This window comes from Nicotiana tabacum, chromosome 3, assembly GCF_000715075.1.
Source record: "Nicotiana tabacum cultivar K326 chromosome 3, ASM71507v2, whole genome shotgun sequence".
In the NCBI taxonomy this organism is placed as follows: Eukaryota; Viridiplantae; Streptophyta; class Magnoliopsida; order Solanales; family Solanaceae; genus Nicotiana; species Nicotiana tabacum.
This window is the reverse complement of record NC_134082.1, coordinates 212,663,434-212,798,616: the sequence shown is the minus strand read 5'-3', so window position 1 is coordinate 212,798,616 and position 135,183 is coordinate 212,663,434. Positions and strand designations below refer to the sequence as shown.

The window sequence follows — 135,183 nt, the reverse complement described above, 5'->3', positions numbered from 1 at the left end:
TTCGGCTCGTTAAAGGAGAAATAAGAACTTGAAGTTCATAAGTTTGATTCATTTGGTTTTAGGGAGTGATTCTTACATTTAGCGTTGTTTGGGGCGTTCCGAATGTTCGAGCAGGTCCGTTTCATGATTTCAGACTTGTCGGTATGTTCGGACGGGGCCCGGGAGCCCCGAGCGTCAATTGGACAAGGCTCGAGTGAAGTTGGAATTGTTGAGAAGTGCTGAAGCATCTGTTTCTGTCATAACCGCACCTGCGGTTGGTCGACCGCAGAAGCGGTCCGGCTATCGCAGATGCGGCAAAGGTAGGAAAGGCCCAGAACCGCAGAAGCGGCTTCAAGACCTTAGAAGCGGTCGCAGCCCACTTGGCCGGTTCCGCAGATGCGCCCAATTTCTCGCAGAAGCGGGACCGCAGATGCGGTCCCCTAACCGCAGATGCGGAAATCGCTGAACCAGTGAGCTTTTTTAATACGGGTTCTAAGTCATAATTGCCACATTTCACTCCTCCATTGGCGATTTTGGGAGCATTTGAGAGAAGACTTCCACATAGCTTCTTGAGGTAAGTTTATCCCACCTATTCTTAGTTTAATACTTGTGTCTTAGGTAGATTGAACACTAGGATTTAGGTAAAATCAAGGGGTTAGAGCAAAACCTAGGGTTTTAACAAAAGTTAGATTTAACCACGAAATTTGTTATGAAACGAATTAGAAATCATATATTATTGATCATTAGGTTATAGAGAACAACTTCCTTCGAAAAATTTCGGAATCCGGGCACGTGGGCCCGGGGTCGGATTTTAGGAAACTTGTGTTAAGGGTTGGGAAATTACTTAAATAGCTAGAATATGATCTTGTGAGCTTATATTGACTAGTTCCTACCTCATTTAACTAGTTTTGGATCGTTCGGCTCCAAATTGAAAGTTCGGGCTCGTTCTTGGTATTGGAAGTGCACTTTGGAGCGAGGTGAGTCTCCTTTATAACCTTGTCAGAGGGAATTGTCCTCATAGGTGTAATAATTGAATAATTGCTACTCAATGCAGGGGGTTACGTACGCACTAGGTGACGAGAGTCCATGTGTAGTTACTATTATGTTAATTGTCCGGGTAGTCAATGACCCGTACCATGCTATATTTGTGAATGCCTCTATATTTTCTTACTAATGTGATCACTTAGGATATGTTAGCGACTTGAAAAGGAATATAAGCAAATGTAAACGCTGGTTGGACACTTGTATGAAATTGTTTGAAAAATAAATGTGCCTTCATGTATTTTCTTGATACTAATTGATATTTGTGGATCGGGTCGATCGCCTAGGTAGAAATAGATACATCTATGGTTCACTCCATTCGACCCTCTGGCAGTGCACAATTTATTTTCTGTTGGATCAGGCCGTCGACCTCGGCATAATGTGCGCATGATATCTATGTGAAATCTTATCCATGACTTGATATGCTAAATATTTGAAATGTAAATGGTTAATTGTAAAATTGTTAAGAACATGACTTATTACCTCTTGCTACAAACTGTTGATTAATTGGGACTCCCATGCTTAGCATAACACTTCATTATATTATTTGATCTTAGTAAGTATCAAGTCGACCTCTCGTCTCTACTTCTTCGAGATTAGACGGGATACTTACGGGGTACATATTGTTTATGTACTCATACTACACTTCTGTACTTAATTGTATAGGATCTGAGGCAGGTACATCTGGCTATCAGTCTGGTGCGCGTCCCTAATTCATAGTCCGAGACTTCCATGGTGAGTTGTCCCTCCATGCGCCATTTACCAGCTTGATGGAGTCTCTCTTTATTTATTTTTGTTGTTTATTCTATTTCGGAGAGTAGGATGGATTTATTCTTTTATATATTTTACTAGTTGCCCACAACTTGTGACACCAGGTCTTGGCACACACATTAGTAGACATTTCTTTTGGGTTGTATAATTATTATTGAATGTTGCATATTATCACCTGTTTTTAATTGCAAATTAAGAAAATGTTGTAACTGTTTTGGGTAAGTAAAATAAGACTTTACTAATACTTCCGCATTGGCTTGCCTGGCAACGGTGTTGGGCGCCATCACGATCTGTTATGGAAATGGGTCGTGACAACATGGTATCAGAGCACTAGGTTCACGTAGGTCTCACAAGTCATGGGCAAACCTAATAGAGTCTTGCGGATCGGTGCGAAGACGTCTGTACTTATCTTCGAGAGGCTATAGGGTGTTAGGAAAACTACTCTTTATTCATTTCCTTTCGTGCAGTGGTTGGTATACTAAATTTTCCTCTTCTATTCTCTCACAGATGGTGATGACACACACAGCTAATGTTCCAGACCCGGGAGGAGCTGCTCCCCCTGTTGCTTGAGGCCGAGGTAGAGTTCGGGGGAGCGCACCGGCCCAAGGGAGGAGATGAGGGCATCCCAGAGTTATCCCAGTAGTACCACCGGTAGATCTTGCAGGAGATCATATCATCTAGGAGCAAGGAGAGGTGCCCGCAGTTGAGCCTACCCCGGTGGACTTTATGACCGCACTGGGCTTCCAGGAGGTCATGGGCCGTATGTTGCGGTTCATGGATTCCATGACTCGGGCTGGTTTATTTCCAGCGAATCCAGCTATCACAAGCAGGAGGGGGAGCACAAACCCCTACTGCTCAGGCTCCTGGACACGCAGCTGCAGTGTATCAGACTTCGGGTGCACTACCCTCAAATGGGGCCCAACCAGTTGCTGCAGTGGCGCCCCATCCCATACCACTGCGGACGGTGACCTGCAGAAGTTATTAGACAGATGGACTAGACTTCACCTTCCTACCTTCAGGGTTGAGCGTCATGAGGTTGCCCAGGACTTCATAGATAGGTGCAGGGACGGACTGCACAACATGAGGATATTGGAGTCGCATGGGGTTGACTTCACTACTTTTCAGCTTGAGGGCAGGGCCCGTAGATGGTGGCAGTCCTATGTTCTTGGCAGGCCAGCAGGTTCTCCTCCCATCACTTGGAGTCAGTTCACATAGTTATTCCTGTACAGGTATATTCCACCATCTGAGAGGGAAGAGCTACGATATCAGTTCGAGCAGCTGGAGCAGGGTCAGATGTCGGTGACCAACTATGAGGCGAGGTTTTTGAGTTATCCCGCCATGCATTGATGATACTTACTAGTAACGCAGAGAGGGTGCGGAGGTTCGTTGCAGGGTTGCATTCTGGCATTAGGGTCAACATGGCCCAAGAGGTGGAGATGGGGACTCCTTATCAGCTAGTGATGGAGATTGCTCGGAGGATTGAGGGTTATCGTATGAGGGGTAGAGAGCAGATGCAGCAGGATAAGAGGGCTATATTCTCCGGAGAGTTCAGATGTGCCCTGGCTAGGGATAGAGGTCAGCTTGGGAGGGGTCAGCCTAGTAGGCCCCCATATTCAGCACCACCACCTGCTCGGGGTGCTCTGGCGTGCCCCTATTTCAGCGTCATGCCAGAGAGTTCTTATCGCCCGCCAGCTATTCAGGGTTGCTTCGGTGGGTATTTAGGTCCTCAGTGTTCTTCTGATCCTTATTTCAGTGTTATGCTGGAGAGTTCATACCGTCCACCGGCTATTCATGCTTCTTCCAATGGGTCTACAGGCCATCAGGGTCAGCCATCAGGGTAGTAGGCCGCCGTACTGCGGGGTTGTTTCGAGTGCGAAGACCTTGGTCATATGAGAGATACTGCCCCAGGCTTCGGGGCAAGGCAGTACAGTAGGGTCAGCAGCCTATGATTTTAGCACCGGCTGCCTTGCCACTTAGAGGTTGAGGGCAGACTGGTAGGGGCCGTCCTAGAGGTGGAGGCTAGGCAGGGAGAGGTCAGCCAGCTACTACTCAGTCTGGTGGAGGCCAGCCATCCGACGCTCCAGCCAGATTCTATGCCCTTCCGGCTAGGCCAAATGCATTGGCCTCAGATGCCATCATCACAGGTATTATTTCCGTTGGCGGTAGAGATGTCTCGATATTATTTGATCTAGGGTCTACTTATTCATATGTATCATCTATGTTTGCTCGTTTCCTGGTTATTTCTCCTGAGCCTTTGGGCATTCCTGTTCATGTGTCTGATAACTAGGGATTTTGATACCCTATATACTCCTTCTTGCTTATGTTTTGATTAGGAATTTGTACAAAATAGTCTCAAAAGGCTCACAAGTTGGGCTTGATTGCAGGTTTAATCAACAAAGTGACAAGATGTCAAAGATCAACTCAAAAGAAGTGAAACTTGCACAAGTGCCAAAGACAAGACAAGCTCAGGCAAAATAGGCCCAGCGCGGCCACACACCATTTTGTACGGTCCACACTAGGAGATTCAGAGAGGTTGATTTCCAGGCAAAGAGGCAATGCGGCCGCACTAGGTTTTGTGCGGTCCGTACTGGAGTTAATGCAGCCGCACTCGATTTAGTGCGGTCTGCAGACCCAAGGATCAAAGAGATGCCAGATGTGAAGTTCCAAGCCAATGCGGTCTGCAATCCATTTTGTGCGGACCGCACTAGAAGCCTCCGCGGTCGCAGTCCATTCTGTGCGGTCTGCATTGCCCGAGTTCAGAGGGCTGTATTTTCAATATCAAAGCCCTAGTGCGGCCGCACTCCATTTTGTGCGGTCCGCACTAACTCCGTAGGGGCATTTTTGTCTAGAATTTTTAGCTTAGTATAAATAGTTTCTTTTCCCACTTTTAGGGTATCAGATAGTTTTGTAACGTAGTTGCACTCGTGGGTTCGACTTTCTTAGTCATTTTGGGCAATTTTATCTATTTTTCATCATTGAATCTTGTTATTTACCTTAGTGATTAATTAATATGAGTTGTTCTTGATCTATTTCTTGTTTCTTCTTTAATTACGAGTAGCTAGATTCATAAGCTAGGGTTATGGCTCAACTCTAGTATGGGTAATTGATGGATCTTGTATTTTAGGGCTAGATTGACTATGTGTGTTTGATATTTGGGCCAATTTCATGGTTAATTGTTGAATTAATGGTTGCAAACACTAGTTTGTGTTCAGCTGACTAAGGCTTTTCTTGATAAAGAGAGCCTAAGTTTCCGAAATTAGTCCAACAAGGAATTGGGGCGTACTCAAGAGATTGATAGTCCCAATTAAAGGGTTAAACCTCGAGAGAGTAATACCCGACTTGAACCTTAGTTGCTTGCGCAAATTTGCATACCCAATTGGTCTTGAGAAAGTCAATTTGGGTAAAATCACTCGAACCACCGAGAGGTGTAGAGTGGGTAAAGTCGCGCGACGGTTACATTATACTCCCCAACTATGTCAATTATGCCTTAGATTCAAGTACCCGTCAATTGACCACCTAGGCGAAAGTTACTACCCTAGTGCCTTTTAAACCATTTGAACAACACGTAGCATTAACTCTTAGCTTAATCTAGTTGCATTTACCATTTGTAGTTGATAATAGCAGAAGTAAAACGAAAACCCCCAAAAATGATTAAAAGTGTAATTTGGAACACAAACACAATCCTAAACTAGATAGATACTCGATTCCAAATTCTAGCTCTCTGTGGGAATCGATCCCGACCCTAAATCGGGTAAAAGCTGCTCCGACTCTCTCTCGCTACTCAATAGAAGTGCGGAGTAGGCCGCGATCACTTTTTGGCGCCGTTGTCGGGGAGTTAATGGTTTTGGCTCTATTTAGTTAGTTTTGTGTATTGTTCTTCTTTCCTTCTTTGTTACTAACTTGTTTGTGTCACAACTCAGGTACTAAATGGCAGCGAACAACGCTAATGACCCTCTTGGAAATTGATTACGGGGGAGGAGGTAGATGATGTTAGAGAAGATGAGGTGCCTCTTGTACCTCAAGGACAATGTAGAGGCCGCCAGGCCAATGCTAATGCTAATGACAATATTCCAGACCCTCCTCTACCACCTCCAAGAGTGGCTCCCAGAGTGCTTCCGAACCAGGGCTATGCAAGTGCTATTGTCCCACGCCGAATCCGGGCGAGCAATTTTCAAATAACCAATGTGATGTTGACCTTACTAGAGCAGCATGGGTATTTCATGGGTGCTGCAAATCAAAATGCTTACAAATATCTTAAGGGGTTCGTGGATACATATTGGGGGAGCAAGCAGACGAATGTGTCCGAGGATGCTCTCAAGTTGAGACTCTTCCCATTCTCACTTAGAGGGAAGGCATTGGATTGGCTCGAGCGACTTCCCAACCATTCCATCACTACTTGGGATGAGTTGGCGGATAAGTTCATTGCTAAATTTTTCTCGCCAGGGCATATGGCGGCATTGCGATATGAGATATTGGCCTTCAAGCAAGAGCCTATGGAACCTTTGCATGAGATTTGGGAGCGTTATAGAATAATGGTGAAAGAATTCCCCAACAATGATATGACTGAGGCTATGATCCAACAAACCTTCTACCGGGTAATTAACACCACAAACCAATGCATAGTGAACCAACTTGCCCGGGGCAACTTTATGAAGTTGTCATATGATGATGCATGTGATATACTTGACGAGATTGCTGACACTTCTTCTGCATGGCAACGTAGAGCCAATGTGCCTCAAGGTGACCCCACGATTATTCATTTGCACAAGGAACTACATGATCATGGGCAAGTTATAGCGGAGTTGACAACTACTATGAACCAATTGGCAAAGGCACAGTTGCAACAAGTTCAAAATCCTCGCCAAGTGAATGCCATGGAGGGTGTTAATATGCTTGTCAACAAAAGAAAGCAATAAAACCAAGGGAATTCTGAGCAATTTGATGATGACTGTGATGGGTTTCAAAATGATGGTTATGATGAACAAAGTGAAGAGGTTCAATATGTGAACAATTATCAAGGCCAACAGGGCCACTCTTCCAACCAACAACAATGGAGACCTCAAGGCAATTGGGGCAATCAACAACAACACAATGGTAATTGGGGGAACAACAACCAAAACAACAATTGGGGCAATCAGAACAACAATCAATACAGCCAAGGAAATTGGAATGATAATAACAACAATTGGGGTGGCAATAACAATCAAGGTGGATGGAACAATGGAAACTAAGGAAACCGGAGGCAAGGCTTTCAAAGGCCCCCAATGTACCAATAACCGAACAATCCACCCTCATTTCCATCTCAAGGTCCTAGTTCTTCTAGCAATGACATGGGTAGAATTGAAATGATATTCGAAGAAATGATGAAGAAGAATGCGGATTCTGATGCACAGTTGGCTTTCCACAATACCTCTATCAAAAACTTAGAGGTACAATTGGGCCAAATCTCTCCGTCTTTAAATACTCGCCCTAAGGGTGCTCTACCAAGTGATACGGTAGTGAACCCGAATGATAGGAACAATCATGTTATGGAGGTTACAACAAGAAGTGGGAGAGGCGATGATGTGAATGCCTCTAAGCAAAAGCAAGTTTTGGGTGATAATGTTGAGTTGCAAAAAGATGAAGTCCCTTTGGTAGTTGAAGATGTGGTTGATGAAAATGTAAACAAAGAAGTGAGGATCGATATTCAAAATGTCGAGGTGGAAACTCAAAATGACGTGAACCCGTTTAGGGAACACGTAATAGACATGTCGGAGCCGGTTGTACCTAAAGCCAAAGCCACCTCCACCTTATCATCAATGGCCTGCAAAGCAAAAGAATGAGAATCAGTTTAAGAAGTTCATTGATATGATGAAGAGCTTGTCCATTAATGTCCCCTTGGTGGAGGCTCTTGAACAAATGTCGGGATATGCAAAATTAATGAAAGACTTGGTCACAAAGAAGCATTCTATGGATTGTGAAACTATAAAGATGACTCACCAAGTTAGTGCTATAGTGCATTCAATGGACCCGAAGCTTGAAAATACCGGTGCTTTCACCATTCCTTGCACCAGTGGGAGTGCAGATTTTGCCAATGCTCTATGTGATTTGGGAGCTAGTATCAATTTGAGACCCTACTCAGTTTTCAAAACTTTGGGTATTGGGCAACCTAGGGCGACTTCCATGAGGTTACAAATGGCGGATAGATCAGTGAAGAGACCATTGGGTATTATTGATGTTGTGCTTGTCCGGTTGGACAAATTTATCTTGCCAGTTGATTTTGTGATCTTAGACTGCGAGGTGGACTGCGAAGTTCCTATCATATTGGGAAGACCTTTCCTAGCTATGGGGAAGGCATTGGTCGATGTGGAAGCAGGAAAATTCACCTTTCATGTGGGTGATGATAAAGTCGTCTTTCATGTGTGCAAATCTATGAAGCAGCCCAACAGTACCGAGGTGTGCTCTTTTGTTGACCTCGTCACAGTAATGATAATTGATGATACCGGTGCAATGATCAATATAGAGGACCCATTGGAGGCCGTCTTGTTGAATCTTGATGTCAATGAGGATGCAAGCCGAGTGGAGTGCGTGAATACTTTACATGGAATGAGCTCTTATTCTTATGAGCCTAAGAAATTGTCTTTGGATCTTGAGAATAGAAAGACTCAACCAACTAAACCTTCAATTGAGGAGCCTCCGGTGTTGGAGTTGAAACCACTTCCTCCACACCTCAAGTATGAGTTCTTAGGCTCAAATTTTACTTTGCAGTTATTCTCTCTTCTTACCTTACTAACATGCAGGTTGATGCCACATTGGCGGTGCTTCAAAAGCGAAAAAAGGCAATTGGATGGACTCTAGCTGATATTCGGGGAATAAGCCCCGCATTATGTATGCACAAAATTATCTTGGAGGATGATGCAAAGCCTTCCTTGGAGCATCAAAGAAGTTTAAACGAAGCAATGCAAGAAGTTGTGAAAAGAGAGGTGATCAAGTGGTTGGGCGTCGGGGTTGTATACCCCATCTCTAATAGCTCTTAGACTTTACCAGTGCAATGTGTACCGAAGAAGGGTGGCATGACCGTGGTTACAAATTCTCAAAATGAGTTGATTCCTACAAGAACCGTCACAGGTTGGAGGGTTTGCATGGATTACCGCAAGTTGAATAAAGTGACTTGCAAGGATCACTTTTCTTTGCCATTTCTGGATCAAATGTTGGACTGACTTGTTGGGCGTGCCTTCTGTTGCTTCTTGGATAGGTATTCTAGGTACAACCAAATCTTGATTGCTCCAGAAGATCAGGAAAACACCACATTCACTTGTCCATATGGCACTTTTGCTTTCTCTAGGATGTCGTTTGGGTTGTGTAATGCACTGGCTACATTTCAGCGGTGTATGATGGCCATTTTCACTGATATAGTGGAAGACATTTTGGAGGTATTCATGGACGGTTTTAGTGTTGTGGGGGATTCATTTGATGGGTGCCTGAAGAATTTTGATAGGGTGTTGGCATGTTGTGAAGAAACCAATCTTGTCCTCAATTGGGAGAAATGCCACTTTATGGTGGAAGAAGGAATAGTTCTTGGGCATAAAATTTCGAAGCATGGCATTGAGGTGGATAAAGCAAAGATCGAGGTGATTTCAAGGCTCCCTCCCCCTACATCCGTCAAGGGAGTCCAAAGTTTTCTTGGGCATGCGGGGTTCTACCGGAGATTTATCAAAGACTTTTCAAAGGTAGTGAATCCTTTGTGCAAGTTGTTGGAAAAAGATGCTAACTTCGTATTTGATGAAAAGAGTATGCAAGCCTTTGACCTTCTCAAGCATAAGTTGACCACCACTCCTATCATTACCGCGTTAAATTGGAGCTTGCCCTTTGAGCTCATGTGTGATGCGAGCGATATTGCGGTTGGGGCGGTTTTGGGTCAAAGAGTGAACAAAATATTTCATCCGGTGTACTATGCGATCAAGACAATGAATGATGCTTAAGTGAACTACACGGTGACCGAGAAAGAACTTTTGGCTATTGTGTTTGCTATGGAAAGATTTCGGCCGTATCTTATGGGTGCTAAGGTTATTATTCATACTGATCATGCCGTACTCCGGTACTTGATGACGAAGAAGGACTCCAAAGCTAGACTGATGCGATGGGTCTTGTTACTTTAAGAGTTTGATTTGGAGATTGTGGACCGAAAGGGTAGTGAGAACCAAGTGGCGGACCACTTGTCCTGCTTAGAGGCCTCGTGATGGCCTAGAGATCAATGATTCATTTCCTAACGAACAACTCCTTTCGTTGTCGATGAATGATATACCATGGTTTGCCGATGTTGCTAATTTCCTTGTGACCGGTATAATCCCGTGTGAGCTCTCTTCTAACCAAAGGAAGAAGCTCAAGCGGGATAGTTTGGACTTCTATTGGTATGAGCCGTACTTGTTCAAGATTTGCACGGATGGTGTGATCCGAAGGTGTATCCCGGAGGAGGAGCAATTGAGTATCTTGGAGGCTTGTCATTCCTCTGCCTATGGTGGCCATCATGGCGGGGCGAGGACGGCTTCTAAAGTTCTTAGTTGTGGGTTTTATTGGCCAACCTTGTTCAAAGATGCGGGTGATTTGGTGAAGAGATGCGACAAATGCCAAAGAGCGGGTGGAATTTCGAAGAAAGATGAGATGCCTCTCAATACCATCCTTGAGGTTGATATTTTTGATGTATGGGGCATTGATTTCATGGGCCCATTTGTTATCTCTTGTAGGAACACTTACATTCTTGTGGCGGTTGACTATGTTTCAAAGTGGGTTGAAGCCGTGGCGTTGCCCAACAATGAGGCCCGGAGTGTTGTTGCATTTCTCAAGAAAAGCATTTTTACAAGGTTTGGTACTCCTCGTGCAATCATAAGTGATGGGGGTCTCATTTTTGCAATAGAGCTTTTGACACATTGCTTTCTAAGTACGGTGTCAATCATAAAGTTTCTACTCCCTATCATCCTCAAGCAAGTGGCCAAGTTGAAGTCTCCAACAGGGAAATCAAAAGCATATTGTCAAAGACGGTCAATGCAAATAGGACCGATTGGTCAAAGAAGTTGGACGACGCTTTATGGGCTTATATGACTGCTTACAAGACTCCGATTGGTATATCTCCGTATCGGTTGGTGTTGGGAAAGCTTGCCATCTACCGGTTAAGTTAGAGCACAAGGCCATGTGGGCTTTGAGGAAGCTAAATCTTGAGTGGGATGTTGCAGCCAATCTTCGTGTGGAGCAGCTCAATGAACTTGATGAATTCAGATTCCATGTCTACTCCAATTCATCCTTGTATAAGGACAAGATGAAGTACCTTCATGATAAATATGCTTGTGGAAAGGAGTTCAAAGTAGGTAATTTGGTTCTCTTGTTCAATTCTCGGTTACGTCTGTTTCCGGGAAAGCTCAAATCAAAATGGAGTGGACCTTTTGAAGTGGTGTGTGTGACCCTATTTGGTGATCTTGATTTAAAGAACAAAAATGGTGAAGTTTTCAAAGTTAATGGGCACCGGGTCAAGCATTATCTTGGATAATTTGATGGCAGCCACGTGGTGGCACTTCTTCATTTCAAATGATGTGATGGTAACATACGTCGTGCCGCGACGTTAAATCAGGCGCTTCTTGGGAGGCAACCCATGTGTTTTCTTCTTGTTTTCTTTGATTTTTATTGTAGAGTAGGATTAATTTTTGGGCTAACTGGTTGTGAGATGTTACAGGGTTGTATTGATGCAGTGCAGGACTTAGTGGAAAAAAGTGCCAGGTCTCTGAAGTTGTTAATGCGGCCGGACTACAATTAGTGCGGACCGCACTGGTGAGGGTGAAATGTAGACCTCTCTGAAGTTTTCCACTGCGGCCGCACTACATTTTGTGCGGTCTACGGTGGACTGCAGTGGTTGCCTTCTCAAGCTTTGAATCAAGTTGTGCAGTACGGACCGCCGTCGATTTTGCGCGGTATGCACTAGTTGGTAAGACTGGGCCCCGTGTCCTTTTCTATAAATAGGGATTGAGGGCCTCCTTTTTCCCTTTTCGCACTATTGGCTCTCAGACCCTCTAGAACACTGTTCATCATTTTTTTACCTGCAATTACTTGCTTGGACTTGATATCTTCATTGCTTCTTACAACTGGTAACATCACATTCTTTATAATTGTTTTGAATTCGTTATTTTTCTTTTATGTTTCATTTTTCTTGCTTCTTCTCATGTTTCCTCCCCCGTATTTTCTTTAATGTTAGTAGGATCAGGTTAGTAAGTTCTTGGGTAATGGGGGATTAAGTAACTAAAATCATAGGGCAACTACCTAGGTGTTAAAATTGGACTTAAAGTCACAACGCATGAAACCCTAGGTTTGTGCTGCTTCTGGGCATTCAGTGCAGACCACAGTCGATTCTGTGCGGTCCGCGGTGCCCCAGTGCGGTTCGCAGTACCATTTTTGTGCGGACCACATTGATGAAATTCATGGAAGCTGATCTTTGGGCAATGCGGCCGCACTACCCTTTTGTGCGATCCGCACTGCCTAGATACAGAGAGTGGGTAGTTTGGACCCCACCCTTGTGCGGACCGCATGTCCATTATGTGCGGTCCGCATTGGCCTTTGTGCGGCCGCACACCACTTTGTGCGGTCCGCACTGGGTACCTTCTGCAACATGTCTACAACTCTTTTCTTCCGTCTGCAATTCTGTTTCTTGCCTGTTGCTATTGATACTATCAAAGTCATTTGAATTGTGTTTGCAGACAATGGTAAAATAACGAGGCTAAGGATCTAAACAACCTGGTAGAGGTAAATCTTCCCGGGGAGGGAAGCAGAAAATGATAAGACTCACTGCCCAAGCTAGGAAAAACATCAAAAACATGAGGAAGATGATAAAAGCCGCTGACAAAGCCATTGACATGTCGGAGAGTGAGTACGAGCCCTCCCGGGAGATCTCTTCGGAATCTATGCCAGAATACATCCCTAACTGGACGGAGAGGAACAGGCTAAGAGACACACCTTCGGCATCCCCCACTGCACAAGCTTCTGTAAACATTTCTTCTGGGCCATCTGAGGGCTCAGGTGAAGGCAGTGGGGAATACTCCACCTCTCTTACAGCTTCATTATCTGGAGAGTGTGCAGTAGGTGATGAGGAGGAAATAGGGGGAGAAGAAGAAGTAGGAGAAGGAGGTGAACCTCAGGGGGGTATTGCTAGGACTAGGAACCCGGAGGTTTGGCAAGACCGATTCGTTAGTGAAGTAGCATACCATAAATTCCGGGAATGGTGGCCGGCGAGGAAGTTAATCCCGGAGCGGAGTTTTATTGATAGAGACTTGCTACCTCACAACCCCAACGTAAGGAGGCAGTTTAGGACAAGAGTGAACTGGGAACATTTTCTAGATAAGTGTGTGGATGCCAACGAACACTTGGTCAAAGAATTTTACAGCAACGTAGCTCACATCAAAAAGAGCTCCAAAGTGACCAAGGTTCGAAATCTAAAGGTGTTGTTCGACGGGAAGATAATCAATGACTATCTTGGGTTTAATAAGGAAGATAAGACCCTGCACATGGCAAAAATGGAAATGGGCAAGGAGGTCCACCCATGGTTGGCACAGTACCTAGCAATCCCAGGTACCACTCCCAATTGGTTGACTGCTGGAGCCAAAATTTTGAGGCATAGTTTGAATTTCAAGGCATAGGGGTGGGAGACCTTTGTATGTAGCAGGTTGGACCCTACAACGCATGACAACCCCCTCCCTCTCCACCGGGCTATGTTAGTGGATTCGATCATGGCGGGGTACCCAATCAATGTGAGGAATGTGATGTCGCGAATTATTACTATTATGGGTGTCGAGCATGATAGAAACTACTCATTCCCCAGTTTCCTCACTATGTACTTCCGGGATTTGAAGGTGGAAAAGAGGCCCTTCGACATCAAAGTCAAAGCGAAGGCCCTTTTTCCTGGTACATCATGTAGGGGGATGACAACCCCAAGAGCAAGAACTTCAAGAGTACAGTTACTGCTCCAACTGGCCAGTTTCTATCCATCCTGCCTCTACTTCCACTGCTATCCATCCTGGTCCATCCACCTCAGCAGACCTGGAGATTCCATCTTCTCGAGCCCATCCTATTACTGCCCACCAAATGAGCTAGGCATTTTTTAGTATTAACAACTGGATGTAGACTGCCCCATCCAAGTTATCCATCCTGACTACTACGGTAGAGGCTCAGTCGGCACCTCTACCCCCACAGGTTCCCTAGTCGATAGAGGATGCTCTCAAAGAGATTTTAAACAAACAGAAGAAAATCCTCGACACTCAGAAGGTACTGACTAAGGCAATTGATTCACATAGCAAAACTCTCAAGGAGCTTGCTCGAGAGCACAAGAAGCTGAGAGCGTTGAGAGCTGATGTTGACAGACTGAAGGCAGATCAACTGCCTTTAGACTTACTGCTCCAGGACCCAGTACCCGCAGCTCATTCCCAGCTAGAGCAGTCACAGAGGCCTCCCAAGAGGAAGAGGATGATTCCTAAAGCGGATGATGCAGTCATCCAGTTGGCCGACCTACCGGAGGCTTCCTCCAGTCAACCTTAGGATGCACTTTAGGAGCCTGTCCAAGTCCAGGCCCAGGTCCTAGCAGCACAGCAGCAGGCCACCGGGAACCAGTCTGAGGTTCTCGAGCACAGTGAGGACCTTGGGACCACTCAGGAGCCTATGCAGACAGACAGGCCATAGGGAATCCCTATATCCTTTTTCCTTTCTCTTTTGATGCTTTATTTGGTTTAGTTGGCATTGGGGACAATACCAGCTTTCATTTGAGGGGGTAGGCCCTACATTCGGATGATTGTATATATTTGACATTTACATTTTTTATATGCTTTCTTTATCTTTTCATCTTTGGGTTGTATATAATTTTAACATTTCGTTACATTTATCGCACTTTTACTTTACTTTGGATCTGTATATAAAGTTATGTTACATTGTATATATTCATCCCATCTATTGTATATTCAAATCCCCTACTGTATATATTCATTCTACTTTCCACAAATTTTTCGTTCTTAGCTTCTTATTTGTGATTCGTAGCTTCTTGTTTTGAAAGTTTGCAATAAGTCTTTGGTTTTCTTAATGCCATGGTTCTTTCCAAAGATGGAGTTTTATGTAAACCGGGTGGCTCTTCCCAATAATGGATGGTGTGACAACCTTCTTAAGGGTTTGAGTCCGTTTGTTTTTAGTAGTTAGTAGTTAAGGGGGCCTCAAGCAAAGCTTCACTTAGGCCTATCATATTTGCCTTTGATCTTATGGTCAAAAACAAATTGTTGTGTTTAGGATGGTGAAAGTAGTAACCTTGAGACTCTTGTGTTGATCGATAATTACTAAGTGTTTTTTCGGGACCATTGTGTACTCAAATCTTATCTAAGGTTGTTGTGGGCCTCCGACTCTGCGTCTTTAGCAATCCCATAGCTTGTGTGGTGAATAATAGCATTGCAAGTCCAAGTCCCGAGCCATTGGTATAGAACCTGCCCTGAATGTTTGTTGAGGCGAAATCCTAAGTGAATTCTGACTTGAGACATGATTATAGGCTCTCCTTGGTCCAAATGATAATTGAACACACCCATAACCTACCAATGATAAGATCCCTAGTTAACTCTTTTGAGCCTTAGACCTCTTTCCTTCAAGAACCATGATACAAGCCTATACCCGTTCTGAAATATACCCTCTCTTGGCACCTGATCTTTCCTTTAGCACATGATAAAAGTATAAGTTTGGGGGAGAGACGAGGATTGCAACAAAGTGGTAAAAAAACACAAAAATGGAGAAAAGAAAAGGCAATAAAAAAGAAAGAAAAGCAAAAAGACAAAAAGAATGTTCAATATGAAAAAGAATAAAAAAGGATTCAAGATTAAAATTATATACAACCCAAAGATGGACAATCAAGAAAGCATAAAAAAATATCAAATATATACAATCATCCGAATGTAGGGCTTACCCCCTCAAATGAAAGCTGGCATTGTCCCCAATGGCAACTAAACCAAATAAAGCACCAAACTGAAAGAGAAAAGGATATAGAAACTCCCTATGGCCCGTCTGCCTGCATGGGCTCCTGAGTGGCCCCTAGGTACTCACTATGCTCGGGAACCTCAGACTGATTCCCTGTGGTCTGCTGCTGGGACCTGGGCCTGGACAGGCTCCTAAGATGCATCCTGTGGCTAACTAGAGGAGGCCTCCGGTAGGTCTGCCAACTGGATGATTGCATCATCCGCTCTGGGAATCATCCTCTTTCTCTTTGGAGGCCTTTATGACTACTCTAGCTGGGGATGAGCTACTGGCATAGGATCATCGAGCAATAAGTCCAAAGGCAGCTAGTCTGCCTTCAACCGGTCAATGATTTATTTCCTAACGAACAACTCCTTTCGATTTCGATGAATGATATGCCATGGTTTGCCGATGTTGCTAATTTCCTTGTGACCGGTATAATCCCGTGTGAGCTCTCTTCTAACCAAAGGAAGAAGCTCAAGCGGGATAGTTTGGACTTCTATTGGTATGAGCCGTACTTGTTCAAGATTTGCACGGATGGTGTTATCCGAAGGTGCGTCCCGGAGGAGGAGCAATTGAGTATCTTGGAGGTTTGCCATTCCTCTCCCTATGGTGGCCATCATGGCTGGGTGAGGACGACTTCTAAAGTTCTTAGTTGTGGGTTTTATTGGCCAACTTTGTTTAAAGATACAGGTGATTTGGTGAAGAGATGCGACGAATGCCAAAGAGCGGGTGAAATTTCGAAGAAAGATGAGATGCCTCTCAATACCATCCTTGAGGTTGATATTTTTGATGTATGGGCCAATGATTTCATGGGCCCATTTGTTAGCTCTTGTGGGAACACTTACATTCTTGTGACGGTGGAATATGTTTCAAAGTGGGTTGAAGCCATGGCTTTTCCCAACAATGAGGCCCGGAGTGTTGTTGCATTTCTCAAAAAGAGAATTTTACAAGGTTTGGTACTCCACGTGCAATCATAAGTAATGGGGGGTCTCATTTTTTGCAATAGAGCTTTCGACACTTTGCTTTCAAAGTATGGTGTCAATCACAAAGTTTCTACCCCTTATCATCCTCAAGCAAATGGTCAAGTTGAAGACTCCAACAGGGAAATCAAAAGCATATTGTCAAAGACGGTCAATGCAAATAGGACCGATTGGTCAAAGAAATTGGATGATGCTTTATGGGCTTATATGACTGCTTACAAGACTCCGATTGGTATGTCTCCGTATCGGTTGGTGTTTGGGAAAGCTTGCCATCTACCAGTTAAGTTAGAGCATAAGGCCATGTGGGCTTTGAGGAAGCTAAATCTTGAGTGGGATGTTGCAGTCAATCTTCGTGTGGAGCAGCTCAATGAACTTGATGAATTCAGATTCCATGCCTACTCCTGTTCATCCTTGTATAAGGACAGGATGAAGTACCTTCATGATAAATATGCTCGTGGAAAGGAGTTCAAACTAAGTGATTTGGTTCTCTTGTTCAATCCTGGTTATGTCTGTTTTCGGGAAAGCTCAAGTCAAAATGGAGTGGACCTTTTGAAGTGGTGTGTTTGACCCCGTTTGGTGCTCTTGATTTAAAGAACAAAAATGGTAAAGTTTTCAGAGTTAATGGGCACCAGGTCAAGCATTATCTTGGAAAAATTATTGACAGCCACGTGGTGGCACTTCTTCATTTCAAATGATGTGAGGGTAAACTGCGTCGTGCCGTGACGTTAAATCAGGCGCTTCTTGGGAGGCAACCTATGGAGTGCAGCCACACTAGGGCTCTTGACTTCAAAATCCAACTCTCTAAACTCAAGCAATGCGGACCTCACAGAACGGACTGCGGCCGCGGAGGCTTCTAGTGCGGTTTGCACAGAATGGACTGCGGACTGCATTGGCTTGAATCTTCAAAACTGGCATCTCTCTAATTCTTGGGTATGCGGACCGCACTAAGTCGAGTGTGGCCGCATTAACTTCAGTGCGGACCGCACAAAACCTAGTGCGGCCGCATTGCCTTTGTGTCTGAATGTCAACCTCTCTGAATCCCCTAGTGTGGACCGCACAGAATGGTGTGCGGCCGAACAGGCCTTGTTTTTCCTGAGTTTTGTCTTGTCCAGGTATTTGTGCAAGTTTCACTCCTTTTGAGCTGATCTTTGACTTCTTGTCACTTTGAAGATCAAACCTGTAATCAAGCACAACTTGTGAGCCTTTTGGGACTATTTTGTATGAATTTCTAACCGAAACATAAGCAAGAAGGAGTATAAAATGTATCAAAATCCCTAGTTATCATATACCCAGCATTCTTAGTTTAATACTTGTATCTTAGGTAGATTGAACACTAGGATTTAGGTAAAATCAAGGGGTTAGAGCAAAATCTAGGGTTTTAATAAAAGTTATATTTAACCACAAAATTTGTTATGAAACGAATTAGAAATCATATATTATTGATCCTTAGGTTATAGAGAACAACTTCCTTCGAAAATTTTTGGAATTCGGGCGCGTGGGCCCGGGGTCGGATTTTAGGAAACTTGTGTTAAGGGCTGGGAAATTGCTTAAATATCTAGAATATGATCTTGTGAGCTTATATTGACTAGTTCGTACCTCATTTAACTAGTTTTGGATTGTTCGGCCCCAAATTGAGAGTTCGGGCTCGTTCTTGCTATTAGAAGTGCACTTTGGAGCGAGGTGAGTCTCTTTTCTAACCTTGTAAGAGGAAATTGTCCCCATAGGTGTAATAATTGAATAATTGCTACTAAATGCGGGGACTACGTACGCACTAGGTGACGAGAGTCCGTGCGTAGCTACTATTATGTTAATTGTCCGGGTAATCTAGGACCGTACCATGCTATATTTGTGAATGCATCTATATTTTCTTGCTAATGTGATCACTTATGATATGTTAGCGACTTGGAAAGGAATATAAGTGAATGTAAATGCTGGTTGGACAATTGTATGAAATTGTTTGAAAACTAAATGCGCCTTCATGTGTTTTCTTGATATTAATTAATATTTGTGGATCGGGCCAATCGCCTTGGTAGAAATAGATGCATCTATGGTTCACGCCATTCGACCCTCTGGCAGTGCACAGTTTATTTTCTGTTGGATCGGGCCGTCGACCTCAACATAATGTGCGCATGATATCTATGTGAAATCTTATTCATGACTTGATCTGCTAAATATTTGAAATGTAAATGACTAATTGTAAAATTGTTAAGAACATGACTTATTACCTCTTGCTACAAACTGTTGATTATTTGTGACTCCCATGCTTAGCATAACACTTCATTATATTATTTGACCTTAGTAAGTATCAAGTCGACCTCGCGTCTCTACTTCTTCAAGATTAGACAGGATACTTACGGGGTACATATTGTTTATGTACTCATACTACACTTCTGTACTTAATTGTACAGGATCTGAGGCAGGTACATCTGGCTATCAGTCTGGTGCGCGCCCCTGATTCATAGTCCGATACTTCCACGGTGAGTTGCCCCTCCCTGTGCCATTCAACAGCTTGATGGAGTCTCTCTTTATTTATTTTTGTTGTCTATTCTATTTCAGACAATAGAATGGATTTATTCTTTTGTATATTCTACTAGTTGTCCACAACTTGTGACACTAGGTCTTGGCACACACATTAGTAGACGTTTCTTTTGGGTTGTATAATTCTTATCGAATGTTGCATATTGTCACTTGTTTTTAATTGCAAATGAAGAAAATGTTGTAACTGTTTTGGGTAAGTAAAATAAGACTTTACTAATACTTCCGCATTGGCTTACCTGACAACGGTGTTGGGTGCCATCACGATCTGTTATGGAAATGGGTCGTGACAACACCCACCTCTCGTCCCCCACCCCCTTCCCCAAAAATAATCCCTCACACATTTCCTAGAACCTTCCGAGAAATTGGATGACACATACCCACATATAAAAAGATGAAATAAGGAAACCATTTGAGGTCTTCTTCTTCTTTGAAAAAATGGAGCAACATCCATCTCTCTATTTTTTCTTTTTTCTGTTTTCAATTTTAGAATTTCATCTAAACACCATAAATACAATACTAAAATCAACCACCGTCCATTTTTTCCGACAAACAAATCGTTAAGACCTAGCAGCTCTGACCATGGTTAAAAATTGCCGAAAATGAGATTGAAATTTTATGGGTGTCAATGATATTATTATGGCGTGGTTGCTGCTATTGATTATTTTTCAAGACTGACGGAGAGGAGGCGGATTAATGGTGGAAGGTCATGGGTGAAAATTGCCGGAAATGAAACTGAATTTTTGTGGTGGTCAATGAAGGTGGGAAGGAGAGGGGGAAGAAGATGAAGTTGATGGGGGACGAAGAAGGAAAAAGATGAATGGGGGGGGGGGGGTCGCTGCTTTTGTTAAACTGAGGGGAAAGAGTTTTTTCCCTTCTTTAAATTCGTTTTCTTTTTTGGTTAATTATATATGTGTTAAGATTTTATTATAAATTACACGTGTCGTTCACTAATTGGCTCATTTGACACGTCACAACAAATGTAACTCACGCATATGATCTGTTGCACTCGGGTATTTACTCGATTTACTTTATGTATCTCGCCTTTTTTATATGTAACATACATAGGTTTTGCTGACATACTAGGGGGGTCAATGGATATTCGAAAACCGACTAAACCGACCGAACCGTACCGAACCGAATCGATTTTAAGGTTTCTTTTTAAGAAACCATAGGTTTTTGTATAAATCTATAACCGCACCGATAATTAGGGTAGGTTTTTGATTTTATAAAAATAAACCTAAAATATATCGAACCGTACCGAATAAATTTTACAAATATTTAATTAGTAAGTTTAAAAATAATAATGCATTAAATTTTTCTTTAGGCACCTATTATGCTACTTCTATCTAAGTTATATTAAGTATCTTTATTAGCAAGACACAAAGTATTGCAGCGATTATGAGTAGCAAACTACAATGTATTAAATATATTTCCTTTTATATAATTTAGATTTATCTTTTTGAATATTTAATCTTCTATATACTTTATTCTTGAGTCACAGCTTGATTAATATCTTACTCATGTTTATATTTTCTTTGCCTTTGCTTGGTTTCTTTTGAGTTGCTGTAGAATAGTTGATGGATCTATACTCTAGTCATATTTCATTTGTTTAATTCATCACCCTTTAAACAGTAAAAATGTCTAGAGAGTTTTACTAAGTCTTATAAACAAATGTATGTTATTGCATTCTACTTCTACTAGTGAATTTTATATGATATTTAAGAAAATACCGAAAATTAACCAAATCGTACCGATACCGAAGAGAACAGATTTGATTGGGACGGTTTCAAAAAGTCTAAATTTGTATAGTACAAATTTTATAAAATAACCGGCCGAACCGAACCGAACCATTGACACCCCTGTAACATACTACATAATCGCACTAGGCTAGCATTGTATGCATATTTATTTTCCTTAAAACCCCCCAACACCATACCGCCAATGAGTAAATGAGATGGATATTTTTGTCTTTCCACCAGAAAGACAAACCTAATTCCCATTTTTCCCTTACACGCTGCTCTCTCCCTCTATGAAGAGAAGCTTGAGGAATTTGAATGTCTTCTAATTTTTTTGCTTTCTATCATTCTCTCTTCTTAATTTTAGATAGTCTCCATAGAAATTAAGTTTTGGATTCTTTAGATTTAGTGTGAATATTTTGGATTCTTTATAATTTTCTGCAAAGATTATTGGAGTAAAAAAGACATGAAACAAACCCAGCAAAAAGCAATGGCTTCTGCTCATCAATGGTGACACAACAGCAGCCCACAAGCATAAAACTGGTCAACCGATTAAAGACAAACCACAATCTCTATTCTTCAAAATATTTTATATATTTAAACTAAATAATTTTTTTTCCTCCATTTTCCAGCACCTCTTTTCCTTGAAAATTATCTTTGCAGTTAGTTGAGAAAGAAAAAATCAAAGAGAGAGAACAGAGACAGACGCCATCGAACAGTGAGGGACGGAGAGAAGAAAAGGAAGGGGAGAATTGGGTTTAGATTTTTGTAAAAAGACGACAATGCGCCTCCTATCAATGTATGGTTTGTTTGTCATTTTTTTCAAATTGGTTACATTTCTTATCCTCTTTGGGCCGAAAGAACTTATTGGGCCTAGCCCAGCAGGAAATACAGCATCTTCTTCAGCTTTGTAGCTTCCGCTTCACTCAGAGCTATGGCGGCTTAAAGCTTCAAACTATTTATAAGTAGTTTTTCTAATTCATTTATTTGGAATGTCTTGTGCTGCCTGGTTTCGAGCTGCACGGAAAACAGCCTATAGCTTTAGTATCCTCTACAGAGTAACTGCTGCTGCCTCAGCTTCACAATTCCACAAAAAAATCATCTGCAATGAGATTATTGGTAATCTTTTGTTTGTTCCTATTGATTTTGGTACTTTAAGTATATGTTTCAAAGTAAATACTACTCGCTCTGTTCCAATTTATTGCAAATATTTTGAATTGCTAACTGTTGTGACTAAAAATTAGTCAACTTGGCCCTCGTACTCCAAACTACATCACATAAAGTGAAACAGAGGGATTAGTATGCTGAGCTAGTAGAAATTTTAGACTGAGCCTAGGAATCTTGGCTTTGCTTTTCCTATAGTTGGAGATGGCCAGCCTAATATTTTTCTTCCCTTCTTTTCAACTAAAAAATTACATATAGGGTTAGAAGCCAACCAGCACAGGAGACCAAACGTTCATTCTGCTAGAATGTTAATTTGTTGCGTACTGAAATAAAATGGAATTTGAGTAGATAAATATAGCCAACCACAACTACTTTGGGATCAATGTGTACTAGTTATATTGTTGTTTTTCTAATTTGCTTATGTAATGCTTTTATTAGGCTTTGAAAGAATTTGTATTTTAAAGTTGATACTCATCAGAACCAGGTGCTACTTTTTCTGTTTTAGGATTTCCATCAACGAAGATTGGTGGTGGAACTCCTGTTTCAGTATCAAAACATTTTTTCTTTCAGAATGTTGCGAAATTCTACACTCTGTTAGGTCAAGAGAGGGCAGATGATGAAGTATTAGATAATGTTGCTTCAAATGGTGATGATGCTTGTGACAATGTACCAGAGGACTTCAATGTTAAAGCTGCTGCTAGTCATACTGATGGTCGACCGCAAGCTAAACATCCCACTGACGACTTGGTTGATTTTACACGGATTCATATTAACAAGCTGCCAACGGTTGTAATCATAGGACGACCTAATGTAGGGAAGTCAGCATTGTTTAACCGGTAAGTACAGCAAAGGAGATTTGAATTTGATTTGTAACCAAGTGCAAGGGAACCCTTCAGTCACCGTTGTGTAATCGTTAATTTGCTTTTGATTTGTAGTTTGATACGAAGGAGGGAGGCCCTTGTATACAACACTCCTACTGACCATGTTACCCGGGACATACGAGAAGGTGTTGCAAAATTGGGCAATTTAAGGTTTAAGGTGTTGGATTCTGCTGGCTTAGAAGCAGAGGCTTCTTCTGGTTCTGTTCTTCGTAGAACTGCAGAAATGACTGGAAATGTGCTGTCTAGATCTCAATTGGCACTCTTCTTAGTTGATGCAAGGTTGAATTGGAAAAGAATTTTAGCATGTGAAAATACAAAATCTTGGTTTCTTCAATACTGTCTTTTCTCTTCTCTGTTGATTATCAGATAGACAACTATGGCAACGCTTTTTTCCTTTTCCAATGAATTACTTATAAAGAAGAAAAAAGTTAGAATTTTTTTGAAGAATAGGACAAAGAATATGTAAATCTCACAAAGAAATTTAACTTCATTCATTGTTCTAAAGGTCCATGAGTTGGCTGCAATAGATGAGATTCCTTATTGTCTAATAGATAAAGAATGAAAATCCGCTGAAAAGGTATTTGCTAAAGTAAAGCATATTTAATCACATAATCACACGCCTCAAAGCTGGTAGCTTGTGACACTCAAACTTTGCATACTGTATTACTAAAATCTCACTGGGCGCAATAGTTACCTATCGTTTTGTATTGTGACTAGAGACGGACTGCAGCCTATGGATTTGGATGTTGGAAAGTGGTTGAGGAAGAATGCACCCGGAATGAAGACTATTGTGGTGATGAATAAAGCTGAATCGCTTGATGACTATGACGGTTCTCTTGCATCTGCTGTCGGTGAAGCTTATACCTTAGGATTTGGTGATCCCATTGCTTTATCTGCTGAAACTGGACTGGGCATGGTTGAACTTCATGAAACTCTTCGACCATTACTTGAAGAATATGTGCTCCAAAACATAAATGGTAAGAAACTCATGCCCCAGAGAGAATTTTGGTGCTTGGTAATTGTCCACCTTTATCTGAATCTTTTGTCCTTTTCAAGGTTTTATTTCAGAGGAGGAATTTTTTCCTCATAAATGTGTTGATCATCTACCTCTTCATCTCCCTATGCTTGCCAGTGAGTGTGTGCTCTGTAGTGACTTGGAATCGCATCTTCATTTGGCTTCTTCAAATGTTCCCTTTATCTATTTATGAGATTAGTTTGCTTTTGCATGGTCAAATTGAATTTTAATCTCAACATCCTTGCTAACGGTATCTCTATCAATAATATGAGTGCATGGATCTGGTTGCTGCTATGATTTGTGTGGATTGTAGAAAACAGTTCAATATGGCTAGTAACTTCTAGAACCATGCTACTGGTGTAGTATAGTAACATCATGAATATGTGATACTCAACCCTCATTGCGCCTACGATAATGTAATTGCTCAGTTGAAGTTTGGTGTACTGTGCAGAAAGAAGATAATATTTTTCGGTTGGTACAATTACAATAAACAACTTTAGCTACTTAAGTGAAACTGCAGAGAAGCATGTCATTTTGGATTTGTTCTCAAAAGATTAAACAAACAGTATTAGAAGCTACATAAGTGAGACGGGAAGCTAATTTTATCTCTTTTAGCTAAGTTATATATCTCTTTTGTTTACATAGAGGAGATAGGACGGGAAGTAGAGAATGATATGAGAAACAGTTGTATTTGGTTGACCTCTCTATGCTTTGCTAACTGCAAATAGAGTGTATCATAAATCAAGTGATGTGTATCTTCTAGAAAATATTCCTTAATGTGATTATACAGAGATCTGTCACATGTTGAGAGATATACCTACAATTGCAGAGGTACAACGGCAGCATTCTTTTGTAGAAGTGTTTCTTTTTTCCTGCAGAGCTTATCAACTTCGCTTCTGATCTTTCTTGCTATTCTACATGTAATCTTTCAGATGATGAGAGCCAGGAGAATGACTCCTCTGAGGATATGGAGTGTAAATTGCCATTGCAGTTGGCAATTGTCGGGCGGCCCAATGTTGGAAAGTCCACCTTGTTGAACACAATCTTGCAAGAAGATCGTGTTTTGGTTGGCCCTGAGGCTGGTTTGACTAGAGATTCCATTCGTGCTGAATTTGAGTACCAAGGAAGAACAATTTATTTGGTAAGTATCTGTAACTTTGACGCAAATATTGTCTGTCACTAGGTCAATTCAAGTTTGGCTAACATTTTTCTTTTGAAGAGTAATCTCATAGATGTAAAACCCATTAGCATGACCTTCTTCAGCTTCATTGTAACGAATGCACTCAAAGAGATCACATTAAAAAATTAATCTTTTTTTTTCATTCCTTAAATTTTTTAATCTTCTTCTTATTCCTTTTATTTTTCCTCCTCTTTTTTTTACAAAAAATATCATCCCTACCACCCTTTCTGCAAGTGCTATCAGTACGAACTGGAGTCATATCCTCTATATGACCAATTTTCATTCCTAGGCCCCTAGTGGGTAAGAGCCCTGAGATCATACTGAGCACCAGGTCCAGGTGTTTAAGTCTTGTTTCCAACAGTGGCTTGAAGCTTAATGTGAAGTGCGTTGATGCCAAACTCCTTGCATCTCTGAGAAGCATCTTGTGCAGCAAGCATAGATGCATACGGGGAAGATTCATCCCTATCGGCTTTGACCTTCATAGTTCATACAACCAGTAATACGAATTGTTTCGAGAAATAAGTCAGATGAATAAAAGTGTCATTGAATGACACAAAACAGTGTTGTCAAAGGCTCATTTAAGGCGCACTTAAGCCCTAAAGCTTAGAAAAGCTCAAGAAGGGTGTTTCGCTTAGCATAGCTTAAGTTGTGCTTAAGTGTAGGCAAGGCACTAAGACATATGCCTCATTGCCTTATGTATTAGCATGATCAGTTCTGATGTTGTGAGGGTATAATTGTCTCAGGTTGACACAGCAGGTTGGTTGGAAAGGACAAAACAGGACAAGGGCCCAGCATCTTTGAGTATTGTGCAATCAAGGAAGCACCTTATGAGAGCACATATAATTGCTTTGGTCCTCGATGCAGAAGAGGTTTGGTAATTGTGATTATCAATTTTTTTTGTTTTAGATTCATGAATTTGGCCCACTTTTTCCTGAGTTGAGGGTCTATTGGAAACAACCTCTCTATCCTCACAAGGTAGGGTTAAGGTCTGCGTACACACTACCCTCTCCAGACCCCACGGTGTGGGATGATACTGGGGTATGTTGTTGTTGTTGTAATTTGGCCCACTTAATGTATTTGCTGTGTGATAAACAATTAAATTGCAGTTCTAATAAACTGGCTTAGATGCACCCAAGTGTGTGACATATTAATCAGTGAATTGGGTGAAAACTATGGAGGTCAAGGTTCAAATCCCAATAGAGACAAAAAATGCTAGGTGATTTCTTTCTTCCTATATGCCTAAGCCTTGGTGCAAGTTACGGTACCTATGCTAATGGGAGATAGCAGGTACCCTGTGGAATAGTCAATGTGAGCACAAGCTGGCCCAGATATAACCATTATAAAAAATATTTAAACAAATAAAGTGGCCTAGATCTATAAGTATTTGCAACCCTTATGTTTCAGCAATGAAGGTTAGTCCATTTCATTGTCTTTGCTGATTCAGTGTGTGTTTGATTTAGTTTTAATGTGGAAAACATTACAGTGCTTTAGCTTTTACTAGAATTTCTGTGAACCATAATCTTCTTTTCTGTCTTCTTTCTGAGAACTGGACAACATTTTAACTTTGGTATCTCTTGCTTGAATAAGAATGACTGAAAGGGTTAGTGGAGAGCTGTTGGATCTGGTTTAAACACTGTATGAAGAAATGACTTGCATCAATGTTTCTATATCTAACATCCGCTTGGGGGCAACAACCTAGAACATTGGCTGAAAAGTGTAACCAACACCTGTAATATCAGAGATGTATCAATTGCGATGCAACATATAGCTCTATGCCTGCTAATGGACTGACAATTCAACGGGATTTGTGTAGTTGCTGCACTACCTGAGTCATGAATAATCTCCAAAAATTTTCCTTGTCTTTCCCCCTCCTTTAAAGCTCTTGTGGTATGAGTAATTTCTATTTCTGTGTTTCACACATTTTTTTTCTAACTGCCATACAACCGTTCTATATTTTTCCTTTATAATGATTAGATTGCAAAAGCTAGGCGGAGCATGAAGCATGTTGAAGTAGTTATAGCGAGGCGAGCAGTAGAGGAAGGACGTGGTCTGGTTGTGATTGTAAATAAGATGGATCTTCTTAGAGGGGAAGAAAATTCCAAATTGTACAAGCGCGTAATTGAAGCTGTACCTGCAGAAATTCAGACAGTTATACCACAGGTTTGTCAGTGTGGAAAACTATAATCTCTTGCTGCAATTATCCTACCGTTTATTTGAATGTTTCTCATGCATATACCTTTGGAGTAGCTTGTCCAAAAGAGAAGTTAACTGTAAAAATCATAACTAATCTTAAACTTAGTATTATTCTTTGAAGCATAAATGCAGGTGTACTCTTACTCACTAGAAAAGCTAGGAATTTCCCCAAGGGCGTTCAAATTTGAAAGAAGTGAAAAAAATTCCCAACAAAAGGTGTTCAATATGTGTTATATACCTCAACAACAACAACATAGTATAATCCCACATGTGTTATATACCTCTAAAATATAATATTTTACCTATATGCACAGTAAGGGTGGTCAATTGACCACCCTTATGGCCATGTGGCTTCGTCCCTGCTCTTATTGATCAAAGAGGATGCAATGCCTGTGAATATTGTGCATGCTAGGCAACCAAAAAGCATACAATTGTACTATTTATAATCATTAAAGACTAAATATCTCAATCTTTCATCTGAATGAACTTATCTTTGGGTAAGTGAAACTACTCAGTTATAATCAACTATGTCAACACCAGAAAAAAATTTCCTTACACCAGTCAGTTTCCTTTTCAAATCAAATGACACCAAAAAAAATGAGAACATGCAACAGGAAAAGAATGAAGTGAACATAGCAGGAAGGTTCTGAGATCTGAGCTCAATGTTGAAAAAAATAAGAATAGCTTGGGTGAGATGCAAATGTTTAAGTGAGGAGACATCAAGGCAAACAAACATATATGGTTTAGAATACAATCGGAAGAAACTAAGTCATCGGCAAATTTAGCGCAGTGCAGAATATCACTGATCATTGTTAGAACAGCAAGGCCTATAGAGGTGAGAAAATTATCAGAAAAAAGATTTCATAGAGGGCTTTACTTCTCTTTCTGAAGGATCTTCCTTGTGTAATAGATCAAATGAGCCCGTGCCAGATAGATGTATTTAGTGGAGAAGCTTATGCAAAAAAACAAATTGTAGCACTTTAGCATGAATTATATCCTCTTTTCTAGAATTTGGAGTGGGTTCCTTTCTAAGTTGCGCGGACTCTTCGATTTTGGTGCCGTCCTCGGTCCCGATACGAGACCGGGACGGGAGCGGGATACGTCCCGGATTCGGTCAACTGACATCGGACACTTTGACCGGAGTCCATTGACAAACTTGGGAGAAAAATTGAGATTTTGATTTCTCAAATTCAAAAATAAAACAGATTTAGGAGAATGAAAGAATAATGTCCATCTTGGAGAATGAAAGATTGAATTCTACAATATTCATGTAAGTTTTTCACAGAATATCTCTCAAAATTTACAATATTTTTATAGCTCTATTTTTTATTAGCCGAATCCCCGCACCCATATCCGGATCCGTACCCCCGAATCTTAAAATTTAGATTTTGCCGAATCCGATACTTGGATCCGTCACCGTATCGGATACCCGCACCCGAGTCCGAGCAACTTAGGTAATGTTAAATGTTCCTTAATCAGTAAGACTGCAGCAATAGTTGGAGATCTTGAACACAACAAATAGAAATGAATAAGATATGCAAAACACAGACATAACACTAACCTGGCAGCATGCTCCATTCCGTAATATAAGTGAATTCATGACATTTGTATATCCCTAATATTTTTTTTAATTTTTTTTTTAGAAGGATATCGCTTCTATGGTAAGTCACTGAGTGTCTCAAGACATTTAGGAATGGGAGATTTCTTGTGATTGCATAAATAGACTATGTAAGGAAACATGTGTGGACAAGTAATCACGGGATTAACCTTTGGTAGTTCCTTCTCTTTCTTTCTTAAAAAGAAGTGAAGCAGAATCGGAATTTACTATACTTAGTTGGGTATTACCACTTGATATATGAGTCTGCTATTCAAGGACAACTTCATTTTCTCCTTGAACAAAAATTCTTATTTAGAGAACAAATTTTATGCACTGATAACAATGTAGTTACTCTAGCTGATAGTTGGGACATATGATTTTGTACTGTATGTCTTATGTTTCCTTTTCCTATCTTTTGATGCATGTTATCACTTTAAAAATTGGTAGATGACCTTCGGGAGAATTGCTTGTATAATTTCCGTTGTAGAATTTGATTCATCATTAAGGCAATTTATTTGCAGGTCACAGGAATACCTGTTGTATTTGTTTCAGCACTAGAAGGAAAGGGTCGGATAGCTGTCATGCGTCAGGTTGTTGAAACATATGAAAAATGGTGTTTGAGATTGCCAACAGCTCGTCTTAACCGTTGGCTACGCAAGGTATACATTTTCCCTAAATGTGCCACATCAGGCCAAGTTATATTTGTTTGGGTAAATAAATGTTGATTGACAATGTGTGGCAGGTCATGAGCAGACATTCTTGGAAAGACCAGGCGGCTCAACCCAAGATCAAGTATTTCACTCAGGTGAAAGCTAGACCACCAACTTTTATTGCATTTATGAGCGGAAAAACCCAGCTCTCAGAGACAGATTTGAGGTTCCTAACTAGATCTTTGAAGGAAGACTTTGACTTGGGTGGGATACCAGTCCGGATATTGCAACGAACTGTTGAAAGAAATGGTAGGACTAAAACCAGCAGCAAGAATGAGCAATCAACTAATAGAGCGGTGGAAAGGGTGGTCTCTGACAAAAGAACCATCCTTGCTGTAGAAAACAACAGCACCACTTGAATTATCCAAGCTTTAGCTTATCAATGATCATAACTTAATTTGGAAGAAGATAGAAATAGAGTGTTTTTGGTCTTTGCGAAGGCAGGTATCCATCTATTTGAGTTACGTTCCTGGCATTTTTAATTCCGTCTTCTGCTGTCTCAATTCTTTCTCTTCATTTTATCCTATCATAGATGATAACTGCCTTTATTTTATGCTTATGTAAATATGTCTAGGAAGTGAAATTTTCTTTTTATTTGAAGAAGGGAATATGTAAACATGTAGTTTAAGTGTGTTTCTCTACTTCGTCCATATTTTAACGAAATAGCTGTTATGTTGCACGCACATCAAAATGAGGTAAGACAGATCATGACATTTTGCTGATTCTCAGTTTTTTTGGTCAATCCTGAAATAAGGATACAAGTTTTTCCAATTCCATTGACCTGCTAAATTAATCTACTAGCTTGTCAAACGTAATTCCAGATAATATATATATATATATATATATATATATATATATATATATATATACATATACATTCTTAATAGCAGGCAATTCTTCTTTCATAATTTGTGTGCTTGATCTTAAAGAATGCTTCTGCTAGTGTTAAAGCACCATTCTGGTGCGGCAACATTAACTGGACCAAACTGGAAAACTTTGGAGTAAATTTCCTGGATAAGTAAATGTTGTTTTACCAATAATAACAGAACAGCCCCAAGCAAAGTGCTGAATTTACAAATATCATAGACTACATCTTCGTTCAACTATGTTTCGATTCAATGAAGTCCATGAGACTAATTGAATTATATACATTATGCATTTTACACCAAAATGCATTCAATGAAGTCCATGACATGTACAGTTTACGCATTCAATAAAACATCAATTGTCATTTCTCTCTATATGCTCCACAGAATACCAGAAGGAACTACATTTCGCAGATTGGAGAAACGTCTAAACATAGAATCCACTTAACCATGCCCGACATCTTTGTTCCGCCTCGAGGAATTTGTGCTCCCAACTCTAGAGCTCAGTATACTTAGAGAAAGAGCAAATGAATTGGTTGGAATATAACTAGCTACAGCCATAGCCACCATCAGCGTCCCTCAATGTCCCTTGGTCTCTCCTGAGTTATACAGACAGAAATATTGTCTTTACTTAGCATATCTTTGCATACATAATCAAAGCATACAATAAACATTTTACAGTAAAAACATATTTGTTCGTGAAATCATGAATTATATATACATCTAAGTTCTAACGTATGGCTTCTTGCTTACCACATCAAAATCAGGAGCAGCAACTTCTTTCCTAGAAGGATAGAGCACATAATGTTGCACAATGAAGAGAATGTCAAAGAATATCGACACCTGCAACATTCATTTCATCAAAACCACATAATTGTTTGTGCATTACATTAACTTCTCCATCCGTTTTAAAAAGATTGTCTTAGTATGACTTGTCACAAACTTTAATAAGAAAGAAAAAACTTTTGAGATATGCATTTGTGGCAATAAATGTTTCTTATTAAGGAAATATTGAAAGATGCAATTTTTTTTTGAAACGGACTAATAAGGAAATAGTGCCAATCTATTTGAAACAAATGAAGCAGTAATTAGGCTCAAGAATCAGATACAAAGAGAATCTGAAGAGAAGTGTAGTAAATAAATAGATGGGATGTTAAGGAATATTTCTTACCAATGACAATAAGGTTTTGCCAATGTTTCCATAAAAATTCACCCAAGAATCTGTACAAAAATATTTCTATATTAGGCACATATACAGAATCTCATAGAATTTTTTAACTAGGTAAACAGAAATAACAAAATATGTTAGTCGAACTCTATATAATTGAAATGCTGAAACTCACGCTGATCTATGGATTGCACTGCCATCTGTCCGTAAGTTGTTAAACCTCCAAACAAATCCAGCAAAATGTTGCCAATACTAAATCCAATTGTGCTCTTTCGCCGAAAATTCATAACAGCCTATAGATTTTTCAAAGCCAATAACTTTAATTCAGGAAGCATCAAAAGGAAACAAATAGTATAAACATATGGCAAAATCTTGTAATTTGAATAGAAGAGAACAATCACAAGCAATTCATATAGTAGTCAGAGTTTTTTCCCTTCAAACAACAACAACAACAACCCAGTGAGTTCCCATAACTGGGGGTCTGGGGAGGGCAGAGTGTACGCAGACCTTACCCCTACCCTGAAGAGTAGAGAGTCTGTTTCCGAAAGACCCTCGGCTCAAGAAGACGAAAAGAGACAATATATCAGCACTATCAATAGAACCATAGGAATAATAGCAGCATCATAAGAACTAGAAAATAGATGAAAAATAATAACAAAAACCAGCGAATAAGGCCCGGTACTATGAAAAACGGAAGAATAGCGTGGAGTTTATTCCCTTCAAACAGAGCAACAATTACCTGGGGAATGTACTTAATTACTGTCATAACAACCTGCAATGTGCTGCAATTAAGATATAGAAGTGTGAGAATTTATTATTATAGTGGTTAAATGGCTAAAGTACTATTACTTTAACTTGACCAATTTTTTTTAATTGTTATGAAAATTTTTAAACATGAAGAAAAGGGTGTTAAGTACAACTAATTATGGATTTAAATGAAAATATGGCTTACTTAAAGCAGGACACTAGCCATAGCCAAGAATGTTTAGGGAAAGCCACAAATACACAAACTGCAACACTTAACCAAGCAATAGTGACAATTGCTATAGCAGTTTTTGAGACCTTCTGATTTCCACGCTGAAAAATAAAAATAAAAATAAAAATATATTTATTAGAACCAAAGTCATAAACTCACATTAATTTCAGTATGCACATAGTAATATTTTTGAGCTGAAAAGAGTAAAAAGAGAATGGTATACTTACATCATAAATAGCAATCTGAAATAAAGTAAATGCTGTTAAAGCAACAGCATGAGTAGAGAAAGCCACATCATTAGCAGCTACAGGTATCATCTGAAATTAAACAATGAAGGCACATTTAGTCATTAACTTCACTATAAAACATAGTCATTTTATTCCATCAAATATTAACTATTTTTTAATCCTTATGGTATTTGGTTAAACATGTATACTAAGCCTTCTATTAATTAATCAAATTCTGCGCTTCAACTTATACTAGGAATCTTCATAAAATTAGTGAATTATTAATTTTTCAACTCTTTAATTACAAATGTATTTTGTAAAGATCTGTATTTTACTCCATAGAATTAGTCCAAATTAACGAGTTCCCAAATTCCAACATAAAGGGACAAAACAAATATTTTTTATTTAATTGAAGATCTAATGTGCTTAACCAAATATAACATGGGCAAATTCAATGCTTATAAATTCAGAGACGGATTCAGAATTTAAACTCTATGGGTTCATCTTTTAAGGTTTTTGGTATTGAACCCATTATATTTTTAAAGTTATGAGTTCATATCTACTATTTTTGTATTTTTAATGAATTTTACATATAAATTTGTACTTTATATTAAAAGTTATGGGTTCAGTTTAACTCGTCACTAATACACCACATACGCCCCCTGTTTATAACCGCCTAAACATGAATGAATTATATAACTCCTAATATACAATTGATGCAAGAAGGGTAGTCTTAAAACAATAATAAAATTGTCTCCATGTAACGTATAAGTCACGAGTTCGAGCTGTGAAAATGAACATTAATGCATCATTATGATAGATTGTCTACGTCACGTCGTGTCAGCACTATTCACACAATTCAATAGGAAAAAACATTAGGAGAAAGGATTTGAATGTGGTGTTATAAACCTCGTTAGAGCCATATCGACGATGGTATTGCCTCTGAACGGCAGAACTAAAGAACATGGAAACATTGTAGATGAGATACGACGAGTGCTTCGTCAAATTCAACACCACGAAATCAAAATTCAACCCCACCACACTGTTTTTCATTCAAAAAGATTCACGTAAGAAAATAATTATTAAACAAAGAAAAGAACTAGTAGTAGTGAAAAAAGAAATAAATTATGCAGAGAAGAAGTACAAACCTTTTCCTACGGAAATTCAGGACGACTTGAGGATAAAAGCTAATAGACCATAAAACAAACGCAATCCAACCAAAAACATTGTACAACACTTCCAACGAAACTGAATTCCACGACCCCATCAAAATCAACCTCTTTCTTGACTATAGATTCCTTTGTAACTTCAAAAATACAGGACAATGTAAACTATATTCGTATCAAATACTTATCGCTATTTATAGAAAATAAGCCAAAAAAGATGGGCTGCTTATTTTGTGTGCGAATCCCAATGACTGAAGTTTCGGTTGCAGACTGACGAATTAAATTTACCAAAAATATTACATCTATGTAATGAATGTGCCCCATATTGTGACCGTATTCATGTTACTTTCTCCCGTGATCCATATTTACGTAATCATAAATAAACGTCTATATATATTCAGTAGGAATATAATTCTTTTACCTGCTATGTTCAATATAAATTGATAAGCTGAAAAATAGGGTGAATATTTGGAATTGCTCAAATTGCACAATTCTTTCGGATGTATCAGAAGGGAAAGCCAGCTTAAATAAGTAGTCTAAATTTCTAACCATATATGTAGATATAACTCAAGCTCCTTTAGTCTTTAAATAAATAAATTGAAATTTTGTATTCCAATTCTGAACTGGAAGTGAAATTTTAAGTTATTGACAGGGTGGTTACGGAACCGAATCTCTCATTGTACACGTTTCAAATCTACATCCACAATTGGACTCTTTTCTTTTATTTCGTCGACAATTTGATTAAAATTTTGTAAAAATTATATCAAACTATTACTTGATATAATATTATCAAGTATTTATAAAGTAATATAGTTTTATAAAAAAAATACACAATTAATATTAAACGTTTCATTTATATTGGATTAAACAAATATGATTCAAGAAAAATATTAGATTATTTCTTTTCATCTGTCCGAGTCTTGGTGAACAAAGTTACCTTGGTCCCTACGCCTGTGGAAGGTAATATATAAAATGTGAAATTAACCGAGATGGACCATGATATGTAAAAACTGACTCGTAAAACCACGGTTATAAAAAAATAAATAAGGTTAAAGAAAATAAAGTAAATCTAACTGCACTTTGTCATTCAATTTATTATTGCCCTTTGGACATTTGCAAATTTTAGTATAAAAATAGTACGGTATAGCCAGTTTTTGGACCGGTCATTCAAAAATAGCTAGCATTTACGAAGTCAATGAAAAATAGCCACTTTTGCTGCAACAAAGACCGGTCCAACATAATATATTGGAGTTCGATGCACCTGTGTATGAACTCTAACATATTATGCTGGACCGGTATACCTTGCTGACTCCAGTATATTATACTGGACAATTATACTTGCTGGAACTTCAGTATATTATGCTGGAGTTCTAGTGTACTTATGCTGGAACTCCATCATATTATGCTGGAGTTCCAGCATACTTATCCTGGAACTCCAGTATAATATACTGGCGTATTTTTCGGGTTTTGAACAGTGTTTCGCTCAGATTTATCTTTACATGAAAAGTGGCTAAATTTCGATTACTTTTGAAACTGAGCTATTTTTGAACGACCCATTGTAAATCTGGCTATTTTTGAATTTCTCCCAATTTTGGTGTGATAAAAGTGTCAAACCCAAAATGTGAAAATGACTACTAAATTTGGGCCCTAGAGAAAGAATATGGGCCTAAATGTTTAAATGAGGCCTGGTTCCGGTAGGAATCAACTGGGCCTAGCCCAAACCAGAAAGCTCCTCGGCCGAGAAGCAGCACCAAATTCAGCATTCAGCTGCACCGATCAACTCTGCGTAGCTTCACCTCAGCTCAGAGCTATGGCGGCTGAAATCGTGAGAAGAAGTCTTAAAGCTACAAAATTTACCTTCCTTAAAACCCTAACCGCTTCTCAAACCCGTATTTTCAGTAACTTAGCAACTTCAGCACAACCCGAATCATCAGATGACCCATCTTCTTCCTCCTTCACTTTTTACGGTGGAGATCCAAATTCTTCAACAACCAATGATAATATTATCATAAAGGGTCCAAAAAAGACTTCACCTTTATCATCACAAGATTCAGCATCTGTGTCTATGCCTATGTCATTCATGACTGGATCAATTGTGGGGAAGAGGTTTTACAAGAAAGTGACAACTAGAGAAGCTGATGATGGAATTGGTTGGAGTGTTATGCTTGATTATCGTACCCTTAAAACCCCTTCTAAGCGTCCACTCAAATGCCCAACTTTAGCTCTTGCTAAAGCTATTGCTGCTGAATGGGAATACCAGGTGCTCATTTTAGTTCATTAGCATATTTAGGATTAAGAGAAGTAATTAATAAAATTCTTTCTGTAGATTCCTTTTTTTCTGTGGGATGGTTGTTTGGTTATTCATGTGTTTTGTACCATCTCCCCATTTTCTGACATATGCAATTTGGTTCATTAGTTGGATAAGTTATATGCAATGTCAGTGTAAAGAAATTTTTGTCCCATCTACCTGTTGGAGCACGTAACCTGTCTTATTTTCAAGATTAAAAATCCTATATCTAAAGAAAGTTTAGCTTTAGATATCCTTTAGGTGACCTGATAGTATAAAAAATCATGGTGTATATATAACTTAACTGGAAGTAATTGGGAAATTCCTTTTTTTTGGTGGGGTTGATTGTTTTGTTATTCATGTGTTTTTGTGTGTGTATACATTGATACCATTTATGTTATTTCAATGAAAATTTGATACTTCCATTTAACTTGATGTTTAAGTTGTGTGTTTTTGTCACCCTAGTCCTGAAGTGTCTTTTAATTGTAGGAAGCAGATGGGATCAGACCCTTTACTATGCCACTGATGAAACTTTCATGTACTGCACTAGAAAGAGTTCCACTGACGCGGCAAAAGATTATTGATCATTTGATGAAGAAATTCCCTCAAGATTTAGTATTCTGTCGTGCTCCTGGGGATAATGATCTGACAAGTGGAGTTCGCGGTACGTTATCTTGCAAGTTGCAAAGTATAAATTTTCATTGTTTTCAGAATCTGGTTTTGATATTTTGCTTTTCGCTGTTCCAAACATTTGTCTTTACTCTTTACGATCAAACTTAGGTCTGATCCTTTATTTGTCTGGTCAAATTCTGATGATCAAAATTTTGTTTCTATAATGTGGCAAAAAGTAGAGGTCTGATATAATTTTAAAATGTTCGTTGCTTCCCAGCTTTCCTATTTGTATGTCTAGATCTCACCCACCATCAGTTTTGGTCTTTGCCGAGGACATACCATACTGCTGTTAGCTAGCTTACTTCGAGTTTGGAAGGAGGGAGCGTCTTTTTTCTCTGTGTGAATTTTTCTGATTGTGCTACTAATTGACTAAGAGTGGCATCTAGACAAGGTTCTCTGTCTGCCTATCTTCGTCAAGAAACATCTCGGACTTCATGCTTCTTGAGATTAAATGGTCAATAGTTTATTTATTTTTTCCCATCAAGGATTTCACATTTGATATTGCAAAGTATCTTGCGAGCATTTCGTGAAAACACAATTCTGCTGCCCCATACTAGATTTATTTCAAATTTTGGAGGACATGATCGTACCTGTCTATTCTAGTTTCTTCTCATATTTTAGTATCCAGTGAAGTCTCTTTTTGAATTCTTCCCGGGACGATCTAAAACAAACTACTGTAGTATTCAGTGGAGCATATTACAAATTCAAGTGATACTAGGATTTTGTAACATTGTTAGGTCCTTCTTAAGGGATAAGCTTAATGTTCAAAGTTCCATCTATTTGGCTAGACTGTAAAGCACCTACAGATAATTACTTCTTGCACTGTGTATTATCACAAGATCGAGAAGAATTGACTGCAGATTCTGAGCATAAATATGATCCACTCTCGTAGTATGCTTACCAGCAGGCCTGCAGTTCTCTGATTGTTTTGGCAATTCATTTGGGTTTCATAATATTAGTACTTTTCACATATTAATCTGACAATTTGAAATTCACAGAGCGTCAAGTGGAGAAAATCGATCCTCTTCTTAAGTGGGTAGAGTCAGAATTTGGCTTCAAGCCAGCCGTATATACCAGTTTTTTTGGTGGCAAGCAAGCTGATGGTCTGGTTAGTGCCATTGAAAGCCTTCTCAAGAAAATGGATGATTGTGAATTAGCAACAATTGATGCAATTGCTTCAGCTGCACATTCGCTTGTCATTGCACTTGGACTTTTCCGTGGTAGATTGGGAATTGAAGAGGCTATTGAGTTGATTAGGCTCGAGGAAGATTTGCAGGTTTGTAATACAGTCAATTTTCCTTCATTATCTTTTCTAGGACTCGTGTATCCTAAAATACATTAACCGCCAGGGCTGTGGTCCATCATTTACCCAGAGTTGTTCCTCAAGTTTAAGTGCTGACTTTTCTTTGGCTTCTTCCAGGTTGACAGTTGGGGTCTCGTTGAAGGCGGCCATGATGTTGATATTGCAGATTTAAAAGTTCAGATTGCTTCAGCTGTGGTGTTTCTTGGACTTACGAGGAGGGTATAAATATGGTACTCATTTTGTGAGTTTTACCTTATCGTGTCTCTTTAGTACATTACCTCAGTACCAATAGCATTTCCTATAAACTCAAAAAGTTGGAAGTGGCCAATGAGGTGAAATCAATACGTGAGTGAGTTGTATCAACCTGCTGGTTTTACAAGAACTAAAGGTGGCCTGCTGGAAATTACCAGATTTTAATGAATAATGAGCCTACTCTGAAATCATATACTCTTCTTTGAACTTGGACTACCCTTCAATTTCGAGAAGCAGGATTTAGCCTGCAAGTCCCATTCTTTTTTTAAACTGTTTTTCGAGGGGATGGGATTAGCCAAATGCCTATTATATTGTCATGAAGGTTGGAGTAGCTGGTACTTGTAGGGATATTAAACGCTTTTACAACTTTCTTATATTTTGACAAACATATTTGAAATCCATAATGTGCTCCTCATTTAACGATTTAGAAGCAACCAACTGTAAAAGGTCGATCAGATAACTGTTGCTGTTATAGCTGTAACTTCTTGTTAGATGCTAGAAGTTAACAATCAGAGACGAATGCCTTGATCTTCATATTGGTTCTTAATTTATGAATAAACTGAAGTGAAGCCATGTCATTTAGGAAGTTACTATAGTTTTGTGGAAATCATGAAATTTGATAGTATATGATGTATGTTGTTAATAACGAGAGCAAAATTCTACGAATTCTGTACAATGGGTTTTTACATCTCTTTTATAACCTATCTAAAAAAACATAGTTAAAAGAGCGCGTTGGTTCCACTGGTTGACCAATATATTTCTTGCTCATTTTGGCTGCATTTTGAGAAACATGACAACAGAACGCCCTGTTTGCAAATTTAAAGGCTAAGAAATCGGACCTCCGATTCACTGCATGAAATAGAACAAATTGATGAACATAATGGATCTTAATTTTGTAATGCAGCTAAAAGAGAAAGCTCTAAATTAGCATGCTTTTAGATCTAAGACTCTAATCATTTGATACAACTTTAGTCCATATCACTGTTTTTATTTTCTTGTTGAATTTGATAGACTCATCAAATTTAAGGAATATTTGCTTGAAGCTGGCCAAAAGAAGAAAAATGTTAGGTATTTAAGTGGAGAAGGGTTAAGATGTGGGCTTATTATCTGAGGAGTTTTGAACCGTGCACCACCAGCCTACGCGAATTTCTTGACTATCCGGAAAAAAGAAGAAGAGAACTTTTACCTGCAAATTCAGGGGCTCAACGCTCTTCTCGGCAGCACTGTATGCAGAGAGGCGGCTGCTTTGTGATATCACAATAACAACAGGCTATGTCGCAGTTGTTGTTGCAGCCTATTCGAAAGAAAAGTGTAGCAAGATTGTTAGTTCATCTCCTGATTATATGCAGATAAAAACTATGTTTTGCCCAGACTCTTCAAAAATACAGCGGGGTGTCTCGAATCCGAGACGCTGCAGCAATTTTTGAAGAGTTCGAGCAACATAGGACAGATGTTATACTGAAGCGGAAAGGGGTAAAAGAAATGGATTGTTTTAGGTAACCTGTTACTGTGATGTATTGAGATGATTCCACAGTTTTAGGATTTATGAGAAATGGAAGGCGAGTGCTTATTCCAAGTTTACTTATATTCTGAATGATCACCATAGACACCAGAAAGCTAGCTACTATCGACAACTTCATTCTTTGTCTTCTTGTTTCACGGTTTCACCAAAACATAGCATCTGCTTATTAGTTTTTGCTTGGTTTTTTCTCATTACAGCTAGGTGGGGGTTATATAGGAGTAGGATCTCTATATTAATATTCTAGTTTAGGAGTTTGAGCAAACCTCGTGAAGATAAAAACTATATCGTTAATGGTCATCTGAATATTGTGCAAATTTAAGAATTACCTTGTACTAGTTTTGAATATTCCATCGAATTTATAATCTAATCGTCACACTTAACACATGAGGAACTATATATTATCAGATCCAACGCATTAAGTGCCACCACAATGGGTGCGGTAGCAGTTCAATTGAGAATTTGACAATTACTTGGCGGCACACCCAAGTGTCTTTTTAATGTTAACAATTTATATAGTTTATTGCATAGAAAATTAAATTGCTCTAATTCCATCACCAACTCAAGTTGGAAATTTGAGTCGTATAGTAGTACGTAAAATAAATGAGAAGACAATTGTCATAATTGTGAGTCAAGTAAAAAAAGAAGAAATAAAAAGGTCATAAACTTCATATTACATCACATGAGTGTTGAATTCCATTTTATTATTATTATTATTATTATTATTATTATTATTATTATTATTATTATTATTATTATTATTATTATTATTATTATTATTATCCGTCACCACTCTATCCACACTGAAAAGTTGTAGGAATAATAAGGACCATCAAGAGTTTTAGCAGGCTGAATAAAATCTCTGTACTTTTAACAAGAGATCTCGAGTTCGAGCCTTATAAATATAATTTTTTGTAAGATAACGACAAATATTAGATATATTTGTGTCATTGTTGATTTTGTGACCCCTATAACATATGTTTTAGGAAAATAATTCGAAAGTCGGATTTTAAAGCGCGCTAGCCAGAATTTCAACAAGTTATGGTAACTGTTAGGATTTGTGCAAAATCCTGACGGTCACTAGAATGTTCAGCCACAATGCTGGGAAAAAAAAAATCTGGTGTTCCTTAGGATTTTGCCATGAATCCTTATAGAACAACAGATCCGGAGTGATTCTGTGAAATGACAAGCAAGAATATACAATTCTAAACTTAATGTTTACCTCCCTAAAAGAGGATACTCTAATTACTTTATTTAATTCCTTTATTACTAATGAATATTTCACGATGGAATCATTTCCAGTTGTTCCATCAATATTTACCTTTACTAAAATTCAGGTTTTCCATTAATAGAAAATATGTCCAAAAAATAATATTTTGAAGGTGGGAAAATGACTTATCTCAGCTATGGGCGGAAGTCATTACAAATAGTCCCAACTCTTACTCCATATCACTTGCTTCTATCAAAATTTAAACATTACTGCAATCTTTAAATCTCTAAGGTAAAACCTTTTCCAGGGAGAACTTTCCCATGGAAAATATTTTGTTCAATTTGACTTCAGAAATAAACGTAACATAATAGAATGCTATGTCTCTTTTCCCGCCAATAAGCAGGTTAAGAGAGTTATAGCCTGATTGGCCAAGCTTATTTTTGGCCAAAAGTGTTTTTTTTTTTGCCAAAAGCACTTTTGGCCAAAAATTGAGGCGTTTGGCCAAGCTTCTGGAAGGAAAAAAATGCTTTTGAGGAGAAGTAGAAACAGTTTTAGAAAAGCAGAAAAAAGTAGTTTCTCTCCAAAAGCACTTTTTTGAGAAGTACTTTTGAGAAAAATACACGTAGAAGCAGTTTTTTAAAGCTTGACCAAACACTAATTGCTGCTCAGAAGTGCTTTTCAAATTAATTAGTCAAACACAAACTGCTTCTCACCAAAAGTATTTTTGAGAAAAGCACTTTTGAAAAAAAAACACTTCTCAAATAAGTTGATTTTTGCAGCTTGGCCAAACATGCTATTAGTTCCCTACATCTCTTTCCTTCTCCCATCTGCAAAGTGCAAACAAACAACAACAACAACCACAACCCAATGTAATCCCATAAGTGGAGTCTGGGGAGGGTAGGATGTACGCAGCCTTAACCCTACCCTGAAGGGCAGAGAGATTGTTTCCGATAGACCCTAGGCTAACAGAAACTTGTAAGACACTCTCAGTTCCTGCATCCCATGTTACGAGCACATAAATGATGGCATTGTAGCGAATAATGTCTAATCAACTTCGGCAACTATAACGCTACAACAACAAGAAATATCCTCAATACTAGTTGAATCGCATCAACATCATACAGATCCAAGTATGACAACTACCTAATACCACATCGGCAGAGGAGATAATGCTCATCTTAACTTTGAACATCGTCAAGGAAAAACAAAGGGAAGCACCAATAGACATCCTAAACAACCGTCCTTGAAAGAACATAGACATATCTATACAAAACTTATAAAAGGAAACACACACACATATTTCATGCATTATGGAGCAATGTACTTGAATATGATACTGTATTAATTTAAGAGAGATGCACCATTCATCTTAAATTTTAAGCATAAAAAAGATCTCACAGAGCAAATTACAATCTGTGCATACATTTTTTGAGAAACAACCTCCTACTGATCCTTCAAAATCAAATCTTGGCGAAAGAGTTTGGAACAACATCACTGCTGGCTCAAGATGCAAGCTCCAGACGCTTGATATTATGAATATGCTTCCCAGGATTCAATCCCTTTGGATAAGCACGAGAACAGTTCAGAATAGTATGGCAGTGATAAAGCTTGAATTCATCATTAACTGCGTCCAGGCGCTCCTGAGTATATTCATCACGGCTATCCATAATCCATCTACATTTCAAAAGTAAGACATAAAAATCTGTTAAATATATTGCAAGTATGGGAAGAAAAAAACACTTTTCATTAAAGATAATAATAGCAGCATATGGCATACCAATGACAGTGGGGTTAATGTTGTAGAATTTCTTATAGAAAGTAACAGAATCAAGGCAAGTACCAACATTTTAGACATCCAATACCTTACTAGCTAATATGAGAGTCGAGATACTCATTTAAATCCTCACTGACCACATTACTCCATTGAAACTAACCTCATGCCAATATTATACACATACAAATCTGGAAGATAATACCTGCTGCTATTTTTTGGAGTATATAGAATTAAAAAAACATAAGATGTTATGATGGAGAATCAACTACTTTCCAAAGTCTAAAAGCTAGTTGTCTAATGTATCTGTATAGTTGGGTTTATTTATCCCCAATGAGATCCCCCCGATACTCTTTGAATTTTGTTAGCTCCCTAGTACTACTCTAAACAACTGTAATGGAACTAGCAATATCCTTTTTGCTATACATCTTTTGTAACTAATTTGCTTTGCATCCCCCCTGGATACCAGCAATGAAATCAATTACTTTATAAATAAAAAAAAAAAAAGTATTAGAAGTTTAGAAAATCAATATGTTTCAAAATTGTCTAATAAGATCCAATGACTGAACATACATGAAAGTTGCATGGTTATACCATACAATAAGATCCTTCAGTATAGGATTTATCAAACTTCTTCCAAAAGTTGCATAGTGTTTTACCATATACGCCTCGTACAAAAGAGATTCATTCATCTCATACATAAAAGGAACACGACTTTCTTAATCAAATACTCACTCTATTTTGTTTTATGTCTTTAGTTTAACTGTGCGCGAAACATAAGAATGTAAAGAAAGTTTTCGAATCTTGTGATCTGAACTAAGGGTGTGTACAACAATATCAAAAGTATTCTTTAAATTTTTTGGTCTTAAACATGTCATGTCTCTCCTATAAGAGTGTCATTACGTGTAAAATGGAATTATTGGAATTAAAAACTTATTAAATATAGAAATATTCTTTTTGTAATAGTCTAAAAAAATAATACATACAAATTGAAACGAAGGGAGTAAAACCAGTAGTCAGCCTGATTTTTTATGACAGTGTTGTCCAAGCCAACTTGAGTACACCTCGACTATTCCATAACTCCACCCACCAAGGTTTGGGCAGAGGAGAAGAAATCACCTAGTTACAATCTATAGTTCATTTTTAACAATGATGGTGTCCGGGCTAGCTTGTGCACAACTCAAATATTCCAACGAGAAAAGGAAACAAGTTACCTCCCATCAGCACAAATTCCGAGTAACTCTACCTGCTAAGGCTTAGGCAGATAGGAACACACCAAGTTACAATCTTTATTAACTATGGCTATCTTCAACTTCATATTTGAGCCGAATACAACACGTCAATAGAAAGTAAAGGCAAACAAGAAAGAGACTAGATCTGAAGACAAAAAAGTTCAAAGGAACAAAGAATCAAAGAAATATCAGAAAAGGGCCAAATACTCCCCTATACTTTACGATAAGGTCTATATATAACCTTTGTTAAAAGTTTGGCCCATCACCAACCTTGCTGTTATACTATTGGCCTGGATATCCCCTCTGTTTTAAACGGTTGCCACAGTGGATAAGTTATCCACTCAAAATATGACATGTGGAAATTAACATACACATAATCATTTTATTTTAATGCCCAACCTACCCATTAACCCTACCCGTTACCCGACCCGTAAAACATTACCCCTCTCTTATTTAACGTCATTCCGTCCGCTTGGGTAAAAACAATTGTCACGACCCATTTTCTGAACAAGCCGAGACCGACACCCAATCACTAAACATGACCGAGCGAACTATCTGCGCTTATCAAATCTATTATAATTTCAAACTTTATATGCCACAAGGCACTACTGTAACCAAATACTTTTAAATAATTTAAATATCTAAAATAAGTCAACTCCAAAACTTTATTCGTAGTAACTAATAAAATACCTTTAAGTTATTATCGAAAACATCTGAATCTTAACCCACTGTCTATGTCTATGAAGCCTCTACTGATAAACTGACGCACTGCTCAGGACATGAGATTTCCTGACCAGTTCTCTAAGTAAACAAAGAAATAACTAAATAAAGATGACTCTAAGGAATACTCCACGAACAAACGCGGAACTCACCAATAGCACTGGAAGGGAGGGAAGTCCTAAACTATAGCCTGCTCGCCTGCAAAATCGGTTCCTACGTTGTACCGCAAACCAACGTAGGTTCCCAAAAGAGAACGTCAGTACTATCCATTGTACTCAATGAGTCTCAACGACAGGGGACAAAACTTTAATAACATATACATTACGAGCAAAGATTCTAAATGCATATAAGGCATAAAGCTTATAAGAACAACTCTAAAATAATTGCATAATAGCAGTTTAGGAATATTCTAAAAGAAATTCTTTTCTTTTTCTTTCTTATAAAAAAACACTTTACTTTATACTTTGGGAGTTCCAACTATCCTGACTTAATTCTGTCTCAGTCACCGTGTGATCGGCATGGGTTCAATCCCAACCTGATTGAATAGGCCCAATCCACGAGGTGACACTCGCTTCATGGTTCTCAGTGCTCATGTATCATACCTTAGCATGACTAAGTAAATTCTCAGCAACGAGACCCTCGGCTCGTGTGCTCCCTACTTTGGCACAAGTAGTTTCAGGAAGTCAACGCCCTGGTCAGGACCCTCGGCCTGGACGATGACCCCTTCTCAGAATAAAGGATACTCCCAAAAATCTTTTCTTTCTAAAACTTCTTCTTGTGACTTTTCAAGTCTAAATCTTTTCTTTATAGAACATCATGTACATGCTCATGCTGGTATCCTTAAATGTAAAACATGGCATAAGAATGGAATAAACATGTAAAAGTACTTCTAAAGATTCTTGCTCCTTCATAAATTTTCAACACGAAAATAGCATATAAGAATAACACAAAAATCTGAAAATTTATGCACATAATCATATAAATCATCTAAATTTTTGCTAGAACAATTCTAAGTTAATAGGTGCTTAGTCACTCCAATTAAGTAAATATAAACTCTTTTAAGCAATTCATCAAACACCTTGTATGCGAGCTTTTGTGAGTTAAACCACTTTAGTAAAGGGTTATATCAACTCACCTCAATACTCCTTGAGCCAATACGTAGACCCCAGACAAATTTTACCCGTCAAACAATTGATTCTACAACAACCAGTGCATTTTAATTAATTTCAAAGTTTCACACCTAAACATGGGATTTATTGTTGATATAGAGAAAGAAGGGAATTAACTATTCAATTCTTACCTATTACTATTGTAGGATAATTGAGAATAAGAAATTTTATATACCTGAGTTCAAGAATTAGTGATTTGTAAAGAACCCTAGAACTTTTCTTGTAATTTCGTGGTTGCCTCTGTTTCGGATAAGGCTTTACGCCCTTTTTGCTCTACGTTAGTAAGTGTTCTGTTTTGAAATTGTTTAATCCCCTTTTCACAACCTTTTATGGCTGAAGCCCTCACGCCTTTACCTGCCAAGAGCCCTTTATGGGCTTAAGGCTCACGTGGCTTTTTTTTTTCTTTTGCTTTTTTTTTTGTTTTGTTTTGACTTAACTAGTATTTAATTATTCCTATTTTTAAATAATTAATAATATTAAAACTATTAATATTTTCCTAATTGTATATCCAATTATATATATATTTAGTTCTATATAATTTAAGATTATAAAAATTATATTCTATATTTAGCGTGTCTTGAAACTTTTATAGATTTGAGGAGTGTTACAATCTTTCCTCCTTAAAAACATTCGTCCTCGAATGTTGCTAGGACCTTATTCTTAAGCTAACAATCATCCCTTAGGTCCTTGAACCTCTTAAGTTTTCTTAGTACTACTCATTCTTCCAAGGGACTCAAAATTTTGGCTAACTCCCTAAATTTTCAAAAATTTCGGCAGAGTTTCCCTTGTAAATTGGACTATCCAAAAAAATATCCTTGTCACAAATACCACAACTACATCAACAACAACCAAATATACCATAACAGGCCATTCATAGGCACCATACGCAGCTCATAAATTAATTACTCACACTCCGGAAAGGAGGTACCACAATAACTAACAAGAATCTAAAGCACAACCACTTTAGCACAAGTAAATTATTTTAATGAATTAAATATACTACAGCATAAACTAAATTACTACAATAACTAAGTATAATCTAGGAAGGATAGAAATACTTGCTAACTTGTATGTAATAAATGAAATATATATGTCAAATCAAACTTAGGTTCACATACCTTTTTCCTCAAATAAATATGGATATTTCTTTCTCATATCTTTCTCGACCTCCCACGTAGCCTCTTTTGAATCATGATTACTCCACAAAACTTTTACCGATGCTAAATCTTTTGTTCTCAACTTTCTTACTTTCCTATCGAGAGTTTCAATAAGTACCTCTTCATAAGTCAAGCCTTCTTTAATTTCTATGGTATCGGCAGGTATTATATGCGACTCATTATGAATGTACTTTCTAAGCATAGACACATGAAAGACAAGATGAACAAAGGACAACTCGATGGGTAGCGCTAGCTTATAAGCCATGTTTCCTTTCTTTTCTAGAATTTCATTAGGTCCGATAAATCTAGGGCTAAGTTTCCCTTTCTTACCAAACCTCATAACTCCTTTCATTGATGAAACTTTCAAAAACACCTTATCACCAACTATGAACTCTAACTCACGATGCCTCTTGTCAGAATAAGACTTTTGACGACTCTAAGCCGCTTTAAGTCTTTCTCTAATTAGCTGAACTTTCTCCAAGGCCTCACAAACAAACTCTGGACCAATCAACGACACCTCTGCTGGTTCAAACCAACCCACTGGAAACCTATATCTCCGCCCATACAACGTTTCATCAGGAGCCATACCAATGCTGGACTGATAGCTGTTATTGTAAGAAAATTCTATAAGTGGCAAGTGATCATCCCAATTATCTCCAAAATTTATAACACACACACGCAACATATCTTCGAGAGTATGAATGGTCCTTTCTGCCTGGCCATCGGTCTGTGGATGGAAAGCGGTGCTTAAATTGATCTTGGTACCTAATCTTTTCTGAAATGCCTGCCAAAAATGTGTCGTGAACTGAGGGCCTCTATCAGATATGATTGAAATTGGAGTACCATGCAATCAGACTATTTCTTTGATGTACAACTGCGCATACTGCTCGGCGAAATCTGTCGTCTTTACTGGTAGGAAATGAGCGAATTTTGTTAGTTGGTCTACAATAACCCAAATTGAATCATGCTTATGGTACGTGCGAGGTAGACCTACTACGAAATCCATATTAATCATCTCCCACTTCCACTATGGCATCTCTATATCTTGAGCTAGGCCACCAGGCCTCTGATGCTCGGCTTTAACTTGCTGGCAATTCAAACATTTAGCCACATGATCTGCTACTAGTTTCTTCATGCCTTTCCACCAATACAACTCTTTCAAATCTAGATACATTTTGGTAGCACCTGAGTGGATAGAGTACCTCGAACTATGAGCTTCATATATTATGGCCTTCCTAAGACCATCTACATCAGGCACACATACCCGATTATTCAACTTTCAAAACTTCATCACTTCCTAGGGTGAAAGCAGTGATTTCTTTGTTTCTGACTCCTTCTTTTAACTTCACTAAGTACGGATCTTCGTCTTGCTTAGCCTTAACATGCCCAACCAGGGAGGATTGCGCTAAGGCATAAGCGGTTATACCTCCTTCTTCGGTCTCACCCAATCTAATTCCATCATTTGCTAGTTTTTGAATTTCTCGACCCAAAGATCGCCTTTGTACTGCAAGATGGGCCAAGACACCCATTGACTTTCTACTAAGTGCATCTGCTACCACATTAGCTTTGCTCGGGTGATAAAGGATATTGATGTCATAATCTTTCAATAGCTCGAGCCACCTTCTCTGTCTTAAATTTAATTCTTTTTGCTTGAAAATGTACTAGAGGCTTTTGTGATCTATAAACACTTCAGAATGCTCTCCATAAAGGTAGTGTCGTCATATCTTTAATGCAAACACCACTACTGTAAGTTCCAAGTCGTGTGTGGGATAGTTCTTTTCATGATTCTTTAACTGCTTGGAAGCATAAGCAATAACTTTTCCATTTTGCATAAGAACACAACCGAGACCAACTCTGGAGGCATCACAATACACTGTGAACCCACCCGAACCTGTCGGCAAGGTTAATACAGGTGCAGTGGTCAACCTTTTCTTTAACTCTTGAAAACTCTGCTCACAAGCGTCTGACCACTGGAACTTAACTGCTTTCTGGGTCAACTTAGTTAATGGAGTTGCAAGTGAAGAGAACCCCTCTACAAACCTTCTATAGTAGCCAGCTAACCCCAAGAAACTCCTAATTTCGGATGGCATTGTCGGCCTAGACCAGTTCTTGACTGCTTCTGTCTTCTGAGGGTCTACTTTTATTACTCACATTTTGAAAACTTGGTATAAAACTCATTCTCCTTCAAGGTCTGCAAGGCTATTCTGAGGTGTTCGGCATGCTTATCCTTGCTCTTAGAGTATACCAAAATATCGTCTATAAAAACGATAATAAAGGTATCAAGGAATGACTTGAAAACTCTGTTCATGAAGTAGTGCCCGTAGCGAGTTCGAAAGGCTGTTTTAGATATATCTTCTTCCCTGATTCTCAACTGATGGTACCCCGACCTCAAGTTTATTTTTGAAAAGTACTTTGCACCCTGAAGTTGATCAAATAAATCATCAATTCTTGGCAGTGGGTACTTGTTCTTAATGGTAACTTTATTCAATTGCCGATAGTCGATGCACATTCTGAGAGACCCATCTTTCTTCTTGACAAACAGGACCGGGCACCCCACGGTGAAACACTCGGCCTAATGAAGCCTTTGTCTAGAAGGTCTTTCAACTCTTCTCTCAACTCATTAAGTTCTGCTGGAGCCATCCTATAAGGAGGTATAGATATAGGCTGAGTGTCTGGCATGAGATCAATGCCAAAGTCTATGATTCTTTCAGGAGGAAGTCCGGGAAGGTCATCTGGGAAAACTTCTGGAAATTCTCTAACAACTGGCACTGACTGAAGAGCTGGTGGTTCTGATTATGGATTAATGATGTGAGCCAAATAGGCGAGACACCCCTTACCGATCTTTCGTTATGCCTTAAGGTAAGAAATAAACTTACCTACAAGCGATGCTGAACTACCCTTCTACTCTAAAACTTCTTCATTTGGAAATTGGAACCTAAATATCTTGACATGACAATCTAACATGGCATAGCAGGAAGATAACCAATCCATACCCATGATTACATCGAAATCCACCATTTCTAACTCTATGAAATCGGCTTTGGTGTTGCGACCTTGGACTGAAACTATACAACCTCTATAGACTCTTGTAACTTTCACTGACTCGCCAACTGGAGTAGATACTAGGAATGACTCACTAAGTTGTTCAGGTTCTAGTTAGAGGTTAATTGCAAAGTATGGAGTCACATATGAAAACATTGAACCTGGATCCATTATGGCATAAGCATTATGTGTGCAGACCAAAAGTATACCTGTAATAACTTCTGCAGATGTCTCTGCACTCTAACGATCAAGTGTAGCAAACAAACGGGGTTGTCCCCCTCCCTGAGTAACTCGATCTGCACCTCCGCCTTCCACATGTCTGGTCTGATCATGAGAACCACGAGCCTGAGGTGGTGCAATTGCAGCAGCTGAGGAACTAAAAGGACGAGTTGACCACCCACTGAAATTACATCTCAACTTTGGGCAGTTGGCCTTTATATGACCAATGTCTCCGCAATGATAGCAACCATGAAACCCGAGCTGGCATTGACCTGAATGTTGTCGCTTACATGTTCCACAAAGACCTTGTTGGTGTGAATGTTGCTCAGCATGACTCTGGCTATGTGAGGATGATGTCCTAAAATTCTGATTCTAGCGAGACTGATTTCCATAACTCTGAGTACGTCTGAAGGAAGACCCACCACCTGACTGATGACTAGACTGATCTGGTGCTAATGACTCCTTATTAGAGGAATCCCTTCCACCTCCGCTGGATGTACCATTAAACTCGCCCGCTGTCCGGGCTTTCTTGTTTTGCTGATTTTTCTTCTCTCCTTTGTTGTCTGTCTTTTTCTAAGTGCTTGGCAAATCCCACAACAGAGGAGAAGACTGTCATCCCTACTACTGCAGCTGATGTCGTATCCTTAATGTGGTAAGCTAAACCACCAACAAACCTGCGAATCTTTACTTTTTCTGTCTTAACCATGTGAGGGGCATGCTTAGCTAGCCTTATGAATTTCATGTAGTACTCTTGAACACTTTTATTCCCTTGCTTGAGCTGTTTGAACTTTGTAGCCTTAGCTTCCCTATCCTCTTCCGGATAAAGTTATCCATGAAGGCCTCTTAAAATTCTTCCCAAGTAAGCGAATCATCATCATCTCTTTCCTTTTCCCACATCTCAAACCAAGCGTCAGCCACATCTCTAAGCTGGTAAGCAACCAGTTCTACAGCTTCAACATCAAATGCTTTCATCGCTCGGAGGGCTTTCTTCACACCCTCTAGACATAAAACTGGATCTTCATCAACTATAGAACTATGGAACACTGGAGGATTCAACTTCAAATATTCATTCACTCTTAAGGACTCAAAATTGTTCTGTCTATTTGATTGAGGTGGAATCTCATCTCTTCTCTCGTTCTGGTTGGCTATGAAGGCTTTAAACATCTCCATAACGCTGTTGACTGCATTAAACATCTGACACACCTCTGGGGATATAGTTGTTTGAGCCGGAGCTGTTGTTGGGGGCGGCACTGGATCCCGAGATATTAGCTCATCATTATCCACCCCTTCTAAATGTTCAACTCGGGGTACTTGGACCACTTTTGTGGATCTACCCTTCCTTTTCTGAGTAAAGCTTTCTAAGTTCTGCCTTGAGCCACAATAGTAGCAATAGTTTCTTGAGCAACATCCTGAGTGTCGGTGTCAGAGTTGCGAGTACGAACCATTTCTGCGAGTTATGGAGAAACGAATACATTAGATAATTTTTTAGAGGTAGGCTCTATTGCGCGATCTAAAGTATGAAAAAATGAGACTTTTCTTAAATGCTTGTGGCCTCCTGTTTATAAGTATGACGCGCTTCATACCCATAAACAAAACTCTACCAACACGGCTTCATAGACCTTTAGGACTCCATAAACCCGAGGCTCTGATACCAAGTTTGTCACGGCTCATTTTCTGAACAAGCCGGGACCAGCACCCAATCACTAAACATGACCGAGCGAACCATCTGCGCTTATCAAATCTATTATAACTTCAAACTTTATATGCCACAAGGCACTACTGTAACCAAATACTTTTAAATAATTTAAATATCTAAAATAAGCCAACTTCAAAACTTTATTTGTAGTAACCAATAAAATACCTTTAAGTTATTATTCAAAACATATGAATCTTAACCAACCGTCTGCATCTATGAAGCCTCTACTAATAAACTGACGCACTGCTCAGGACATGAGATTTCCTGGCCAGTTCTCTAAGTAAACAAAGAAATAACAAAATAAAGATGACTCTAAGGAATACTCCACGAACAAAAGCGGAGCTCACCAATAGCAATGGAAGGGAGGGAAGTCCTAAACTGTAGCCTGCTCACCTGCAAAACCGGTTCCTACGTTGTACCGCAGACCAACGTAGGTTCCCAAAAGAGAACGTCAGTACATCCATTGTACTCAATGAGTCTCAACGACAGGGGACAAAACTTTAATAACATATACATTACGAGCAAAGATTCTAAATGCATATAAGGCATAAAGCTTATAAGAACAACTCTAAAATAATTGCATAATAGCAGTTTAGGAATATTCTAAAAGAAATTCTTTTCTTTTTCTTTCTTATAAAAAAAATACTTTACTTTATACTTTGGAAGTTCCAACTATCCTGACTTAATTCTGTCTCAGTCACCGTGTGATCGGCACGGGTTCGATCCCAACCTGATCGAATAGGCCCAATCCACGAGGTGACACTCGCTTCATGGTTCTCAGCGCTCATGTATCATACCTTAGCATGGCTAAGTAAATTCTCAGCAACGAGACCTTCAGCTCGTGTGCTCCCTACTTTGGCACAAGTAGTTTCAGGAAGTCAAAGCCTTGGTCAAGACCCTCGGCCTGGACGATGACCCCTTCTCTGAATAAAGGATACTCCCAAAAATCTTTTCTTTCTAAAACTTCTTCTTGTGACTTTTCAAGTCTAAATCTTTTCTTTATAGAACATCATGTACATGTTCATGCTGGTATCCTTAAATGTAAAGCATGTCATAAGAATGGAATAAACATGTAAAAGTACTTCTAAGGATTCTTGCTCCTTCATAAATTTTCAACACGAAAATAGCATATAAGAATAACACAAAAATCTGAAAATTTATGCACATATATTATAATAAATCATCTAAACTTTTACTAGAACAATTCTAAGTTGATAGGTTCTCACTTACTCCAATTAAGTAAATATAAACTCTTTTAAGCAATTCATCAAACACTTTGTATGCGAGCTTTTGTGAGTTAAACCACTTTAGTAAAGGGTTATATCAACTCACCTCAATACTCCTTGAGCCAATACGTAGACCCCAGACCAATTTTACCCGTCAAACAATTGATTCTACAATAACCAGTGCATTTTAATTAATTTCAAAGTTTCACACCTAAATATGGGATTTACTGTTGATATAGAGAAAGAAGGGAATTAACTATTCAACTCTTACCTATTACTATTGTAGGGTAATTGAGAATAAGAAATTTTATATACCTGAGTTCAAGAATTAGTGATTTGTAAAGAACCCTAGAACTTTTCTTGTAATTTCGTGGTTGCCTCTGTTTCGTATAAGGCTTTACGCCCTTTTTGCTCTGCATTAGTAAGTGTTCTATTTTGAAATTGTTTAATCCCCTTTTCACAGCCTTTTATGGCTGAGGCCCTCACGCCTTTACCTGCTAAGAGCCCTTTATGGGCTTAAGGCTCACGTGGCTTTTTTTTTCTTTTGTTTTTTTTTGTTTTGACTTAACTAGTATTTAATTATTCCTATTTTTAATAATTAATAATATTAAAACTATTAATATTTTCCTAATTGTATATCCAATTATATATATATATATATATATATATATATATATATATATATATTTCACTATAAGCAAGATAACAATAATAGTAATAATAATAATTTAGTTCTATAATTAGCGTGTCTCGAAACTTTTATAAATTTGAGGAGCGTTACAACAATTACCAAACTTCACACCTCCATTATCGTCTAGTCCGCCCGAAATACTAAGGTTTTTGCTAATGCGAAGGAATCCAATCGAAGGTGGGTGCTGCTGAAATTTACAACATAATTTTGAATTTAGTTTCCATCAACATCAGCATATAAAAATTTAGTTTTCGAGTTTATAGGAATTCACCAGAGCGAATTGTGTAGCTTAGACAGTAGAACATAAACCTCATTCCAAAACATAAAACATAAATTAAACCTTAATTATATCAGTTATACATAAACCTTGTTTGAACATAGGTTACATAATCACTTAAATATGTCAAATACACCTAAACTTTGGTTGATCTTAAGTTAGCTATTTCATCATCCAAGCACACATAAACCCAACGAAGCAACACCGTACCATAGCAATGACATTCCATTTTTTCTGATTACTTTCCTTCACAAACACTAAACCTCCATCAATTTTTTCCTTAGAAACATCATTGTCTCCTTTAACATCATCTAATTCCTTGAAATCTTCAACTTTTGCAACATCCCCTGCTAAGACGCTTTCAATCTCGACAACCTTCATCGGCAAAAGATTCCTTTCTCATCTAAGAGCTTCATTTTCATTCTTTAAGTTACTGATCAGTGATATAACTCTAAGAGGAAGTTCATCATCTACCCATTCCCAAAACTTACATTTCTGTCCCTGCGCAACAATTAGAATAAAATTATCGACAATTTTTGTCTACCGGCATTATTTACCTAAGCAAAAATACACAAACAATTCTTATAAAATTTACCTTAGGCATTGAACACTTGTTAAATCGTCTGCCGACATTATTTGGAGTCCAATCAGTGAATTGGCTAGCAGCAACTCCACAACAACATTTCCTTCTCGAACCATATGATGAACTCGAAGATCCCTGACTTATATTTTGGGAATTGAATGGTGAAAGATGGTAGGAATACTTCGTCCAGATTTGCACCGGAATTAGCACCAGCTCTGTGAGCTCCTTGTTGAGATTGAGAAGAAAAGCTGATTTGAGAAGAAAAGGGTATGGTTAATTAAGAGAGGGGTAATGTTTTACGGGTTGGGTAACGGGTAGGGTTAATGGGTTGGGTTGGGCGTTAAAATAAAATGATTATGTGTATATTAATTTCTACATGTTATATTTTGAGTGAATAACTTATTTACTGTGGCAACCGTTTAAAAGAAAGGGATATCCAAGCCAATAGTGTAACGGCAAGGTTGGTGATAGGCCAAACTTTTAACAGGGTTATATATAGACCTTGTCCTAAGTATCGGGGGCTATTTGGGCCTTTTCCGAAGAAATATTACCGGTTAGCGTGGAGCTGCAGCGGAACCAGGATAAGACTCAGGATTCCACCAGTAACTAGGGCATGATGTACTACAGCAAGCACCCAGAATACACTCGTACATCCCATCCAACTTAGCCCTATCATTCTTACTCAGCGGTATCTCCTTCCCAGGAGTCGGCGGCTCCGTCTTCCTCTTCAACCAAGGCTCAATAGGCTTGTACTGATTATAAAAATTAGTCATATTCACAACCAGATCCTTAATGACAAACATATGTGGCAACGGCCTCTCCAGACCCCACTTGTGGGATTATACTGGGTCGTTGTTGTTGTTGGCGTAATCGTCGATTCAGCACCCGAATCGATCTTAGTCAAACAAGCAAGTCCATTACAACCATCAATATTCATAGCACAGGACCTACAGATCCCTTCTCTACAGGATCTACGAAACGTAAGTGTTGGGTCGATTTCGTTTTTGATTTTGATTAAAGCATCTAAAACCATTGGGCCACATTATTTCAGATCGATTTTGTATTCCTTGAGCTCGGGTTTACCTGGGTTGTCTGGACTCCATCGGTAATTTGAAATGACTTAATGTTTGGCTGCTGCTTGGATTCTGATTGATGGGCTTTGGCCTCCGATGCGTGGGCTCGGGCGACAACTAGCTTCGCCGCCGGCGATGAGTGGACCCTAGAAATCGCTCGTCGGATTAAACCGGTCGCCATAATTTCCTAGTAACGTGGTTGGCTCGTGTCGTGGATTATTTACTTTTCCCTTTTCAGTAGGGTCAACGACATCCTTTTGATTAAAGGAGAGATATTTGAGGACTATATGGTAACAAAAATAGGTTATTATGCTAGGAAAAAAATGAGAAAACTCAGAAATCACCTGAACATTTGATGGTTTACCCTTTTTTTATAACAAAAAATTATTGCGCAAGGGATGGCGATGAGGCGGTGCGGATGTGGATAGGTGCGAGGTGGACGGGGCGAGTCAAAATAAAAAAAGTTAAAAACTGTGCGGGTAATGTGGGTGCAGGTTTAAAAACTTCATTGAAGAAGGAAACTCAATTTTCTGCGTTAACGAAAATGAAATTGATTCCAAATAATATATTGAAGCAAAGTAAAGTTTCATGTTATTTGAACCAAATGCTTGCACGTCATATTGTTCTGAAAATGTAATATCCAAAAATTACATATCAAGACCACTTTCCAGAGGATTAGAGAAGTGACTTATTTATACATTCCAGCGGCTTAAGAATTATTCCAGTGATTAGCTTAAATAATATATATTCTATTATCAAATATAAAAAATTTAAAAGTAAAGCGTTATTATCATATCAAAGTTTTTGTTAAGTAACTTTTATTACATATGTGCAAGATATAACTCTCTTAAGTATCTTATCTTCTTCTTTCAGCTATATCTTCTTCTTTCCTTAGCTGAAGCCTCCCGTAATCTTTAAAATTAATAAAAAATATGAGTAGATATTATAAATGTATAAAAAAATTCCAGACAAAAGATTAAAAAATAAATAAACTAACAAAATGAAGGGGAAAAAAGTTAAGCAGTGCGGGTGGATGCGGGTGTGGATGCGGAGCAGGTGAACGCGGGTGCATTTGCTATGCGGGGCGGAGCGAGTTGAAATTTTGTAGATTAAGAGAAAACTTGCCCCGTAGCCCTTGCCATCCCTACTGACACATTAGATGTCATGACGGTCATTGGTGTGGTTTGGGTTGTGACAGCTTGATATGAGAGACTAGATTGCATGTCTCACGCAGAAGCAGACCTAGGATTTAGAGTAAGGGTGTCTAACGGGTGGGCCAGGCCGAGATGGGTAGGGAAAAGTTGAAACCGTCCGGGTTTCGAACCGGGCCGGTTATGGGTTAGGGGTTACCGGGTTTAGCGGGTTCGGGTTCATCCGGGTAAAAAATGAATCGTAAAGGTTACGGGTCCAAGGGGCCGGGCCGGGTTAGTATTTTTTTTTTTTTGTATTTTGTATAACTATTGTAATTTATATTAATATAAAGTAAAAATATAAAGAATACAATGAAGATGGAAAAAAATTGCACTTATAAATTGCAAGTGCTATATTTATTTCAAAATTTAAACTTACAAATTGAAAGTTTTACATTTAACAAAGTAAATTAACAAAAAAAGAGTAAATTCAAAGGTTATGCATTGCCTTAGACTCTAAAACCAAAAAAAAAAAAAAAAAATCTAGCCTTTAAATTGGTCCTGGCCGGTCTGGTTCTACAGGGATTTTGGTTGACCGAATTTGACCGGTCCGGTTAATCGGATGAATTAAAGTGAACGGACCAACCCCCTAACCCCAGTAACCCAACCCACCCAGCCCCCTAAGTACCGGGCGGGGCCGGGGCAGGCCGGGTTTCAACCGTCTGGGCCGGGTCGGGTCAACCCGGCCCGTTTGACACCTCTAATTTAAAGGTAGCGGGTGCAAATTTGCATTCAACCAAAATTTGCTTTGTATATATGGTATCACTACTAATATTACTATTTTCTAACAACATATACATGTATATATAGAATTTTATCGAACTTTACGGGTGTCGGTGCTCTGGTATCACGAATCATGAACATGTCTAATAGAGTCTTGCGGATCGGTATAAAGACGTCTATCCGCAACTTCGAGAGTCTATTGGACAACTAGGATACTTCACTTTCTTTCTTTCTCTATCGTTCTACTTTGAACTCTAACAACACTGTATCTTAAATGATCTTTGACTTTAACACTAGCGTTTTAGAGACAAAAGAGACCAATTGTGAGGAATAGCCATTCTAGAACAACCATTTAATTTGGTTCATCCTTTAACACTAGCCTTTCTCTACTGTGATCTTTCCTTGTTTTAAGGCAAGGCAATTAAAGCATGAAAGATGAGAACTTTCTTTATGTACCAGCAGCCAACCTGATGGACTACTAAAGAGGCAAATATCATCAAAATGTACAACATACATAATCCATATAGCTCGAGCAAGTTTCAATATCCTAATTGTAGAAGCACATAGTGAAAATTCTAGACAGCAGCTATTTGCTCTGAGCGTAGCAGAAAAGAAGATATGTCATTCAATCTAGTGACCATGTTCTATTAGAGAGGTGATATAAATCGACAGAGTGACTAAGGTTGTCGTTGAGCACAATACATTAGCGTGTTTGTGAGAGTTGGTTGGCGCTTCCCCTAAGTACATATTGGGGACTGTAGAGAGACTTTTAAGAAACCTTATGCAACATAAAACCAATAGACGAAAATAGAAACAGACGCAGCAGCAGCAGCAGCACGCATTCTCCCACCTCTGTACCTAGACTGGCAGACTTGAACTTCAATATGATCTTAAGTCTCTTCACTCACAGCCACAGAAGCATTCTGGCTTCAGAAACAGCAAAACCATTTTTTCTGCACATAATAGATGTATTAAGAATCAATCAATTAATCAACCCGCATTAATTCTATACTGCAGTTGAAGTCTGGCTATAGGATCACGTTTCGCTAGAATGCTCAATAATTTGGTTATCTAACATCAGAAGTTCTTTACATTTTCTTCTGACATAGAAATCTCTAATAAGATTAGAAAGACTCCTAACAAACATTGGGCCTTTTTCTTTCATTGTATTCTTTAAATCTAACAATTATTTCTACATTGACGGACACCCGAACTAAAATGGAACTCCTAACATACGTCGAACCTATTTGTAAGTCAACAACAAGAACAACTAAATCTTAACTGCAAATAGTTAATATGGCATAGTGATTATTTGCAGGTAAATGGAAGAGTAACATTCTTGAATGCTTGTAGCACAAAACAAGAAATATTAAGATTTGGTAGCCAGTGCATACCTTGGGTTCTTGCTGATAAGGATTAGATTGTCCATAAGCATAGTCATTCCTGGGCGCTTGTGTTGGTGCAGCGGTGCCATTGGCCTTTTTGTCATCCCTAGCCTTTGCAAATATGACGGTGAATCCATCTGCCGAGGCTGGATTGTTTACATCCCACTCCCCGAATTTCGGCAATGGCCGACCTTTCTCTTGCTAGAAAACGGTGTCAAAAACAGAGAAATGAAGACATGTAAGTTAGCCAAGTAAATAAAGTTCTTTCTTCATGTTTTGTTCTGTACATGTAGTCATGTACTCTAACTTATATGTATTGGGATGTTTAGTAAACATCTTTCAACTACAACAATTACGCCTCAATCCCAATCAGTTTCGGGTCGGTTATATGCATCATCACGAACCATACTGCTCCATATAAGCTCGTCTTTCTTGTATTGTTAGAATTCATCATAAATTTAACTAATTTAACGCTGGCTGTCAGTCTGCCACAATGCTCCTCCTTTATCCGGACTTGAACCGGCTATTTGAGCAAGCTCACACAGAAAGTAACAATCAAACATCTTTATTAAACCAATAGGAAACAATTACAAACTAAAGATGCTCCATCTGGCCATAAAAATTAAAAAAAAATGCGTACAAATAGTTGATGAATCAAATTCAGCAAAAACTGAGAGCAAACCAGAAAGTTGAATAAAAATAAAAGCGAATAAGATGGTCAAAGCCATGCCATCTTTGATTCAGCATTAACAAAACAATATTATACATGCTGCAAAATAAATGAACTAAGATTTACCTCAGAATCAAACAAATTTTAACGTTTAATTCCTTCAAGGAGAAATAAGGGTTGGGGTTTTGGAATTTTATAAGGTTTCATATTCCTGAATCTCGTTTGTAATCTCATCTAATTGGATGACTATTCAATAGCCAAACACAAATTCAAGAACGTTCATATTCCTAGCAAAGCAAAATTCATGCAAAAGAAAAAATAAGAACTGAAAAGATTGGAAGAGAGAGAAACTTACAGAAGTCATGAATATGAGATTTTAGGTCCTGTAATTGAACGGATGAAAGGAATAAAAGATAAAAAAAACAGAGAGAAAGAGAATTATTAGAACGAGTCTTGTGGGAGAGACATGAAAAGGGGTGGGCATCAATTTGCAACATTAGTTGTTGCACCCATGACTCCCCCCATCTTATATTTTAAAATATAGTTAAAAAAAGTCATATACCCACAGATGGTCCGCCCTGTTACATTCTCTTTTTCTTATTTGAAATTAGCAATTATTTTTTCTTTTGCTTTGTCCAAAAAAGATATATTTTATAAAATCAAAATTTAAATTTAAAAAGAAAAAAAAAAGAAGAAGAAGGAGGAGGGAGAGCAGGGTGTTCGTCGGTCGGTACGGTACGATATTTAGATATTTCGGTTCAATATTTTCGGTATTTGATATTCTAAAATGCTATACAAATACCGTACCTAATTAGATTCGATATGGTTCGGTTTTTCGCCTTTCTGTTTCGATTTATTCGGTATGGTAACTTCGGTTTATTCGGTTCTAAAGCAGCTTCAGAACGTTATATTTTGGGGCAGTAAAATCAATCTTATGAATGTTACAGCACTGCACAACATATATGGGACTTCTATAAATAAGAGCATAAGATTAAAATAATATTTACAAACTTCATCAACATATAAGTTTGTCTGGTCTAAAGCTCTAACTTGCATTTCCGTAATATACCGGGCACCAATAAGCTTCTTAAAATGTGATCAAAATAAGTCTTTCACAAGTATTGTTTACAAAAACTATTGGGGTAACATCCATTAACCACATAGACAAAAATACGTGGCGCACAGACTTCAACAAAATAACATGGAACTAGAAATATTCTACTGAAGCTCTCTGGTAACTGAGGGCTGCAAGGATGACAAGATATTTAAAACTAATCCAATATATATTCCAGTGCGATGTCGGTACTTCGGTATTTTAAAAAAAAAATATCAAATACCATATCTAATACCAAAGTTTTTTAAAATGTAAACCAAATACCAAAATATCAAAATACCAAATACCAAAATTTTTAATTTTGGTATGGTAATTTGGTATTTACCAAATTATGCACAGTCCTAGAGAGCACTATGCTTTTCTGGAGGCGCATGGAAATTTTAATCATAATATCATTCAGAAGTGTCAGAAAATAGCCTAGGTGAAAATAGGGCTAGCCATTTTTTCAGACTAGTAATTAAAAAATAGTCAGCGTATGCAAAGTTATTGAAAGTAGCCACTATTTTACTGCAACGCGAAAATTTCCAGCATAATATATTGGAGATTAGAGCATATGCGTATAAACTTCCAGCATATTATCCTGGACGAGTATATTATGCTGGAACTCCAGTATATTATGCTGGAACTCCAGTATATTATACTAAAAGTTCAGAATATTTTCCAGGTTTTGAACAGTATTTTCGTTCAGATTTATCTTTACATGAAAAGTGGTTAAATCTCGATTACTTTTGAAATTATGGCTATTTTTCAAGTACCACTTGTAAATCTGGCTAATTTTGAATTTCACTCATATTTACACTGATAATTGAAAAATAGCTACAGTTTTAAAAGTAATCAAAATTTAACCACCTTTTCATGTAAAAATAAAATATGAACAAAAATACCCCTAAAAATCCGGAAAATTTCAGCATAATATGCTGAATGTCAAATATTTTACATATGAGATTGAGATTCCGGCATAATGTGTTGGAGTTCCAACATAATATGCTGGAAGTTTATACGCATGAGCTCATATCCAGCATATTATGCTAAAATTTTCCGTGTGCTGGAATTCCAACATAATATATTGGAAGTTTATACGCAAGAGCTCTATAATCCAGCATGTTATACTGGAATCTTCTGTGTTGCAACAAAATAATGAGTATTTTTAATGACTTTGCAAACGCTAGCTATTTTTCAATAATAATTTTAACCCGTAAAGTATAGGAAAACTTATATATTTGGCCGTTGGATTGAGAATATTTATATTTCCCAGCCAATATACATATAGTATATACAATATTATATATATTTGCCGTCTAAAATTTTGAGTGGATGACTATTCAAGTTAATTTCTCTATAATCTGTTTAACATGTCCGATCAGACTAGGTATATCCATTTACAAGTCATTTGAGCATAAATTAAGTTAGTGATTCTAAAAGTTTGGAATCCTATGAGCTGCAAATGCCCAAATTAATATAGCCCAACCCGCCCATGCATTTGACACCTATAGTATCATTGTGTCCTAAAATATTGTTATTCAACATTTTTTTTTTTACTTTCTAATGAATGCTATCTCAACAACAGTAACAATAACAATAACATACTCAATATAATTTTATATAGTGGGGGTCTCGGGAGGGTAGTGTGTACGCAGACCTTATTCCTTGTGGAGGTAGAGAGACAGTTTCCAATAGACCCTCGGCTCATGAAAGCACAAGTACCACAATAATAACAAGAAAATAAGACAGGATAACACCGAGAAGCCATCTAAAAAGTAGCATATATAACAAGATAGTAAGATGATCGAAATAAAAAAAATTAAAAAAACAAATATTCAAAGAAACCTAATATCAACCAAATGCGAGAGTACGTAGTAACACTAACGTTATGAATCATCTGAACTACTTAACCTACTATCTTAATCCTCGATCTCCACGCCTTTCTATCTAGGGTCATGTCTTCGGCCAGCTGTAGCTACGGCATGTCATGCCTAATCACCTCACTCCAACTCTACTTCGGCCTACCTCTACCTCTCCTAAGGCCCTCCAATGTCAACCCCTCACACCTCCTTACCGGGGAGTATGTGTTTCTCCTCCTCACATGTCCAAATCATCTAAGTCGTGCTTCCCACATCTTGTCCTCAATAGGGGCCACACCCACCTTGTCCGGAATAATTTCATTCATGATCCTATCTAACCTGGTGTGCCCGCACTGTTAGGTGTTTGTCCAGATTTCCTTACGATAATTGGTTTTCCTATCTCATGAAGGAAAGGACAACATATTTACCATAATTGATTTTTTTCTTTTCCTAGAAGGAAAATATAATTCTTCCATATTTGGCTAGTCTCTTTTCTTGTAGGAAAATGTTTGGAGTTCTATAATAAGATTCGTCTTTCTCATTCAGTAGCATCCACAATGTAGCCATATGAGGCTTGAGAGTCGTGTTTAGGGGGAGAACTTTATGGGACAAGTGTCAGTGTGTCACTTTTGTTTGGCTCTTCGTGAGGTTGTTCTCTCGATATTTTGTACTCTCTTTTTATTATAGTGGATTGCTCATCTCCGCCGTGGACGTATGTCACTTAACCGAACCACGTTAAATGTTTGTGTCTCTTTTAGTAAATTGCTCTTTTGTCGTCTGATTTACCGTCATTCAAGGTTTACTTTACTAGTTTCCGCATGACACTTGATCATTCCGATCCTAACACGCACGTCCATCTCAACATCCTATGAATGCTATCTCGTTTGGAGAACTTTTAGAAAAAGCTTTTGGATGAATGATCGGAATGTTTGTGCAAAACAAAAACTTATTCGGCTACTTCTATTTTTTTTTTTCCTTTTCAATCATGTGAGTTTCCTCTTCTTTTTTTATTTATGTTATTTTTTTTATAAAGAAAAGGCACTTTCCAACTTAGTATTTTCTAAAAATCTCAAAGAAAAAAAATGGAAAAATTATCTGAGCAAATATTTTTGAGACTTTTCAAAGTGTTTATGAAAATTTCCACATATAGAAAAGTTGCACGCATGACATTCCCATCTTATATTCCTATTTGAATATAGTATATCATAAATTCAAAAAGTCATGTCCTCTCTCGGTCCTGTTGGGTGGCAATAAGCTGCGTTTGGAGAACTTTTTGGATAAGTTTTTGGATAAATGTTGTGAAGAAATATTTGTGAGTGTCTCCTAATATTTTTGTTTTATTTTAATAAGAACAGGCGCTTTCAAACATTAAAAATTCCTAAAAATCTCAAAAGAAAAATTCAAATAATTTAACCGACCAATTTTTTTGAAGACTTTTGAAGTGTTTAAGAAACTTTCCACTATTAATATGGACGTGTACAGCTCAATAAGATTTTGTAATATATCTCAGAAAATGAGAAAATATTTTAACTTAATTATATAATGCTTGAACCTTTTCCTGTCAATTGACTTGGAAAAATTACTAATTGGGGTATACTAATTATTTAGGTTAAATATTTCAAAAGGGTGATTGTCAATGTCATATATAGCTAAAATTCAAACACTAAAAAATTTTGGGAAATAAAGAAAATGTGCTTTGAATAAGTGAGGGTGCACTACACACCTCAGATTTGAGCTATAAATTACGATATAAAGTTGACAACCAAATTTCCATTAGCTCTTCTGTATTCTTCTACGTCTAAAGGGATTTATATCATATTATCAAAAGAATTTGAAGCAAAAAATAAAGAAATTGAAAATGTCTGAAAGGGAAGACAATTCAGGGCTCCTTGATCATTTACTGGAAAAGAATGAAATCTACGATAATTTTCAAGATAATGCTGAAAATTCAAGGATTGGTTTTCTACAAACCAAAGATTCCAAGTATGTTAATTACTCCTGTTTTCAATATTATGTTCAATTTCCTCAGTCTTGATTAACTCTCTATTCTTTAAACCAGAACCAAAACTAGTTAATTTCATGTCTGTTTAACGAAATGAACAAAGTGAACAAGAAAGTGATGCAATTCCACTTACAGCTTGTTTGGATGGTTGTTACATGTTGTATTGTATCGTACTATTACTTTAAATACAATGTTTGTTTTGATTGTTATTTAAATTTTATTGTATTGTATGGTTAAATTCATTGTTACGCAACAACGAAAAGTGTCACTTTATGGTCATTGGTGTGGCCGCGTCATTACCTTATTTTTCTCTATCTTGCCATTTTTTTATAATTATAATATTACCTCGTACTTTATTTTTTTAAAATAATATTACAAGTTTATTCTTCGTATTGTTGTTACATGACATCTTGAAACGACGTCAAACAATACAATCCATCCAAATATTGTATATATCAAAACAATACAGTACAATACTATATGATACATTACGAAAAATAAAAATGTATGTATGTATTGCGCCAATCGAATTGATCTTAATTTCTTATATTAATGGCAGAGGTGAGTCTGCTGGTGCACATTGCGCCATGGGAACGGCGTGGGTTTACAGAGATGAAAACGGAACACAGATTTTTGAAAAACAATTAACTGAAGATGACATTACTAGTGATCACTTACAGATTCCCAAGAGAATGGCGCATTATATACAGAGTCTAGAATTACAACGCGCTGATCCTGGAGAAAAATACTGGGAAATGGATCTACAATTGGATAATTGGGGCGATCGTGAATGTCAATTCGCTGGACAATGGACAGACTTTGTCAATGAAAATAAGTTGAAAGCTAAAGATTTGGTAGTAATTGAGATTTTTAATAACGAAAAGCGACTTAAAATTGGATGCACTTCAGACCAAAAAGCCATTAACTTGAACAATCCTGTATTCCTCAGGCGTTTGTCTAGAGCTGATGTTAAAGGACTATATGTACAAAAGTTGAGCGAACAATATTCGTATAATGGTAATACTGGATTAATAGAGATAGAACCAGTTATTGAGATGAAATTATGTTCTGAAATTGTGTACAGATATGGTGGTACTAATGGTGTAATGTTCATACAATTACCAAAGACTGAAGTAGAAAAAAATTTGGGTCGCGATCTTTCTCTTCCTGCAGTTGGCGGAGAAATAGCACTACCTTTATTTGATCCTGTGGGAAACAATGTGGTGGAAATGAAATTGGTGCATACTGAGAAGGATGAATATCATGTTGGAGGAGAATGGGAAATATATGCTGCTAAATATGACTTATTAATGTCCGATACCATATTTCTTGACAAGGTAACTGTACATCACGATCATGATCATGAGCTGAATAATCCAAGTACTGCAAATGTTTCTTATCATTATGAAATCACGTACCAGAGACGACGAGGGACGAAAGATCAGAGCAGTTTGGCTGCTGCAGCTGCTACTGTACTTGATAATGCTGGCAATAATAATATCAAGGATAACGGCGTTAATTCGTGTATAATGTTGTAGCTGGTAATGTGACTAATTTCAGTACCTTGATTTTTCCTGCTCACTAACAGAAGAACGTTTTATGATACTAATACTTAGTAGTATTATGTGCTGTTGTATGTCTTGCTCAATTTTTTTTTAAAATTTTTCTGAATGTCAACTTGTGTTTGTTTACCTGTTTCAGAATTGGTCAAGATCCCAATGTAATAGCCAAATTGTTTTCATCTTTTCCTGTTACTAAATCCCTATAGCTCCAGGCTTCCAGCACCCTGGAACTAAATTTTTGGCACTACTGTTAAGCCTTTTGAGAAAGAAAGCCTTGACGTAACTGGTCAAGTTGTTGCCATGTAATCAGGAGGTCACAAGTTTGAGTTGCAGTAACAACCTCTTGCAGAAATGCAGGATAAGGCTGCGTACAATAGACTCTTGTCATCCGGCCCTTCCCCAAACCCCGCGCATAAGGGGAGCTTAGTGCACCAAGTTGCCTTTTTTTTTTTTACTGCCAAGTCTTTTGTGTTCTAAGTTCTAAGTCACAAGAGTATTGTAATATATTTCTCCAGAAAGCTTTGATACGAAAATTAATTATGTATGCAATTTCTAGCTTTTCTTGATAGCTTATTGCAATTTTGAATACGGAAAACCTTCCCCAAAAATAAAAGGAAAACGTAAAAAGAGGGGAGGAAGGTGTAAAAGGTTTTCTAATACGCCGGTAACTGTTTAGCAGACAATTAGCAATGGAAAATTAAAATTGGTTGCTAAAAGAAGTTATGACTAGATTTTTTGCTGTCACTAAAGTGATGTAAGGACCAAACTGGAATCTGGTCGTCAATACATGGAATCGATCTTAATTGACATATAACGGCCGAATTAAGCGATCAAATTGCCCCTCGCTAGTTTTCTTTTTGTGAATACGTAACGTGTTGAATCATACTCTCGTAAAATTTTCTTTTCTAGTAAAGTTAAACAATAAAAACAATATATAATAATAGATTAAAAGGCCAAAAACGGGTAAATGGGTTGAATGGGGGTAAGTAATGCAACATGCTACAATATCAATAGTATGTAGTTGAGTTGATTATTCAAATTTGAATGCCCTGTTCTTTCTCATTTTTCCCTCTCATGCCTTCCTATCGTCAAAGCTTGTACAACTTTCGTCCGTCATTTCATTATTGATTTGTTACGTTAGTCTTAAATTCTTTTAATTGATTAAAAAGGAAATAATATCATATAAAATGGAACAGATGAGAAATAGAATATATATATATATCTAGAGTAAATAAGAAATAAACATTTCAACAAAGTATGTCTATGCAAATGAACATCAATGTACTAAAACAGCAGTCCAACATAAACTAGAGCTAGAAATCAGCAACAAATTGATAAAACTAAAGATCTAACCATCTAGTAGAGAAGTGAAACGAAAAAAAAGAACACAAACGGAAGAGCATAAAGTTGTTGAAAGAGTGCCAATGCTGGAGCTGATGCTGCAGCAGAATAATCATTGATCACATCCTGAACCAGAACCCTAACGATCATACGCTCGCCTCTCTCACAATGTCCTGCTGCTCCGCTCACGAAATAAAAATAGCCTGAACGATCCAACGTGAACATCGTGTTTCCATTGTTGGAAAAGAAATGGGGGCGAGTCGAGTTGCATTTCTTGTATTCATTCTCTGTCACCTCCATTACTGAGTCCTTCTTGTACTTGAAACCTGAATCCCAACACTTCAGTAATAATTATTCTTGAAGATGGAGATAACACATAAATAGAACAAATGTAAAATAGTCTAATCCCTTCTAATTAATTTTTCTTATGGGGCGTGTAAAAGAGAAACACGACAGATAATTTGAGATAGAGAGAATATATACTTATGGTGTAAAAAATTTGTTCTATCATAGGTTACGTAAAGTTCAACTACAACAAACTGTCTAATTGGTAACATATAAAGAAGGCAAATAACATGTTAAAAGCAATTAAAAAATAGTGATTCTGTAAAAACAAAAAAAGAAGTTTTTGTAAGCATATATGTAGAGAATGTTATTATAAAGTTACTATCTTGGACTTGTATATATGAGGAGCGACATGCATGTTATTATAGGTTAATTTAACCTGATGCATAATGAAATTTATTCACTGTTGAGAGTACAAAACTTAAACCTAATTAATAACTTAAATCCTTTGCTGCTATTTAATTATATGAAATTAGTTGTGAGTTAAACAGTACTTACGAATGGTGTCGCCGATTTTGAACCTCATATTGGAAGCCCAATTGTTGTAAAAATTGGTGTCATTTGAGGGAGGAACTGCCCAACCAGTAGTGTCACCAACTTGAAATTCCAAGGAGGAGACATACACGACTTGATGAAGAGAAATCATCATTAAAATTGAGAAGAGCATGTTACTAGAGCATAAGAAGGCCATAATCAGAAGTTAATTAATTATCACAGGCGGTAATTAATTAAGAGCTCAGAGATGAAAAGCTTTTTCAGAATTTGATGATAATGAGGAAAGGCTTTGTGTTTAGTATCATATGTGAGCAGTTATTATACGTGCGCACATAAATGCGGGTGGGAGGAAAAAATGGAAACGTGAAGGTGGTGGTGGCCTTAGTGGCTGAAATGCAAATGGGTAAAAATTATTTGCATCCCCAAAGTTTACATTGAAAATCAAATTCATCCTTCAACTTTGAACAATTATTACTTTCTCCTTCATCCTACGCAATATCTATTTTACTCTTGACATTCAACTCTCCATATATGTAATACCTTTTTAATATTATTTAGATATTTTTTAATGCAGATATTTATTCATAAGTTAAAAATATGATATCTTATTATATAATTTAATCTAAGTTCACTAACATTATAAATAAAATAATTATATGATGAATTTATTACAAAATGTATTGCTACTTTATTATTATTATTATTTTAATTTTTATATATTAAAATGCATATAATGTATATCAGTGTGTGTAAGAGAGATTTTAAATTCCACTATTTTTATTATTCTCTATTTGTACATAAATTTTTGAATTTTGATTGTTATTACTAGATTTTTTCTAAATTATTATTAAAGTTTATGTAAAGTATAAATAGATAATTTTTGCAAATTTATTATAAAATTTACCTCTATTTTACGCACATTATTTTTTTAATTACCTACATTGTATAATTTATAAAAATTTCATTCTCTTTTATTCTCAATTTTGTAAATAGATTGAGTTTTGATTGTTATTAATAAAATTACTGATACGAGAAATTATTTATTATATTTTATATTTTCTCATTTATTTCACTATTAAACATCATTAACTTATATGCTTGACTACTTCTTATATTTTTGGTTTTGAAAAATTATTTTTAATTTGTGTACAGGTGTGATGATCCAAAATGTCATCTTTAAATTTAATAATCATTTCTGTGTTCTAAGACCTTGAAAAGCACTATTTATCATTCCTCGACTTGTGTATTCAGTCCGTATAATTTTCTGGAAAGTTTTTATGTGAAAAATGAATTAAAAGGTGAAATAGAGCTTTCAAACTCAATTGAATTGACTTCGGTCAACATTTTGAGCAAACAGACCCGGATCAGTGTTTTAAATAGTAAAAATTGCACGAGGCGCCCTATTTGGTCACCCCCATTTAACCTATCCCCATTTTTTTAAAAACTTTTAACTTGTACCCACTTTTTAAATAACTTCAGCCCCCTTTCTCCACCTCTTTCTCCTCCTTCATTTTCTTCTTCTTCTTCTTCTTCTTCTTCTTCTTCTTCTTCTTCTTCTTCTTCTTCTTCTTTTGCTGTTGTTGGTGCTGCTCTCTTACTACTATGGCTTTTGCGAGTCTGAATTTTGTAACAACTAAAGATAATTATTTGAATCCCTTATTATTTTTCCTTCACAAGACAGACGAATCAGGATCACGACTCGAATAATGGTGTTGACTACCCAATAGCAGTAGCTGTAGCTGCATTTTTTGTAAAATAAACAAACTATATTTTCTGATCGAAGCACAATTGTTATTATCGCATTACCACTGCCATCTACATTCCCTTGAGATATGTTATGGCATGAAAAGTTGATTATTAATAGGACAAAATTTTAATAAAAGTTCTAGTAAACAAAACAATTACTATGTAAATGACTTGATAGTTCGGACAAGAGAGCTGAAGTTCGCCAGTTACAAAACAAAAACTTCGCTCTAGAGCCGAAGTTCGCTAGTTACAAAAACAAAAACTTCAGCTCTAGAGCTCTAGAGCTGAAGTTCGCCAGTTACAAACACAAAAACTTCAGCTCTAGAGGTGAAGTTCGCCAGTTACAAACACAAAAATTTCAGCTCTAGAGCTGAAGTTCGCCAGTTACAAAACGAAAACATAAAAACAAAAACTTCGCCAGTTACAAAACAAAAACTTCAGCTCTAGAGCTGAACTTCCGTCCCGGCTACTAGAATGTTGAAGTTTTGCGTGATTGTCTTTGCTACTTCAGCCCTTTATGCTGAAGTTATGCGAAAAAGCGGGTACGCTTGCAATTTTTTTTGCAAAGCGGGCACAAGTTAAAACGTGACACAAAAAGCGGGTATAGATGCAAATCCCCCTTTTAAATATTCCAGTAGGCCCGTATCGTGATTTGGTACTTGGGCGTATGCCCGGAATCAAATTTGGAGGTCCCTAGCTCAAGTTATAGCCATTTAGCGAAAACTAGAAATCTAAAGGCTAAAGGTTTCCAAAGTTTAACCACAGATTTGACTTTATTGATATCGGACTCAGTTGAGATTTCGAAAATTGAAATAGCTCCATTATGTCAATTATGATTTGTGTGCCAAATTTGAAGTCTGAGAATGAAGACATTTTTTTCCATCTAGTTTCTTTTTTAACGAATGCATCTCTACAAATTTATCATCTAAAAATATACATCTTTCATTACAATAGTTATGGGACATATCGATCTTTTTATTGAAAAATTACGTCCTTGAGCTCGAGGTTTTAGTTTCTTCATAGTAGTATCTTTATTGACTTCGATTTTATTAATGACTAAATTGGCTTCGTCGAAATCCATAATATAACTAGCATTTTTGCTGAAAAATAAACCAATTTCAAAATGGAATAACATGCTCGATACGACATGAATTTTAGTATCATGAGAGTTTCCTCATAGGAACAACCACAAATTTGATCAATTACTTTGTGTGCTTTGTCATACAGATATATGTTCACCTAAAGAAACATCTAATAAAGAATTAATTATTTAATGAATTTTACACAATATAAATTCGAATTGATCGTACTATATCAGGATGGGTCACCTAAGTCTAATGCTATACCAAATTTTGTTCATCTAACTTCAACAAACCATAATATAAGATCCAGCCTTGACTTTCCAAACAATAATTTCCATTTGGCCACCTATTAAATGCCCAACCGTCTCCTCCTAACTATAAATCCTACGTTACTCTTTAAACTCTCATAGCTCTGTTCCATTCTTCCAGCTGTGCCCAACCACGTGCATAGATTGTGCTACTAATATTAAACCCCCATCATTGCACGTAACGCTCAAAAATCCAATCTTTAGATCTATATTTAGCTCCATATTTCTTGTACTGTTTCTGTTCCACTTCACACATCACACAATGGAGGCTTGCATCTATCATCAGCTCAAATCTCAGCCTATATGGCTTCTTTTTCTTCTTTCTTTAGGTTCTTTAAAAATTTTATGCTTTTCACTCATTTTTCTCAAATGGGTCTATGTTAATTTCCTTAGACCTGGCAAAAATCTCAAGAAATATGGGTCATGGGCACTTGTTACTGGACCAACTGACGGTATTGGAAAAGGCTTTGCTTTTCAATTAGCTAAAAAAGGACTTAATTTAGTTCTTGTGGGTCGTAATCCTGATAAATTGAAAGATGTTTCTGATTCAATTAAGGCTAAGTATGGACAAATCCAGATTAAATCAGTGGTTGTTGATTTTTCTGGTGATTTAGATGAAGGGGTTAAGAAGATTAAGGAGATAATTGAAGGGTTAGATGTTGGTGTTTTGATTAATAATGTTGGGGTTTCGTATCCTTATGCTAGATTTTTTCATGAAGTGGATGATAAATTATTGGCTGATTTGATTAAAGTTAATGTAGAAGGGACTACTAAGGTTACTCAAGCTGTTTTGCCTGGTATGTTGAAGAGGAAAAAAGGTGCTATTGTTAATATTGGTTCTGGTGCTGCAATTGTTATTCCCTCTGATCCCCTTTATGCTGTTTATGCTGCTACTAAAGCGTAAGTTTTGCACTCTTTAGCTGCTTTTATCTGTCTTTAATTCTCTTTTGGAAATTCTATTTTATAAGATTTTAGATTGTACGTAGTTAGTTTTGAGGGTTCATTTTGGATTGAATTGTAGCAAAATGATTGCACCTTAGTTGAAACTTAGTAGAAAAAGGTAAAAGTTATACATAAGTTGATAAACTTTAAAGCCATTTAGAAATTGGTGAAAGTTCTTGCATATAAACTATAAGAGTTGATATTCATGTTAATATACACACGAAAAATAAAACTTGTGTTATGGATGGAGCTTTTTTTTTCAAAAAAAAAAAAAAAATTGCGTCCCTTTTGATCCCCTTTTGTTGGAACTATTGTTTCTTTGGTGACTCGAACCCACGACCCTGAGGTTGTAGGTGGGGAGTGCTGACCATCCGAGCAACCCCTCTTGTCGGATGGAGTGTATGATTTCATATGTGGTAGCTCTATATAAGGGGAGGTTTGAAGTGAAAAACTTGATAGTTCACTTTGCTTACTGAGATGTCCTCATTTCAGAAATTTGCTGTATTATTGAATGACATGAGTCTGGATATCCTCTATTTTCCTCAAAGCAAATGAGAGAAAGAGGATAACTTGTTCCTAGGGTAAAGTTACATGAATTACTGTAGAAGTTAAATTGATTCTGGAAATGGGGAATGGGGTTTGAGTTGCTGTACAAGGAATGACATCCAACATCATATTAATTAGTACTTCCTCCTTTTGTTTTTGTTTTTGCTTTGTGATGAATCTTTCATATTAATTTGTAGCTCTTATAGTTTTCTTCTTTGATATCCTCCCATTCCAATTTCACATCCGAAAATAACTGATCTACTACACACATTTATCCGCAGTTGTTGTATTCCTTTGTAGTTGCTCGCCTTTGCACTGTACTTCTTTGTGAGTTCACATGACTGACCAATTCCCTCTGTTGGCCTTCCTCTCCCCAGACCAAAAACGTAGGGTGTTCAGTTAGCAACTGGAAGTAGAGGCGGATCTAGAATTAAGCCTTATGGGTTCACACACATTATATTTTTAAAGTTATGGGTTCATATGTATTATTTCTTGCAATGTTCATGAACTTTTACACTGAAATTTATACCGTCAAAAGTGGGTTCAGATGAACCCGGTACTTTCAAGCTACAGCTGCCCCTGACTGGAAGCCAGTGCATTGATGAAATTTGAAGGACGACAAACCTAAAAAGTTGGAAGATAATGCTTCCTTAACAATAACTTGGTTTATGGCTTTTGCAAAGTTGCATTCACGCAAATGACAAAGAACCTGACAAGTCTACGCCAGTGAAAGGTAGCTTTAGCTGATCCAGTGGCTGAATGTAATATAAGGAAAATAATGATACTGAGGCTAATAGTTTTCCAGTACTGAACAAAGCCTGATATATCATCAGGTGACTTTCAGGATGACATTTAAGCTAGTTTGAGGCTTTGGTGACTGTTTATCATTTCTCACTTAGTCCTCATTTTCAATGCTGGCTATGTTTTAGCAAGATTTTGAATCTTTAAGCACAAAATAGTAGTTGTTCCGTAATATTCTTATGTGCTGCGTGGATTTTTTGAATCTATTTTTCAGATACGTTGATCAATTCTCTAGATGCCTGTATGTAGAGTACAAGAAGAGTGGGATTGATGTGCAATGTCAGGTATATGTTATACGCTTTGTTCACTTGCAGCATTATTTTGCTTTTTATTGTAAACCAGAGTTTATCTGCTTCCTCTTCTCCAGTTGGTACTTATCATATGACTTGCCACATGGTTCATGTATTGGTTTCTTATGATGTTTGGATTTCAATGAGGAAGTGTCCTCTTCATGCCCTGTCTAATGAGCTTCAGACTTCTTCACACTTATTCATGTCCTTAAGTAATCTCCACATATAGCATGGTCTAATAACTTTTACTTGACTGAAGAAGTTTGAATTTAGAGGATATTACTTCTTAATAGTTTTGAGTCTGGAACTATGGAGTTCAAATATTTTTGGATTACGACCATAATCACTCCACATATCAGGGTGATCATTTGCCCACGCTTACTGTCTTTTGATTCCATTTTCTTGTCAATATGAAAGTTTTAATTATCATAATTTTGTTATGCTAGAATACATGTCCTATGTGAAGATTACTAGATGGGTTATATCCTAATGCCTTGGGTTCTTCTTTTGTTCTTGGTGCTTCAGTGGAAGGCCTTATTGATATTTTTGTTCTACAATTTGAAACATTTTACGACCATAATTAAATTGTCTTGCCTCAAGATCTTAGATAGGGCACCGAATGTCGGTGTTTGCTTCTAGAGTTTATTTTACTAGTTATTCGTTATGGATGAACATGCGAGGACAAGTGTGCGGCGGGGGATTTTTTTTTTTTTTTTTTTGTGTGTTTGTGTGTTTGGGGGGGGGGGGGGAGATTGGACCAGGTATGGGTATTATAACATTGAATTTCTGAAACCCTGTATGTTGATATGTATAAATTAGAATTGCACCTACAACTTGCCCTTATAATATCACTAAGGATTAGGAGTGATTTTTTTTTTAACAGTAAACAAATTTATCTGATGGCGTCTGGTTCAACTTCCATCAACAGACAACAAATGCGCTGAATAAGCTTTTGTCAAAGTTGGAGGACATTCTGACCTCCTCCACTACATTTTCTTAATTTTCCTTTCTCTGTTTAAAACTGCCATATCTTCTGTGTCAGGAAGTTATATAATGTGTACTGAACTATTTTCACTTCATGTAACATCATTCTTTCTCCTCCAAATATAGGTGCCGTTGTATGTGGCAACAAAAATGGCGTCGATCAAAAGATCATCATTTTTTGTTCCCTCGACTGATGGTTATGCTCGAGCTGGCCTGCGATGGATAGGTTATGAGCCAAGGTGTACGCCTTACTGGCCCCATTCTCTTCTGTGGGGTTTGTTATATTCATTGCCAGAGTCAATTGTTGATGCTTGGCGTCTGAAGTTCTGCATGGGAATTCGGAAGAGGGGGCAGATGAAAGACTCCAGGAAGAAGGAATAGAAAGCACCTTTCTCACCTCATCCCTTATCTTTAAGTCTGATTAGCTGAATTCCTATCTTCTTCTTTCTGTTCCTGTATCCAATTGAGTAATGCTAATTCTGATAATGCAACAAGAAGGTTGGGTTTGTTCTTACTAAACAAGCCTGATGTCATTCTTGTGTGTTCTTAGCTGTAGGCTGTTTGAATCAAGAGTAGTCCAAAAGAACCATTTTTCCAGGACAAGTAAATCAGAATGATTCTGTTTGTATTTGTTCTTTGAGATTTGATGTTGCAGAATGAAATTTAAGTTTGATGTTTACTTATATGGACCAATGAAGTACCCTATGATTTAAGAGAAACTTTCAGAAACCACTATGTTTTAGTGGTTATTAGCTAGTTGTAGCTACCATTTACTATATTACTTCCTATAGCTATGTTTTCAGGGTTTTTAGAGTGTATTCGATATATTTAAGCTACTGTATTCATGAATACAGTATCATTTCTATAGGAGGTAAAAATTCCATGATTTAATGCATAACAAATTATCCATCGTTTTGAATAGGTTTAAATTGTATCCAAACTCATTTCTCTGAGAATTGTGATATTCCAATTTTTATTGGATTTACCTGTCTTAAGTGTTAGAAGATATTCCTTGACAATTTAGCTCACAGTTTGATTGTAAATTTTTTTACTCAACTGTAAACGAGCATATCTTACATGTTGCACGTTTGAATTTTACCATAACTAGATTAAAATATTACCCCTATGATTTATCAGATCATTTTAAGATTAAGCGAGGTTTTCTACAAGTGCATGTTCTGAAAACGTTGGCTAAATTACAGATTCATAAAGTTTGTCCAAGAAATGTAAAACTCATTTGCAGCAGAATGTAGCTCTGGACATAGATGGAAAAATGGATTTATTTTCTTTTTATCACCTCATAATAGTTTTCAGACTAATTAAATCTGCCAAATTCGTGCCCATTTTTCCTTTCAAGCTAAACCTGATGACTGAAAGAGCAGAGACAGATTAAAGCATGCTAATTTCTACCTCTACAGAGGGAAAAGAGGAGAAAGTTTTACCCTCAAATATATAAAAAGAAAGGAAGGTTACTTCTTTGGCCAATTTTACAACACATGCTCATTATAAAGCATCAGCAGAGAAGAAATCATTGTAACCTATTCCTACTAGGATTCTCATGCAAATCCAATCATGTCAACAAGGAAAAACAAGATCAAAACCTAAACCGAAGCTACATACCAGAAAATGGTTAATGCTATACATATTGTCATTAAATTTCAACATTTCTGTCAGCATCTACCAGTTGAGCCTCTTGATCATATCCATTGTTTCCGTTTCTGTTCTTGAAAGATTTATCGCTAAACATGCGAACAAACATGCTTTTTGACCTGGGAACTTTGTGAGGTCCTGAATCTTCTGATTTTCTACTATCACCGTTCTTCTTGGCTAGTTCTTCTAAGATAATCCTGATGCTACTCTCAAAGCGGCGCCTGAATGTTGGATATCTTGATATAGATTTTGTGATGCCTCGTAGTCTTCATAACAAAATCAGGAGCGTTAATACAAAATCAGAATGCTATAAGTGGTAACAAAATCAAGATGCTATATTTCATGGATTATCACCTTCGAGCTAATGCCTCAAACTCAGCTCGCCTCAGTTCAGATTCAGGTGGAGATCCAATATTTGAATTCCTCAACCTCTCAGGATCACCACTTAACAAAACCAATTTCCCAAGGTACTCCTCTTCGCTGTCGGAAAGATTTTCAGCTTTGATCTGGTCTTTGATGATCAAGAGTGGATTGAGAAACCACTCATAGAAGGTATCTCTGGGCCTGTTTGTGCTGGTTACTTCGGTACCATCGTCTTCTGTGTAAGCAAGGTTTACATGATTAGTCCTTTTGGTATAAAAACCCCAATTCTACATTAAACAGTCAATAATTGCATATTTGACTTACTTATCAAAAGACCAGTGCTGTTGGCTTTGGCAGAACGTATAAGGGTCTGAAGGATGCAATAGGCAGGCAAACCAATGTTAATGACTTGACCACTATCTCTATTAGACTTGGCATCTTCAATGTCTTTTTGTGTAATTACTCCTTTAGATACCATGATTTCCCCATGATATTGACAGCCCGTGAATAAGCCATCAAGAAGCTAGAGTGGTAATATATGTTGAACGCAAAATTAGCACCAAAAATTCACACCCAGGTTCTGGTGAAGCATCACAAAAGCAAAATAACTATACCTCGAGGGGCTTCAACTCGACCATGGGAGCATTGATGGAGTTCGTACGAGATGGTGGATTTCTGAAAGATTCAGGTCTTGAGAAAGAAGCTGAACGAGAGCTGGTTCTTGATGCAGTCTTCTTTCTGTACCGAGGCCTATATGAATACCACAGATTTACAGCAACTGTCAAAACTATTTGAAATTAAATATACATTTGCCAATTATCAAAGGTATTGAGGTTAAAAGGTTGTAGCTATCGGAACCTAGGAAAGCAGGATCCTTCTGGCATATCCAGCACATCATTGCTATATTCATCATATATGGACAAGGAAGCAACGATATAGCAAAGCCCCAACCAAAGAGAAGACTCCTGAAGTAGAAGGCATTGGTAAAACATTAGCAGTTCAGGAAACATATAAAACGCAAGAGACAATTTTGAGGTCCTTGAAACAAAAAGGGAAACTTCACCTGATATACAACTATTCCTGAATAAGCACCGAGGAGGATACTTGCTAACATTGATCCAATGAATGCCCCAACAACAGCCATTGGCCAGAGTAAGATAGCAAGACCAGCAAATGGCACACAGATGGTCTCTAGAAAAGGTCCTTCTCGACCTATACAATCATGAAACAAGCGACGCCAGCCCTTCAAAAGCATGTAAGGAAATTTGCAAGCAGCAATTACTGTGATCGTCGGTATGTCAACCAGGAGTCCTAGTGCCACGGCTACTAGCGCCAAAGGAATATAAAGCAACCTGTAATAGATCGAAAAGTAACTTCTGAGCAAAAAATAAATCTCTCATGAAGAATAATTAACCAGCCAAACCCCCAACACATGCTTGCAACTAAACAGCATAAGTCGAATCCACGATAATTGATGAACATTTTTGTTAAGGAAAACAGGAGACTTTTACAAATGCTAATATCTTTAGTGCAAAGACCTACAAGATCCAACTTAAACTAAGGAGTTATAGCAAAGTACTATAAATTTCCAAAAACTACTGCATCTGTATTTCTGTTTGACACGAGGAGATTCTGACTTGCTGATAAGTAGAATAACATCTTGTACATCTTTATTTCTGTTCTGTCATAGAGCATGGAGTGATTTTGACTGACGGACAAGTAGAATAACATCTTGATCTCATTCCGGTAATCCTAATACAGCTAGAAAACCCTGATGGTCGATGTTTTTCGTATTGTTAGAATTAAGAGAAACTTAATAAGTGTTTAAGGTTGAAACGTTGGCACATGAAGATCTGCTAGTGATGAGAAAAGATACATGCAATCAAGTACAGACACTTACTTCCTTTTCTTCCTTTTCGTAAATTATCCCTCAATAACATTTTGATGAACTTGACTCAACTGAGTTCAAGAAAATTTCTTTGACAGTGTTGTTGAATTAGTTTTTGGTAGAAATATATTTCAATAGAATAGGTGGAAGATGTAAAGAGGTATGAAGATGCTATAAACAGTTACTATTACATACTCCTATTTAACTTTCCTTTTGTGTAGCTTGCCAACTTAGTAACAGGGACATATTTTTGGAATGAACTAATTCAAAAATAGACCAAACCAAAGGAGAAAGATGGAGTATTTAAGATGCTTTAGAGGCAGAAGTTAAAACAACAAAAAGCTGTTTTATTGTATTTTTCAGCACCAGTGTAGATACTTCACTAACTGAGTTCACATACCAACCAGATATCTGAAACTCTTTGATATTGAAAGATTTGACATATGATAATATACAGAAAACTTTCCAACTTCAAATGGGGCAAAAAGGGGAAAAAGAACATCGAGATAGGTGATTCTGCGAAACCTGATCTCATAGTATTTTCCACTAGGAGGTCCTTGAAGTCGCAAATCATCCATGATCGAGAAGTAGGAATGGTATAAAACATCCGTCACATCCCTAACAATAGTAAAGCTTCGTTTCACCGTGTCCCAAGTCCCATCCTACCATCAACAATGAAGCAATTAACAAACTCGACGCCAAAAGAAGAGATAAGATTTAAACAATGTAGGAAATAGAAACCACTCAAGACATACATATATACTGTGAAAGAAGGCATTCGTCTTCTTTCCACCCACAGCTTGGAAAGTGGCAAACACAGGAGAAAGGAAGCCATAAGCTGCCCCGCCAACGATGCTGCTTGCAAATCCAATCAACGGCCATAAAAGTAAAATAACAATGACACATATGCTTAGCACAAGTTTTAAAGCTGGACCTAATTGCTTTGTGCTGCAATTCATTAAACAAGGTGGAAGTCACTAAAAAGTAATATCTTTGGATACATGAGGTTAACCATGAATCAAAGTAACTAAAGAATGCACCTCCATAGACAGTAATATGTATAGAACAGGTGCACCGGCCAAAGACCCAAAATAAGGGCAGAGTTTCCGATAGTGACTATAACGAGGATCAATGGGCACAAAATTACACCTGCAAAAAGTAAGTGGCAAAAACCTGTCATTTCTCTTCATAGTCAAGGAGAAAAACATTAGCACGATACTGACATTAATACAGAGTAATCAAGGGCGAGATTTCACAATGTAGACCACAATGGTATAGACATTTGTGGTCAATTAAAGGCAAGCATCTTGCAAGGCCAAAGTTAAAGTTAATCTGGCAGTTAGTACTAATCATATTTAAAATCCCAGCGGATACAAAAATACTAGGTAATTTCTTCCATTTGCCCAAAGCTTTGGTGGCGTAGTTCCCCAGTACCTATGTTGGTGGGAGGTAGCAGGTACCCATTAGATTTAGTCAAGGTGCGCACAAGCTGGTCGGGCACCACCATCATTTGAAAAAAATAGATTACAAAGACTAGCATAAAACGAGGATTAACGGGCATAAAGTGACACTTGCCAAAATTAAGTGGCACAAACCCTGTCATTTATCTTCATAGTCAAGGAGAATAACTTTGGAATAATAATGACATTAATACAGAGTAATCAAGGGCAAGAATTGACAATGTAGACCAAATTTGTATCGAGATTCGCAGCCGATGCCTCAATGGTAAAGGCAAAGAACTTGCAAAACCAAAGCCAAAGTCAATCAGGAGTTTGGTCCTAATCATATTTGAAGGAAATACATTACGGAAACTAGCATAATCAGTAAGTATTTAATAATGTTATGCAATAAGTGCAGCCTAGTTGTCAATGAAGTCGGTTGAGAATCATGAGGTCTTATGTTCAAATCCTAGCGGAGACAAAAATACTAGGCGATTTCTTCCCATATGTTTAAGCCTTTATGTACAGAATTACCCGGTACCTGTGCTGGTGAGAGGTAGCAAGTATCACGTGTAATTAGTCCAGGTGCGCGCAAGCTAGCCCGGACACCACAGTTATTAAAAAAAGTAAAGGAGAGAGGGGGGGGGGGGGGTATATGCACATATGATTAGAACAGAACGAAGAGGTGCTATCCAAAAACACAGTGACTAACAGTTGTACAGTTAAGAAAAATGTATGTTTAATCAAATTTAAGAGGAAATGAAAGAAGCAACAACACTGAATAGTAAATAGGAGTGTAATTGAAGGAAAACCTTTCAAAACACCCAGAATAAGCAGGCCAATGAAGTAAGGTAAGAAACAGATGAAGTTCCACAAAGAAGCCAGAAACCCCCTTGGGGGTTCCATTCCTTATGCTTTTCAGCTAAATCAAGAACCACTGGATCTTTATCACAAGCAATGAAACTTGAAAAATGCAACCAAAAATCTCAGTTTTTTAATGAAAAATCGAATCTTTGTGGGGAAAAACCAAGTCTTTATGAAAACTGGACGTGAAATGGAAAGATAAAGGAAGATTATGATGTGGGTTTTGAGGATTTATGAACAAAAAAGTTGGTTAACTGTCAAATATTGGGGATAATAAAGTGGTTACCAAATACTACCAATTGCGTTTGGAGCCTGTGAATAAAAAAGAAGAAAAAAAAAACAAATTTGATAGCGTTTTGAAAGCAAGGTATTCAAGTGCTACTTTTTAATTATGGAATACTTTATTACTCCTATCCTTTTTCTTTTATTCTTTAATAGTATCATCTTTCAGCTTTGCTGACAGGTGCAGCATTGGAGTTTTGTATTTTGAGATCGAGACAGTTTTCAGTAGCAAATTAGGACATTTATATATGGGACCATTTTCCAGTTGTGATGGGTTGCATCAACGCGCCACGTTCAGGGGAGGTGCTATAATGCAGGATATTTGATGATATTGTATTGATTGACGAGACGTGAGATGGTGTGAACGTGCAATTAAAGGTATGGAGGCTGACCTTAGAATCCAAATATTTTAAGTTGAGCAGGACCAAGACAGAATACTTGGAGTGTAAGTTCAGTGGCGAGACTCAAGGAGGGGAAGGGGAGGTGAGGCTGGACTCGCAGGTCATCCCTGGAGAGGGAGTTTTAAGTAAGACTCACTTCCGGTGTTTTGTGTAACAAGAAGGGGGCACCGAAATTTAAGAGTAAGTTCTACAGAGTGGTGGTCAGACCAACGATTTGTATGGGGCTGAGTGTTGGCCAGTCAAGATCGCTCATGTCCAGAAGATGAAGGTAGCAGAGATGAGGATGTTGAGATGGATGTGCGGGTACACCAGGTTAGATAGGACCAGAAATGAGGTTATTCGCGACAAGGTGAGTGTGGCCCCTATTGAGGCACAAGATGCGGGAAGCGCGGCTTAGGTGGTTTGGTCATGTGAGGAGTAGGAGGAGCACAAACGCCCCGGTGAGTAGGTGTGACAGGTTGACATTGGAGGGCCTACGGAGAGGTAGAGGTAGGCCAAAGAAGTGGTGGGGAGAGGTGATTAGGCAAGACATGGCGCAGCTTCAGCTGACTGAAAACATGACCCTTGATAGGAAGGTATGGAGGTCGAGTATTAGGGTAATAGAGTAGGTAGTCTAGAATGTTCATAACAGTAGTATTGGCACGCAGTCTCGCTTTCTATTGGCAGTAGGTTTTTGTTATTTTCTTTCATTATTGATCACCTTACTATCTTGTTGTTTTTATCCTGCTTTTATATAGTTGTTTTGGTATTATCCCTTCTTGTCTATATTTTCATTAATGTGGTGCTTATACTTTCCTGAGCCGAGGGTCTATTGGAAACAACATCTCTATTCTCACAAGGCATGGGTAAGGTCTGCGTATACACTACCTTTCCTAGACCCTACGATGTAGGATATTACTAGATATGTTGTAGTTGTTGTTGTTTTAGTGTTCAAAACATTTTAAGGAAACTTTTGGTAATGCGCGTATAATAGAGTTTGATTTCGTAATACGACAATACAGTTTGTTTGGTAAGACTTTAAGTTCACTCACTCTAAAGCATAATTTAGAATGCAAAATGTTTGATTAATGATGTTGCTGTTGGTTGTTAAAAGGACATCATTCAGATCTAAGTAAATTTAAATCAAATCATACACAAATTTCCAAGAATCACTTAAAAGCTTTGGCGACGAAAAACATTGTACTCCTTTTTAATTTTATATGATGATATTTGATTAAATGTGAAATTTAAGTTATTAATTTGATTATAATTAATATTAGCAATAGTGAATAAAAAATATCGTGATTGTCGAAAGTTTTGAAAACATTATATCATAGTCTAAAATTTGAATTTTTCAAATTCGTGAAAACATTATATAAATGGGATTATATCAAACATTTTGACATATTCCGAAATATAAAGAGTATCACACAAAATTTAAATTGAGAAAGAAAGAAACATTAAAAATATCTGAAAATTCTACATCTGAGGACGCACGAATTGTCAAAAAATCTGTTTAATATTGACTTACCCTAATTTGACTTTTGACTAACGTATGGTGTTCCTCAACAACAACAACAATAACGACCCAATAAAATCCCACAAAGTGGGGTCTGAGAAGGATAGTGTGTATTCAGACCTTACATCTACACCAACGGGCAGAGAGGCTATTTTCGATAGACCATCGGCTCAGGAAGATGGAAATAAAACAAGAAGACACAATTCATCAGTAACGTCAGCAGAAACCATAGAAATAGTAATAGAAGCATAAAAACCATAAAATAGATTACATGCAATACCAATAACCAGTAATTAAGGCGTGGGGCTATGATAAACATAAAGGGTAGTGTGGACTCAACATTAACCACTAACCATCTATGATCAACCCTATCAAACCCGCATCACCCACAGTATGAAGTGTCTATGATCAAACCTATCAAACCCGCCTCACCCACGGTATGAAGTAGAAAAAGCTCGATTACCCCCTAGCCTACAACTCTAATGTTTGACCTCCCGACCTTCCTATCAAGGGTCATGTCCTCGGAAATCTGTAGTCGTACCATATCCTACCTAATCACCTCTCCCCAACACTTCTTATGTCGTCATCTACCTCTTCTCGTACCCAACAAAGCCAACCGCTCACACATCCTTAGTGATGAATAATAATAGTAATAGTAACAATAATAGTTTTTTTAAAAATAAAAAAAAAACAAGATATAGGAAGCCGTAATAATAGTAGTAATAGTCTACTCCTACTAGCAATAATGAACAATAATTTAAAGAAAACTAGTCATGATATTAATCGACTGTCGGCAAGATTTTGCGACAGAATTTGTGTTTTCCAGTGCAGTTCTTTCCTAGTCGTTAGCAACCCTCCCATGCCTTACTTTTGATTAGAGTTTAATTTCTGTATTTTGGTCGTCAATTTTTTTTACTATCATCAGATTAAGATGACAAACAACAGCACATTTTTGGGAGTGTGTAGACAAATCCCACCTGTGTCACGGTCCAAATCGATGGATCGCGATGGGCATCCGGTACCTTACTCAACTGAGTACTAACGTAACGCTTCTTTCTTATTACATTATAATATACACGTGATATACGGGCCTAATAGGCCAACATGATTATTTATAAACTCAAAACATAGGCCGACAAGGCCGTACAATCTTTCACGTACACGACATATGTCTACAAGCCTCTAAGAGTACATAAATGCCATAAAGGTCGGGACAGAGTCCCGCCATACCAAACAATACATGTCTAAATCATACTAACCAAACAAGCAACTCCGTAGCAAATGAAGCGCACCAACATCTTCCGCTGAGCTGATAGCCTACTTGGAGGGCTCTCGACCTGTCTATCGGGACCTGCGGGCATGAAACGCAGCGTCCCCAGGTAAAAGGGACGTCAATACGAAAAATGTATCGAGTATGTAAGGAACATAAATAAGTACATAACAGACATGGAAGAAATATAGAGTAATTGACTCAACCTGTAAGTCTGGATAACTCTGTAAATCATAAATTACTTTTAGCGTCATGCATATGCGTATGAATGTCATGTCGTGCATAGGTACATGTTTCTTAACATCATCAGCCTCTGAGGGCATCCCATCATATCATATCGGCCATTGTGGGCAAAATCATCAACGTATACCAGCTGATCAAGTGGTGGTGCGTATATAACGCCATAACCTTTCTCATATCTCACACCACAACTTGTAATCGGAATCCTTCCAATCTCATAACTGTTGCTACCTTTCATCATGCAGCCTGTACAGTTTTGACCTTGTAAGTGTGCCCAATCTCTAGGCTTCACATGTAGAGCTTGATAAGATGTCCCTTTGGGCATCTATGAGTATACTGAAGTTTTTCGCTCGGTACTTTGTTGAATTCACGAATATTGTTATATCTCATAGCATATGTTCTTTTAGCCATCCTTATGAATTTACTGCCACAACTCTTACTTTAATTTATCTTTGTTGAGGTCTGCTACCAAATCCCAGCTTACTCTCGTTGCTTATTCCATATGTATAAATTTAAGTCCTTTAATGCTTCCTCATTACTGCTCATCTTTAGAATGATGGCCTAATCTCATCTCATACTTTGTGACTTTTGTCCATCTATTGTTGATTCACCTCAATATTGATCTACAATATACCACTGATAACTTGAAACTTCTTACGTAATACTTTGCCCCTAAGGCTTACGTTACCTCAAGGAATATTCAAAGTGATTCTCATAATCGTATTTTATAGTGATTCACCTTATGGGGTATCCTAATTTTGTGCCGCCAGCGAAATCTTTTCTCCTTTTTTTTCAAATCATTATTCAAACGAAGGACCAAACATCATCATTTATCTGTCACAATTGTACCCTCATTTTATTACCAAGTCAACATTTCATTCCTTCTAAATGTTATTAATCTTAGACTCCTTTGAGTTCATTAAGGCTATAGTGAGCTTTGTATAACATAGAGAAATTGTCTGCTCTTCTTGTTTTCAAGGGCTTAATCCTAAAGACTTATCCATTCTCGTCACATTTTCACTTGACTTTATTCGTCCTTACTCAGGTTTCCTTAAAACTTTGTCGCTCTACTATACTTTAGCTTGCAACCTATACATATCCATTTGTAAACTTTCCTTCAACTTGCTTGCACCATAGATTTTCTTATGTTATTCTGGAACGTCAAGCGAGACATCACATCGTCTCCAACTTTTCTCTACTCTCTTAACTAGATCTCTCAGTACTTAGAAACCATAGGTTGGAAGGTATGCTATTGACGATTTTGCTATCATTCCTGGATATTGAATCCTAGTGCTTCTAGTCTTCTCTCCGAATCATGGACTATTCACGATCTTCTGCACCTTAGTATCTCGTACGTTGTTCACCTTTAGCTTTTTTTACCTTAAAATCTCACATCACATATTCTATCTCTTTGATGACCTCCCTTCTACATAGGTATAATTCACATTCGCAACTTGAAGCTCTATTATAATACTTGCACCTCTAGTGTATACACAATTCGATGAAAGCTTCATATTGACTTCTAATAAGGCTAGTACTCTTCTAGCTGGCTTTATCATAGAGCCGTTATAGAATATGGTTATTGTACTATCTGTCTTGTACCTATGATATTAAGAGTGATCCTGCAATATTCTCAATCACGAGGTCTATAATTTTCTGGGTCCAATAATTCGACTCTTGATTTACTTCGTTGATGTAACTCTTTATTTTCTTCTTCCTTCTGATCAGTATTTAGGCATAAGCTATTTTCCAATCTACAGCTTATGGTATTAGTTATTACTTTAGCTTTTCATGGACGCTCTGGTATATCCATGATACAATCCTCTAACAACCAAATTCTTTGTCTATGACCTGCGCTCAATTCTTTCTTTGAACTTATACCAGAATCTTCTATGGTTGTATATGTTGCATATATAAAACTCCGAACCCTTAAGTGCATTCATAACGTAACCCACTCTGGATCGTTGATCGAATAATTCCTTTCGTTCCTTCTTAGCTTTCTTTAACGTAAGCTATTACTTTTCCTGGTCTTTTTGCCCCCTTGTTGCCTCCATACTTAGCTTATCTTAGTGCCTACACTTGCCAGAGTTTTCATACAACTCATATAATCTCGAATATTACTTTTAATTCTTACTTCCCGTTCATTAGCCACGGTAGGTGCCATTTTCCTTTGGAATGCTTACAATGTTGTTGTGAGATTGTTGTTACACGACCATTTCCTCTTAAGGTCGTTGTGCTTAGGTTGAAGCCTTCTTTCTTATCCCCTCAGCTAGTCTTCCATTATAGTACTTAGGGAGGACTTTCTGACTATTGTAAAGTTGTGGGCTTATTACATTGTATACTCGACGGACCTCTTGATGTCCTTCCTTGCCTATACTTATCCGTATTTACTTACCTCCACGCCCTGGAGCTTGTGGGTTGCTTCTGAACTAATATTTTGACTGTCTTCCCAGTGGCACTCTCTTTTATTTCCGTAGCACTCGTACGGTACCTTTTTAACTTCCCCATATAAATATATCTCCAGTATTATAATGTCATTCCGCGAGGCTGAATTCCCCATGTTGGGGTTCACTCTATTTATCTTGCACGATCTATTGATTTGTCTGTAACCTCTTGTCTAGTAATGACTAGGCTCTTATTCGTTGCCCTATTCTTATGTCCATATTTCGAGTAATCTTTCTTGGGTTATTCCTTTTATCTTAACTTACGTCTCACACTGGCTCCTTATCTATCAATAACACCTTGGGTAGGGACTCATACTTCCTCTCCTTGACGTCGTGCTTGCATAATGTTCTGAAATCGTAGTATATCTGTAGGCTTTGAATAAGTGCAATTCTATCCCTTTTTCATTTTATCATGTTCTTCCTTTACCACTCCATAATTACTAGAACTACTTAATTCTGACTTAGTGCCACATTACTCCATATTCTCCCCTTTAGGGGTGTACTAAGAGCTGAAGCCACGAGGATCTACCTATAGATGTTTTACCTCTTCATCTTTGTCGTCGTTTCTCAACATCAATGATCCTTACTCGCCTTGCGGCAATCCTTCTGTACCAAGGATGACAAATTTCCTTACTCGCGAGGGTGACACTTAATTTAACTGGTACATATAGTCCCTTAAGCTTAACTTTGCTAACATTGCTTGATTTAGAGAAGCGTTTTCCTGAATCACCATACTCTGAATTTCTCATGAATCTTCTTCTGTTGTCCGTCCTATTATTACCGGAGTGCGATCTGAAATTCTCATTATGCTAAATTTTATCAAATCACTCAGTCCCTAATTCATATTTAGTTTATCTTGTTTACCAGTCCATATTAATTTCTATTACTCTGGGGTCTAACTTTTCATCTTGGTAATCGCACTAGAGTTGCGAACTTATTTCTTGAAATGAGGATATGAATTTATGGCATATATTCTTTTATTGTCTCAAGGCCTATCATCTTTTGTCTTTTCCTTCACTTGACTGTAAACTCTGTAATACTGTCATCATTTTTTGACCTACCGTTATCATCCGTGTATCACATCTTACTCATAATGCTTCATTAATTCTCTTCTTATCTCCCGCTAATTATCTATGTCTACTGCTTTACTCTGAAAACTCGGACAAAATATTCTTTTGCTTTTGGCTCCCCTTGCTCCATACCTTGGCTCTTTCAATTGCCTAACATTGTTTCTTTACTGGGTAAGGTTCCTTATCAAGAGGCTTACACCTTTCAGTATACCTATGATTTGCTAAAGACCTCACATTTACTTATCGTAAGCAATATACAAAATTGAGTTCCTCTAAATCAACAATTCCACAGCTATATCTCTTATCGATCGTCTTTCTGAATGTAGGCATCGTCTTATTACGAATAGAAATTCGGGACTTGACTTCTTATAAGTAAGCTCTACCACACGATCTAGAGTAAGAAGAAAGAGTGACAGATCTAAATGTCTTTTAGCCTCCTACTTATAAGTGTGGTGAACGACACACCCATAAACAAGACTCTACTAGACATGCTTATAGACTCCCTAGGACAGAACTGCTCTGATACCACTTTTGTCACGACCCAAACCGATGGGCCGCGACAAGCACCCGGTACCTTACTCAACCGAGTACCAACGTAACATATTCTTATTACATTATAATATACACGTGACATACGGGCCTAATAGACCAACATGATTATTTATAAACTCAAAACATAGACCGACAAGGCCGTACAATCTTTAACATACATGACATATGTCACAAGCCTCTAAGAGTACATAAATGTCATAAAGGTTGGGACAGAGTCCCGCCATACCAAACAATGCACGTCTAAATCATACTAACCAAACAAGCAACTACGAAGCAAATGGAGCGCACCAACATTTTCCGCTGAGCTGATAGCCTACTTGAAGGGCTCTCGGCCTATCTATTGGGACCTGCGGGCATGAAACGTAGCGTCCCCAGGTAAAAAGAACGTCAGTACGAAAAATGTACCGAGTATGTAAGGCACATAAATAAGTACATAACAGACATGGAAGAAATATAGAGTAATTGACTCAACCTGTAAGTCTGGATAACTCTATAAATCATAAATTACTTTTAGCGTCATGCATATGTGTATGAATATCATGTTGTGCATTGGTACATGTTTCATAACACCGTCAGCCTCTGAGGGTATCCCATCATATCAGCCATTGTGGGCAAAATCATCAACGTATACCAGCTGATCAGGTGGTGGTGCGTATATAACGCCATCTGGTCACAGTTCAATGTGCATGAATGCAACGCATGAAACATACGTTAATAAAATCTTTCGAAATGTCATAAGACCATTTTGCCTTTGAATAATATCATAAAGTAAACTCATTTCAACTTTTGTATTTTTCTGAGACCCATGAACAGATGATAAAATATTATGACACATGAAAATTCAAGAACATAGATATCTCTGATACTTGTATGAATAGAGTCATTTATGAAATTTGTGCATTCGCACGTTTCGTTCGTATTATATGGTTCATGCCAAAAGAAAGAAGGGATAGCCTAAACATACCTGTTCCTAAAATTATTTGAACGGAATGAAGCTTTTGAATCCTTGAACGAAATAGTGGTTCGAATTTTATTTTTTTGGATTGTTTGGACGAATCTGTTCAACGTTCTTGGTTTAATACCAAGAATAGATTGTTAGTTAAATCCTTTTTTATAAGGAAATGAGATCAAGTCTCATGGATAATTGACAGAAAAGGCCAACGTTCTGTTGCAAAGCTAAGCCTTTAAAATGAAATGAAATGGGAATTTGAAATTTAGAAAGCAACATTCTGTTGCAAGCCTTCAAAATGAAAATGAATTAGAAAGACTTTGATATCCAAAGTCTTAGAAAGAATGAATGGAATTTGTATCCATTTGACACCTAGTCAGACTCTTAGTCATTTCTTGTCATTCCTTGATAATGTGGCTAGTTGCCACATAGGGTGGGGTGTGATATTAATTTTTTATTCACTTATTAGTTAATAAGTTAATTGGGTAATGTTTTATTATCCGGTAATTAATTAATTACCCGCATAATTTAAAAATTACCACAAATTACTTAAAATTCTATTTATTTTTTAAAATACTTTATATATACTTTATATATTATACTGCTGTGGTCATATGGTACCTTGCATTGTACTAGTTCATAATTACGGGTATTATCGCTCGACCCGTATTTTATTCCAAATTGGCCACTTTCAACGAAACTCGTTTTCTTTAATCCGTGTACCCTTTTATCCTTCATAACACTTATAATCCTTATAATCTCCAAATAATCTTTTCTTTGGACTGATGTCAATTACCTTACAACAAATTTAACGCACAATGCTACAGGGTGCAACATCGTCGTAACTTAATACTGCGAATCGTAACATCACCGTAATGTAATACTGCTGGGTGCAACACTGTCGTAACTTAGTATTGCAAAGCGTAACATCACCGTAATGTAATACTGCAAGGCATAACATCATCGTAATATAATACTGCATGACGTAACACCATCGTAATATATTACTGCAGAGGGTAACATCATTGTAATATATTACTGCAGAGCATAACATCATTGTAATATAATACTACGGGGCGTAATATCGACGTAATATTGCGAGGCGTAACAACGTGGAAAGTAGAAAAGAAAACTAAGGGTATAAGGCCTTTTGGAAAAAACTGTGCGGGTTTAGTCCAAAGCGGTCAATATCACATCATGTTAAAAGTATCTTTTGGCCGTTTTAGCTCAACAACAACATAGACGTCAAGTCAAAAATCAATTATCAAAAGCAAGGGCGACCCTTTCATAAAGCAAATAAAGCAAGTTTGATTTCTTTCTTTAACAAGTATAGATAATAAGGATTTGCAACTGCTATGATTTCTGTCACGAATATTGCACTTGAAATGAATATCGAACTCGAATTTCGTAAGACTATAGGAAGTAACAATTTAATGAGAATGTTGATAATAAAATCTCAAAATCTTTCGAAGAGTCCTGTATAGTTGATTACGTTATACATAGTAGACAAGACTATTTTTTTTATTTCAAAATAGATTTGAACAATTCGAAGAAGATGAAAATATTTTTAGTTTACTATTTAGCGGTAAAAATTAAGATCACTAGGTGATGGAAATTTGAAAAAATATTGTGTTAATCTTGAATGCTCCTTAAAGCATAATAATCAATTTGATAGTGATGATTTAGATTTATTTTTAGAATTAAAAATATTAAGAAAATTAATACAATTAGAAGATAACAGTTTAATTGATACATTCGGTCAAATAAAAAAATTGACTCTTTTTCAATGCCTATATTAATTATGGAATAATGTTAATAACTCTTGTTACCGTCACTTCAGCGGAAAGAAATTTTCAAAATTAAAATTGATAAAATCTTACCTAAGATCAATAATATCTCAAGAAAGCTTAAATGGATTAGCTATATTGTCAATTAAAAAAGACTTATTAGGAGTTATTGATTATAAGAAAACTATTAATAACTTTGTATCTAAAAAACGCAAGAAAAATAGACTTCAAATAAATAAATGTTTTTTTAAAAAAGAAAAAGTTAAGGCCCTCGTAAAATTTGGCTTTAGGCTATAGAGCTCATCGGGCCGCCCCTGATCAAAAGGTTAAAATAAAATAAACTAACATATGCAGTTCGTTTATATAACATAAATCCATTTGATTAACATTTTCATGTCCAGCGTAGATGATCTCTTTTTATTCTATTCTTGGAGTATATTGGATATTTGAATAATACCAGTTGTTCTATAGTATGATTCACTTTATCTGCAATACCTACGCAAATACATTTGCCAACTAAAGCTACGCAAAGAATCGATTCTACTAAGCATTTTCAACTTTTAGTACTTGTACTAGAAGAATAAAATATGCTTCCTCATAGTATACCTGCTAGTTGTGGCATAATTCCTTTAATTCCAGCTGCAATTCTATATTGTATCTGGATGGAAACAACTCAAAAACACTGTAAAGTTTTCAACTTTCATTACAACTTTTTCAGTACAAAGGAACAATATTAGTGGATCAAGAATGACACTTTCCTGGCTTCCACCTCCTTCTTTAGATAAGAGTTGGGCCAACAACAACGACCCAGTAAAATCCCACTAGTGGGGTCTGGGGAGAGTAGTGTGTATGTAGACCTTACCCCTATCCCGAGGGACAGAGAGGCTGTTTCCGAAAGACCCTCGGCTCAAGAAGACAAAAAGAGGCTGTTGGGCCCTTTCTCAAAAGGGAGGTATTGTATTATAATGGATTTATATATGGGAAGTGCCAGATAAAAGCTGAATGCCTGAATCCAGGAAATTCTACGAGGTGAAAAGGTAAATGAAAAAGGCCTGACTTTGCATCTAAAGTCAATCAGAGTTATCTTACTATGTAGCTTTGCACAAGATGAAGCATATAGTACTCTTTGTGGAAAGCAGCAAACATATAAACAATGAGTTGTATACCTTTGTTTTTAGGAGCAGATCCTACACATATTAGCAATATAATGTTGGGCTTATCATTTTCCTTTTGTCTGAGCAGTAAAAATTTCTTCCCTGTCAAAGTGTCTGCTTCTTCTAGGAACATCAGCTATATTACAGAATTCTGACAAGTTTTTCCTGATTTGAACTCTCTTCTTTTTTTCTGGTGGACGCGGGCCGAGAATGCTTAGATCAATACTCGCACCATATGCTTGTGTAGACGATATGACTGCATCATAAGCCTTTGAAGAAAGACATAGGCCTTCATTTAGAGCCTTCATATACAACTCATATGCCAGCCTCGGCTTGCCATCATTCGTGAGTGCCTCAATTAGCATCTCATAGCTAACTTCGTTAGGGGTTATGTTTTGAGTTTGCATACGATGGAACCACTCGTACGCAACACTTCCCATACCATTTCGAGCACATCCGCTGATGATAGCATTGAACGTGACAACTGTAGGCTCAACTCCAGTGAAAACCATCTCCTTGATGATTGAATCAACTATGTTAAATTTCCCTTGGGCAGTGTAAATTGATGCCATAATAGTATAGGCATACAAATTCGGCTCAACTCCCATTTTGATCATATGTTTCCAAACCTGAAGGGCCTCATCGTAGAGCTTGCCTTTCTCTAGAGCACTGAGCAATGCTCCATAGGAGATAACTGTTGGTTTTTCACCTTTTTCTACCATTCTCCTAAAAATCTGTACTGCAGCGGATGTTTCTGAAGCCTTGGAACAGGCGACAAGCACTGCGTTCCATTCCCTACTGCTTGGTTTAAGCCCCTTCTCTTCCATCTTATTCAGCAACCTAACACCCCATCTCCAAATACCTCTTTTTTTGGCCGCGTTCAATAGTATGTTAAAATGAGAAACTATCAGTTCATATGACATGTTGTTTGGTTTTGGCCCCTTGTCCAACAAATCCTCATAAATTTCGAGAGCTGCCCACCATTTCTTCGCCTTACCCATCAACCAAATGATGTGGTTGCAGACGGATAAGCTAATCTCTGTATCCCTCTCTCTTATCCTATTATACAGTTCTTTTGCTACAACATAATGTTCTTCACGGGTACACGCCCACACGAGGCGTTCATATTCTGCACAACTAGGTTGGAGCCTAGCCTTATCCATATCTGCTAGTAGTTTCGGAACATTGGTGCTTGAGTTTTCGCCCTTTACCAGCCATTGCCGCATCACCTGGTAGCAAATTCTAATTGTGAAATTCTCAAGCTTGGGAAATTCGTACCCCCAGTTTTCTTCCTCAATATTTCCTATTTCACCGTTTTGATATTTCTCTCTTGTCTCGACAAAAAAAGCTATAGCGCCAAGCCCATCTTCAAGTCTCCGATAAGCAAACAAGGCAGTGGAATAAGTTGCAGGACTAGGAAAGAGTCCCTTCTTTGACATCTCTTTGAAAAGATTGAGAGCTTCAAGTTCCCGACCTTGTTCTATGTAAATTCTCATCAGAGTATTATAAGTCACAACATTAGGATCCACTCCTTCCGATACCATATCATCCAACACTTTATCAACAAATTCATACTTCCCCGCCTCCTTTATGGCGCCTAATAGACTGTTATAAATGAACACATTTAAGGTAATGGAACCGATGTTATCCTTGCTCCTCCTCCTCAACCACTTGACGAGTGCCATTGCAGAGTGTAACTTCTTATCCTTGCCAAAACCTCTAATCATAGATGAGTAAACTTGAAGGGGCAACTCTAACTTATCTTTGAGAACTTCATCTACCTCATCAGCAGTTTTGACAAAGTGCAAGCTCTGTGCTAGAGCTCGAACGTCCACCTTCTCGCCTTTTACTCTCCCTACCTCTTCCTCCTCACTTTTAACATCACAATCACCATCATCATAATTATGAGTCAAGACCCTCTTTTCCTCCAATTGAACACAACTGAAACCCTCAACCCCACCTTCCCCTCTAGTGAAAGATTGTGAACTTTGTTTTATTACATCACAATCAATAGCTTGCTCTTCAGAGGCCTGCGTCAATGCAAAAGATGGGCCAAAAGAATCCTTCTTTCCGCGGCGAAAAGGAAAGAATCCTTCTTGTTTTTTGAACTTAGTCTTATTCTTTGGATAAATAACACTTCTTGATACATGATCAAAGCTTGAATTATGTGATAAAGAGTATGCAAGAATCCAACTTTCAGTTCTTAGTCTTGTAAAAACTGAACTAGAAGATGAAGCCAACTCTAATTCCATATGAGGTAACATACTAGAATTACTCCTTGAAGACCAGACATTCAGATAAGGCATTTTGTTTAGAAAAATCAACCAACAAAACCCCAAAATTCAGAATTTAACCAAACATTGATGATCAAGTAAACCCCTAAAAAATTCTTGATTTTTCAAAGATAAAACAGAGGAAAGGAAAGGAAACTGAAGCAGTAGCTCATTTATCAGTCTCAAGAATTTAGAAGAGCATACCTTGAAGAGTAAAGAGTTGAAAGGAAATAACTTTGCAGAGATTGAGCTGAGAGGAATTCTGAAGTGGGGCTAACTGATTATGGAATTTGGATTTCAACCATTCATATTATTACTGCTTTCTCGTGGCCATTCATTTTGCTGTGAACTGAAAGTTAGTGAGGTGTACCATTAATTCTGAGCCTGGGAAAATTATGCTGACAAAGAAACAAGAATGTCATAAGGAGCTTAAACTCATTTCACAGGCCCATTGGGCTGTAAGTAATTAGTTGGGCTTGTACCTGGTTGGAATAGTATTTTGGGCTCAAATGATCCACACCCACAAGTTTGGTTCATTGAATTGTGAGGAATATTGGGCCACCAACCATTTATGGAGTCGGAAACTTTTTTGATGGTTTTTTGGACAAAAAACACGTTTCTAATGTTTAAAAAAAATGTTATGTTTCTAAATAAAACGCAGTATTATATTGCGTTTTACTTTAACAGAAATTTGGCCGTTAAAGTAAAACGCAGTATTGTACTGCGTTTTATTTAAAAAAAAAAAAAAAATTTACTAATTCGCAGTACTATACTGCGTTTTACTTAAAATCTGGGCCCATCTTTGTATTATTAATAAAATAAACCCCTTCTTCTTCCTTGGACCACAGAACCAACGACCCCTTCTTCTTCAGATTCTGTTGGTCCCCTCCCCCTCCCCCTGTCACACATCCTTTTTGCGCGCCCCCCACCGGTCACCTAAAGAGCAAGGAGTGTAGGTCCCACGCACAAGACAACCTTTGGATTCCTTCTTTCGGGTGCAAAACTTCGATTTCAATCAAATTCAAAAAACTTAAATCGAAGTATTTCGATTTTGTTTATGTCGAAGCTCATATAGTACATGCATATTTGTATTGTTTAATGTGTTTCCATGTTAATTTGTGTTATGTTTGTGTTTAAATTTGTATCTTATTTATACCCGGATTGATTTATTAGCTTTGATACAAAAAATTATTAAAATTTGATAAATTATTTGTATTGTTAAAAAATTAATATTATTTATTTTGTTTGTTGTTCATATTTATATTTTATGTTAGTTGTTTTTATATGTAATAGTAGCCTTTTAGCGTAGTAAAATGTAGAGCTTTTTAGTGTAGTAAAATATAGAGTCTTTTAGCGTAGTAAAATATAGAGCCTTTTAGCGTAGTAAAATATAGAGCCTTTTAGCGTAGTAAAATGTAGAACCTTTTAGCGTAGAGTCTATGTAGTTTAAGTATGTAGTAACTACAAACTCTAATATATATTGTAAAATTAACTCCAATATCGAGTCTGGAACCCATACATAATTATTTAGTCCAATATTAAACATAATTAATTATTTAATTCCTTAAACTAACAAAATTCTAAAAAAGTTGAAATTGACGTGCATAATAATTAAGGATAACTTGGTGCTACCGGGCCTCAAATATCGAGCCTGGAACCCATACATAATTATTCAGTCCAATTCAATAATTTTTAATTTGATTCCTTAAACTAGCAAAATTCTAAAAAAGTTGAAATTGACGCGCATAATAATTAAGGATAACTTGGTGCTACCGGGCCTCAAATATCGAGCCTGGAACCCATACATAATTATTCAGTCCAATTCAATAATTTTTAATTTAATTCCTTAAACTAGCAAAATTCTAAAAATGTTGAAATTGACACGCATAATAATTAAGGATAACTCGGTGCAATCAGGCCTCAAAAATCAAGCCTGGAACCCATATATAATTATTCAGTCCAATATTAAATACAATTAATTATTGAATTTATTAAGCTAACAAAATTCTAAAAATATTGAAATTGACACGCATAACAATTAAGGATAACTTGGTGCTACCGGGCCTCAAATATCTAGCCTAGAACTTATACATAATTATTCAGTCCAATTCAATAATTTTTAATTTAAATCCTTAAACTAGCAAAATTCTAAAAATGTTGAAATTGACACGCATAATAATTAAGGATAACTCGGTGCTACCGGGCCTCAAAAATCAAGCTTGGAACCCATACATAATTGTTCAGTCCAATATTAAATATAATTAATTATTAATTTATTAAGCTAACAAAATTCTAAAAATGTTGAAATTGACACGCATAATAATTAAGGATAACTTGGTGTTACCGGGCCTCAAATATCGAGCCTGGAACCCATACATAATTATTCAGTCCAATATTAAACATAATTAATTATTTAATTCCTTAACTAACACACACAATTAATTTTGTTTAAATTATAGTATACGACATGGACTTTCCTCCGCCTGCGCATCCTGGACCTGCCGAGGATCAGCTACTAGTGTTGCAAGGCGACCATAGGTCCTCCTTTGTATGGGAGGGACAACTATCGATGCAGGCTCTCCGCCCCAGGAGACCTGACGATTTGTGGGAGTTCATCGTGGATCATCTTTTCCATGCCCGCGTAGTCGCGCGCCTACAAGCTACGGGCTTCTATACGATTTTTGAGCTTGGATGGATGCAGCTTGATTGGTCTCTCATCACAGCCTTGGTAGAGCGGTGGCGACCGGAGACGCACACTTTTCGCTTGCCCACTGGAGAGGCCACCATCACGCTGGAAGATGTTCAGGTTTTATACGGGCTACGCGTAGATGGATGGGCCGTGGCATTGCCCCAGTACATTAGATCCATGATGCGTGCACATTTTTTGGATATGATGGGGTATTTTACTGGTTATAGACCTCAGGGTGACGTTGGGAGCACACGCGTTGCTTTGTCAGCCATCAGTGATCATATGGTTGTTTTGTACCCAGACATTACGGATGAGACAGAGGATCTCCATATTGAGAGGTACACGCGGTTGGCGCTGCTCCTGTTTTTCGGCTGTGTCTTGTTCCCGAACACTTCGGGGAGTCTCGTGAGTATGCGCTTTCTCCATCATCTTCAGCGGCTTGATGTTTTACCCCAGTATAGCTGGGCCTGGCAGCAGATTATGCCGTTGCAGCCACCTCTACCACCACTTGCGCCCGGTGAGGCTTATCCGTTTCTCCCTCTAGCTTCTAGGTGGATTCTTCGGTGTGGGAACTACCAAGGGACCGATGCTCATCATAATCTCCCCTTATCAGGGATGTGCTAGATATGCTGGTGGACGGACAAGTAAATATGTACCTACACTTACTTGTTTTAAATTGAGTTGTGTTGCACATACTCACTTTTATGTTATTATTTGGTAGTTCATCTGGATGCCAGACAGCGACGAGTTGCTAGCTCAGCTTCCCATTTATTGCTTAGTCGATCGACTGCTTTGGAGCACCTCCGTCCCAATGATCTTCTTCGATATGGTTGAGTATCATGCCACAAAGCGTGTGCTTCGCCAGTTTCATCGTCCCCAGCCTATACACTATCAGCGGGATGACCGTGCCAGGCTGGACGATATATATATGGGATGACTAGAGCAGCAAGTCCGAATTTGGGAGGAGCAGCGAGCTGACCATATTCCGCCAGCACCTACATTTACCCAGGAGGCCACTATTCCATCTGTATGCGTCATGGTACCGCCGTCACACCCCGACTGATTATCGGGAAGCCCATTCATGTACTTGGCAAGCGCTACAGACCATACGCCGGGAGGCACGAGGAACTGGTATGCTTTTTGGCTTTTTAATATCGTATAATTGTGATATATTGTTATTTAATTAATATTTTAAATGTTTCACAGGCTATTGGGCATCATCACCTCTTCTAGTTGGGACAGGAGATGCAGCAGCATACCGACATCCCTGCAGTGGTTGACTATGGCCGGCGGGTGGCACAGTTGGCTCGTCGGACCCTGTTTCAGGCGAGAGATGCCGTGAGGTTGGACCACGAGGCTCAGTATGCGGCGCCAGAGGACTACCATTGGGGTAGGGGTATCCCACTAGGTAGGGATAGGGCACGAGGGCGGGGTGCCACACGAGGTAGGGGTGCCCCACGGGATCGCGGGGGTCGCGGGGGATGGTGAGGATGTGGTCCCCAGCAAGGGGGCGTTGAGGCACCTGTCGACCCACCTATTGAGGGACATGATGAGGATTTTGGAGTTGAGGTGCTTGGAGATGATCAGCCGGGTTATATACCTCGGGTAGATGAACCTTCCAGCAGCATGCCTTCGTACAGCCTTCAGCTATCTCTGCCAGCATCGCAGGTCACCCCGTCAGGAGCATTGTCGATCACGGGTACATTCGACGGGGATGTAGACCAGTACTTTGCATGCCCATCTACCGCAACTGAGGATCGGCCCACCCGGGATGTGGATAGAGGGCGCTGGTTGAGTTATGACTCATCCCCGGCGGTTGATGCGGATCTACCACAAGGGTAGGTATGTTTGTATTACTTTAAAATTTCAATTTGCTTTCTTTTCCTTAATAAGCTGACACTAATTAATTTTTAACTTTCTTATGTATGTTTTGTCCCAGCCCATCTTTGAGGCCACTACATGCTTTGATGAGGACACCACGGATGCATATACTCAGGCGGCCGACGAGACCACGGTGAGAAAATATTTTTTGCCTCAACACGTACAATACAAATATACTTTTTCATATGCTAAGATTACTACTTGTTTTGTAGGTTGCTGACGGCCCGGCGACATATTCTTCCGATCCTGCCAGTTGTGGTGTCGATGCTGCTGCACATCCTCACATAAAGAAGCGGCTTGATGACGATGATCTAGATGGTGTACCCAGGCGGCAGGGGATGCGACTTAGGCCGACAACAGCACTGAAGCACACAGGCTGCGGGACTCACTGATTTACTTATATTTTTAGTTTGTGTAAATAGTGCATTATGTAAATAATGGTAACAATTATCTTTTAACAACATTTTTATTTTAATTGCGTTTCAACATCAATTTTACTTAAATATTACACAAGAAACACAAACATTGCAAACGTAACACAAAAACAAACAGTAGAACTAAAACCATGACTGCACAAAGGATAACTAAAACCATAAAACGTAGTACTATACCCCGCGTTATATTAAATTTTTCTGCAATAAAGCAGCTTTTTTCATAGGGTTTTCATCTTTTTCAGAACGACAAGACAATTCCATAAAACGCAGTACTATACCACGCGTTATATTAAATTTTTCTGCAATAAAACAACTTTTTTCACAGGGTTTTCACCTTTTTCAGAACGACAAGACAACTCCATAAAACGCAGTACTATATCACGCTTTATATATTAAATTTTTCTGCAATAAAGCAGTTTTTTCACAGGGTTTACATCCTTTTAAGAACGACAAGACAAATCCATAAACGCAGTACTATACCACGCTTTATATATTAAATTTTTCTGCAATAAAGCAGCTTTTTTCACAGGGTTTTCATCTTTTTCAGAATGACAAGACAGCTCCATAAAACGCAGTACTATACCATGCTTTATATATTAAATCCCGCCTATAAATAACGGCCTCATTGTAGGTATTTTGTGTGCTCAAAAATTAGTAAAAGCAAATATTTCATTAAAAGTAAGGTTTTTTTACTAAAAGCAAATATTTCATTAAATGGCTCAACCTCTTCGTCCCCCAAAGTGCAACTGTGGAAAAGAATGCTCGATGCAAAATTGTTGGGACGGTGGTGAAGTTGGACACCGCTACTGGTGTTGTATGAACCAGTTATACAAGGTTCCCTGCGAACCTATTTGTGATTTTGAGGAATGGGTTGATGAACCATGTTATCAGGAATGCTACAGAGAACAACTGCAATTTTTTCATAATATGTGTTTATGCCAACGGGAAACACAAAGAGAAAGCGATAGAATTATTGTAGAAATGAGGGCGAAACTGAAGGAGGTGGGAGAAGAAAAATGGAAAGCACAATGGAATTGTGAAGCACAAAAGAAACGTAAAAAAAAAAATATAAATGGGAACTTGCGGAGGTGAAGGCGAAACTGAAAGAGGTAGAAGAAGAAAAAGAACAAATAGAAGAACGATTTAAGTGGTTGGAGCGGAGAATAAATGGCAACCGGTACTAAACATTGGCATGTATGTATTTAGTGTATTTTTCATATATTTTTATTATGTTGGCCTGTTATGTTTGTGTTTGTGCTATAGTAATGTTTTATTTTAATTGAAGTGGCATGTATGACATGTATTGAAGTGGCATGTATTGGCATGTATGAAATGTATGTGTACTAAGTTTATTTAATATATATTGCAACATACACAAGTACAAACACGTATTACAAAAAATAATACCAAAACAAAAGACTAAGGGTATCCTTGATAGTTGGGTACATTCGACGAACTTGCACCAGGAGCCGGATTACCACCGCCACGCACACCACCTGAAAGACATTTACGACGGTCGTGTCCTATTTGCGAGCATATGCCACATTTACGCGCATAAACTGTGTCACCAACATCCATTTGGTTCCATATACGCGTTCTCTTTTGTACTTGTAGCTTGCGCAAATAGTCCTTGTTACATACCATCTTAAAAGGTTCCGGCGGCCAATAGTGCTCAGCACCTAATGGCTGCAACTTCCCACTATACGTGTCTACGTATGCAGCAACACTGTATTGCCTATCAATATAGTTTGTTGCCCCATATCCAACTTGTTGAAAGCACTTCAACGCATGTGCGCACGACATGTGGTATATGGTCCATTTCCCATATGAACATAACCTTCTATTTTCATTCACCGTCTGTAGATTATTCCCACGGTGTCTGCGAATAGCGGTCTTAACTTCAAAAATACCCCGTTCATGATCGTACTGAAGAAATGAATGCCATTGTGCTCGCCTCCTGGACCTTTCAAATCTTCTCATGGGTATTGGCATAAATTGAACACCCCTGTCCATCAATGCTGATGTAGCTGCATGCCTTTCAACAAACCTCTCTGCACTCTATTTGAATGTCATGCGGACCATGGCAGTGACAGGCAGACCACGGACAGACTTCAACAAGCCATTGAATGACTCCGACACGTTTGTAGTGAGGGCTCCCCATCGTCTGCCGTCATCAGCATGTAATGTCCACATGTGAAGCTCATGCCCCATCAACCAAGTATAGGCTCGTGGTTCTAACTGCCGGATCGCTTTCATGCGCCTCGTGAATTTGCACTGCTGGTGCTCAGTTGCAGCCATCCACATTAAGTCATGCAAGGCCTTGTCAGGATATTTCTTCTGGAAATTGGCCTTCAGGTGACGCACACAGTAACGGTGGTATGCATATGGTTCCTTCCATTCAGGCAAGTGACGTACAGAACTTAAAATACCACCATGCCAATCAGATATTAGACAAATACCTGAACGCTGTTTGATAACGTGCTGCTTCAAGTGGTTCAAAAAAAGCGTCCACGTCTCTTCGCTTTTGTTGGCTATGGCAAAAGCTAGTGGAAATATTTGCCCGTTGGCATCTACTACGACTGCAATCAAAAGCTTAATATCATACTTTCCATAGACATGAGTAATGTCTATGGAAATAATAGGACGACAATGCACAAAACCATCAATTGCTGGTTTTAATGACCAGAACACATAGTTGAAAATATATTCGGGTCTGTCCGGACTCCACTCACACCTCCATTCAACAACAGTCCCGGGGTTAAAGTGTTGCAGTGCGGCCATATACCTGGGCAGATTTGAAAAAGACTTATCCCAGTCGCCATAAATAAGTTCAAAGGCACGTTTGTGACCGAGATATGCCTTTCTTTTGGTTATAGTACAACCATACTCCTGGTGGACGACTGTAATACACTCTTTAATCTTGAACCTAATGGACACTTTCAAATATGGAATCAAGACAATAGAAATCAAGTCCACATCCAAGTTGAAGTGATTCTCATTGATTGTGTCCATTTCACATCTGTGCTCGCTAATAAATTTACCCACTTTCCACAAGCCTGATTTCTTCTTGGTGGCACGCAACATCCAGTGACAACCCATAAAGTCTCTACGGCATATAGCCTTATATTTCTCCGTGATTGACTCACTTACCATCATCTCACGACACTCTCTTATACTGTAGATTTTTACAACCCTAATTAGGCGAGCTTTATCGGGGAAATACATGTCTTTTATCAGAACAGCTGGTCTAGACTCATCCCACATCGCTGACCGAAATTCATCATCATCCCTTGTGAGGGCATCCATGTTCGGCATGCTTGGCAAATTATCAAAGTAGGGAATATTCCGCTCATGAAATGGCACGTGGGACTCGTACACTCTTGGTCTAGCGGGAGGTGGAGGAACATGCTCCCTCGTCAGCTCAAGTTCAACATTCACTTCCTCATCATCATCACCCTCATCATGGAAGGGTGTGTCATCCCCAGACTCATCCGCATTGTTGTCATAATCATTATAATCTTCCTGACTCTGCGCATCTGCGAGTAGATACGTCATCTATGGGCAACTGTGTGAGGTCAGGAGCTTCAAGAAGATCATTTTCACTGCACAAAAAAGAACAAAATGATAAGTTACCAAACTAGATAAATACTTTATATATAGCTATATCACTTTACTTACAAGTCGTACTGTCTTGACGTTTCATGATGGATATTTTCTTGTTGGTGATGACTCCCGGATGGACCACCGTGGTCCAATACTCCAGAACTATGCATATTCCAACTAGGGGCGGGGTCATAACTTGTAAAATTCATATCCGGACGGTACCCCCTATGAAAAATATGAGTGTTAATACAAATCCAATTAAAACATAAAATAAACATCGCTAAAGCGTAGTAAAATTGAAGTTTACCAGTCGTCGTGTTGATTATATAAAGTCAAAAAATTATTTTGTGGTTGCTCATTTGCCGGTGGTGACAAATTTAAATCAAGGCAAGCTCTTTCATCAGCAATCTGTCCGGCAAAAACTGCTCCAGAATAACCACCCGATGACTGGGGGTTATCCCTAATATGCACGCCCTCATTATTGGGAACGTCTTCAACCTTGACGTACATTTCCAATAATTTTATTACAATAAATTCCCTGTATTCATCAGAAATATGCAAAAAATCTCTAAGAGTTTCATCATCCTCGATGTTAAACTCAGAATAATAAGCAAACTCATGCAGAGTCACTGAATACGGAAATCTACCGGTTACTTTAAGGTTAACCGAACGCCTCCTATCACTCATTTTTGTACGTAACAACGATACCAATTTATTGTACTCCATAGTAAGCGAAAATTTAACATGACATTGTGGAGGTGAGCTATACCTCACAAAGTTATTCTCCAGCACAACCTCACCCTCCCTCCAATATAGTAAAACCCTTATTTTTGGCACTTCAGACATTGTAAAAAAATGATTTATAAGAAGAAGAGAGAAGTATGAACGTAAGTTTGAAGTACAGAATTCAATGGATTTTCATAAAATTGAAACGCCTTTAAATAAGGTAAGTCCGAGAATTTTTCTATGTAAAACGCAGTACAATACTACGTTTTATGTATTTAAATTATTGTTATGTCAGTTAATTGATGGGGCCAAAAATCAGAGTAAAACGCCGTATAATAGTACGTTTCAGGTAAAACGCATTATTATACTACGTTTTACAAAAAAATAAATGTGTTGTACTGATTTTAAGTAAAACGCAGTATAGTACTGCGAACTAGTAAAAATTTTTTTTTTAAATAAAACGTAGTACAATACTGCGTTTTACTTAGAAACGTAACTCTTTTTTAAACATTAGAAACATGCTTTTTGTCCAAAAAATCATCAAAAAAGTTTCGGACTCACCATTTATGGCGTAGAAATGACATCAGGTAGCTATTTTTAAGTATGTTGTTTAAAATATATTCACATTTTACAATTTATTTAAAGATTAGCCAATTTCGCTCAAACTTCAACACGGTATCCTGTGAGCACGTGATTTTTGTCCTATGTCAAATACTCCTAAAAATTAAAGAAATAGATTTTTTCTCAATTGTTTGCAATTTTATAGTATTTTGTAGGATTTTTTGTTAATTGTTTGCATTTCTGTGCATGTTTACTTTTATTAAAATCATGAAAAAATACCATGCATTGAATTGAGATTTTGTTTTCATATTTTTAGGATTAATTAGTTAATTAATTGTTTTATTAAGATAAAAATCACAAAAATTGGTTCACTTTTACATTTTTAGCTTTCAATTTTAGATTAGTAATTTTCTCTTTTAATCTAGGAGAAACAATTTTTTTATAATTATTTTAATTAGATAATTAGCTTAATTTTATAAATTAGATTAATTTAGGATGTAATCTACGTTTTTAATTAATTAACGAAAGAAAAAGAAAACAAAAAGGAAAAAAAGGAATTGGGAAAAGGTTTAGTTTAACTTTAAATTTGGGCCAATCCGTCCAAACCCAGGCCCACTACCCAAATATACCCGGTCCAGACCATTTACCCGCTTCAAACCCTTCAGTCCTTGAGACGTCTGAAACGACGTAGTATGAGTTCGAGACTACGTCGTTTTGAGTTAAAAAGTCAAAGACAATCCTGACCCATTATTTTTTCTCATCCAACGGCCAGTAAAGCCTCATCCCACTCGTTTAAAGATGTCCGAACACCCCTAGATACAACCTAGGACCTTGTCTATCATCTCATTTACCCCTTGTATCTCATCGTCGTCCGCCACCCACCGAAAATCGCCAATGGCGGCGGTTAGTCTCCAAACTCCCTCAAATCTTGACCATATAACCCCATCATCCCCTCACTCCAAATCCACTTCTATTTCTTTCCAAAAATCAATCATCTTCCCTAAATTAGTGATCTAAGAATCACAGTAGAGTCTTTTTCGCCCTTTTGTCTAATTTCCTCATAATCTAGCCTTTTCTCGACATTGAGCATACCTGAATCGTTCATCTATTAAGGGGAGGAGTCAATTGGCTTTGGTCCCAATTGGGTTCATGGTGGCCGAATTCTGGGCGAGCAACCATCGATGGCCCAAAATACTTAGAGCCTCTGCTTCAACTTCTTCTTGGCGTATGTTGAGGATTGTAACATGAAGCACTAGCCGTTGAAGAAATTCCGGTCAGTGATCATGTTACAATTCACACCATTAGCCAAAATCCTTGTTCGCCGGATTTGTAATCGACTCGTTGTTGATTCTCTTCGGGTAATCGAATTTTTTAGCAAATTGGTCGGTATACCTTTCTTCCTCTTTCCATGACCCCTCATATGATATCAAGTTTATGTCTAAGATTGTTTCTAGTTCATAATATCTTAACAATAGCTTAACAATTAGTTTAATTGCATTTGTTAATAAATTGTTGTCTTTTGCGTGTTTCTTTTAAAATCTATTTTCCATTTAATTCAGAGGTTGTTTGCTTAAACCTTCGTTGAATTCATTTCTGATTGTTGGTTTGGATTCAATTTGGGCTTGTTAGTACAGAAGCCCAAGGGAAGGTTTAAGCATGTTTGGATATATAGCCCAAATTGCTGGTATTTTCTAAAAAGTAAATAACAGAAGTTAAAGGGTATTTAGGGGATTTGGATTGAAAGAATCTTTCATAACCACCTAGGAAGGTTCTAGGAAAGTGGGGGAAGAGGCTGATTTACTAAATAGGTTTAAAGTTTTGGGTTTGAAATGCAAAAAAAAAGGGAATTGAAGAGAGATGATGGTGAATGAATAAAATCAAGTTCTGCCGCCCTAAAATCTTGCTATAAGAGGCCCATTTTACTCATTTTCTAGGGCAGAGGTCTAGGACATCAAAAAGAGAAAATGGCTAAAAAATCTTCCTGAAAAAAAAAAGAAATATCTAGTTTTGAGCTTTTATTTTCCTTTGGCTAAAAAGTTTGAAAGTAGTCTTTCTTGGGATTTTCTGGTTCTCTAAGCTGAAACATGGCTGGATATTGAGGCTATTATGTTGATTATCACTGTTGTTCCTTGGTACTGAACCTTTTATTTTCTTGCTGCCATAAGCTGAGGGTAGTGTGTTTGGGGAGGGTAGTGTGTACGCGGACCTTACTTCAACCCTGGGGTAGAGAGGCTGTTTCCAAATAGACCCTCGGTATCCTTCCCTCCAAGAACTTCTCACCTTGCTCTTGGGGAGACTCGAACTCACAACCTCTTGGTTGGAAGTGGGATTATACTGGCAATATCATTTCTTCTGCTCTAGCACGTATGTGTGTGTAGTGTTGATGTAAATAGAAGCTTGACATTGTATATATCCTTGTGGTAAACAAAATTCATAAAAAGGTTGAAGTCAAACTATGCGTGCAGAAAGTATAATATTCTGTTAAAAGGAACAATGTGATTTTCACGATAATTGTGTTAATCATTTTACTGATATCTGACCTTGTAATGCTGTGAATTAGTTGAAAAGTTTGTTGGTGTATAACGCTTTTAGGACCTGACTAGCTTGGCCCAATTATATCGCACCAGGCCCATGGTTGACATCACTGTCAATAAGCTTTCAATGTACCCGGGCTTTTGGGTTAAAAGACTTAATAAGGTCTAACCCATTTCATCTATAATGCGAGATTGTTCAACACATGATCTAAATTTAGAGGATTCGACATCTTCGATATGCTTTTGGTATTCGGATCCTCAATTCAATAGCATCGCAATAATCTCAAAATTAGTCTTGGGTTATGCATGAACATTCATAGTTTGCTTTAGGCATGTAATTAAAACATCACAATAACGAGTACGGCTTCCGTGACGTAGTTGTGATACCTAATTAGTTTAAATATGAATATCTATAGTTCATTTAATTGAATGCTTTTCCTTTGAAAGAAATTGAGGCGCGCCATTGACACAATTGAATCACCTAATCTATGGCCCTCATATTAATTATCCTAACTAATATTGAAAAGCGCCTTGAATTCTTGTAGTTTTGCTTTAGGCGTTAATTAAATAAATTGCCATAGCTACAGGTACGGTTCCCGTGACGTAGTTATGATGCTTAATTTCTAAAACCGGGGGTCCGGGGGGTACATTTATGTGAGTTGTGATACATGATTTTAAAATTCGGGGATACATTTATGTGACCCGGCTACACATGATTTGAAATGTGTAATAAAATAATTAGTTGTATGACAATCGGATTATTAAAAGCGATTTTAAAATGGATAAAATGCACATATGTTTCAAAAATATTTTAAAATCAGATAAATAAGCCGATAATAATAGTTGAGCGACCGTGCTAGAACCACGGAACTCGGGAATGCCTAACACCTTGTCCCGGATTAACAGAATTCCTTACCCGGATTTTTGTGTTTCGCAGACTGTAAAACAGAGTCAAACTTCCTCGATTCGGGATTTAAACTGGTGATTTGGGACACCATAAATCATCCCAAGTTGCGACTCTGAATTTAAATAAATAATTCTGTTTCGATTATTGTCACTTTAATTGGAAAAACCCTTCTATACCCCTTCCCGTGGTAGAAAAAGGAGGTGTGACACATCCTAGAGTTTAAACCTCAAAATTCAAACTCAGGACATTGTGTCGTAAAGTTCGAAACTTATGTCCAGAAGTTCGAATCTTATATCCTGGATTTCAAATTAGTAGTTCAGAAATTCATGATACTTAGTCCTGAATTTCAAATTAGCAACTCAAAAATTCAGGACACTAAGTCCTGAATTTCCAAATTCAGAATACTTATTAGTCCTGAAGTTTGGGTGAATTAGCTAATCTTTAAATATATTGTAAATTATAGATATATTTTAAATAGCGGGCTTAAAAATAGCTATTGCTGCACTTCGCCCGTTTATGGCAGCGTCGGGTCTACTAATTTAGTAGATGTTTGGACATAAAATTGTGATTTTTTTGAAAAAAAGTAATAGCTGGAATTAAGTTAAAAAATGACATTTGAAATTTGAAAGTATATTAACATGCATTTTATTTGAAAAATATTGCAGTTCTTTTAAGGGGAAATGAATATTTACTTAAAACATCGAATTTGAAACTCATCTTCAAAAAAAAATTCAAAATTTCAGTTCAATTTGATAACCAAACAATGACTTGAAAATAATTTTTGGAAAAAGGAAAAAGATTTGATGTCCAAACGGCTCCTTAGGCTTTCTTGTGTTATGAAAGGAAAGAAAAGGAGAGAAAAGCGGAGGGAACAAATCTAGTTTGCCTATGTGAGGGGCGGATCTATATAGACAAGTAGGTTGTTTACGGTTTGAAAGAAAACCGATCCAAACCGAAAATCGAACTAAATCGATTAAGTAAATCGATATTTTTTTGATTTGGATTGGTTTTGGTTTTAAATTTTAAAAACCGATAATATTTGGTTTGGTTTTGGTTCTATTATAAAAAATCGAAAAAATCGAACCGAACCGATTAATTATATAAAAATATGAATAATTATTGATACATGATATAGTATCTTTTCGTAAATAATTTTAAATACTTTATACATTTTAATTATTATTTTAAATTTTGATTTATCCTACTTATATCTTAAAAGATAGCCTAAGCCCAAAAGAATAGGAATCGACCAATTTTCTTTTCCTTAAGAGAATCTAATTCTCTAACCTACACACATACTTTTTCCTAATAAAAGAGTTAGAAAAAAAAAATCTACGACAAGAGTAAAGAAAGCAAACTCAAATTGCAAGACTATAGTAGCTAAAGCTTGAGAAAGTAAACTTTTAGTTTGTTTTTTGTTCATTTTTTTCGTATAAACAGGTAAATAAACTTTCAGTTCCGAAATAAATATTTAAAAAAGCATAAATTTAGCAAATTATTTTCAGATTGTTGTCTATTGTTGTTTTACTATTATCGACTTATCATTAGCTTACTAGGAACCGAAAAACCGAACCAAACCAACAACAACCAAACCGATTGTTTGTATGTAATTTGGTTTGGTTTTGATTTTAAATTTTAAAAACCGATTAAATTGATTTGGTTTTAGTTTTAATCAAAAACCGACCAAACCGAACCGTGAACACCCCTATAAACAAGAAGGGGTGGTCCGTCACCCAGTTGCTCGAGTAGAATTTCGTGTGTATACTAATATTTCATGCAAAAGAACGTAGATAAATAACGAGTGGCACCTTGAGTAAAAAAAGTGGTTGTGGGCGCCATGGTCCTTTTTTATCTTCTTTGCCCCTTTTTTATCTTCTTTTTTTCTTGTCTTTTTTCTTAATTTATTTTACTTTTTTCACCTTTGTAACTCTCAAATTTTTTTTTTTGAATTTAATTTTAGTTATTTTTCTTTTTTATCCATCTAATTTATTTTTTCCTTGATCTAAAAAAAGACCAAAAATTCTTAGTATGGTTATCATCCATTTATTTATGCATCAAAAACTTTGTAAAGCAAACTGAATTAATTTTAAAATGGATCGAATCGAAAGAAAGTGAATTAATACAAAACGAGTCGATCAAATATACATCCCAATTCAATCCCTTTGAATAATGATAAGTTTAAATTAAATCGGTAGCACCCGCAACCATCAAATTTTGGATCCGCCTCTGGCCTATGTACAAACATCAAGAGAGAGATGAAATATTTTTTCTCTGGTTCTTTGTCTCTCTTTTTTTTTTTCGTGAAATAAAATGTATAAAATTATACAATGAGGTCCGATTTAAATTTTAATGGAATGGTATACGTTTGAATTTTTCTTTGAAGGAAACGAGACATATTTTGGCGATGACTCAAAAAACAAAGGTGAAAATTATTTTATGATGAAGGGAGCAACGTGACTTGTTTCATTATTAATTTCTTTTACATACTGTTGATCGTTTAAATCTCATCATTCATTGAGGCAAGTGGATGTGATTGCTTTAAAAATAAAAATCATAAGAATTATAAAAGTTCTGTAATCAAGTTCCATTTATTTTTGTCAACAATGAAGAGTTCTTCTTTCATTGGAGTGACATACATGTTTGGCATGCTATAAGATATAAGGCATGCATCCTATTTATATGCGATAAATTTAGATACAATTAGTCTTTAAACCGATAAATTGAGTCTCATTATAGCAATAGACCTGAACTTTCTAAATAAATAAAAAACCAAGATTGCATTATACAGTAATTTATAGGTAGCTTAACACATAAATTGTCCAGGCGTATGTGTTGTTGGGGTTTTTATGTATTTAAGTATATTAAATACTTAAAGGAGGGTGAATGGGAAATGGAGGGAAATAAAAATTTTGAGTGAAATTTTAAGTTTCCCCCTTGTCAAAGGGACATTGTCCCATATTGGAAGAGGAAGAGGTTTTTTATGAGTATATAAGCAATTGCTCTTCTTCTAGCTCTTAAAGAGTTGATAAGAAGGCAAGCTTCGCGTCGTCGTCGTCGTCTCGGCTTCAGATTCGGATTTATTTGTTAATAATAAAATATTAACAGAAATGTTATTAAATATTTGTTTTAATAACAGAATATTAATATTAAATCCTCCAATCCGTTTTTCAGTTGTGTAACTGAAAATTAAACTATTCTGCTCAGAATTTCCATACGATTTTCTGAGTTCTCCTCCTTCTGCATACTTTTAACATCAAACAAAGGAACAATAAGTGTAATTTGCTACCAAACTTTGTGTTCGCTGAAACACTAGGGTTTGAAGTACCACTATACCAGTGTGTAATTCGTTCTATTTTGAGAGGAAATAATCCATAACCTTGGGTACTAGGAGGGGATTAAATTCCTTAAGGAAACACTATGAATTCAGTGGGCTCGAATTGGTTTTTTGTTGTTTCTGTTTTTTCATTTCTGTTTATGTTAATTTATATTTTCCAGAATTATTTACAAATGCAGTTTACTAACAAGCTTAAGGAATTTAATATATTTTCTGTATTTGTACTCACTGTATCTGGAGAGTAAAACCTTTGTGGTTTTGTACTCTATTGGAGATTAAAATCTACGTGATTTTAACGTTTGTGTCATTCTTTTACAGAAATGACTAATGATAATGTGAACCAAGTTGTTCCAATGGTGACTGTCAATGCCTCAACGAGCCGAACAACACCGGCAGCATTGGCACCGGCGGAGAAACCCAAAAAAAATTTCGGGATTGATTTCAAGCGCTGACAGCAAAAGAAGTTCTTCTATTTGACTACTCTAAGTCTCGAGAAGTTCATCAAGGAAGGTGTTCCTGTGTTGTCCGATGAAACTCCAGAAACTGAACGCTTTCTCGTGATTGAGGCGTGGAAGCATTCAGATTTTTTGTGCAAGAATTATATTCTAGGCGGGCTGGAGGATGCTTTGTATAACGTCTACAGTGGAGTGGAAACGTCAAAAGAACTGTGGACTGCGCTTGAAAAGAAATACAAAACCGAAGATGCCGGGTTGAAGAAGTTTGTTGCTGCAAAATTTTTGGACTACAAAATAGTATATAGTATGTTTGTTATTACCCAAGTCCAGGAATTGCAAGTGATTATTCACGATCTCCTTGCTGAAGGTCTTGTCATTAATGAAGCATTCCAAGTAGCAACGATGATTGAGAAGTTGCCTCATTTGTGGAAGGACTTCAAAAACTACTTGAAACACAAACGCAAGGAGATGTCCCTTGAGGAACTCATTATTCGGTTGAGAATCGAAGAGGATAACAAAGTTGCTGAAAAGAGAGGCTTTGGAAATTCAACAATAATGGGAGAAAATATTGTTAAAGAGAACAAAAAGAGGAAGAAGGCTTCTGAACCGAAATACAACCCAAGCAAGAAGCGGTTCAGTGGAAACTGCTACAACTGTGGAAAAACTGGACATAAATCTACGGAGTGTCGTGCTACGAAGAAAGACAAGAAGAAGGGTCAAGCAAACATGGTTGAAAAGCATAATAATGTTGATGACTTATGTGCCATGCTTTCCGAATGCAACTTAGTGGGCAATCCTAAAAAGTGGTGGATTGATTCTGGAGCCACTCGCCATGTTTGTGCTATTAGAGAAGCTTTTGATACTTATGCTCCTGTTGGACCCGATGAGATGCTTTCTATGGGAAATGCTGCAAAGGCCAAGATTGAAGGGTTTGGGAAGATATTTCTCAAAATGACTTCCGGCAAAGTGGTGACTTTGAACAACGTCCTTCATGTTCCTGAGATTAGGAAGAATTTAGTCTCTGCTTGACTTCTTGTTAAGAATGGTTTTAAATGTGTTTTTGTTTCCAATAAGGTTGTAATAAATAAGAACGAAATGTTTGTAGGAAAAGGTTACCTCACTGAGGGCCTTTTCAAGCTGAATGTAATGGTGGTTGAGAATAATAATAAAATTTCAGCTCCGTTTTACTTACTTGAGTCAAATGAATTATGGCATATACGTTTGGGTCATGTCAATTATAAAACCTTACGGAAAATGATTAATTTGGAAGTATTGCCTAAATTTGAATGCGACAAATCAAAATGTCAAATATGTGTGGAATCTAAGTATGTTAAACATCCTTATAAATCAGTTGAAAGGAATTCAGATCCTTTAGACTTAATTCACACAGATATTTGTGACATGAAGTCAATACCATCTCGATATGGAAAGAAGTATTTCATAACTTTCATTGACGATAGTACTCAATATTGCTATGTTTACTTACTTAATAGTAAAGATGAAGCAATAGACACATTCAAGCAATACAAAATGAAGTTGAAACACAACTTAACAAAAAAATCAAAATGATAAGAAGTGATAGGGGTGTTGAATATGAATCTCCTTTGGAACAAATATGTTTAGAATATGGAATTATTCATCAAACAACGACCCCTTACATTCCCCAATCCAATGGGATTGCAGAAAGAAAGAATCGTTCATTAAAAGAGATGATGAATGCATTATTGATAAGTTCTGGTTTGCCACAGAACTTGTAGGGGTAAGTCGTTCTTACGACTAGCCGAATACTAAATCGAGTACCCTATAGCAAAACACAATCCATTCCATATGAAAAATGGAAAGGAAGGAAGCCCAACTTGATTATTTTAAAGTGTGGGGTGTTTGGAAAAAGTGCAAGTTCATAAACCCAAAAGGGTAAAAATAGGACCGAAAACCATTGATTGTGTTTTCATAGGATATGCGACTAATAGTAAAGCATATCGATTTCTGATTCATAAATCAGAAAATCCCGACATTCATAACAATACGGTTATAGAATCAGATAATGCTGAGTTCTTTGAAAATATATATTCGTATAAAAAGGAATGTGAATCGATTGATGAAAGATCTAAACGACCTCGAAAAGAAACAAAAGAAAGTACACTAAACCAGGAGGATCCAAGACGTAGTAAACGTCAAAGAACGTCTACTTCATTTGGACCAGATTTTGTGACTATCTTATTGGAAAATGAGCCTCAAACATTTAAAGAAGCTATGTCTTCTTCGAAATCATTATTTTGGGAAGAGGCAGTCAATAGTAAAATAGAATCCATATTGAACAACCATACATGGAGATTGGTTGATCTTCCTCCTGGAAATAAACCATTGGCTTCTAAATGGATCTTTAAGAGGAAAATGAAAGATGATGGCATTGTTGACAAATATAAGGCAAGACTTGTGGTCAAAGGGTATAAACAGCGAGAAGGTCTTGACTATTTTGATACATACTCTCCAGTTATAAGAATTACGTCCATACGAACGTTAGTAGCGTTAGCTGCAGTTTATGGTCTTAAAATTAATCAAATGGATGTTAAGACGACCTTCTTAAATGGAGAGTTGGAGGAAGAAATCTACATGGAACAACCTGAAGGGTTTGTGGTTCCAGGTAAAAAAAAAGAAGGTATGTAGACTTGTTAAGTCCCTTTACGGACTAAAATAAGTACCCAAACAATGGCATACGAAATTTGAGCTAACAATGTTGTCAAATGGTTTTAAAATAAATGAATGTGATAAATATGTGTACATTAAAAATGTTCCAAAACATATAGTCATTATTTGCTTATATGTGGATGATATGCTCATAATGAGTAATGACATTGCCAACATAAATGCTACTAAGCGTATGCTAACTAGCAAGTTTGATATGAAAGACTTGGGAGTTGCTGATTTAATTTTGGGGATTAAGATTCATAAGACTCCTCAAGGTCTGGCATTGTCACAATCTTATTATATTAAGACAGTACTTGAAAAATTCAAGTACTTGGGCTTTAAAGGTGCAAAGACTTCAATTAATGTGAATCTTGCATTAGCAAAGAACAAAGGTCAAAGCATATCACAATTGGATTATGCTCGTGTGTTGGGTTGCTTAATGTACATCATGAATTGTACACGACCAGATATAGCTTGTGCTATAAGTAAATTGAGTCAATATACGAGCAATCTAGGTCAATCTCATTGGATGGCCATGAAACGAGTTTTGGGGTATTTAGTACATACCCAGGACTTTGCTTTGCACTACAATAAATATCTTGCGGTCATTGAAGGATACTGTGATGCAAATTGGATCACCAGATCAACTGATTCCGAGTCCACAAGTGGATATATATTCACTATTGGTGGAGGAACGGTATCTTGTAAGTCGTCCAAACAAACTTGTATTGCCCGCTCTACAATGGAGGCTGAATTCATAGCCTTAGATAAAGCCGGTGAAAAAGCTGAATGGCTCCGGAATTTCTTGGAAGATATTCCATTTTGGCCCAAACCGCTGGCACCACTATGCATACATTGCAATAGTCAAGAAGCAATTGGAAGGGCTGGGAGCGTTATGTATAACAGTAAATCTCGTCATATACGACGAAGACATAAAATCGTTAGACAATTACTCTCTAGAGGAATTATCACAATTGACTATGTAAAGTCAAGTGATACTGTGTCGGATCCACTTACAAAAGGCCTAACTAGAGAGGTAGTTGAGAAATCATCAAGGGGAATGGGACTGTGGCCGAGAACAAGTCATAGTGACAATAACTCTACCTAGAAGACTGGAGATCCCAAGATCTAGGTTCAAGGAGATCAAACAAAGTCATTAATGACGGTTCAACATTGTCAACTAAACTTTTGGTCCATTCTCGTGATGAGACAATGTTCAGTAACAAGGATAAAACATTAAGGCTTTTTAATGATTTGTAAATTTGATACGGGGTATATCAAATAGTGTATCTACGGGATGACATATTTAAGAATCATCTATGTAAGTGTGAAGTGTGTCACACCTCCTTTTTCCGCACCCGCGAGGGCGCAAGGGAGTTTTTTCCAATTAAAGGACAATCGAAACGGGATTGGTTTATTTATTTCAGAGTCGCCACTTGGGAGATTTAGGGTGTCCCAAGTCACCAATTTTAATCCCGAATCGAGGAAAAGAATGACTCCATATTACAGTCTGCGTACCAGAAATCTGGATAAGGAATTCTGTTAACCCGGGAGAAGGTGCTAGGCATTCCGGAGTTCCGTGGTTCTAGCACGGTCGCTCAACTGTTATTTTCGGCTTGATTATCTGATTTTATACAAATGTGAACTTATGTGCCAATTTTATCTTTTAACCGCTTTTATCATTCACTATTATTTTATCAAGAATTACAGCGTTGTGAAAATGTATCTCGAACCACGTTACAATCAATGTACCCGTGGTTGTCGACACACTTTGACTCCGTTGAGATTTGGATTTGGGTCACATCAATGTGCACCCGAGTTTAGGAAGATAACATTATTAAATACGCGCCTAAAGCAACTAGCGTATTGTTATGTTGGGAAAAGGCCGTGAACTTCGCTAAACGGTCTGTCCCGAATTCTAAGTATTTTAATATATACATTTAGAGGACCCCGCAGCTTGTGCATTTTTTGTTTGTCGAGGCTCGTCTCATTCATTATTTTTAAAAGAATTTGCAACGTCATGGAAATGCATCTCAAACCACGTCACAATCAATGCACCCGTGATTAGAGACATATTTCGATTCCGTTGAGATTTGGATTTGGGTCACATATATGTGCACCCGAGTTTAAGGAGATAATGTTATTAAATGCGCGCCTAAAGCAACGAGCGTATTATTATTTTGGGTTGGGCCGTGGAATTTGCTAAACGGCCCGTCCCGGAATCTAAGTATTTAACATATACATTTTTGTGAGGGCTCCGCAATCTGTACATTTTTTATTTTTTGGCGAAGCTCGTCTCATTTTTTATTATTTAAGGGCAAACTTAAAACAACTACGATTTTCTACCAATGAAGTCATCCGAGGTTAAACAAAAACAACAATTCTAATAAGTAATAGTATCCATGGTAAAAAAAACAATTCAACAAAGACGACACACAAACCGTTCATGTGTTCTCACATTTACTTTAAGCATGCAGTAACTAACCATAAAATAAATATTTTTAACAAAAACAACAGAAATTGCATTGTTGACATTCATCAATATCAAATACTCGCATTCGCCTTGAACCATAACATGCGAAACGAACCAAATGAAACAAAGGGATGAAGAACAATAACCTTTGAACCTCGACAACCTCAGAACGACAAACACGACCCTGACGGAACTCATGCCGGACCTTACTGCACGAGGAACAACGACGAAACCTCGGGACAACCTCGACGTACCGGACCTCGACGAACAATGACGACCTCAATGGAGACTGAAAGCTAGGCCAAAACTGTCAACGCACGAGATGTTGGCTGCTGCTGGATTTTCTCAACGCAGCATGTTGGTTCGAGAGAATGCAACAGAAGGGGTCATTTGGATGTGAGGGAGGAGGAGGCTATGGAGGGTCGTCCATGGCTGGACGTTGCAGGCAGTCGTTTGGACGTGGGGCTGAGGAGGCGAGATGGGGTTGGTTCTGCGACTGGAGAAGGATGAAACAGCAATGGCTGACTGCTGGTTTTTCCGGTGGTGTTCGCTGGTTGTCTTTCGACGGGCAGTGATGGTGGTGGCGATCGTGCTGGTACAAATGGTAGCGGGCAGCGGTGGTGGTAGATGACTGCTGGGGATGCGAGGGTGGTTTGTTGGTGGTTTTGGGGTAGTGATTGACAGTAGGGTCGACGGAGGGAGCTGGTTGTGGTGACGATGAAGGAGTCCGGCATTGATGGAGGAAGCTGGTCGGAGGTAGTGGTTTGGGCAGTGGCGTTTGGTTGTCGACTCCGCTACTGGTTGTGGTGGATGGTGGTTTTGGTGGTTGTTTTGGGTTAGGGTTGAGGGTGGTTTTCGGGCATGGTGTTTGGGTTGAGTTGGGGCTGGTTGACGGGGTGGCGAGACGGAGAGGGGTCAGCTGGACGGGGTCTGGTGGTGGTTTTGCGGTGGGAAGGTGATGGTTCCGGCGTCGGGAGGATAGGGTCTGTTCGGTTTTGGGTGAGGGTCCTTACCGTTTAGGTTTTCTTCTTATTTTGAAGAAGAAAGATGAACAGTGCATGTGGGTTTTTCCAAATTTTCCAAAGTCCCCTCCTCTGCAAATGTTTTTTGCCCGTGCATTTGTAAACTTCTGCCAAGAAAAATGAGCCCCACGCATGGTGGGGTTCGAGACTTGTGTCCCCCACGCGTGGTGGGGTTCTCCATGTATCGTGTTTCGTCCGTGTTCCCCACGTGTGGTGGACTCGGATTATTATGGGCTAGGTCCGAAAATTAGGCCTAAAAGCGGGTAAGTTTAAACTCAAATATTATTCTTTTGCCCGGACCCGAGAATAAGAGCACGACGTTGTTCGACTAATCCTATGTAAGCAAAATAACTACAAAAAATAAGACTAATATTTACAACAAAACTATATTTTTTTAAATATTTTTTCAAGATTAAAATAGCTACAAAATATTAATAAAGCTATTTTTGTAATCTTCGTTTTTATATAAAGACAAAATATAAAGTAATATTTTTTGTATTTTTTCAAAAATTAAAATGACTACAAAACATTAATAGAACTATATTTTTTGATAATTTTCGAAATTATATAAAGTACAAACTAAGGTACTATTTTTTGTATTTTTCAAGTTTATGAGAAATACATAAACTAAAATTTATATATATATTTTTTGTAATTTTTCTTTTGCGATAAAAATAAAGTAAAAATAGTTAAAAATAACTAATTAGACCCAATTTCACATATTCACGCTAAAAATGTGAAAATTCTCGGGGAGGGTCAAAAATCAGGTGTCTACAGCTGCCCCTCTTTGACTGGAAACACGAAGAGTTTTCCGACAAAGAACGACTAGACATGTTTTTTACCCGACCATTACTTGGGCGGACTACACTAAGGAAAGGAAGGGAATGTGACCGAGCCCTGGTATCTGAGCTGCCTACATATCCTTGGTTATACAGGAATCAGGCCACGTGTAGTTCGGGAATGAGAGAGATAGTGAAGTGTACCGAGGTGAAGAGCCGATCGAGGTGCCGTTCCGTTGAGGTTCCGGTCCGCGGTCCTGTCATTACAACAAAAATGAAAACTGAAAAAGACTAACTAAGCCTATCAGCTACTAGTTACAAGGATTCCTATCTTTAAGTCTTCTGAAACTTGGTCTTGAGTCTTGAATGGTGCTTCATACAGACTTTGGATTTGAACCTTGACTTGCTAGTTGTAGGTGCTAGTTCTTGAGCAGACCACATTTGTTCTCCACTTCCGTATTTTGGGTTCTTTTTCTTTTTCTTTTTTTCTCTTTTTTTCTTTTTTTTTCCTTTTTTCTCTTCTTGTTTTTGTTTTTTTTATGACCAGCTTCTGTTGATCATCCTAGACTATTGACTCGCATTCTTGAGGCGAGCTTCTACTATTTCTAACTTGGATTGAATGCTGGGGATTTCTGTTGTAACCTTCTGCTTTCCAGTGGGTCACTGCTCGATCTTGAAAAATGTTCCTCTGTTCTACAGGCGGACTCCTGACTTCTTCGATCTTCGACATACCACAAACTCCGTTCTATAGGCGGGTCCCTGACAGCCAAAACAAACAAAACAAACAAAATTTCCTCACCCAGTTTGTACTGGGAAGATTTGTGAGTCGTTAGCAAAATTGTAACTCACTTGCACTACTGATGAAATGATAAGAGTAAACTAAAGACTAGACTAGGATGTGCATCCCCTACGAGTAAAATCTCAATTTAGGAAGTGAATCTCCTAAAATAAAATATAACCTGAAAAAGCCAAGCTAGGAAGCATGCCTCCTATTGGTAAAACATGGAACATATTCCCTTGTTATACAGGTGGGCGCCTGGCTTCAACACTTGAAATGAAAAGACTGAAATGTATTCCTCTCGTTATACAGGTGGGCCCCTGGCTTCAACACTAGAAATCTACAGACTGAATGTATGCCTCTGTTATATGGGCGGTCTCCCAACTTCAACACTTGAAAGTAAAGACTGAATGTATTCCACTCGTTATGTAGGTGGGCGCCTGACAAGAAATTTAAAGACTAAAAGTATTCCTCTCGTTATACAGGTGGGCGCCTGGTACAGAAATGAAAAGACAGAAATGTATTCCTCTCGTTATTCAGGTGGGCGCCTGTCTTCAATAATAACTTTGGAAATAAGATCCTATTTGAGGGCGGATGATCCCAACATATCCTATTCGAGGGCGGACGAACCCAACATATCCTATTCGAGGGCGGATGAACCCAACATATCCTATTCGAGGGCGGATGAACCCGACATATCCTATTCGAGGGCGGATGAACCCGACATATCCTATTCGAGGGCGGATGAACCCGGCATATCCTATTCGAGGGCGGATGAACCCGACATATCCTATTCGAGGGCGGATGAACCCGACATATCCTATTCGAGGGCGGATGAACCCGACATATCCTATTCGAGGGCGGATGAACCCAAAATATCCTATTCGAGGGCGGATGAACCCAAAATATCCTATTCGAGGGCGGATGAACCCAAAATATCCTATTCGAGGACGGATGAACCCAAAATATCCTATTCGAGGGCGGATGAACCCAAAATATCCTATTCGAGGGCGGATGAACCCAAAATATCCTATTCGAGGGCGGATGAACCCAAAATATCCTATTCGAGGGCGGATGAACCCAAAATATCCTATTCGAGGGCGGATGAACCCAAAATATCCTATTCGAGGGCGGATGAACCCAAAATATCCTATTCGAGGGCGGATGAACCCAAAATATCCTATTCGAGGGTGGATGAACCCAAAATATCTTCAAAAACTTGGAATTGTTTTACCTCCGACTATTTTTCTTAGAATCGTGTTGTCTTGCTATCTCTTAAAACTTGAATTGATTTCCTCGTTCCTTCGAGAAAATTTTCGACAAATGGTAGAAAATTTTCTGCCCCAGTTCTGGTGCTTTTCCTTGTGGCATGTTTTTTCGCCATTAACAAGATTTCCTTTTCCTGCTTCAAATCAAAAAAAAAATTGTTAGTTTTAACACATGGTGAGTGGTCGTGCCACTCCTGCTGGGGATGGTTTTTCCCTTTCCCTCTTCCCCGCTCTGTGCTTCATTACGCTATCAAAACTTATTGGGGATTATTTTGCTGGGAATGAATTTTCCTCTGTTTTTCTTTTTTTATTTTCCTTCCCCACATCTTGATGATCTGTTGGGGACCCTCTTGGAATTAGGTCCACAATTTTTCTCAACTGTTGTTTTCCTATTTTTCTCCAACTTCCCTTGGAAATTTGGTCCTCTTGGGATCTAGACCCATTCAACATTTGGTCTTGCGACCAACTTCTATTCGCTTTATCGCCTTATCTTTGGCCTGTCCTATTCGCATTTTGCTTTGCATCATTTTGGTAACTGGTAGTAAGCTCTGAAAATCCTTTTCAAAAACAAACTGCTGGGGAGGTAAAGTCTTTAAACCAAAAAATGAAAAAGTGATGATTTCAAAAAATAGAAAAACAAAAGAAATCTTCCTGAACAAATGCTAGGGAAAAGGAAAGAAAAGAACTTATCTGAATGATATAACCGATCCCAACGATCATGTCGCGCATTCCGGATTAATCAACCCAGTCTATTTGTATCAATCAACCTTTCAGACGGCCTCATGTTGTTGGGGATAAACAGGCACTCAACTCTTTTCCAAATGCGGATTCTTTCCGCCAATCTTGTCTTCTCACCTCATAGTGCCCTTCGAGGGGTTTTCGTTAATAAGACTTTCTCATTTTATTTTTTCTCATCTTTCGTCGCCTTATGGTGCCTGTGAAGGTTTTCACAGATAAGACTCTCTAATTTTATTTCTCTCATCTTTCGTCGCCTTATGGTGCCTGTGAAGGTTTTCACCGATAAGACTCTCTCATTTTATTTCCCAGCTGGGGATTGGAGTGCTGCCGATATGACTCTCTCTGCCGGGGATTCTTTCAGCTATCAATTCATTTCCAGCTTATGATCTTCTTCTTTGCTGGGGATCAAAATGTTATTCCCGACTTCCATTTGCATTGATTTAGCACTTCTCGGATACTGATCGGGAGGTCTTTTTTAGACGTCAATATGGGTTTTCGTGTATGGTTAAAAGAAAAGGGGTAACAAGAGGTTCAAAATGATTTTGATGGGTAAAACATTACAACTCTCGGAATCAACTTCTGCCCCAGTTTTTCTTGCTTGGGGATTTTTGTTTTTTGTTACACTATGACCGAGCCGTGAGGCGCCTACGTATCCTTCTTTGAGGAATCAGGTCAAACGTAGTTCCCAATTCCTTTGTTTATTTTTTTTTGTGACTTTTATTTTGTTCTTATTATCATTAATTTTTTTTCTTCTCTTTTTCTTTCATTTTCATTACTGATTCCAAAAGAGGGGTATGAAAGAATAAATAAGGCTCAAAAGGGGCAGCAAAGTTTAAAGTGTTTGGATAGAAGAAAGAATTGCCTCCGTCATTTCGTTCTCTGATAAATGCTAAGTACAAACAAACAACAATTACAATCATACATAATATCTCTTAACTGCGTCAGAATTGATAGCCATGTCGACGTATTTCCCTTCAATATTTGTTGATCACAAAGCGTCATTGGGCTTGCTCTGTTTAGATTGCGATAATCAACACACACCAGGATTTTCCATCTCCTTTTTTCTTTTTCTCTCTTTCTCTCTTTTTTTTTTTACATTGGCACCACATTAGCCAAACCAATCAGGATATCGAGCGACCCGAATAATCTTAGCATTCAGCTGTTTGGTTACTTCTTCCTTAATTTCACACTCACGTCGGTTTTGAACTTCCTCAATTTGCTTGACGGGGGGAAATGCCGGGTCAGTGGGCAATTTTGAACCACTAGATTGGTGCTTCAACCCGGCATGTCGTCGTATGACCATGCAAAATGTTTTGAATTCAGTAAGTGCTTTGATTAGTTCTTCAAATTGGCTCAACTCTCTGTTAATTTCTTCGAAGGCTTCATCCTTATCGTATTCCGACTTATCATCACAATCTTGTACTATATGTTCGAAATCAGATTGATTTCTTTAGACTAGGTTGAAGATCCGTCGTGCATGCCATGTCATTAGAACCAGTATAAAGAGAACTGTTTAGAAGAAAAAAATAAGAAGAAAAATTAAAACAAAATGAGGAATGAGGAAAAAACTTTCACTTTATTAAAATATGGGATAACAAGGTTTCACACTTTGGCGAGCACAAAAAAATCTGGATTACAACCCTGGAATAATCCAAACAACAAGAAAGAAAATCAGAGCCCACTACCAAGACTCCCTTCGTATAGGAAGAGGAGTAGCCATTCAATTGTTGATTTTTGTTTTCAACCCTACAAACTGCACATCTGCCTCGTTGGACCCTTTTCCAACTCCATAACTGGCTTGTCATCCACCTTTTCCAACTATACCACCGCTTTTCCACTGGTTAACATTTCTTTTGAACCGACACGGATCATCATCATTGTTTGTGAGGGTTTCTTTAGCTCCCCTCCTCCGTGCACTAGCTCAATCATGTGGGTTTCAAGGTGTGTCGGCAACGGGTTCTGATTGATGTTGGGCGCCTCTGGTGTCTGAACCTCAATCTTGTTGGTGTCAATAAGATTTTGTACTGCATGTTTCAACTTTCAACACTTCTCGGTATCATGTCCCGGAGCCCCCGAACAATACTCACAGCTTACCGAGTGGTCCATATTTTTGGGAAGGGGATTTGGCAATCTGGGCTCAACAGGACTCAACAAGCCTAACTGCCTTAATTTGTGGAACACGGCAGTATAGGTTTCTCCCAACTCAGTGAATGTTCTTTGTATTCTTTCATTTCTGAAAGCCTGATTTCCCCGGAAACCTGCCCCTTGAGGGTTCCTGTAAGCTCTTGGCGGTGGATAGGTGTTTTGCGATGGTGTATGTGTGTTTTGGGGAGCCGGCGCGCGCCATTGCGGGCGAACCTGAGGCTGAGTGTATGTTTGGGCTTGGTGCACGGAGAAGTGTGGTTCTTGGGGTGGATAGTAGTGATGTGGTGGGTTGTATGGGTAGTTTGGCCTGTGAGGTCTGGGTTGGTTGTTGTGTGGCTTGCCAGACCCGGACCAACTACCTGCCTCGATCGTGGCAATTTCTTCTTTCTTTCTTCTCAGCGCACCTCCCGTGTCGTTCTGAATAGCCTGGGTCGTTGCTTTGAGTGCTGAGTAATTCAGGATTTTGTCAGACCTCAGACCCTCTTCTATCATGACCCCTATCTTCACCACCTCGTTGAAGGATTTTCCAACCGTCGTCACCAAGTGACCAAAGTAGGTTGGATCCAATGTTTGCAAGAAATAGTCCACCATCTCTCCCTCTCTCATGGGAGGATCGACTCTGGCCGCTTGCTCTCTCCAGCGGAACCCGAACTCGCGAAAACTTTCCCCGGGTTTCTTCCCAGTTCTTAATAATGTGAGACGGTCAGGGACTATCTCGAGATTGTACTGGAAATGACCTGCGAAAGCTTGTGCCAGATCATCCCAAGTGTACCATCTGCTGGAATCCTGCCTGGTATACCATTCTAGTGCAGATTCGCTCAGACTTTGGCCGAAATAAGCTATCAGCAGCTCATCTTTGCCGCCTGCCCCTCTTATTTTGCTACAGAATCCCCGCAAATGTGCAATGGGATCACCGTGCCCTTCATATAAATCAAACTTAGGCATCTTGAACCCAGCCGGGAGTTGGACGTCCGGGAAAGGGCATAGATCTTTGTAAGCCACGCTGACTTGGTTGCCCAATCCGTGCAGGTTCCTGAAGGACTGCTCCAGGCTTTTGAACTTCCTCAATACCTCATCCAGTTCAGGGGCTTTAACCGGCTTTTCAATCTCTGCCGGTACCTCCAAGTGCGGATTGTAGGCATGTGGTTCGGGGGCATGGGATGTGGGCTCAGGGGGATAGTATTGCGTATCGTGAGCCTGAAACAACGGCTCACTGGAGGATCATTGCAACGTGGCTGGCGGAGGTGCCCCGATGACGGGGACGATTGGCGGAGGAGGGTTTTGTTTGGGTGGTGGAGCTTGGGGATTATAGGAAGTATCCTCTTGGTAGTATTGGGCAACGTGGAAGCTCGTTGAAGGGCCGGGTAAAGGGTATTCCGGTGTGTGTCCCGGTGGGGAAGTAGGAGTGACGAGTGGTTCGGGCCCCTTTTGCGCCTTAGCCATGGCTAGCTGCATTTCATGCATTTCCAATCTCATTTTTTCTATATTGGCCATCGCCTCCTTCAACATCTGATGTGCCATCCCTTCCGACTCAACACTATTTTCTGAGCCAGTCATGCTTTCTGGTATAATCCCTTTTGCTTGTTTGATAATGGTATGGTGCCAGTATGCTTTAACAACTAACTGTTTGGATTTGGACAAACAACAAACTTGTTAGCGTTAAAGTTTTAACAGATACTGCAATTGCATGTTGGGGAACACAATTTTCTTAGGCAGTTAACCATTTCTAACATGTTTTTTTTCTACCGCGTGCATCCTCCCGCGTGAAACCCTTCATTCCACCCCTTTTTATTTATTCTTTGTGCCTTTTTTATTTATTCACTTTCTTTTTCTTTTTTCTTTTTTTTTTGTTGTGGTCGAATCTTATGGAGATTGCCTACGTATCATGCCCCCGCATGAATCAGACCTTGCGTAATTCAGACCAATAAAAGATAAACAATACTCAACATTATTATTATTTTTTTTTAAAATTTTCATATTAAAACAAACTGGGTTTCAAAGGTTTGAAGATGACCTACAAACTCGAAAATCAAACAACCCACATATTCTAATCAAAAAGATTTACAAACGGCCAGTTTCTATCCCCGTTTTGACAAATGCAACCAAACGGCTATTTTTGCAAATGTGGCCCCTTCCAAATCTCACATGAATTTTGAGGCCGGGGAGGATTATTATGACACTTTACAAACTTGTCCATTCTTTTACGAAAATAACCTTTTGACAATTGAAAGATACTCTAAGGCTATTTTGGCAAGAACGGTTTAAAACAGGGCCGAAGCTGGCTCGACTTATTTTGACCAAAAATCCAAACGGTATTCACCTGACCGTTGACTCTTTGTTTTTTTTCTTTCAAATTACAATAAAAACCTAGTGTTGCAAACACGACCCTTCAGCGCCTCGGGGACGAAGATTTTTAAGGCTGTGTGGGTCAACTGGACCAAAATCCTAAACATGACCCAAAAGGTGGCTGTTTATGCAAAGTCAGCCTTCCGGCGTTCCTTTCGTGAACATTCGGCTATTTATGACATAACAACATCACCTGACTTATTCACGACTCTTTTTATCGTTTTTCAAATTTAGAAACTCAATATTGCAAACACGGCCTTTCAACGTCTCGGGGACGAAGATTTTTAAGGCTGTGTGGGTCAACTGGACCAAATCTTAAATATGACCCAAAAGAGGCTGTTTATGCAAAGTCAGCCTTCCAGCGTCCCCTTCGGGAACATTCGGCTATGTCTTGATAAAACAGCGTCACCCGACTTCTTAGAAATTTGACATATATATTTTTGCTATTTTTTGTAAAAGGGGAAGTTGGACATCACCCGACTTATTTATGAAAAAATTAAAAATCTTGACATGTTTTTTTCTTTATTATTATTTGTTTTTGGCTTTTTAACAAAAGGTGGGGTTGGACCCGATGAGGGTTGCCTACGTATCTCACATCCGGTGAGAATCAAACCCGCGTAGTTCGGGCAGATCATGAATAAGTAAATGAACTAACACATTTTTTTTTAATTGGAATTTGTGAAAGAACTGCTTCAAAATAAGAAAGGAAGTATTTTTTTTGATTGATTTTCTTTTTGAAAGAAAGACTTGTAAGAATTCCTTTTCTTTTGATTTGAACTTTGAGAATTGCAAAAGTAAAAGGAAGATATTTTTTGTCTGAATTTTCATTTGTTTTCTCTTATTCTAAAGAACAAAGAAAATATTTTTGGAATTTTACCTTTAATAAAAGAAATGCTTTCTAAAAAAAATATTTTTTGAAATATTTTCGGATTGAAGGAAAATATTTTCGGATTTGTTTTATTTTATTATATATATTTTTTTTTAATAATTAAAAAGACTTTCTAAAGAAGTCAATAATGAAAAATATTTTTGGATTTTTTGTTTTGAAAATTGGGAGTCTAAAAACTTTTCTAGACTTTTTGGCAAGACAAATATTTTTGCAACAAATAAAGATATATATACATTTTTTGGAAATAAAGAAAAACTTTTTGGATATATATATATATATATATATATATATATATATATATATATATATATATATATATATATTTGCAACAAATAATAAAACCACTTTCAACGCCCAACTCTTTTTATTTTATTATTTTTATTTTTATTTTGGCATTTTCATAAACAAATAAATAAATAAAAACCCATTTTAAAAACAAGACTCTTTTTTATTTTCATTTTTATGGCAAGACAAACTAATTTTTTTCTAATTTGTTTTTTTTTGAAAAACAAGACAAAGCCACTACTCTCTTTTTTTTTTCTATTTTTCCCTTGCTTTTAATAAAACAAACTAATAAGACATTTTTTCATTTTCTCAAAATTTCGGCAGAGTTTTGACAGTATTTGTGTATTAGGTTTTTTCAAAAATAAACAATCAATTCCCTAACCGCTATTTTTTTTTTTTTTTTCAATTTCACAATATTCATAATATTCAAACACCGGTCAGCGAGACAAAATAAATGCACGGAAAACAAATAGGGTGCCTCAGGATGGTCTTTTCATATCAGGTTGCTAGTCCTAGACGGACCCAACCCCTGTGTTGAGTCCCCTAAGTCAAATGCAACGTGATGCAAATAAGCGTTCCTACTAGGGATCCGGCATGAAGTCACGTTATTCTATGTTCAAAACCTGGGTCGGTGTTCTAGACAGTGTACCCGAGCGGACAACTCGAGCTGAGGAAGGAGCTCCTTTCCGGGAACCAAAAGGCCAGCCGGCTTAGAAACTTTCCGAGCCTCTTTTATTTAGGGTACGACACTAACAGAATAGGGAGTCTCAACCAGTAAGCACATCACCATAGGTAAGAAGAGAAGGGTTTCGGCACAGTTTATATACAGTTCAAATAATATCAAAGCGGTAAAAGCAGCATTTAGCACATTAGGCTCAAACATGTAAAAATCAGATAAAACCAAATATAACAATTTATCTAAGCTCGAATTTCTAACCCTGAACCAGTGGTTCTGGGTCATTTATCCCCAGCGGAGTCGCCAGAGCTGTCACACCTCCTTTTTCCGCACCCGCGAGGGCGCAAGGGAGTTTTTTCCAATTAAAGGACAATCGAAACGGGATTGGTTTATTTATTTCAGAGTCGCCACTTGGGAGATTTAGGGTGTCCCAAGTCACCAATTTTAATCCCGAATCGAGGAAAAGAATGACTCCATATTACAGTCTGCGTACCATAAATCTGGATAAGGAATTCTGTTAACCCGGGAGAAGGCGCTAGGCATTCCCGAGTTCCGTGGTTCTAGCACGGTCGATCAACTGTTATATTCGGCTTGATTATCTGATTTTATACAAATGTGAACTTATGTGCCAATTTTATCTTTTAACCGCTTTTATCATTCACTATTATTTTATCAAGAATTACAGCGTTGTGAAAATGTATCTCGAACCACGTTACAATCAATGTACCCGTAGTTGTCGACACACTTTGACTCCGTTGAGATTTGGATTTGGGTCACATCAATGTGCACCCGAGTTTAGGAAGATAACATTATTAAATACGCGCCTAAAGCAACTAGCGTATTGTTATGTTGGGAAAAGGCCGTGAAATTTGCTAAACGGCCTGTCCCGAATTCTAAGTATTTTAATATATACATTTAGAGGACCCCGCAGCTTGTGCATTTTTTGTTTGTCGAGGCTCGTCTCATTCATTATTTTTAAAAGAATTTGCAACGTCATGGAAATGCATCTCAAACCACGTCACAATCAATGCACCCGTGATTAGAGACATATTTCGATTCCGTTGAGATTTGGATTTGGGTCACATATAATGTGCACCCGAGTTTAAGGAGATAATGTTATTAAATGCGCGCCTAAAGCAACGAGCGTATTATTATTTTGGGTTGGGCCGTGGAATTTGCTAAACGGCCCATCCCGGAATCTAAGTATTTAACATGTACATTTTTGTGAGGGCTCCGCAATCTGTACATTTTTTATTTTTATGGGGAAGCTCGTCTCATTTTTTATTATTTAAGGGCAAACTTAAAACAACTACGATTTTCTACCAATGAAGTCATCCGAGGTTAAACAAAAACAACAATTCTAATAAGTAATAGTATCCATGGTAAAAAAAACAATTCAACAAAGACGACACACAAACCGTTCATGTGTTCTCACATTTACTTTAAGCATGCAGTAACTAACCATAAAATAAATATTTTTAACAAAAACAACAGAAATTGCATTGTTGACATTCATCAATATCAAATACTCGCATTCGCCTTGAACCATAACATGCGAAACGAACCAAATGAACCAAAGGGATGAAGAACAATAACCTTTGAACCTCGACAACCTCAGAACGACAAACACGACCCCGACGGAACTCAAGCCGGACCTTACTACACGAGGAACAACGACGAAACCTCGGGACAACCTCGACGTACCGGACCTCGACGAACAACGACGACCTCAATGGAGACTGAAAGCTAGGCCAAAACTGTCAAAGCACGAGATGTTGGCTGCTGCTGGATTTTCTCAACGCAGCATGTTGGTTCGAGAGAATGCAACAGAAGGGGTCGTTTGGATGTGAGGGAGGAGGAGGCTATGGAGGGTCGTCCATGGCTGGACGTTGCAGGCAGTCATTTGGACGTGGGGCTGAGGAGGCGAGATGGGGTTGGTTCTGCGACTGGAGAAGGATGAAACAGCAATGGCTGACTGCTGGTTTTTCCGGTGGTGTTCGCTGGTTGTCTTTCGACGGGCAGTGATGGTGGTGGCGATCGTGCTGGTACAAATGGTAGGGCAGCGGTGGTGGTAGATGACTGCTGGGGATGCGAGGGTGGTTTGTTGGTGGTTTTGGGGTAGTGATTGACAGTAGGGTCGACGGAGGGAGCTGGTTGTGGTGACGATGGAGGAGTCCGGCGTTGATGGAGGAAGCTGGTCGGAGGTAGTGGTTTGGGCAGTGGCGTTTGGTTGTCGACTCCGCTACTGGTTGTGGTGGATGGTGGTTTTGGTGGTGGTTTTGGGTTAGGGTTGAGGGTGGTTTTCGGGCATGGTGTTTGGGTTGAGTTGGGGCTGGTTGACGGGGTGGCGAGACGGAGAGGGGTCAGCTGGACGGGGTCTGGTGGTGGTTTTGCGGTGGGAAGGTGATGGTTCCGGCGTCGGGAGGATAGGGTCTGTTCGGTTTTGGGTGAGGGTCCTTACCGTTTAGGTTTTCTTCTTCTTTTGAAGAAGAAAGATGAACAGTGCATGTGGGTTTTTCCAAATTTTCCAAAGTCCCCTCCTCTCCAAATGTTTTTTGCCCGTGCATTTGTAAACTTCTGCCAAGAAAAATGAGCCCCACACGTGGTGGGGTTCGAGACTTGTGTCCCCCACGCGTGGTGGGGTTCCCCATGTATCGTGTTTCGTCCGTGTTCCCCACGTGTGGTGGACTCGGATTATTATGGGCTAGGTCCGAAAATTAGGCCTAAAAGCGGGTAAATTTAAACCCCAATATTATTCTTTTGCCCGGACCCGAGAATAAGAGCACGACGTTGTTCGACTAATCCTATGTAAGCAAAATAACTACCAAAAATAAGACTAATATTTACAACAAAACTATATTTTTTTTAAATATTTTTTCAAGATTAAAATAGCTACAAAATATTAATAAAGCTATTTTTGTAATCTTCGTTTTTATATAAAGACAAAATATAAAGTAATATTTTTTGTATTTTTTCAAAAAATTAAAATGACTACAAAATATTAATAGAACTATATTTTTTGGTAATTTTCGAAATTATATAAAGTACAAACTAAGGTACTATTTTTTGTATTTTTCAAGTTTATGAGAAATACATAAACTAAAATTTATATATATATTTTTTGTAATTTTTCTTTTGCGATGAAAATAAAGTAAACATAGTTAAAAATAACTAATTAGACCCAATTTCACATATTCATGCTAAAAATGTGAAAATTCTCGGGGAGGGTCAAAAATCAGGTGTCTACAAAGTGTTAGTCGCTTCAAGGAGAATCTTGTAAGCCCAGTTCTCTATGCACTTATGAAACCAGGCGGTGTTCATGGCTGAAAAGAACATAACAATGAGAACCAAAGATGGTTAAGGGTTGGTTGTGTGACTTGTGGTTGTCTAGGTATACACCAAAGTTCAATGGTTCAAAGATATCAAATCTACCGATTGATCGAGTATATCCTACATAAGTTCACTACGAAAAGTTCAAAGGGAACCTACTTATCCAGATGCAATTAATATTTGCTTGCGAATCACACAGTTTTTTATGCATGTTTCCATGATATAGCCATTCCCCATTCATGTGGGGGGATTGTTGGAGTTTTATGTATTTAAGTATATTAAATACTTAAAAGAGGGTGAATGGGAAATGGAGGGAAATGAAATTTTTGAGTGAAATTTTAAGTTTCTCCCCTTGGCAAAGGGACATTGTCCCGTATTGGAAGAGGAAGAGGTTTTTTATGGATATATACGCAATTGCTCTTCTTCTAGCTCTTAAAGAGTTGAGAAGAAGGAAAGCCTCGCGCCATCGCCGTCGTCGCTCGCTCGGCTCGGCTCGGCTTCGGATTTATTTGAATTTGGATTTGGTCAAATGATCAATTGATTGATTAATTTTTTGGACCTAATTTCTTTGTTAATAGTAAAATATTAACAGAAATGTTATTAAATATTTGTTTAAATAACAGAATTATAATATTAAAATAAATATTAATATTAAATTCTCCAATCCGTTTTTCAGTTGTGTAACTGAAAATTAAACTACCATCTTCTATTTTTCCTCTTTATTGTTGAGTAAATAGCTATTTATGTTATGACATTTATGCTGTGGCCGTTTTGCATAAACAGCCATTCTGAAGAGTTGCACCTCTTCAGATTTCAGCCCAACTTTGACTATAAATATAAGTTTATTCTGCTCAGAATTTTCATATGATTTTCTGAGTTTCTCCTCCTTCTTCTGCATATTTTTAACTTCAAACAAAGCTGCAGTAAGTGTGATTTGCTACCGAACTTTGTGTTCGCTGTAACACTGGGATTTGAAGTACCACTACATCAGTGTGTAATTCGTTCTATCTTGGGAGGAAATAATCTATAACCTTGGGTACTAGGAGGGGATTAAATTCCTTATGGAAACACTGTGAATTCAGTGGACTCGAATTGGTTTTTTGTTATTTCTGTTTTTCATTTCTGTTTATGTTAATTTATATTTTCCAGAATTATTTTACAAATACAACTAACATGTGTATCCAATCTCATTACAAAGATTGTACGTGTTTCATTATTTTAATCTCTTCTACAATCAAATCTTTCTATAACAACCTCGTTTGTTCTAAATATTTTTGAATGTTATAGTGAAGTGCGGTTATAGAGAACATATATTATAACATAACATAAAATAAGTTTCGGAATAATTTTACTTTTAAAGTGAAATGTTGTTATATAAGAATGTTGTTATAGAGAGGTTTGACTGTATAATCAATTTTGATAACACTAACAAGGTGTAGTCAAAATCTTGAAGAGATTTTATTCTTGGATCTCCACATGTTTTGAGTTCCAAAGAATTTTGAATATCTACTACATAACAAGAAAGGAGTGTTTAGTTTCAAAACATTATTTTAAATTAAAACCCACTCGCTGAAAATAGTTTGGTTGGATTTGCCATTTGCCAACGAACGAATCTGCAAAATATCGAAATCTTATGGGAGGCGTGGGAAATAAGGAATCATATCTAAATCTGATCTCATCTAAAAATCTTGGTGCTTAATGCCCTTGTAGCTAGGGGCGGATGTAGAATAATGGCACCGGATTCATCTGAACCCATAATTTTTGACGCGACATAAATTTATGTGTACAAATTTATTAAATTTACAATAAATGATAGGTTTGAACCAAAAAATTTAAAAATATAATAGATTCAATACTAAGATTCTTAAAGGTTGAACTCACAAAGCTTGTTAAATCTTAAATCCGCCGGGCCTTTTGGTCTTTTTCATGTGCCCCACTTCACATATCCTAACGTTGGTTGAGTTCGTTACGTTGAATTTGACATTTTAACACTTGATACTTACCAATGTTGACTAGGCTTGTTTGTAAAGACGAATGATCTAAATTTTAAATCTTTTTACATTCGATGTAGATTTGTGGTCATTTAAATTAAATATAAATTGAGTATTGGTGGTGCATAGGGGTGTTACCGAACCAAATCGAGTAAAAAAATCGATATTTTTTCGGTTTTAGTTTAGTTTTGATTTTGGATTTTAAAAATCGACCAAATTTGGTTTGATTTTGGTTTTAATAAAAAAATAACCGGAAAAAAATGAATCAAACCGAATATAGAAGTGGCTATTTAAAATTTGTTTTGAACCTATATATATATATATGTATATTTTTAGACAAAGTTTCTAAAATTTTATATTACATTTTAATAATTTGCACTTTTATTCAAGTTCTTTGCTATGACAAGAAGTCATTTCATATTAAGAATAATCTATTTTTAATTGAGTCCTAAAATTATTCATCATTATTTGGTTCAATTATCATCAATATATGTTATGTTGAAAATGTAGTCGCCGGAATATGTGTTTGGTAGTGTATGTCTCATATTTAAGAAAAAACCGATAAATAACCGAAAAAATCGAAAATGACATTCACGGAATCGATAAAAGCCGACTTAATTGGTTTGGTTCCAATATTTGAAAAACCAACTTATTTGATTTGGTTTCTTTTTAGGGAAAAATCTATCCAAACCGAACCACGAATACCCACAGCGGTGCATGTTGGAATGGGTTGCGGGAGAATTGATCATGGAGGAAAATTAGCGATAAGTCTTACTAATTCAATAGTTTTTAGTTACGTAGTAACTTAGTAAATATGGCAATTAACCTGGTATACATGTTAAACTATCGTAGTAATAATGCAAAATATCCTTTTACTG

The 135,183-nt window shown here is 37.7% G+C and overlaps 9 protein-coding genes across 20 annotated transcripts; 3 read left to right on the top strand and 6 right to left on the bottom strand.

Annotated features, from left to right (window-relative positions):
• Positions 1 to 21,203: 21,203 nt before the first annotated feature.
• On the top strand, positions 21,204 to 30,463 carry LOC107774689 (uncharacterized). 2 transcript variants are annotated; one of them, XM_016594317.2, is made up of 9 exons: positions 21,204 to 22,159; positions 22,710 to 23,040; positions 23,140 to 23,364; positions 23,803 to 24,062; positions 25,033 to 25,241; positions 26,024 to 26,149; positions 27,255 to 27,440; positions 29,592 to 29,729; positions 29,813 to 30,463. In XM_016594317.2, the coding sequence occupies exons 1-9, from the start codon at positions 22,033 to 22,035 to the stop codon at positions 30,137 to 30,139; spliced, it is 1,929 nt and encodes a 642-aa protein (XP_016449803.2). In that variant the 5' UTR covers positions 21,204 to 22,032; the 3' UTR covers positions 30,140 to 30,463. The 2 variants fall into 2 exon arrangements, with proteins under 2 accessions (XP_016449803.2, XP_075106667.1); XM_075250566.1 differs by having other exon boundaries at positions 21,335 to 22,159; positions 22,689 to 23,040.
• A 304-nt stretch (positions 30,464 to 30,767) lies between these two features.
• On the bottom strand, positions 30,768 to 34,461 carry LOC107774715 (cystinosin homolog). The gene is made up of 9 exons (XM_016594351.2): positions 34,166 to 34,461; positions 33,927 to 34,059; positions 33,018 to 33,107; positions 32,767 to 32,891; positions 32,554 to 32,596; positions 31,990 to 32,107; positions 31,818 to 31,867; positions 31,400 to 31,489; positions 30,768 to 31,245 (listed from the first exon to the last, which is right to left on the bottom strand). Exons 1-9 carry the CDS (start codon positions 34,282 to 34,284, stop codon positions 31,216 to 31,218), a joined length of 798 nt encoding a protein of 265 aa, XP_016449837.1. The 5' UTR covers positions 34,285 to 34,461; the 3' UTR covers positions 30,768 to 31,215.
• A 1,385-nt stretch (positions 34,462 to 35,846) lies between these two features.
• Positions 35,847 to 40,321, top strand: LOC107774722 (uncharacterized). Of its 2 annotated transcripts, XM_016594365.2 has the most exons (5): positions 35,847 to 36,443; positions 36,960 to 37,134; positions 38,141 to 38,418; positions 38,563 to 38,675; positions 39,709 to 40,321. In XM_016594365.2, the coding sequence occupies exons 1-4, from the start codon at positions 35,862 to 35,864 to the stop codon at positions 38,668 to 38,670; spliced, it is 1,143 nt and encodes a 380-aa protein (XP_016449851.2). In that variant the 5' UTR covers positions 35,847 to 35,861; the 3' UTR covers positions 38,671 to 38,675; positions 39,709 to 40,321. The 2 variants fall into 2 exon arrangements, with proteins under 2 accessions (XP_016449851.2, XP_016449846.2); XM_016594360.2 differs by lacking the exon at positions 39,709 to 40,321 and having other exon boundaries at positions 38,563 to 38,906.
• A 2,382-nt stretch (positions 40,322 to 42,703) lies between these two features.
• LOC107774736 (uncharacterized) lies at positions 42,704 to 56,833 on the bottom strand. Of its 9 annotated transcripts, none has more exons than XR_012708159.1 (5): positions 53,974 to 54,131; positions 53,765 to 53,826; positions 52,780 to 52,840; positions 45,302 to 45,362; positions 42,704 to 43,100 (listed from the first exon to the last, which is right to left on the bottom strand). XR_012708159.1 is itself a non-coding variant. In XM_075250563.1 (5 exons), exons 2-4 carry the CDS (start codon positions 55,005 to 55,007, stop codon positions 52,095 to 52,097), a joined length of 321 nt encoding a protein of 106 aa, XP_075106664.1. In that variant the 5' UTR covers positions 55,008 to 55,127; positions 55,222 to 56,833; the 3' UTR covers positions 42,704 to 43,100; positions 50,727 to 52,094. The 9 variants fall into 9 exon arrangements, 3 of the variants coding, with proteins under 3 accessions (XP_075106664.1, XP_075106665.1, XP_075106663.1); XM_075250563.1 differs by lacking the exons at positions 45,302 to 45,362; positions 53,765 to 53,826; positions 53,974 to 54,131 and adding exons at positions 50,727 to 52,183; positions 54,837 to 55,127; positions 55,222 to 56,833; XM_075250564.1 differs by lacking the exons at positions 53,765 to 53,826; positions 53,974 to 54,131 and adding exons at positions 54,837 to 55,127; positions 55,222 to 56,778.
• Positions 56,834 to 58,688: 1,855 nt separating this feature from the next.
• LOC107774699 (protein NOI4) lies at positions 58,689 to 60,743 on the bottom strand. The gene is made up of 3 exons (XM_016594327.2): positions 60,606 to 60,743; positions 59,590 to 59,781; positions 58,689 to 59,148 (listed from the first exon to the last, which is right to left on the bottom strand). Exons 1-3 carry the CDS (start codon positions 60,612 to 60,614, stop codon positions 59,125 to 59,127), a joined length of 225 nt encoding a protein of 74 aa, XP_016449813.1. The 5' UTR covers positions 60,615 to 60,743; the 3' UTR covers positions 58,689 to 59,124.
• A 7,256-nt stretch (positions 60,744 to 67,999) lies between these two features.
• Positions 68,000 to 69,254, bottom strand: LOC107774708 (early nodulin-like protein 21). Its single transcript, XM_016594339.2, has 2 exons — positions 68,954 to 69,254; positions 68,000 to 68,436 (listed from the first exon to the last, which is right to left on the bottom strand). Exons 1-2 carry the CDS (start codon positions 69,144 to 69,146, stop codon positions 68,126 to 68,128), a joined length of 504 nt encoding a protein of 167 aa, XP_016449825.1. The 5' UTR covers positions 69,147 to 69,254; the 3' UTR covers positions 68,000 to 68,125.
• A 2,921-nt stretch (positions 69,255 to 72,175) lies between these two features.
• Positions 72,176 to 76,332, top strand: LOC107774748 (very-long-chain 3-oxoacyl-CoA reductase 1). The gene is made up of 3 exons (XM_016594393.2): positions 72,176 to 72,986; positions 74,590 to 74,659; positions 75,776 to 76,332. The coding sequence occupies exons 1-3, from the start codon at positions 72,349 to 72,351 to the stop codon at positions 76,028 to 76,030; spliced, it is 963 nt and encodes a 320-aa protein (XP_016449879.1). The 5' UTR covers positions 72,176 to 72,348; the 3' UTR covers positions 76,031 to 76,332.
• Positions 76,333 to 77,052: 720 nt separating this feature from the next.
• On the bottom strand, positions 77,053 to 82,265 carry LOC107774758 (putative membrane protein At3g27390). 2 transcript variants are annotated; one of them, XM_016594403.2, is made up of 10 exons: positions 81,802 to 82,265; positions 80,591 to 80,699; positions 80,306 to 80,498; positions 80,076 to 80,212; positions 78,726 to 79,014; positions 78,521 to 78,627; positions 78,277 to 78,412; positions 77,987 to 78,185; positions 77,654 to 77,897; positions 77,053 to 77,565 (listed from the first exon to the last, which is right to left on the bottom strand). In XM_016594403.2, the coding sequence occupies exons 1-10, from the start codon at positions 81,893 to 81,895 to the stop codon at positions 77,301 to 77,303; spliced, it is 1,773 nt and encodes a 590-aa protein (XP_016449889.1). In that variant the 5' UTR covers positions 81,896 to 82,265; the 3' UTR covers positions 77,053 to 77,300. The 2 variants fall into 2 exon arrangements, with proteins under 2 accessions (XP_016449889.1, XP_016449895.1); XM_016594409.2 differs by having other exon boundaries at positions 77,654 to 77,894; positions 81,802 to 82,251.
• Positions 82,266 to 93,026: 10,761 nt separating this feature from the next.
• Positions 93,027 to 96,180, bottom strand: LOC107774773 (uncharacterized). The gene has a single exon (XM_016594417.2). It carries the CDS (start codon positions 95,804 to 95,806, stop codon positions 93,566 to 93,568), a length of 2,241 nt encoding a protein of 746 aa, XP_016449903.1. The 5' UTR covers positions 95,807 to 96,180; the 3' UTR covers positions 93,027 to 93,565.
• Between the last annotated feature and the right edge of the window lie 39,003 nt (positions 96,181 to 135,183).

Bases quoted from the DNA above. Each gene is read 5' to 3' on its own strand.
- LOC107774736 (XM_075250562.1), bottom strand. From the start codon at position 55,007: ATGAAGGTTGTCGAGATTGAAAGCGTCTTAGCAGGGGATGTTGCAAAA. The intron at 52,841-54,836 runs GTACGGTGTTGC...GGTACAACGTAG, and splicing joins AATGGAATGTCATTGCTATG to GAACCGGTTTTGCAGGTGAG. The intron at 43,101-52,779 runs GTGAGCTCCGCT...TTTGAAATGTAG, and splicing joins CCTCCCTTCCATTGCTATTG to ATGGATTATGGATAGCCGTG.
- LOC107774773 (XM_016594417.2), bottom strand. From the start codon at position 95,806: ATGCCTTATCTGAATGTCTGGTCTTCAAGGAGTAATTCTAGTATGTTA.
- LOC107774708 (XM_016594339.2), bottom strand. From the start codon at position 69,146: ATGGCCTTCTTATGCTCTAGTAACATGCTCTTCTCAATTTTAATGATG. The intron at 68,437-68,953 runs GTAAGTACTGTT...GTTGGGATTCAG, and splicing joins CAAAATCGGCGACACCATTC to GTTTCAAGTACAAGAAGGAC.
- LOC107774722 (XM_016594365.2), top strand. From the start codon at position 35,862: ATGAGGCCTGGTTCCGGTAGGAATCAACTGGGCCTAGCCCAAACCAGA. The intron at 36,444-36,959 runs GTGCTCATTTTA...TTTTAATTGTAG, and splicing joins CTGCTGAATGGGAATACCAG to GAAGCAGATGGGATCAGACC. The intron at 37,135-38,140 runs GTACGTTATCTT...TGAAATTCACAG, and splicing joins TCTGACAAGTGGAGTTCGCG to AGCGTCAAGTGGAGAAAATC.
- LOC107774689 (XM_075250566.1), top strand. From the start codon at position 22,033: ATGTCTTGTGCTGCCTGGTTTCGAGCTGCACGGAAAACAGCCTATAGC. The intron at 26,150-27,254 runs GTTTGGTAATTG...TATAATGATTAG, and splicing joins TGGTCCTCGATGCAGAAGAG to ATTGCAAAAGCTAGGCGGAG. The intron at 29,730-29,812 runs GTATACATTTTC...AATGTGTGGCAG, and splicing joins TTAACCGTTGGCTACGCAAG to GTCATGAGCAGACATTCTTG.
- LOC107774715 (XM_016594351.2), bottom strand. From the start codon at position 34,284: ATGGGGTCGTGGAATTCAGTTTCGTTGGAAGTGTTGTACAATGTTTTT. The intron at 32,892-33,017 runs GTAAGTATACCA...TTTATTTTTCAG, and splicing joins TTCAGATTGCTATTTATGAT to CGTGGAAATCAGAAGGTCTC. The intron at 32,108-32,553 runs GTAATTGTTGCT...AAAAATCTATAG, and splicing joins TAATTAAGTACATTCCCCAG to GCTGTTATGAATTTTCGGCG.
- LOC107774758 (XM_016594403.2), bottom strand. From the start codon at position 81,895: ATGGAACCCCCAAGGGGGTTTCTGGCTTCTTTGTGGAACTTCATCTGT. The intron at 80,213-80,305 runs GTATGTCTTGAG...TGTTGATGGTAG, and splicing joins CCTTCTTTCACAGTATATAT to GATGGGACTTGGGACACGGT. The intron at 77,566-77,653 runs GTGATAATCCAT...TTTGTTATGAAG, and splicing joins TTTGAGGCATTAGCTCGAAG to ACTACGAGGCATCACAAAAT.
- LOC107774699 (XM_016594327.2), bottom strand. The intron at 59,149-59,589 runs GTATGCACTGGC...TATTATGTGCAG, and splicing joins CTTATCAGCAAGAACCCAAG to AAAAAATGGTTTTGCTGTTT.
- LOC107774748 (XM_016594393.2), top strand. From the start codon at position 72,349: ATGGAGGCTTGCATCTATCATCAGCTCAAATCTCAGCCTATATGGCTT. The intron at 72,987-74,589 runs GTAAGTTTTGCA...TCTATTTTTCAG, and splicing joins GTTTATGCTGCTACTAAAGC to ATACGTTGATCAATTCTCTA. The intron at 74,660-75,775 runs GTATATGTTATA...CTCCAAATATAG, and splicing joins GGATTGATGTGCAATGTCAG to GTGCCGTTGTATGTGGCAAC.